The sequence below is a fragment of the Orcinus orca genome, chromosome 1, assembly GCF_937001465.1.
Source record: "Orcinus orca chromosome 1, mOrcOrc1.1, whole genome shotgun sequence".
In the NCBI taxonomy this organism is placed as follows: domain Eukaryota; kingdom Metazoa; phylum Chordata; class Mammalia; order Artiodactyla; family Delphinidae; genus Orcinus; species Orcinus orca.
This window is the reverse complement of record NC_064559.1, coordinates 195,371,001-195,515,179: the sequence shown is the minus strand read 5'-3', so window position 1 is coordinate 195,515,179 and position 144,179 is coordinate 195,371,001. Positions and strand designations below refer to the sequence as shown.

The 144,179-nt window shown below is 42.1% G+C and overlaps 1 protein-coding gene across 7 annotated transcripts; it reads left to right on the top strand.

Annotated features, from left to right (window-relative positions):
* The first annotated feature begins 57,443 nt into the window (after positions 1-57,443).
* Positions 57,444-143,833, top strand: ZBTB40 (zinc finger and BTB domain containing 40). Of its 7 annotated transcripts, none has more exons than XM_033433220.2 (20): positions 57,445-57,603; positions 80,238-80,329; positions 84,505-84,646; positions 93,913-94,682; positions 95,159-95,292; positions 113,653-113,845; positions 114,447-114,604; positions 118,205-118,397; positions 120,133-120,269; positions 120,672-120,873; positions 121,233-121,366; positions 123,550-123,718; positions 124,005-124,472; positions 125,223-125,429; positions 131,261-131,425; positions 134,013-134,227; positions 135,452-135,614; positions 136,319-136,405; positions 137,630-137,856; positions 139,665-143,833. In XM_033433220.2, exons 4-20 carry the CDS (start codon positions 93,986-93,988, stop codon positions 139,857-139,859), a joined length of 3,744 nt encoding a protein of 1,247 aa, XP_033289111.1. In that variant the 5' UTR covers positions 57,445-57,603; positions 80,238-80,329; positions 84,505-84,646; positions 93,913-93,985; the 3' UTR covers positions 139,860-143,833. The 7 variants fall into 7 exon arrangements, with proteins under 7 accessions (XP_033289114.1, XP_033289111.1, XP_033289113.1 ...); XM_049709515.1 differs by lacking the exon at positions 57,445-57,603 and adding an exon at positions 57,664-58,557; XM_033433222.2 differs by lacking the exon at positions 80,238-80,329.
* The last annotated feature ends 346 nt before the right edge of the window (positions 143,834-144,179 follow it).

Genomic DNA, 144,179 nt, shown 5'->3' with positions numbered 1-144,179 from the left:
GTCAGGGATTGGCCCCAAGTCATACAGTCACATCTACCTGTGGCTAGAACCAGCTCCGTCCTACCCCGGCCCGGTGTGCCACTTCCCAAAGTTAAGTCTCCTGAAGAAGTGAGAGACCCTCAGCGTCCACCAGCGCAGGCGCCCGCCTCTAGCACCCCTTGCCCGGGCCCCAGGGGGGAGCAGCCCCTGACTGCTGCCCCTCCTGTCCTGCCCATTACTGTTCCTGTTCCTGGATGCCTGCCCCCAAACACCCCTCTCCTCCTGGACCCATCACCAAAACAAACATTTTCCTATACTTCATTGCATCACCAAACAATAAAAGCAGACTTTTTTTTCCTTAATGGAAGTGTTCATTTATTCACTTTGTTCTCTCTCATGTCAGCCAGCTCCACGGAGACAACACAGCCAAGCTGAGCGTGGAGGCCAGGCAGACAGCAGCTTTCCTGAGAGCCCGCGACTGCGGTGGCCTCACTTTCATCACTGGTGTTGTGCTCTGTCCAACCAAGAGGGCAGGAGAGGAGCAGCTCACACCACTTCCCTGGCTGGGTCGCAGCCAGAGGGCCGCTGTCCTGACAGTCCTCTGGCCGGAAGACAAGACTTCTTCATGGGGCTGGGGTGGGGGACCTGTCCCAAGGCAACAAATTAACAGTGATAAAAGTCCAAGACTGGAAAAAACAGAACAAAACCCTGGAGCATGCCTGGCCCTGCCAGCTTGTCAGCATCCAGCCATCCAGAGCTTGGCTGTCTGTCTTGGGGTTCCATCATATGTTGTCACGTCGTAGAAACACAGATCCCAGCAGAGAATTCGCATGACTCTAAGAGCTCCCTCTCAACTTCCAATGTTAGTCATTTTCAATTCCTCTTTCTCCCCCTTCTTCCCAACAAGCAGTCCATCAAAACCACCAGCTCTACCTTCCAAATCTAACTGGGATCTGACCACTTCTCACCATCTGTACTGTTACCTCCCTGGTCCAAGCCATCATCATCTCTCACTTGCATTATGACAATAGCTTCTCACTTGCATTCTTGCCTCCCTATGTCCACCTTCCATGTAGCATCCAGAAGGGTCTTTAAAAATGGACATCAGATCTCTTTCCTACCCTGCTTAAACCCTCCAATGAAGAACCACTTCAAGTCCTCACCGTGGCCTACAAGGCCCTGATTCCATCTGCCACCACCTGTCACTCTAATCTCATCTCGTATGGCTCTCCCCCTTTCTCATTTCACACCAGCCACACCAACCTCTTTGCTGCTCCCCGTGCTTGCCCGGCACACTCCTGCCTCAGGGCCTTTGCACTTGTCATTCCCACAGATATTCCCAGGGCTTATTCCTTCTCTTAAATCACTTTCAAATAGCCCCATCTCTGACTATCCTAAAATAGCACTCCTTGCCCTGCTACTCTCTGTCCCTGCTGTATTTTTCTTTCAAGCACTTATCACTTCCTGACATTGTATTTTATATCATTTGTTTATGTGACTCTGTCCCTCTGGAATATGAGTTCTATGAGGGCAGAGGCGCTCTCTGTCTTGTTTCATCTCTGTGTCCTTAGTGCCTAGAACAGTGCCTGGTGCATAGCAGAGGCTTGGTAAACATTTGTTGAATGAATGAATATTCTGTTTTGCAAAGGCTGTTTTTGTACACATAGCAATGCTTCCCGCCTAGATGATGTTCTTATTGAGGAAAGGCATCGTATACTCCAAAAGCAATTCTCAGAGTCATCAAAATTGTCTCCAAAAATAGTGGTTTTGTTGGCGTAAGTCAGGGATGGCAAGTAACAGCATCCTGCTTCAATTCTGCCCTTCCACTCCCATGACAGACATTATTTATAGATAATGATTAACCAGGCTTTTCCCAAAAGAGGGTTTTAAATCTTGGACAGGTGACGTTATAGACTGCATGTTTGTTTCCCCTCCTCCAAATTCTTATGTTGAAATCCTAACCCCCAAATGGGATGGTATTATAAGGACGGGCCTTTGAGGGTAATTGAGTTTTGATGAGGTCACGAGGGTGGGGCACCATGTTGGGATTAGTGCCCTTATGAGAAGAGAAAGAAATTGGAACACTCTCTCCACCAGGTAAGGATACAGCAAGAAGACAACCATCTGCAAACCAGGAAGAGGGTCCTCACCAGATACCAGATGTCTTGGCACCTTGATCTTGGACTTCCCAGACTCCAAAACTGTGAGAAATAAATGTCTGTTGTTTAAGCCCAGTCTATACCAATATGTTATAGCAGCCCAAACTGACTATGACAGGTGAGGTACTGCTAGGGCAGCCCTCATCACAGGAAACACCCTAGCCATGAAAGTCTGGATATTTTCTTTGACATGACTCACAGCAGGGAGAGACCACAAATGTGGCAGGGGACAGAATGCCCAAAGGGGCTGGACTACTCATTTGAAATTGACATAATGAAGTTCAAGCAAGGTCAATGTTGTCCTTCATTTAAGTTCCCGAAAATCAAGCATTGCAATTTATCCTAAGGAAAAAATATAGAATGTGGGTAGAGATTTATGTCGAAAACTGTTTATCATGACCTTATTTGTATTAGTGAAAAACAAGAAACAACTCCACTTCCAGCAAGAAGGGATTGGGTAAGTTGGATCTTGTAGATCTACATGATGGACTCCTAGACAGCAGGGCTCTCAGCCTCAGCACGATCAACATTATCAGCCAGATAATTCTTTGATGTGGAAGCTGGCCTGTGCTTTGTAGGATGTTTAGCGGCCAGTAGCAATGCTCCCCACTCCTACCAATTGTGACTACCAAAAATGTCTCCAGACATTGCCAAATGCCCCCAAGGGGGCAAAACCACCCTCAGTTGAGAACCACTGCTGCATATTAAAGAAAAACAATACTTCTTAATGCCATGGGAAAGCTTACGTTATTATGTTGGGTTAAAAAGAAAAAGATGAAAAGTGTGGCTTCAACTATATTCATATGTAAAATAGAAAAAAGTTTGGAAGGGACCATACCAAGATGCTAACAATAGTCTTTGGGGGGTAGAATTGTGAAAGATTTTCTTTTATTTCCTTATTTTTGTGCTTAAACATTTATTCATTCATGGATTCACTAGGTATTTCCTGAGTGCCTATCACATACCAGGTATTATTTTAGGCCCTGGGGGAAAGCTGTGTACAAGACAGACGTAAGTACTACATAGAGTTTTGCCTTCACATAGGTTAAGTTCTAGGGCAGGGGGATAAGGGAGGAGGATAGACATTAAACCCAGAACTTGTGAAGAACAATACCCTGAGTGGGTGATTGCAGAGTATGAAATACGATAGGAGCAAAGCAGAGGACAGAGAACGGGCCTGGCACTTACTACCCACTCAATGAAAATTTCTTGAATGAATGAAGAGTCCTTAAAAGCTGTTAAGTAGGGCAGCTAAATGATCTGATTTCCATTTTAAAATAATTCGTATAAAAAAATTTATTTTGAAAAGGTAATGCGTATTTGTTCTTATAAAAGTCCAAGCAGCGTCAAGGAAAAAGTATAAGGGAGAATAGAAAAATCACATGAAATGCAGCCACATAGAGTACAGCCATGGCCAGCATTTCAGTGGACATCTTTTCCAGCATGCTTCTCACTCTCTCCCCTTCTGTTCCTGCCTATCTCTGTCTCTCTTTATAAGTATATAAAAACATTTTATGCAAGTGGATTCAAACCATTCATGCTGATTTGTAACCTGCTCTTTCCCTGCCCTTTGTAATTTTATGCTCATTGTAAACTTTCCACAGTGGACATATATTACTTTTATAATCCAGAACATTAGAAAAAGCAAAAGACCACAAAAAATAAAGTGAAACCCACAAATACAGGATGAGGGATTGCTGGCTGAGCAATAAAGCTGTGAAGAAAGGCTTTGGGGTTTAGGTGACCACAAACTCAGCATGAATCGACGGCGTAATGTGGTTTCATGTTATCAGACAATTCCCCAGCTCCTAGTCTGGGAAAAGCAAAGGGCAAGATAAACAGGCTTCTTTGGGCTCAGCTCAAGGGAACTCAGTGTCTGCTCAGTCCCCTGCCTTCTAGCTTTCAAAGTACCTCCTATGCGTGAAACCAACATGATAACAGCTAATGTTTAATGAGCACTTACTCTTTGCCAGGCACTGTTCTAAGAGCTTTAAATATATTAATTCATTTAATCCTCCCAACAATGCTAGGATATGGATACCATTATTATTTTCATCTTACAGATAAAGAAACTAAAGCCCAGAGAAGTTATGCAACTTACCCGAGGTCACACAGCTTAGTAAAGCATTATGAGAAATAACAAGAGGAGCAGGCTATGGGTCTACCCTCAAGGAGCTGACAGTCAGAAAAACAACTACAACAAACTCACATTAATTCATTCCACAAACATGCACCATGCGAGGAGTCCCATGAATACATCCTCTCCATCCAGGCTCAGTGGATGTTCATTTCTTCAGTCATTCAACAAATTTTTATTGAGTACCAACTATGTGCCAAACACCGTGCTAGGCCTTTAGGAGACAGGGGTGAACAAGAAAAAGCCCCCACAGTCCAGCTTACAATTGAGTGGGCGATAGAAACACTAACCAAGCAGATAAGTGCATGATCTCATTTAACGTGGAAGTAAGCCCTACGAAGAAGCAGCAAGCAGGGTGAGGGCTGGAATGGACCAGTGTGGGGTCTGAGCAGGAGAGCCTGTGTAGATCAGTTAGAGAGAAGTCTGTCAGGAAAGGGCTCTCAGATAAGGTCGCTTTGGAAAAGTGATCTGAACAAAGTGAGGGAGAAAGTTTTGGGAACAGGTGGGACAGTGCAATCCAGGCATAAAGGATGCAAGTGCAAAGGCCCTGTGGCATGAACAAGCTTAGAAAGGCCAAGAACACCCAAGAGATCCATGTGTCTGGATCAGAGTGAGTGAGGCAGAATTGTAGGAGATGCCGGCTGAGAGGCAGTCAGGAGTCGTAACACACACGGGTATTTGGCTGCCAGGTGGGACTATATTACATCTAGGCTTTAAGTGGTTTTTTTAACATTTATTTATTATTTATTTTATTTATTTATTTTGGCTGCACCGGGTCTTATTTGTGGCACGCGGGATCTTTCGTTGCGGCATGCAGGATCTAGTTCCCCTACCAGGGATCGAACTTGGGGCCCCTGCATTGGGAGAATGGAGTCTAACTCACTGGACCACTAGGGAAGTCCCTAGGCTTTAAGTTTTAAACAGGGAAGTGACAAGATCTGATGTCCACTTTTGAAAGATCACTGGGCTGGAGGACAGCAGGGAAGGGGGAAAGCAAGGAGACAGGAGGAGGCTAGGTCAGCATCAGGGGCACAAGCTGATGGGACAAGACAAGGGTGGCAGCGGAGTGCCTGTGAGAGTCAAGATTCACTATTCAATTAGCGCTGACCAGACCCGTGGATGGGTTGGATGCAGGATGCGAGGGAGAGAGAGGAGGCAGGATTGTCCAAAGGGTTTGGGCGTGAGCGACCAATGATGCCATTTTACCTAGACGCAGAAGACTGAAGGTGAGCAGGTTTCAGGGACTTCACCTGCTTTGAGATTCGGTGGGACTCCTCCAAGTGGGAAGCTGGATGTAAGAGTCTGGGGTTCAAGGGACAGGTCTGGCCTGAAGATGGACATCTGGGAGATGTCAGCGCATAGAGCCTCTGTCCACAACTTCAGACTGGATGAGTGCACCTCGGGAGCAGGTGGGGAGGAGCCCTGTGTGCTCCAACATTTATGGATTTGGAAGAGGAGACAAATCCCAGAAGGGCAGCCCTAGAAGGTGTGGCCGGGGAAGGAGGAGGAAAACCAAGAGTGTGCAGTCCTAGAAGCCAGTGCTTGAGGCAGGAAGGGGAAAGCAGCTTTGACAAAGGCTGCTGAGAGGGTGACAAAGATGAGGCCTGAGATCACCCACTTTGGCATCTGGTTGCCACGGAGACCCAGAATCCCCAGTTCCCGGTTCCAGCCACAGACCCACCAGCAGCACAAGGACCTCTCCTCTGCTCACACAGGTGTCTGGCAAAGGATCTCAAGAAAATGTCAGCTAGTGTCCTGGCACAGCTCTCCCAGACCCCACCAGGCACAGACCCCATCCCGGCCAGCATGAGCTGAAACACTCATGGTGCAGTTTGCCAGAGGCCTCACCCTGCACTGTCCACCTCCTCCACGCCCACCCCTGATGCCTGAGATGACAGCCCTCCACCCAGGAGGAGTAGCACCCTCCTTCAAAGGTCGCTGTGAGGGTCAAAGAACCTGAGAGGAGTCCCTGTCCACTCAAAGGTGACAATAAACACTTTGTACTATGAGCTCTGATGTTGGTTATCAGAAATTAACTCCTCCTTCCTAGGGCTTTCCTCTCCTTCCTGCTCATCTGGGACCAAACTCGCCATCCACCTCTGCTCTCCCTGCCCCTCCTAACTTAGCCCATCTCCTTTTTCAGGGGTCTCTCGTAATTCATAGTCCCTCCAAGTCTGCCCAGCTCTCCTCCCTTTCTCCTCGTCACGTTCTCTCCCGCCATCTGCTGAGGAGGTAACGGGGAAGGAATAACAGAAGTTAGAGATGATGATGGTGATGACGATGAACACCCATATTCCCTTTCTGAGCATCTCTCCACGCCTGACCTAGCGAGACGTCATCTAGACTTCCCTGCAGCCACTGAGGTAGGTGCTCTCCAAGGGGTAGTGACCGTCCCGACATCTGCAGGACAACGGCAAAGCCTACTCTTTATTAAGCATGTGTGACGTGTCCAGTTTGGGATGAGCAGCTTCTGCTCACTCTGCTTCCAGCCTAACATCAGTGGTAGGAGATAAATACTCTTTTTTTAAAAAATTGGGGTATAGTTGTTTTACAATGTTGTGTTAGTTGCTACTGTACAGTGAAGTGAATCAGCTATATGTATACATATATGCCCTCTTTTTTGGATTTCCTTCCCATTTAGGTCACCACAGAGCACTGAGTAGAGTTCCCTGTGCTATACAGCAGGTTCTCATTAGTTATCTATTTTATACATATTGTTGTATATATGTCAATCCCAATCTCCCAATTTATCCCACCCCCACCTTTCCCTCATTGGTGTCCATACATTCATTCCCTATGTCTGTGTCTCTATTTCTGCCTTGCAAACAGATTCATCTGTACCATTTTTCTAGATTCCACATATACACATTAACATATGGTATTTTTTTTCTCTTTCTGACTTACTTCACTCTGTATGACAGTCTCTATGTCCACCCCCATCTCTACAAATGACCCAATTTCATTCCTTTTTATGGCTGAGTAATATTCCATTGTATATATGTACCACATCTTCTGTATCCATTCGTCTGTCGATGAGCATTTAGGTTGCTTTCATGACCTGGCTATTGTAAATAGTGCTGCAGTGAACATTAGGGTGCATGTGTCTTTTTGAATTGTGGTTTTCTCTGGGTATATGCCCAGTAGTGGGACTGATGGATCATCTGGTAATTCTATTCTTAGTTTTTTAAGGAACCTCCATACTGTTCTCCATGGTGGCTGTATCAGTTTACATTCCCACCAACAGTGCAAGAGGGTTCCCTTTTCTCCACACCCTCTCCAGCATTTGTTGTTTGTAGATTTTCTGATGAAGCCCATTCTAACTGGTGTGAGGTGATACCTCATTGTAGTTTTGATTTGCATTTCTCTAATAATTAGTGATGCTGAGCGTCCTTTCATGCGTTTGTTGGCCAACTGTATGTCTTCTTTGGAGAAACGTCTATTTAGGTCTTCTGCCCATTTTTTGATTAGGCTGTTTGTTTTTTTGATATTGAGCTGCATAAGCTGTTTGTAAAAACCATATGATCATCTCAATAGATGCAGAAAAAACTTTTGACAAAATTCAACACCAATTTATGATAAAAAAAAAGCTCTCCAGAAAGTGGGCATAGAGGGAACCTACCTCAACATGATAAAGGCCATATATAACAAGTCACAGCAAACACCATTCTCAATGGTGAAAAACCAAAAGCATTTCCTCTAAGATCAGGAACAAAACAAGGATGTCCTCTCTTGCCACTATTATTCAACATAGTTTTGGAAGTCCTAGTCATGGCAATCAGAGAAGAAAAAGAAACAAAAGGAATACAAATTGGAAAGGAAGTAAAACTGTCACTGTCTGCAGATGACATGATACTATACATAGAAAATCCTAAAGATGCCACCAGCAAATGACTAGAGCTAATCAATGAATTTGGTAAAGTTGCAGGATACAAAACTAATGCACAGAAATCTCTTGCATTCCTATACACTAACAACAAAAGATCAGAAAGGGAAATTAAGGAAACAATTCCATTCACCACTGCAACAAAAAGAATAAAATACCTAGGAATAAACCTACCTAAGGAGGTAAGAGACTTGTACTCAGAAAACTATAAGACACTGATGAAAGAAATCAAAGATGACACAAACAGATGGAGAGATATACCATGTTCTTGGATTGGAAGACTTGATATTGTGAAAATGACTATAGTACCCAAAGCAATCTAGAGGTTCAATGCAATCCCTATCAAATTACCAATGGCATTTTTCACAGCACTAGAGCAAAAACTCTTAAAATTTGTATGGAGACACAAATGACCCCAAATAGCCAAAGCAATCTTGAGAAAGAAAAACGGAGCTGGAGCAATCAGACTCCCTGACTTCAGACTATACTACAAAGCTACAGTAATCAAGACAGTATGGTACTGGCACAAAAACAGAAACATAGATCAATGGAACAGGATAGAAAGCCCAGAGATAAACCTACGCACCTATAGTCAACTAACTTTGACAAAGGAGGCAAGAATATACAATGGAGAAAAGACAGCCTCTTCCACAAGTGGTGCTAGGAAAACTGGACAGCTACATGTTAAAGAAAGAAATTAGAACACTCCCTAACACTGTACACAAAAATAAAACTCAAAATGGATTAAAGACCTAAATGTATGACCGGACACTATAGAACTCTGAGAGGAAAACACAGGAAGAATACTCTTTGACATAAATCACAGCAAGATCTTTTTTGACCCACCTCCTAACGTAATGAAAATAAAAACAAAAATAAACAAATGGGACCTAGTGAAAACTTAAAAGCTTTTGCACAGCGAAGGAAACTATAAACAAGACAAAAAGACAACCCTCAGAATGGAAGAAAATATTTGCAAACGAAGCAACGGACAAGGGATTAACCTCCAAAATAAATATTCTTATTACAACCATTTTGCAGGTGAGAAAAGGCTGAGTTGTTAAGTAAAAGAATAAGTTGTGGATCAGAGTTCAAAACTTAATTGGAGGGGGCAGGGAGAAACAGAGGCAGAGAGACTCAGAAGTGCCTGCTAACCGTTGTGCCACCCTGAGAAATGCAGGTGCGGGGGTGCATTGTGCATCAGGTGGGGGAGCGGGGAAACACACAGCCCTGCTTCCCTGCAAGCCCTGCCCTGGAGGAGGGATCCATGGGTCCGTGGCTTGTGGCACAGGGTGGGCTCCTGGAGAGAAGTGAGGGGCATGGGCACCAGAGGTGACTTGAGTGTGTCCCAGCAGGACTGTGGCAGCCCTTGCATTTTTGTGGCATGAGGTAGAAATTTGAAACAATAAGGAAAGGAAGAAAAAGTGACAGAAACAAGAAAGAAAGAAAAAGCAAGGAAACGATAAAATGTTACCATCTCGCAGGCGCCAGGCTGGGCAATGAAACCGCTAATGAGCCCAGGTTCACGGAGCCCAGCAACTAATTCAAACCAGACAGATAATAGCCCCGGAACGCCCCTGTCAGAGCATTGAGAATGCGCCCTCGAAGCAGGGCTGGGGTTGGAGTCCCCCGCACACCCCATGTTGCCCATCCATCCGTCCAGCAGCAGGGCTGCATCCAGCCAGGGTGGAGGGGAGAATATACTCACCTGGTCCACGGAGCCATCCTGGTGCCTTCTCGCCAGGGAACCATCCAGTGCATCACTGGAGGCCAGCTTACCCACAGCTCCACCTCTCCCCATTTCAATCAGCATTCCATGTTGGGGGATATAGATCCTGCTAAACTTTTAGGGAGCTTTCCCCCGATTTGCCTATTTTTGAGCATTTTAAAGTTTTTTCTTTAGCTCACTTTTCATCAAAGCGCTTGTTCATTTGAGTAATCAACTATAACTGTATTTTGATCATTTTGCCATGAGTTTACTCCTTTCTAAGTATCTTGACTTCCTTTTAGGTATCTTCGAAGCAGGATAATGTAAGGATGCTGGAGGAGGGTGACCTGGGTTTGAACCCCAGCTCCACCAGTACTAGCTGTGTGATCTTGGGCAAATAATTAACCTCTCTGTGCCTCAGTTTCCCATATTTAAGATGGAGACAATGATAGTCTCTACCTTCTAAGGTTGTTGTCAGAATTAAATGAGAAGATACACGTAAAACACTTGGCACTGGGTAAGCACTCAGTGGACTTAGCTGTTCTGTCTACTTTGATGCATTTTATTTATTTGATTATGCAATTATTACCTGAGCTTTTCCTGAAGTCAGGTGCTGGGCTGGGAACTAGGGAGATAACAGTGAATGTGACAGACAGGTCCCTGCCTTCATGGTGCTCCCTGTCCAATCGGGAAGGCAGACCAGCAAAGAGGTGATTGCAACACAGTGTATTGGGGGTAAGGGAGCAGAGAACCTAACAAAGGCACCCAGTGAGTCATAAGCAATCAGAGAAAGCTTCCTGGAGGAGGCGACTTTCCAGTTAAGACTTGAAAGACAAGCAGGCATTAGCCAGTATAGAGGGACTTGGTACCTCAAGTAGAGGGAACAGGGTTTGCAAAGGCTGAGAAGCATAAAACGCCTGGATGCTCTCAGAGAACTGCAAACAGTACTGGAAAGTTGCATGTGAGGGGGACGAGGCAGCTGACTAGGCTATGGAGGGAGCCAGGTGCCAGGCCACAAGGGGCCCCCTAAACCTCGGATGCTGGACTAAAGAGCTTGAACACTATTCTGAGGTTGGTTTGAACCTTATTTTTGAGTTTCTATTTCCTCATTTATAGACCTAGGATATCTTGCAGAGCTGTTAGGATGAAATGAAATGGTGCAGATACTGTGCTTTGCACAGGGTCTGCCATGTTGCAAAAGCCCCGCACATGCTAGCTGTAGTGAATATTGTTATTCTGATGGAGCAGAATTCTCATGAGACTAATGAAATAATGTAGGTAAAGTTCTCAGCACATAATTAGAGAGCATGGCTGTGAAGAATTTGAGTTCTGGAGCCGGACTCGTTGGTTTCACACTCTGGATCCATCCCCCAAGAATGAGGAAGTTACCTCACCTTTCTGAGCCTGTTTCCTTGTCTATAAAATGGGGACATTAACCCCATAGTGCTGTGAGGATGAAGAATGCATGTAAAGGGCTTAAGTGTTCCTGGCAGTTGCTAAGGGCTCAATGAAATTAAAAAGTTGGCAATTATCAGTGCTTACTCATTACAAGCAGCATCTTTGCACCCTCCACCAATTACATGCAACATTTACAACATCCGATTACACACAAGACTATTTGAATAAATAGTTTATTAGTTGCCAGGGTTTTTTCCAGATGGGGGAATAAGTCAAATTCAAATTCCACTGCTTTTTCAAATTGCTTGAGGTTCACAATCCCCTTAAAGTTACTGCGGAGCTAGTAGGTAAACAGAGAGACCTCTGCTAGATGCCAGGTCCTCGACATTCAGTATCACTGGTCCGCGTTATTAACAACGAGCACCTGTCCTGCACCACACACGTAACAGAGGGCTTTGGTGTCCACCACACTTTGAGGTGGGGCAACATCCCCACTTTGAATTATGGAGATGGAGACTTGGAGAGGTCACGTGGCAGCCAGGACTCAAACCCAAAGCCTGTGTCCTGAGTCAGGCTGTGTTCTCTCCGTGGCCACTTTTCTGAGCTGAGGGCCGATGCCTTGGGAAGGAAATGGCAGGGTCTTATCCCACCCCTTGCCAGTTTCCCTCTCCCCCATGGGTCTTCGCTGCATAAGAAAGTTCCGTTTCTCTGGGCTTCAAAGAGCAGCAGCCTCTCCTCCAAATTCTCCATAGAGCCTCCCTTTGGGGTTGGATTAAGTATTGCTTCTCCCCATGTTCCTGCAGAAACTACAGTGACCTGGAGATCAAGGAGTTGGGCAGGATCACCTACTACCCAGCTCTGGGTGCCCCTGTGCCTCCCAGAATCAACTGGAAATACTCCTTCCAGTGTATGAGGTGCGTGCTAGAGTCCACAGTGTAATGAAGGTGACAAAAGAAATCAGCGGACCAGGGGTTAACTCCTGACCTGCCATGAGAGGTCACTGCCCTGCTTTGAGCATCAGTTTCCCCATCTGGAAAATGGGGACATTAATGTGTTGCCTCACCTTCCTCATGGGGTAGGGTGAGATTGTGCGACTTACTATAAACCTGAAGGAACAATGTGCTGAAGGTCATCAGCTGACTGAACACAGATAATAAGAGTTATCTACTTTGTAGGGACGAAATCACAAGAATTTCTTAAGCACTGAGGGCTAAAATTCCTCACATCTCCTAAGCCGCCATTGACCCGATGCTCCAGTTCCATTGCACTCTTTTGATTGTCAGTGACAAAGAAGATTGAAAGGAAGAGAGACAGACAGAGACAGACAAACATCAGAGAAAAGAAAAAAGCTGCAGGGAAAATGACAAGACGGGAGGGAGACGGAGGAACAGAGAGCGGCCTACGACAATTGCAAGGACTGAAAACACTAATGCAGAAAGAGCAAAAGATGCCAGAAGAGAAAGTGAGGAACGGGAGAGACCAGCTGTGAGGACAGGAGAGGCTGAGGCTGAACGAAGAGAGGCTGGGGAAGCCAGGGGCGGAGGGCGGCGGTCAGACCGGCCAGGGCTGCACCACGGGGGCTCCGAGACGTGGTCCTGAGTGATGGGGGAGAGTCAGATGGTGAGTGGTCACCGGACCAGGACTGAGTGGCTCCTTCAGCTGCATGGCTCTGAGTTGGGTTGAAGAGAGTCTGTGCTCCCCAGACCCCACCAGAGAAGACCATCTGTTTGGTTCCTAATGCTAGAGCCTCCTCTTTACCACCAAAGTCCAGTCCAGAAAACCTGTGTCTGTTGACCACTCAGACATTGACCTTTGTACATTAGATCAATGATTTCTAGAAGGTCACGACAGCCTGGCACCTCAAGGCCAGCTTGGCCAGCCCTCCCACTCTCACTGATGAAGTTTATTTGAGGCCCAGAGGGAGGGAGAGCTGTTTAAATCACAAAGGGAGATAGAGGCTGTCCAGAAGCTTCGCCCAAGCCTCCTGGCTCTGGAGGAGAAGGACAGAGAATGGATGGGGGTGGAGACTAAGGAGAGGTCTCAAAGCTGGGAGGCTGGGGCAAGAGGGAGGCTTGGGAGAGGAAGGAGGCTGGGTTAGGGAGGATAGAGGCAGGGAGCAGAGGGGGAGAGTGGGGATGGGGGAGGAGGGACCTCTCCCCTCTGCCCAAGGCAATGTTCATATTCACAGAAGGGTCCCCAGCACCTAGAAGAAGGCCCGGAACATGGGAGGTATTAATAAATATTTGGGGGCTTCCCTGGTGGCGCAGTGGTTGAGAGTCCGCCTGCCGATGCAGGGGACACGGGTTCGTGCCCCGGTCCGGGAAGATCCCACATGCCGCGGAGCGGCTGGGCCCGTGAGCCATGGCCGCTGAGCCTGCGCGTCCGGAGCCTGTGCTCCGCAACGGGAGAGACCACAGCAGTGAGAGGCCCACGTACCGCAAAAATAAATAAATAAATAAATAAATAAATAAATATTTGCTTCAGACCCTGAGGTAAAGAAAAGCCGTCTGGTGATCCTTCTGCCCTTGACCAGAGCCTACCCCTTGCCAGCCTTGGGGCTCTGGGCGAGCTGGGGCTGGTGTTAGTACCAGGGTGTGGCAGAGCTGGGAGCAGGGCTCAGGCTTGGCTTGAGGTTAAGGTTTCAGACTGGGCTGTAGCTACCAGGTTGGCCACAAAGTTCATTCTGCTTTTTCCATAACGTGTCACGGAATGGTTCTGAGGGTTTAGGCCTGGGGTTGGCTGAGCTCGAGCTGAGTTTGGGATAAACTGACGTCCGGTTGAATTGTGGACAGGGCTGGGGCCAGGGCAGTGGTGCAGGTGCTCAGAGCTGCGGCTGGGACCAAGGTCCGGTCAGGGAGAGGGATAAATGGGATTTTGAGGAGGGTGCTGACGTCCAGCCTGAATTGAAGCTGGTTTGGGAATGGCCTTGAGATTTGGGCTAAGGCTGGTTCTGGAGCTGTTGGAGGAATAGGGCCTGGGGTCCCCTTCCTTCCATTGCCCCGACCCCATGCTTCTCTCCACCAAGCCCGCCCAGTGGGTTCTTCCCAGAGTCTTGCCGTGGCCACTGGAGCCCAAGTTCCCTTCTGACTTAGTGCTGGGGCCTGTGCTGCAGAGACATGGAGGTGCCCCAGGGGTGCCAGGTGGGGCCCCAGCTCCAGCTGAGACAGCGCAGCCTTACAGCTCTGCTGGACCCGCCAAAAGGAAAAGGGCCCTTCCATTTACTGCCTTTTCACAAATAAAATTCACCAAGTGAGAGGTATTTTTGAGGCAACAGTAAATATGTATCAGTGCTGTGGCTTCCTCAGCCCCTGATTTTTAGGGTACCTGGGTGGTGGGGCAGGATTCCTCCCAGGGGCTGCCCCAGCCCCTGAGCTCATGGGTGAGCATGAGTTCGGTTTCTACCACGCAGGGCTTGGCAGGGAGGTGCTGATGGAGCCAAGAGCAGTGATCAGAACTCTGCCAGCTGGGAAGAGGGAGACCCACCATCTGAGTCTCTGTTCCCACCTCTGTGTAACAGCACAGGATCTGCAGTCAGGCAAACCTCCGTTTTAATCTCAGCTCTCGGAAATAAGTTTCCTCATCTCCCTGAGCCTCACTTTCATATCTCTAAAATAGGGATACTCTCTCATTTTCATAGAGCTGTTGAAAGGGTATGCCCAGCTCAGTGTCTGGCTTATAGAAAAGGTTTGCTGTCCCCTCCTTCTTGTAGAGGTTAAGCGACTAGACTCTGGACTCAGAAAGACTGGGTTTAAATCTTGGCTTTGCCACTCATCATCTGGGGAAACCTGAGCAATTCACTTCACCTTTCTGGGGCTCACTTTCCTCATCTGTAAAATGGGCAAAATGAGAGTATCTATCCCATAGGGACACATTGGTCAAAGCAAATGATTTCAAGCTACAGAACCTGACTCTGTCTCTCATGAGTGCAAAAGGGAATTTATTGGGAGGGTATTGGGAGCCCACAGAATCTACAGGAAGCTGAAAGACCAGGCCTAGAAGGTAAACGGAAAGCAAGGAATGATGGAGAGCAGGGCACGGAGTCCAGAGCAGCCCAGGTGCAGGCTGCTGCAGCCACGGTGATGACTCCAGCGGTCCCTGGGCCCTCACATTACTTGTTCGATCAATGTTCATGGCCCAACCTAAGTGATATGACAATGCCCGGCCCATTGCTTTGGTTTCCATAGTGGGGGAGCATGACCTCCCACCAACGTATGTTCACTAGGGATTCCCCAGGAATCATCAGGTGCTCATGAGAAGGGGGATTAGAACTAACAACAAATGTTCATGACAGGGGTCTTTGAGGATGAAATAAGATAACACACATGGTTCCCTGATGCCTGGCACCAAGTAGGGCTCCTTGAATGGCAACCAGTAGCTGTCGTGGTCCCTGCCTGCAGAGACCCCTGTATTAAAGTGGCAAATACGACAGCTGTCAGTTTGACTCACCAGGCAACCGTCTACACATCAGGCAGCTTGGTGTGAAGAAACGAGCCCTTGGCGAGGAGTCCGACTCTGCTTCTCATCATCCCTCTGCCACTAATTAGCAACACCGTCCTGACAGGTCCCTCACTGGCTTTGAGCTCTCAGTTTCTCAGCTGGGAAACAGCATCGATGCTGCCTTCCCTGGTGGCTGTGTCACTGGAAGTTGGGAGGAGCATATGAGATAACACGTGGGAGTATTGTTTTTAAATGTTTCATGTTTTCTAATAACGTTTAAATCTTTTAAAACGATTCACATGCCGTAAAATTCACCTGTTAAAGTACACAATCCAATCTTTTTTATTATATTCACAAGGTTGTGCAACCATCACCACTAATTCCAGAACATTTCATCGCACCCCTCCTGAAAGAAACCCTGTACGCACTGGCAGTCACCCTTCATTCTTCCTCCCCCTCATCCCCTGGAAACCACGAATCTATTTGCCGTCTCTGTGGATTGCCTGTCCTGGACATTTCATATAAATGGAATCATGCAGTGTGTGGTCTTTTATGTCTGCTTCTTTCACTCAACATGTTTTCAAGTTTCGTCTATGTTGTAGGACGTATCAATACTTCATGCCTTTTCATGGCTGAATAATATTCCTTTGAATGGATGTATCACATTTTGTTTACCCATTCACGTAGGATTATTGGTTTTAGCTCACACAGGCCCAGGGCTGGGGCTTCCAGTGTTCTCAGAGTGAGGGAGGCCAGTGCAGAACCAGGGGGAGAGGCCACGTCCGGATGGAGAGGTGTGTGCAGCCTGAGCAGATCAGTCTCTGGCCCTATATACTCTTAACGTGCCTGAAGTCATCCCAGAAACTCCCTGGATGCTGAGCATGAAGAATTATTGCTACCCAGGCTCTGAGCTTTTCATCACCTCTACTTCAAATCCCAGATTGTTGTGGGCACTGCTGGGGACTTCCTGGGGAGGTAGCAGATGCAGTGCTGGACCAGACACATGGTCAGTGCTCAACAAATACTTGGATGGACAAATGGATGGAGAGAGATATATGGATGACTGAATGGAGGGAAGCAAAGGTAGGTGAATAAACAGCAAGATGGATGGATGGAAGGTTGGATTGATAGATGGATCGGTGGGTGGAGCTGGCTCTACATTCTTGCCAAGACCAACTTTATGCAAAGGAGAGAAACTTTTTCCTTGGAGAGACATCCTAGCCCAAGGCATCCTTGACTTAAAGGACCTATCATTCATGTACTAACTCCTATTCAGGGAGGATTGAATCTCAAATCTTTGGAATTTTGAATCAAAATGATCACACAGTAGGTGCTTAATACATGGTGAGAGAGTGGTTGAATGAGTGAATGGCTTGAACAGTTGAGCGACCCTCTTCCCCACCCATTGTATGAAGCAGGACAGTGGCACTCATTTATAAAGGAGAAAAGTGACACCTAAGGTCACCCAGCAGACCAGGGGCAGAGAGTGGTGTGGAATCCAGGCCAACTGGAAGTCCAGCATTCTTCCCCCCGCCCCCCATTCCTGGCAGTTTCCTGGTTCCTGATCTCAGTGGGGAATATCCCATGTAAACCAGACAAGTCGTTCCAGGCTTTGGAATTTGTATTCTCCTACCTGCGACAAGGAGGTCACTGAAATGACCACATGTCTATTTGATGTTTGAGTGGAGGGTGTGCACACGCACATGTGTGTGTGTGTGCGTGTGTGTGTGTGTGTGTGTGTGCAGACTCAAGAATGAAAAGGCAAATACGTCTTGTCAGCAGCTTCCACCTTCCAGTTGTCCAGCTGCAGCACATCAGGTGTATGGGGCGCTCAAGATAAGCCGGCTTTGACACATTGCAGATGCCTTCCTACCTCCCAGGGAGGTTGTGACGGACCCATGTGACAGAGACAATGACACTCAACATCTGGGTAGCAGCTTATATGAGCTAATGATTCTGCCTGGCACGTGGTAAGTGCTTAATGAATGGCGGCTGCTTTCGTTAAAGAATACTCCGCAGGGCCCAGGCCTTCTTATCACGTGTCATACTTTTCAGCGCCATTGGACTGGGAGTCAGGAGGTCTGGTTCTAACCTCAGCCCTGCTACACACTCCCTGTGTGATCATGGATGTCTAACCTCCCAGGCCTCAGTCTTCCCATCTTCAGAATGGAGCTAATCATACTTTGCTCTTGGGGCTGCTGGGGAGACAACAAGAGAGACAGGCTGTCAGGGTCCTTTGCATGCTGTAGACGAAGCAAAGGGCAGCAAACTACTAAGGGCCAAATCTGGCCCACCACTTGCTCTTGTAAATAAAGTTTTATTGGAACACAGCCACTCTCATTCACAGGTGTATTGTCTGTGGCTTATTTTACACTACAACAGCAGAGCTGAGTAGTTGCAACAGAGATTGTAAGGTCTACAAAGTCTAAAACATTTATCATGTAATCCATTTACAGAAAAGGTGGCTGACTCCTGCCACTGAGCAATTATTCCCAGATCTTAGCTGCATAGACCCATGCTCCTTTCTTGGGAACTTGTTAAAAGTGCCACTCCCAGGCCCACCCCAAGGTTGCCATTCAGTAAGTCTGGGGTCAGGCCTGGGTAACTCCTTTTTGACAAGTGTTCCTGGTGGTTCTGATAAAGGGAGGTTCTTAGTCCAGATTTTGAAACAGCCTGGGATAGATAGAGCTGGGATCAAATCCCTACTTCTCTACATCCTATCTGTGTGACTGCAGACAAATTACTTAACCTCTCTGAGTCTCAGCTTCCTCGTCTACAAAATGGGGACAACAACGCCTGTCCCTTAGGGCTACTGGGAAGGTTACATGTGAATCTCTATAAACTGCTCAGCTGGGTCTGGGTCCTCAGTAACTGACAGTTATCTTTCCTTCCTGCATCCCTATACGTTCTCTTTTAGCACCTGGGCAAGCTTCTTCTCAGTTCTCCCAGGACCCTCCTAGTTGTTCCCCTCAGCCCCACTGCAGCTTCTCGGGGGGACCCAGCCCCTATCTTTTCTGACAGATCTTACTTCCCCAGCATTTGCTAAGAGGCAGCATCAGGGGGCCGGCCTGCTAGAGCCTGGAGTCCTCGGCCTATTTCTGACACTGAAACTGTTGCCAGCTCCATGTTTACACATTTACTCTCATAATATTTGCTTTCCGTGGCCATTATTTGCCTGAAGTCAGATGAAGACGATCCACTCCCTACGAGGCTTTCAAAAAGCAAGGTCAGCACCTCCCCATCCTCCCTGCACTGTCCCATCCCTTCTCTCCTTGTCTGAGTTTTCTAAACTAACCACACTCCAGGCAGCAAATAACTTAGCAAAACGTGTTGGCATGAGACCAGGAGAACAGGTGGATTCTGGTCCCAACCTGTCACTGACCTTGGGCTGCCTTGGGCAAGTCTGGGTCTCTCCCTGGGCTTCAGTGCCTCATCTCTGCCCTGAGAGGTCTAGCTTACCTGGTCTCTCAGGCTCCTTCCAGGACCACGATTCCACGACTCTGGGACCCTAAGAACCCTGCAGCTTGGAAGATGCCAGAGTTCGCCTGGCTCTGCCCTCCACACTTCTCAAGTCGATGGAAGGATAGGAAGAAAGAGAACAGAAATTGGGAAAACGGAGCCACACTTCTATATATCTACAACCGTGCAAATAGCACAATCTTTCTCTCATCAAGATAGAAAATAAAAACTGAGAAAAACTACAAGCCCTTCTATTAGACCATCTCCTGGAGGCGTGTTCCTCCACCACAGCAAATACCCTGCATCCCAAACATCTCAGGGAGACAGGGGATGGACCATTAGGCGAGCTTCTTCCACCCATCTGCCACTTACGCATGCTGAGAGCTTGGTCAAGTTGCAGGTGAAGCCACCTGCTCCCCGCCACCCCCCCACCCCAGGGCCAGCTTGGCTTCCCAGGGGGGAAGGAAGAGACATGCACAAGTCCAAGGGAAGAGACAACTGCAAAATCAATTCAGGGTCCCTGTCCACTGACATAGTGTTTCGTGGGAAAGCCCTTAGGAGGGGAGCACACACCTCCAAAGGACAGATAGAGGGCCATCATCTGAAACCTCAGCCTGAGGCACTTCAGGAAGATGTGCGGAGCCCCATCCTGCTGGGCACGAGGCAGGTGGGTTCAGGCAGTGCTTGGAGCTGGATAGACCTGCGTTTGAGTTCCACTAAGGAGTCACTAAGGCCACCCCATGCAAGACAAGTTACCCCTCTGGGCCTGGGCTTTGCCAACTGTGAAATGGAGAGGATTATAATTTGTCCCTTATGGGGCCGTTATGAGAATTTAGGGGAGGTAGTCTAGGGGAAGGGCCCAAGCCAGTTCTAAGTTCATATAGGCCTTATTAAACATTATTCTCCTCCCGTGAGAAGTGTTGTTGAACGATTTTTTGAGGGTAAAAATGATAGATATTTACTCAGGCATAGAGAACATCCGAGTTCTGGGAAGCACTCATATGTGCTCTCTCATTACAGCATGTCTTACAACAGGCCCATAAGGCAGACACCATTGTCCCCATTTTACAGCTGCTGAAACGGAGGCTCAAAGAGGTGAAGCGATTTGTCCAGAGCTCACCGTGAGTCAGCGGCCTCCTGGCCAGTGCTCTGGCACATCCTCTCACAGGGCAGGTCCTACCGGCCCCATGTGACCTGAGTGGGCCCAGCTGTGTTCAGAGGGCCCCCAAGTACTAGCCCCAGGCCTCCCAAGTTCTCTCCAACCTCAAGTGAACCTTCTGGGCCATCGGAGGGAAGCTCGTAGAGAACTGTGAGGACACAGCGCCCTCCAGTGGCTTCTGTGCAGCAGTGAGGGAAGCTGAAGCCAGGGAACCTCAATTTCACAAGGGCTGCAGCCCAGATCAGGGGCACAGTCCCATGCCCGCCCTCACCTGCCCAGCTGAGTGCCAGGGTCACTGGCTTCTTGACACCCAATATTCCCTCTGTCCCAAGGCTCTTAGAATTCCATCATTTTAATCTGGAAGAAACTTAAACACCACCTAAACGAACCCTTTCTTTGCACAGAGGAAATTACTGAACCCAGAGTGGAGACAGTACATCCAAGTTCACACAGGGAGTAGGGGCAGAGTGGAGACCAGAGCTTGGATCGTCTGTCCTCTCCTCCAGCCCCAGGAGGAAGCTCAGGGAGGCTGGATCCACCAACCCTGCACCTGCCCCCACCCACCTCCTTTCTCCCCTTTGCCTGCCCAACACCCCCAGGGCTGCCAGACACACCAGGTAGAGTGGGACAGGTTGAAGAGGCAGAGTGCCAGCAACAGGCACTCAAACTCTTGATGGCTGTGTGACCTTGTGCAGGTTACTTAACCTCTCTGTGCCCCAGTTTCCTCCTCTGTGAAACGAGGAAATAATGGCACTTATGTCACAGGGCTGCTGTGAGGAACAAATAAGGTGTCAAGTAGAAAAGGTCTGTGGCACAATACCTGGTAAGTAGTAATCAGCCCCAAACATGTAACCCCTGCTACAATTTTTATTATTATTTATCTGGTGCCCTTAACACACTGGCTCACTGCTGAGGGGCTACAAGCTCTCCCAAGCACATCTCTCCTCCTCCCTTCTCTCATTCATTTCTTTTCACCAAACCCCAAAGTGGCAAAGGAATCCTCAGTACCTCATGTCTCTCCCATGTGAGGCCCTACAGAGGAGGTGGCCTGGTCAGGAACTGGGCACCCTGGACACTGCCCCTAGCGAGTCAGCAGGCCACTCTGGCCTAGGGTGAGCCTGGCTGAGTCTCAGAGAGGGCTGAAACCCCAGAGGGTTTCTCCGGGGCCAAGAGGAGAACAGGTTAAGGAGCCCGAGCAATACCTTCCAGAGCTTCTGGAATGATTCTGAGGACCCAGCTCTAACAATTGGACACCAGCAGGCTCCGGTTTCATGATGGGGCCTTGAAAATCCCTCTCCAATTTTTCCTTCCCAGCGGACTTGGAGCCAGGCAGATGGGCATTCAAATCCCGGCCCTGCCGCTCACGAGCTGTGTGATGTTGGGAAGAGGCTTGACATCTCTGAACCTCAGTTTCCTCATCTGTAAAGTGGGGATGATGACAGGATTGTACAGAGCTGTTTGGATTTGGAATAAAGTGCACAGTGCAGTACATGGAATGTGGTACTTCGACTTGTTTATTGAACAGCAACTTAGAATAAATTCATAATTCCCCCCACCCCCAAGTTTGCTCTTCCTCTTGGATTCCCTGTCCTGGTAGGTGGCAGCATCCACCCAGCGATCCAGGGAGACGGGGCCCATGTCCTCCGACTTCGTGTCAGCTCATCACGCCTTCCTTGCCGGGCTGACCCTGTCCACCCTCTTCGGCCACTGCTCTTGATCCGGGATTAGGTTATGGTCGTTCCTCCTTCCACCTCCTGCACTGCCGCCACGGTGGTTACATCGCCTCCTCTCCATTCCCACGCTCACTCTGTAACCCACATGCCCCTGCAGCGTGGCGTCCCCGCTCAGCAGAGCCGGGACACCCAAGGCCCCCCAGGATCGGAGAGACCCCTACCCACCTCCCCAGCATCATTCCTCCCACGCCCCCACTCCCTTGCTCCAGCCATCCCAAAGCACTCAGGTCCCCTGAAAACATCCTGCTACTTTGTACCTCTAAGCCTCTGCCCACTGCCCCAACCACGCAGAGCATCTCCCTCTAAAATCTCCTCTGCAAGCCCTCCAACTGCCCCCAACTCTCCCCTCATGGACTTGAGCAGTCCCTCCTCTGGGCCCCCCTGGCCTCTCTCAGAGCTCTGTGATGGCCTTTCTCACCCGACCAGTCAATCCCAGAACACAGGAGAGAACACTGGTTGAGACCAAGGCCCCTAGGGTCATGTCATTTGACCTGGGCTTAAGTCCTGGGTCTCTGTGAGTCTTCACTGAAAGGATGGGTGTAAAGCCCTCCCATAGTGTCTACTGCATAGTAGCTACTCAAGAAATGGAAGTGATTCTTTTTAATACCACCCCCGACAAGACGCAAGTTCCTAGAGGCCAAGACTCATGTCTTATTTATCTTTGTATCCCCAGCAACTAGCATGGGATCTGACCCGTAGCAGAAGTTCAATAGATTTTTTTCAAATGGAAGGATGAATGGATGTGACTGAAAAAGGAGGAAAAAATATGTAAGAGCTGCCATTTATCTGGTAATTAGGCAGTGATAGAAACAGGCAGAGCACTTTAAAAAGTGATGTCATTTAATCCTCACCCCAGCCATGGAGACAGATTCTATCTCCACAGTTCATAGGAGGGGAAGATGGCTTAGAGAGGTAAAGACACACGCTGATGCTGGTGACATAGGCGATATTCTGAGTCACTTCTCTCTGGCTACAAACCCCGTGTAATTTCCACTTCTCCACAATGCTTCCTAAGAGGGGGCAGGTCAGAATAACAGCCAGCCCCCGAAGAAAATAATAACTGCATTTATTTAGAGTTTGCTAAAGTTGTCAGGTGCTTCAGTTATTATCTCATTTAATCCTCACAAGGAGGGAGGCTGCTGTCTATCATCCCCATTATATAGATGAGGAAACTGAGGCATAGGGAGTTTGGGTAACTACCAGCAGATGCCCGGCTCTTTACTACTGCATAAGCCTTTCTGTCCCCCAGATGCTGGTGGTACCTAATGCAGCCCAGATGGACAAACCCCAAAGGGGGAATCTTGGGTCTGAAAGTTGAAAGCAATAGAGGCAAGGAGGCACAAATGCCTCCAGGCGTTCAGAACCAGGGTATTAGGGTGCCCAGGAAATGTTGCTGTTATTACTGTTATTCATAACATGCTCTATTATTATTGATGCTATGTAAGAATATACTATAAAATTACTTACATTGTCCTGCCACATTATAGTTTTCAGAGCCCTTTTGCATGCACAACCAATTTTTCCTCACCAAAGTCCTTCAAGATATGCAAGGCAGGGGTTATTATCACAACCTTACAAAGCAAATAGCTTCGGAGGAGTTAGGCGAATACCCCCAAGGTCATATAGCTAGGAAGTGATCCTGGGTCCCAACCTACCTTTTTCTGACTTCTGATCTGTGCTGTTTCTCGCGTACCTGCAGCCTCTCTGAGACCCTGTGTTGTGTCGCAGGAGTATTGTTTAGTAGGTTGATGGGAGTGTCGGCAGAGGAGGATGGGAGGAGAGAAAGTAGGACGAATTGGGAGCTCAGAAGGGAGGCTCTGTCCTGTGCTGTGGCATCAGGACAAGACAGAACAGGACGAGACAGTCCAGGCCCCTCTGGACCCCTCCCCCTGTCCCAGCCTCTGCTCAGAGCTGCATGCCAGGCTGGTGATCCAGATGCTGCCACAAGATGGCGCCCTTGGCTAGGGAGCTGACTGGAGTGGTGGGGGGAGCAGGCTGGGGACCGGCAGGACAGCAGACAAGGTGACTGGCAGTTTCCACCCAGCCTCTGGTGAGGAAGGGCTGTCTTTCAGAGAGGCTCTTCCAAGTCTCCTCTACTGAAATCTTAGGCAAGTCCACTCAAATCCAGACAATCGAGCCACACGCTTAATCAGGGGTGCACACTTACAAGCAGTCCAGTGCATCCAAACATTGGTGAATGCAGATGCTAACCACAGTCCAGGCGTCCTAAATGAGGCCCCAGAAGTGCAAGGCAGTGGGTTTCAGCAGAGATCTTTCTAAAGTTTACTGAGCACTTCCAAAGGGACAGGCACGATGCTAAGTGCTTCCTCTGCGTGTAAGGTTGTCAGATAAAATGCAGGACACCCAGTTAAACTTGAATTCCAGATAAACAAGGAATAATTTATTAGGACAAGTATCTCTAATTTACTGTATGGGACATACTTATACTAAAAAATTATTCCTTGCTTTCCTGGAATTCTGATTTAATTGAGCATCCTGTATTTCTATTTGCCAAATCTGGCAACCCTAATCTGTATTATTTCATCCTTACAGCCCCTGAGGAGGAAAATTCTGCAACCATCTTCACTTTAACCTGCATTGTAACCAAGGTTCCAAGAAGTGAAGGAACTTGCCCACATTGCACAGCAGGTGAGCAGAGGGGCTGTAATTCCAAACCAGCTTCTGCCCAGTGCCTGAACCTGCACCCTCACCAGTTTCCTCTCTAATCAACACAAGGGACAGAGGGGAAAAAAGACTGAATTCCTGTGTTCTATCGGGGAAGTGGCCAGTTAAAGTGGTCTCTGAAGGCACCAAATGTGAATATCCTCAATGTGAGAATAATAGAGGTTCCATTGTAAAAACGAGAAAGGGTCGAATAAATCATCCACCTGAGAGGCAGTTGAGCTTTGGGGCTAAAGTGTGGTCTTTGGAAACACACTGTTGGGTAAAAGCCCAGCTCCATTCGTCACTTGCTGGAAGACTTTGGGAAAATGATTTTTTTTAAATAAATAAATTTATTTATTTTTTAGCTGCATTGGGTCTTTGGTGCTGCGCCCTGGCTTTCTCTAGTTGCGGCGAGCAGGGGCTAGTCTTTGTTGCAGTGCGCGGGCTTCTCATTGCAGTGGATTCTCTTGTTGCAGAGCACAGGCTCTAGGTGCGTGGGCTTCAATAGTTGTGGCACGAGGGCTCAGTAGTTGTGGCCCGCAGGGTCTAGAGTGTAGGCTCAGTAGTTGCAGCACATGGGCTTACTTGCTCCGCGGCATGTGGGATCTTCCCGGACCAGGGCTCCAACCCGTGTCCCCTGCATTGGCAGGTGGATTCCTAACCACTGTGCCGCCAGCAAAGTCCCCACGGGTAAGTGATTTAACTTTTCTTTGCTTTGGTTTCCTCATTAAGAATATGAGGAAATACTAGTGTTGTTATAAGGATTAAATGAGGTGATACACGTACAGCACTTAGAACATTGCTGGGCACTTGCAAGCACCCAAAAAATATATATATCAGCTCTGTGTATGTAGTCCACCCACTTTACTTCATGAAGGACACCACCGAAGCCCAGAGAGGAAGATGCCTTGCTCAGGGCCACACAGCAGGTGAGTGGCCAAGCTGAGCCTCAATGCCAGGTCTCCACATTGAAGGTGGTGATGTCCGCCTCTGAAGAAGGGAAGAGAGGAATCGGCATCAGGTGGTAGGGAAGAGCCCAGTTCCAAGAGTGCCAGCAACAGGCACTCAAATCAGGCACTAGATCTTCCAATCCTAGTTTCTCCCATGACAGTTGGTACAAAGGAATCCTACTGTTTCTGAGGTCATTCACACAATTTAAATCTTCTGGTTCTTTTTCTCCGATACAATAGTGTAAATTCATTTCATTCCCTCCACAAACATTGAGTGAGTGGCTGCCACATGCCAGTCCCTGTGTTAGGCACACAGGATAGAAAAGCAAATAGATACCAAGAGACACTGGTGTGATTAGCACCAGGAGTGGGGAGCCCAAGGCCTGTGGAGGTCAGAGGAGGGCCACCTGGCCAGCAGGTGGGAGTGACGGAGAGACAAGTGATAGTTGATCTGGGCCCTTCAGGACAAAGGTGGTTGGCCAGGTAAAGAAGGGGCAGGAAAGGCCTTCCAGGGTGAAGGAACAGCCTATGCCAAAGCCTAGAGGCCAGACCCCAAAACATGCCATCCTCTGCGTGACCCATGACAAGGAGACTGGAGTTATATCCAAGTGAAGCAAACGCTCCTCACACTGCCCTGACCAGGCAGTGTAACAAGCTCCCTCCACTGGGATGGCTGCTCCATGGTGAAGAAGCAGCCAACACAAAGATGTTCTCATGTCATAAAGAAACCACTGCTCACCCAAACTGCTAAGCGGGACCCAAACCAATGGCCCTTAAGGAGAGACTCTGTCTTGGAGATGGGCTTGGGTTTGCCCTTTGTGGTGTTTTGAATATGAATTCATCCCCCCTTGGGTAAATGAACCTGGGATGGAGGCCAGGTATCACATCACATCTAAACAGTCATCAGAATAAAAGCTGGGTGTCAGCTGAAGGCAGATCTTCAGCAAATCTCTACTTACTTCATCTTGACATGCTCGATGCAGAAGAAATATTCTAATTGCTATCAGGTCAGAGAAGCGGGCAGCTTGGCACTTTGAAGTCGGTGTGGCTACAGCCCCCGGGGTCGCAGAGTTTCCTCCAAATGGCTTTGTGCTAACTTGGACCTTCCTCTGAATGTCATTACCACCAAGGTCATTGGCAGCATTGCATCCCTGAGGGGCCAGGGGTATTTGCTGGTTATTGGATGATATTTCTTCCAGGGTCCTAAGGGAGCCTCAATTGTGTGAATGCCAGGAAGTCTGAAATGCCTGCATTGCTAAAACCATTGCCCATAATCTATGCCCAGCAGCTCCCTCCCCTGCAGGTGCTCTCCCCTCTGCTACTGGGAGTCATCCCCACCTCCGCTCTCTAGGAGAGAAGGAGGTGGATTTGAATGTGGAATCAGTCTTTACTTAGTCAGTGTCTTCTGGAGTCACCAGGGCGACCCCAACACCATTCCAGTGGGCTTGCAGTTTCATCTGCGACTGAAGGCGGGTTTTAGCCACAAGTTGTAAATGGAGTCACAGCCGGCCAGTTGTCCAAGTCAAAACTATGGGGGCCATCTTTGACTCCTACCTGTCCCTCAGCGCCCCCTGGCCATCAAGTCTTGGAGCTACTTCCCTTCCAAACCTCTCTCTGCCCCCTTTCTCCACCACCACTCACTACCACTCTGCTCAAAGCCACCATCGTCCCAAGCCTGTGCACCATCTTAGCCACCCAGCAGCCTGCCCGATGGCCTCCAGTCCTATCCCGTAGTGATCTATTTGCAGTTCTACGACTAGAGTGATGATTCTGATATTAGAATAGCATCCTCCTGCTTAAAACCCTCCCAGTCTTTCATTCATTCACTCAGTCAGTTATTCACTTCTTCAATAAATAATATTTGGTCCACCACAGGCCAAACATTATTTATTATATCATTTGGAGTATGTCAAGACAAAGGCCCTGCCTTCATAGCATTTACCTTCTAGTGCATGTATACCGAGAAATATACAAGTAAACATGTGATAGACGTCAAGTAGTGGTAAGTGCTAGGAAGAAAAATAAAGCAAAGAAGGAGATAGAGATTGATGGAGAAAATGGCCATTTTCTCTAGGATGGTCAGGAAGGCCTCTCTGAGGGATGTTTGAATAGAGACCTGAGTGAAGTAGGGGCTCAGAGCTACATGAGATGTGTCCTGGGTAAAGTCTGGTTAAAAAGAGCAACAACTTGAGCGCAAAATATCATAGTTAATGAAAAACAATATCACATAGGAAACAGTATAACATTTTCTGAGTGTATAAAGCTTAGCCAAAGAGAGTAGGTAGGTCATCCTTGCAAAAACCTAGGAGATGTTTAGAAAAGTTTTCGTTAGCTATATAACCTTCCTCAGCTGACTTAGCCACTCTGTTTCTGTTTTATCATCTATAAAATGGAGATTCTATCATTAATACCTACTCATAAGGTTGTTGTAAAGATGAAATGAGTGAATGCCTATAACATGCTTTAGCATGGCCCCTGGTGCATGTCAGCTATGCTTGGGATCATCATACCATCACTTTTTAATGGGGATCAGGATTCCTTTGAGATGGATGAAAATGTGCACATGTACACACACAACTCAGCCCACAAATTTGGATGTTCACAGATTCCCTGAAGCACATCCACAACTCTCCCCAGTGAACAGAGCTTGGAACCCCCAACTCCAGATTCAACTAGAGAAACTCCATATTCACCTGTTTTACATATTTGCATATTGTATTTCTACACGTGATTTCATTGGAAGAAAGGAGCTTTTTTTTTTTTAATATGAAAAGTGCTCATCTTTCCCCTCTCATTTTGCAGATGAGGAAAATGAAGGTCAGTGAGGGGAAGACACAGAGCCCAAGGTCACAGAGTAAATTAGGGGCAGAGTCAGAACTAGAATCTAGATCTCTTGTCTTCCAGGTTAGTGGGAAATATGAAAGGGAAGCTGGCAGAGCCCTCATTGGGTAAAAATGGTCCCACTGGACTGGGCACAATTCAGTGGACGAGAACATGCGTTTGGGAGACAGACCTGGGTATGAATCCTGAATTGACCACTTACTCACCTTGAATCAGTTTCTTAACCTCTCTGACCATCAATTTCCTTGTCTCTAAAATGATGTAAAAAATATTAAGGTGTCTCGAAAGTCCTTTCTCATGAAGGGGCAGTGCTGAGCATGGGATGGAAAAGGCAATTCATATAAACATGTTTGACATCACTTTCAAATATGTCTTAGAGCCCTCCTGACCATGCTTGTCTACGTTTCTTTTGGATAAAATCCTAGAGTGATAAGATAGTCACTAAATAAATCTGTGAGTTTGAAGGGAACAAGTGCTTGATGTGCAAAGAGCATCAAGTGCCCCTGGGGAACAGGTCGGGGGGGGGGGACTAGAAGTGGGGGGTCTCTGCGGGAGCTCGGCACCTGTCTCTTGTAGTGGTTCCTTGTATGCCACTCTCTGGAAACTTCTACCTGGGGCAAGATAATTCTGTTGTTTCATTTATTGCTTATAAACTGCATGCTTAGGGGAAAGAAATTTTGAGACACACTAATAATATCAACTTCATAGGATTGTTGTGACGTTTGAAAAAAATAATGGATGTAACGAAGTTCACTCTGTGCTTGGCATGGAGTAAACTTTTAGTAAGTGAATTCTGATTGAGGTCACTGTCATCATTGAAAGCAAAACCCAAAAACGATGGGGCATAGTCTGTGTCATTTGCCACAGAATCCCTCAGCACCTGGCACAGTACCTAGCACATAGTAAGAGCTCAATAAATTTTGGGAAGAATGACTATATAGACAGGGTGGAAAGATGAACACCAGAAGGGAAAAATACTTATTGGATTCATTATAAAAAATATACTGGACTCAATAGGAGCATAATAGAGAAGTTTTTACAAAACTCTTGAGAAAATTCCTCATTTGTACAGTCAGTGGACAATTAATGAGGGCTCTCTCTGTTCCAGGCACTGTTCCCGGTGTTGGGTCAGAGCAATGAACAAAGGAGACAGGATCTCCTTTCTCATGGAGCCCACATTCAAGTGTGGGGAGACAGATAATAAATGAATAAACATATAATATGATATAGTAATAAGAGCTATGAAGAAAAATAAAGCAGAAGAAAGAATTTAGGGAGTAATGGAGATGCTGTTATAAATAGTGAAAGCCTTTCCAAAAAATGACATTTGAGCAGACACATGAGTGATGCCATGTGGATATCTGAGGGAAGAGCTTTCCACACTTGGAAATAGTTGAAAAGAGAACAAATGCATTTCATCCAGTACCTAGGCCTCATTTTCAATCTACTGAAACAAAATAAAGACTCTTTGTAGTGCATTGCCTGAAAGTTGAACAGAAACTACTCCACATGAAAGGCAAAACTTTAGTTAATCTGTTTTCATTGTTATTGAAATCTTAAGTACCTCCTTTATCACAGATGGCTCAAAACCTGCAGGGAAATAGATGCTTTAGAAACACAATTCCAAATGAAAAACAAAACAAGAAAAACCCAGCAATGATAATGGCCTCACAAGAAATAACTTGAAATTGTGGGTGTGCTGCTTGATAAGCTTAAACAGTTGGAGGCAAATGATGCAAGCTCCCAAAAGGAAGATATTCATATGAACCATTACGCAAATCCCATGTTGTAGCACATCAGACTCAGCAATTTTCTGTTTGGGAAATAGTCATCCATTCACTCAAGAAACATTATGGAATATCCGATTATTTGTAAAACTGAGTGATTGTTTTGTGGCTTGAAAGATTAGTTGAACCCAGATCTAGCTTACGGAGCTTTAATCTTGCCCCAGGTTGGCACATTTTTATTATTTATTTTAATTTTATTTATTTTTATTTTTCAATTTAATTTTTTCTTCCATTTCCAGTCCATTCCCATTTCCCCATAGCCACTGTTCTCAGGTTCTCTGTCCATTTTATTTATATTTATAAATTCATTTATATAAACAAGATATGATATTGCTATGTTTGCATATTTAATGTACATAAGTGATATATTGCTATATATCTCATTCTGCTTCTTTGAGATCTATTCATGCTGATTAATGTAGATCTAGTCCTCTACTTTTTGCCTGTTGCATTATATTCCATCATTTACACATATTTTATTTAGTAATTCCTTATATGGGAGTTTGAGATGAACATATACATGCTGCTGTATTTAACCATCAAGGACCTATGGTATAGCAGGGAACTCTGCTCAGTATTCTGTAATAACCTAAATGGGAAAAGAATTTGAAAAAGAATAGATACATATATATGTATAACTGAATCACTTTGCTGTATGCTTGAAACTAACACAACATTGTTAATCAGCAATACTCCAATATAAAATAAAAATGTTTTAAAAGGCAAAAAATGAAATTTATTTCTAATTCTGTTATTATAAACTAATGCTGCAATAAACATCCTTGAACATATATAGCCCTTTGCGCACTTAATCAAGAATTTCTCTGGGATTTATACACAAGACAGGATGTGCAGCATAAAGTAATATGCATTTTGTCCATATCACTAAATACCCCCAAATTGCTCTCCTAAATGACTGCACCAATTTTCACTCTCCCAACAATGTATAAAAGTCGCATTTTCCCCACATCTTTGGCACTTTGATATTAGCCCATGTTTTTTCTTTGGCTGTAAAGCAGTTTCTATTTATAGCTTTATTTTGTATTTCTCTGATCATTAATAAGGTTAAACATCTCTTTATCTGTTTATTAGCCATTCTGTTCTCTGGTTTCCTCTTCTGTGAATTGCTTGCCCATACCCTCTCCTTCTCACATTTTTATATAAAATTCTCCTCCTCCTTTTTTTTTTCCTAGGTTATACATTTCAGATGTTAATATCAGTCATATATGTTAAAAACATATTCTTCCAGTCTGTTAATTGCATTAACTCAGTCTCTGTGCTCAACTTTCCTTTCTTAATTTAAACAAACTCTGATTTTAACTGCACACAAGGCTTCCTGGCATAAAGACTACATTTCCCAGCACACCTTGCAGGTGTGGCCATATGACTAAATTCGGCCAATAGGATATAAGAGAAAGTATTATGGGAAATTTGCAGAAAATATTCTTAAAGAGTAAGAGCTTCATTCTTTCTTTTTCTCCTTCTCACCATTTGGAGTATTGGATCATGAGTTGGGAGCCATGTGCTAAGGATGGGAAAACCATGATAGAAGGACTGGGTCCCTGATGCCAGCCCTGGACTTCTTACTTCTAGACTGCTTACTTCTCTCAGAGCTAAACTTAAATCTAACTGATATAAGCAAAAGTCTCATTAGTCAAATCCATCTGTTTTCTCCTTTAAGAAATTCTTGCTGATTCCAAAGTCACAGTGATATTTGCGTACACTTTTCTTTTAATACTTTTTATAGGTTTGCTTTCTCACGTTTTTAATCCATCAGGAGGTATTCTGACATTTTTTAGGAGGCTACCTTCACTTTCTTTATATTATGAGTCAATTCTCTCACCACCACTTATTAAACAGTAATTCATTCTTTCCTCACTGTGTTGTGACACCATCTCCATTGTATACCAGGTTCCCAGTACTACATTGAACAATAGTGGTATTGGGACATATATGTGTGGTTTCCATATTAACTGGAAATCTATGGGTTTTTTCATTAAATATAGTGTCTGCTATAAGTTTTTGATAGAGAATTTTTATCAGGTTAAGAAAGCTACTTTAATCACAAATAGATGCTTTTCCTGTATCTATTGAAATATTGATTATTTTCCTTTAATCTGAAACACCTTGACAGACTCATCTGATGCTAAGCCATCTCTACATTCCTAAACTAAATCCTACTTGGGTTTTTTTGAATTAGGAATTTTGCATCTATAATTATAAGTAAAACTGGCCTGTAATTATTTTTTCTCATAGTGTTCACATCTGGTTATAATATCAAGGTTTAACTAGATTCCTTAACTGGCTGGGCAATTTTCCCTCCCCTCTTCTCTGAGAAAACTTGATATAATATAACTTAGTATAGAAACTAGCTGTTCTCTAAAAGTTTGATAGTATTTACCTGCAAAACCATCCTGGTCTGGTGATTTTTCTTATTGGATATGGGAATTGGGGTGGGGGAGGGGGAGTGGTAGTGGCACTTACTATCACATTTTTCAACAGTGCCTAGCACTTAATAGGCACTCCACAATTATTAATTGGATAAATGAATATTTTATTTAAATATTTTTCTTCTTCTTATACCATTTTGGGCATTTCTTATTTTTCCAAGAACATTTTGCTTAGGTTTTCAGTTTTTTGGCATAAAGTTGTTCATAACAAGAGCAGACACTATTGACCACCTCCCCAGTAGTCATTTCCCTACTCCTCCATTTTTCTCCACTCGGTCATATACTTCAGGAAAGTACAGTCCATCTCAGCCTTAGAGAGTGACTTGGACATTGACCCAGGTTTAGCCTATGCCAAGCATTGTGGTCCCCTTTTCTTTGTCAGTGATTTGCTTGGATATGAGATTATAATGTAATGGGGCAGAAGAGTACATAGTAGGGGATGAAGGTATATGGGGAAATATTTTTTTTCTCTGACAGAATGGGAAACACAGAAAGAAACATTCTGCCTATGAATGTAGTTGTGACAGTGTGAAGCCTGGAGCTGCTACAGCTATCTTGTGTCCAGGAAGGGAGCTCGTCTATGCATGAGTCTGATGCACTCAGGATGGAAAAGTAGAAAGATAGAAAGAAACTTGACTTGGATGACTTAATGAAGGTGCAGTTAACCCATCCCTGAATTACCCTACTTTGGGGCTTCTTGTTATATAAAGTAATAAATTTCTTATTCTTAAAATCAGTTTAGATAGATTTCTTTTTTATTAATTGCAGCCCAAAGCATCCTGATACAACAAAAATCATCAACAGTTTTTTGGGTAGTTCTTTGGTTTTATTTTAATAGCTTTAAAATTAAAGTTTCTATTTCTGCTGTGGCTATACTAATTTATTCTTTTTTATTATGTATTTTGTTCATCTGTTCTGTCTTTCCCAAGTATTTGTCTATTTTAGTTTTAGGGATTTTTTTCCCTCAAAAACCAACTTTTGGTTTTGTTAATTGCCCCCGTCCTCCCCTCATCACATTGATATTTGCTCTTATACATACTATTACCTTTATTCTTCAGGGAGATTTACTTTGCTGTTTTCATTTTTCAGCTTCTTTAATATTTACCTCATTTTATTTGCACTTCTTTGTTTTCTAAGAAATGTATTCAAAGCTATAATTTTCTCTATAAGAAATGTTTTAGTATCAGCTCACTGATTTTATATATCTTTGTCTTTAATATTAAATGTTTCTTAATTTTCCTTGTCATATCATCTTTACCCCAAGGGTTATTCAGAGATATGACTTTTAATTTTCAGAAATATTTCAGTTCTCCGTTTTGTTATTGATTTCTGCTTCTATTGCATTCGATTTAGATAACTGTTCAATATGATATCCGTCCTTAGGAATTTATTAATCATTGTAGCTTAGTATTATATATAATACATTTTTCCACATTTCATGTGATTTCGAGAATTGTATTCTGGCTTTGTGTGTGTGTGTATATATATATATGTGTGTGTGTGTGTGTGTGTGTGTGTGTGTGTGTATATGTGTGTGTGTGTGTGTGTGTGTATATATATATATATATATATATATATTAGCTTAAGCTCATTAATTGTTCAAAAGTACGTTTACATGACTCAAACTTGAAATGATGTGTAAAGGTATACAGTGAAAAGTTGTGTTCCTACCCATTTTCCATCCACTGTATGCCCGTCATCAATTTATCACTTCCCAGCTCTAAATTCACCCTCTTTATGTTGCTTTGTGATACTGGAACTAGACCCTGTCAACCTTTCTCCTTTGGCAGATGGTATAATACTAGACCTTGTCAAGTAGAGGGGGCTGAAGGAAGCTGCAAGAGGAAGGGGCTAATCTTTTGATTCTGGTGCTTTTCTTTCTGGCTTCTATAGTGTGGTTGCCAGCAGATGGCTTCCTTGCTAGCAGGTGGCTTCTCTGTCAAAGATGTGCAGGAAACCCAGTGGTACACACATTCCAGCATCCCATGGCCTATAGCCATACCTTCTCCAGTGAAGTGTGAATCTCAGCTTTGGGGTGAGGGATTCTTCAAAGTTTGTTCTTCCTTGAGTATACTTCCTCAGCCTTAGAGGTAGCAGCTACTCCCTACTTCTGTGTCCTATGTGGTGGACACTCTACAAATGTGGCTACTTAGATTCAAATATAAATTAATAAAGTCAGTTTTAAAATTCAGTTCCTCAGTCATTCTAGCTACATTTCAAGTGTTCAGTAGGCACATGTGGCTAGTGACTACTGCATTGGACACTGCAGATGTAGAATATGTCCATCACTGCAGAATGTTCTATTGGACAGTGCTGCTTTGGCAGCCTCTCTATTTCTCTTAGGATTTAGTCTCCTTTATTAGTTAATAATTCTTTACATTGTATAAATTAATATACTAGTTACATTACTAGTTAATAATTCTTTATATTATTTCCTATTCTAATTTCCATGGTTTCTGTCTCCTGATTGACCTGTAAATGATACACATTCCATTTTTCATACGTATCTTTCCAATGTTTTTATGCAAGTATAAGCAAATACAAATATATATTCTTATCTCTACACCCCTGCCCCCGCCACAACACACACACTTATTTACACAAAAATAGCAAACTATGTATACAGAGCAGAAGTTTGACTAACTACTGCTAGCAGACCAAATATAGCTAAATCTGTCCACACCCATATGCTGTCTGATTGCTTTCATGCTACAATGGCAAGGTGAAGGTCAAGCAGTTGCAACAGAGACTGCATGGCTTGCAAAGCTGAAAATACTTACTGTCCGGTCCTTTACAAAAAAACATTTGTTGATCCCTGTTTTATATCTTGCTTTTTAAATTTAGCAATATATATAGGAGTTCTTTCCCTATAAGAATGTTAGCGCTTCCTCATTCTGCTTTTTTTTTTTGAAGCTGTATAATATTCCATTGAATGGACACATTACAATATACTTAAGTTTGTTCCTTTGGTTTAAATTCCATTTTTTTTCCTATTTCAAGGATTATTTCAGTGAATAACCTTGTATATGTACCATTTTGTACACCTGCAGGTATATATACAAAATAAATACCTGGAAGTGAAATTATTGATCAAAGGGAAAAAGCATTTTTAAATTTTGATAAAAATTGTTAATCTACATAGGGATTGTACTAATTTACATTCCAATAAGCAATGGAGTGCCTGTTTCCCATCTCATTGTCAAACTTCCAAAATTTTTCGAAATTTGATAGGTTGAAAAAAAGATATTTCAGAGTAGTTTTAATTCACACTGCTCATATCATGAATGGATTGAGCATATTTTTGTGTGTTTATAGGTCATCTTCATGTCTTTTTTTTTTTTAAGTTTCTGGCCGCACCCCACGGCATGTGGGATCTTGGTTCCCCAACCAGGGATTGAACCCATGCTTCCTGTAATGGAAGGCAGAGTTTTAACCACTGGACCACCGGGGAAGTCCTTTCATGCCTTTTTATGTGTGTGTGAACTGCCTCTTCATGTCTTTGCTCTTTTTTCTTTGATTTTCAGAAGACTTTTGGTCTTGTTCTTATTAATTTCTAGAAGCTTTTCATGTATTAGGGAAATTAGTCCTTTGTCTATAATATGTGTGGCAAATAAATCCTCCCAGGTTGCCATTTGTATTTAAACTTTGTTTATGGGTTTTAAATGTGGTTAAATTGATCAATCTTTTCTTTTTTGGTTTTTAGATTTTGAGTCAATTAGAAAGTCCTTCACCACCTCAAGGTTATAAAGAAATTTGCTCATTTTTTCCTAGCGCTTTAATGTCTACAGTTTTTTAGCTTTAGATCTTTGATCTATTTTTAGTTTATCCCAGCATAACATGTGAGTTATAGATAAAACTCCTTTTTCAAATGATTACCCAGTTATCCCCAAACCATTAATTATAAAGTTTATCTTTACTCTCACACCTTTAGAATATATTAAATTTCTGTATGAATTTTGGTCTACTCTTGGGCTTTCTATTTCATTCCATTGGTTTGTCTGTTTATGTGCTAATTACTCACTATTTTAATTGTTGAGGTTTTAGAATACAGTTTAATATCTGATAGGTCTGGTTCTCCGTATTCTTTGTTGTTTATTTTTCCATTTGAACTTTACAAAGCAGCTTCTCCAGTTGCAGAAAAAATTCTGTTAGTGTGTTTGCTGAGAATTAACATTTTTATGATGTTTAGTCTTCTTGATATTTAAGAAATGATATATCTTTCCACTCAAGTTTTCTGTTGTGTTCTTCACCAATATTTTAAGTTTATACTTAAAATTTATTGATTATTTTTTGTTGCTATTGTATATATGGTCTTTTCTTCCATTATCTCCTCTACCCGGTTTCTGTATAAAGTTGATACATTGGTGTATTAGTCGAGTTCTCCAGAGAAACAGAACCAAAAGGATACATATAGCTACAAAAAAGGTTTATTATGGGAATTTGTGCTTGCAATTATAGATACAGATCTGCCATGATCTGCGATCTGTAAGCTGAAGAACCAGGAAAGCCGATGGTATAATTCAGTCTGAATCCAAAGACATGAGAACTGGGGGAGTTGAGCTGGATCTCCCAGCCCAAGTCCTGGGGCCTTTCTATTCTAACTGCTTCCTGTATATTTGTTTAATTCCCTGGCACCACCTTGCTTTACCACCTTCTCCTCCCTCTCCCCACCATCCTTCTCTCTCTTCTTTCTCTCCTAATAGGTTATTCAATCAAATCTTTAGGGTTTTCCAGGTATATAATTCTATTATCTCTCTTTTCTCTTATCTTATTGTGTTGAGTAATATATCTGATTTAATGTTTAAAAAAAATAGTGGTGAAGTGGCCATGATTGTGTTGTTCCTAACTTTTAGAAGGAATGTATCAGGGTTTCCCTGTTTAATAGATGCACCATGCTAATAGTTTTCCTCTTAAAAACCAATAAATTGGATTTCATAAAATTCAAAACTTCTGCTCTTTGAATGACACCACCAAGAAAACGAAAAGGCAAGCCATCGATTGAAATATTCATTGCCGAGGACCAGCTGGAGAAAGAGGATTTCACCGCCCAGGGTCAGAAGGGAAGGGGTAAGGAACTGAAGTAGCACCAACGAATGGGGTCAGAAAGACCAAGACAACTGATGGTTGCAAGGCAAATTTTATTATGCTACAGTTGCAGATTATATAGACTAGAAAAAGGAAGGTTGCCAATTGATGGTTTACATTATCTACAGACTGTCTCGGCTCAAGGTTAACATCCCTGGGAGAAAACCCATAAACCCAGAAGCATCAAAAATAACCTGCATGTGCAGGGGGGAGACAGCTTTGCTTGTCTCAGTTTCCATTCTTTCTGATCTCTGGGCCCTGGTCATTTATCTCCCATGGAATGAAACAAGGAGGGGAACAAGTAGGCACAGTCCCTTCGAGCAGTGGCGGCATGCCTGGCATGTCCGCAGCTTGCTCTCAAGGCTGACCGTTTCCCACAATTCATAATACATATATCTGATACAGGACTTGTATCCAAAATATATTTAAAAATTTTTATAACTCAATAATAAGAAGAAAACCAACTCAACCAAAAGCAATGGTAAAATATTCAGAAACTTCTCCCTCTCCCAAAATATTAATGGTCAATAAACATGCAAAGGGAAACGCAAAAGAAAATCAAAATAAGATACCACTTCACACTTATTAAAGTGACTATATTTAAAATAACTGACATGGGCTTCCCTGGTGGCGCAGTGGTTGAGAGTCCGCCTGCCAATGCAGGGGACACGGGTTCGTGCCCCGGTCCGGGAAGATCCCACATGCGGCGGAGCGGCTGGGCCCGTGAGCCGTGGCCGCTGAGCCTGCGCGTCCGGAGCCTGTGCTCCGCAACGGGAGAGGCCACAACAGTGAGAGGCCCGCGTACCGCAAAAAAAAAAAAAAAAAAAAGGATAAAATAACTGACAATACCAAATATTAATGAGGATGTAGAGCAGCTAGAACTCTCATTCACTGACGTTGGGAGCGTCAGTGGTACAACCACTTCGGAGAACTGTTTGGCAGTTTCTTATAAAGGTATGTAAATAGCCACCATGTGACCCAGCTGTTGCATTCCTAAGAGAAATGAAAGCATATGTCCAAACAAAGACTTGCACACAAATATCTATAGCAACATTATTCCTGATATCCTAAAACTAAAAATATCCAAATTAACAGGTGAATTAACACACAAATTGTAGTATATCTATAACCATGGGCCCAGCAATGAAAAGGGATGAAGTACTGATAAATGCAACAACGTGGATGAAACTCTACTACATCATGCTAAGTGAAAGAAGCCAGGCACAAAATATTACCTATTACATAATTCCAATATATGAAATTCTTGAACAGATAAGAAGTCATCTATCCTGACAGAAAGTAGATCAGTGGTTGCTCGGGGACTGGGAGGGGGAGAAGGGGAGTTGAACTGGGAAGGGGCACAAGGGAACTTTTTCAGGTGATGAACATGTTCTAGAACTTCTGGTTTCTAGTCTGCCACGTAAGAAACTTGGAGGTCACCACTCCATTCTAGCAAGAAGTAAAAGGCTGAACAAACTGAAAGATCAATAACTCTTCTTAGATCCATCAGAGAAGTGAGGTCACAGGTCAAACTGCTGCTCCCAAGATTGAAGAGACAGATAGGCTCATACAGAGAATCACAACTCACCTAAGTAGAAACCCACCAACAGAAACCTCCATGGGAACCAGTACGAGAATAGGAAAACTAAACTGAAATAGATGCATTGCTAGAGGCTTAGTGTGGACAAGTCTGAGAGTTAAAAACTCCAGAGGGACCGAGTCATGGGGGGTGGGTGGTAAAGGGGGAAACACCACACTTTTGTGAGTTTTATCTCCTGGAGCTCTACTAGGTTCTCACAGTGAATAACAGAGAAAAATCCCCTAGTGCTTCTGGCAAGGGGAGGAGGAAAGGAACCATTCTGTAATACACCAGAGCATTCTATTCTTTTTAAGAATAAGGTCTTCTTTTACAGGAAACCATTTAACCAGAGTCTATCCTGCTGGCGTTTTGTCAGAGCCTAATTGACATGGGGGAAGGTAAATACCCAACTCCAGCCCACTCTAGCCATCCTGTCCCACCTAAGGTGTTTAGGGGATGAGAAGCACTGGTGAAGTTCATAGTCCAGAGACACAGGCTCGTCAAAAATCTGAGACCTAATCATAGGACTACAAAACACTTTCCCTCCCCCTATACCTTCCCACCCCATCAGTAAAGGCCTATTTGCAACAACTCCTTTATCTAGTACATCATGTCCACCTTTCAACAAAAAAATTACAAGGCATAATAAAAAGCAAAGCCACAGTTTGAAGAGATAAGCAAGCATCAAAAACAGAGTTAGATACACCAAAGACATTGGAATTATCAGACTGAGAATTTGAAACAACTATGACTAACATGCTAAGGGCTCAATGAATAAAGTAGGCAGCATGCAAGAACAGATCAGCAATGCAAACAGAGAGATGGAAATTATAAGAAAGAATGTCCAAAATGCTAGAGATCATAAACAATGTAACAGAAATGACTAATGCCTTTTATATGGGCATATTAGTTGACTGGACATGGCTGAGGAAAGAATTTCTGAGCTTGAGGCTATCTCAACAGAAACCTCCAGAACTGAAAAGCAAAGAGAAAAAAAATTGAAAAAAATAGTCAGAATATCTAAGAACTGTGGGACAACCACAAAAGGGGTAACAGATATATAATAGAAATACCAGAAGGAGAAGAAACAGAGAAAGTAACAAAAGCAATATTTGAAGCTATAATGAGAGAACGTCCCCTAATTAATGACAAATACCAAACCACAGATCCAGGAATCTAAAAGAATGCCAAGCATGATAAATACTAAAAAAACAAAAAACAAAAAAACCCCTAGGTATATTATATTGAAACTTCAAAAAATTAAATATAAAGAAAAAAGTCTTGAAAGAAGTAAGAGGGGAAAAAACCCCACCTTACTTATAGAGGAGCAAAGATAAGAATTTCATCATACTTCTCAGAAACCGTGCAAGCAAAAAGAGAGTGGAGTGAAATATTTAAAGTGTTGACAGAAGAAACCCACCAAGCTAGAATTATGTACCTGAACACTTATCCTTTGAAAGTGAAGAAGAAATAAAGACTTTCTCAGACAAGCAAAAATTTAAGGAATTGGTTGCCAGTAGACCTGCCTTGCAAGAAATGTTAAAAGTTCTTTAGAAAGGAGGTCAGAAAACTGGATATACATGAAAAAACAAAGAGCATCAAAGAAGAAATAAGTGAAGGTAAAATAAAAACTTTTATTTTTCTTATTCATACTGAGTTAACAGATAATGGTTTGTTCACAATAATAATGTCAACAATGTGTTTGATTATATAAGTATATAATATATATAAGTACATATATATTTATGTATGCTTATGTATAAATGAAATTGATGACTGCAATGACACAAGGAATAGGAAGGAGGAATTAAGATTATTTTGTTATTATAAGGTACTGACACTACCTGTGAAGTGGTATAGTGTTATTTGAAAATGAACTTGGATTAGTTATAAACGTATATTACAAACCTAAGGCAACCACTAACAAAAGTACAATAAGAAGTATAACTGAGGGTTTCCCTGGTGGCGCAGTGGTTGAGAGTCTGCCTGCCGATGCAGGGTACATGGGTTCGTGCCCTGGTCCGGGAAGATCCCACATGCTGCGGAGCGGCTGGGCCTGTTGAGCCATGGCTGCTGAACCTGTGCGTCCGGAGCCTGTGCTCCGCAACAGGAGAGGCCACAACAGTGAGACGCCCGTGTACTGCAAAAAAAAAAAAAAAAAGAAGCATGACTGATATGCCAAAAAATAAAAGAAAATGGAATAATATAAAATGCTTAGTTAAAACAACAAAAGAATGAAAAGGTGTAGAAGACAAAGTTAAGAAAAAAGAAAAATGACAACAAATAGAAAACAGTAACAGATATGAAAGATATTAATCCCACTACATAATAATCACTTTGAATATCAATGATTTAAATGCACCAACTAAAAGAGATCAAAACAACATACAAAAATTAGTTGTGTTTCTAAACACTAACAAGAAACTATTCAAAAAGGAAATTAAGAAAACAATCTCATTTACAACAGCATCAAAAAGAATAAAATGCTTAGGAATAAACTTATTCAAGAAGGAAAAAGCATATACACTGAAAACTATAAAACACTGATGAAAGAAATTAAAGCAGACACAAATAAATGGAAAGACATCTTGTGTTCATGGATTGGAAGAATTAATATTGTTAAAATGTCCATACTATTCAAGACAATCTATAGGTTCAATGTAACCCCTATAAAATCCCGCTGGCATTTTTTTCAGAAACAGAAAAACAATCCTAAAATTCATGTGAAACCACAAAAGTCCTCAAAGACCCAAAGCAATTTTGAGCAAAAAGAACAAAACTGGAGGCATCACACGTCCTGATTTCAAAATATATTACAAAGCTACAGTAACCAAACAGTATGGTACTGGCATAAAAAAAGACATATAGACAAATGAAACAGAATTGAGAGCACAGAAATGAGAGTCTCTTCAATAAATGATTTTGGACAAACTGCATATTCACATGCAAAAGAATGAAAGTGAATCCCATCTTACACCTTACACAAAAACCAACTCAAAGTGAATTCAAGACTTACATACAAGACCTGAAACCATGAAGCTCCTAGAAAAAAAGAAAAACATAGAGAAAAAAATCTACTTGAAATTGGTCTTAGCAATGATTTCTTGGATACAACACCAAAAGCACAGAAAACAAAAGTGAAGGTACACATGTGGGACTGCATCAAACTAAAAAGCTCTGTAGAGCAAAAGAAAAATTAACAGAGTGAAAGACAACCTACAGAATGGGAGAAAACATTTACAAACCATATATCTAATAAAGGGTTAATATGTAAAACATATAAGGAACTCCTACAACTCAATAGCAAAATAATAACGTAATTGTAAAATGAGAAAATATTTGCAAACTATATATCTGATAAGGGCTTAATATCTAAAATATGTAAGGAACTCCTACAACTCAATAGTAAAATAACAACAACAATAATAATAGTAATAGTGGTGGTAGTAGTAGTCATCATCATCATCTGATTTTAAAATGCGCAAAGGAAATGAACAGACATTTCTCCAAAGAAGATATAAAAATGGTCAACTGATACATGAAAAAGGTGCTCAACTCCACAATGAAATATCACCTCACACCTCTTGGAATAGCTCTTATAAACCAAAACCAAAACAAAACAAAACCAAGAGATAGCAAGTGTTGGTAAGGATGTGAAGAAAATGAAACCCCTGTGCATTCTTGGGAGGAATGTAAATTGGTGCAGCCGCTATGGAAAACAGTAGGGAGGTTCCTCAAAAAATTAAATAGAACTACCATATGATCCAGTAATCCCACTCTGGGTTTATATCCAAAGGAATTGAAATCAGGATTCTGAAGAGATACCTGCATTCCTCTGTACATTATATCATTATTCACAATAGCCAAGATGTGGAAGTAGAGCAAATGTCCATAAACAGGTAAATATTTGTATCAAACATTAAATTTGATACAAAATGTGGTATATACATACAATGAAATGTTATTCAGCCTTTAAAAAGAAAGAAATTCTGCCATTTGAAGCAACATGGATGAACCTAGAGGATATAAGGTAAGCGAAATAAGCTGGATGCAAAAAGACAAATGACATATGATTGCACTTATATGGGGAATCTAAATGGCCAAACTCAGAAGCAGAGAGTAGAGTGGTGGTTGCCAGGGACTGGAGGAAAAGGAAATAAGGGAGGATTGGTCAAAAGGTACAAAATTTCAGTTATGCAAGATTAATAACTCCTAGAGACCTACTGTACAGCATAGTAGTTATACTATAGTTAACAATATTGTATTGTATTCTTAAAAATTCACTAAGAGGGGACTTCCGGGAAGATGGCGGAAGAGTAAGACGCAGAGATCACCTTCCTCCCCACAGATACACCAGAAATACATCTACGCGTGGAACAACTCCTACGGAGCACCTACTGAACGCTGGCAGAAGACCTCAGACCTCCCAAAAGGCAAGGAACCCCCCACGTACCTGGTTAGGGCAAAAGAAAAAACTAAACAGAGACAAAAGGATAGGGACGGGTCCTGCACCAGCGGGAGAGAGCTGTGAAGGAGGAAAAGTGTCCACACACTAGGAAGCCCCTTCGCGGGTGGAGACTTCGGGAGGCGGAGTGGGGGAGCTTGGGAGCCGCGGAGGAGAGCACAGCAACAGGGGTACGGAGGGCAAAGCGGACAGATTCCAGCGCAGAGGATCGGGCCGACCGCAACTCACCAGCCGAGAGGCTTTTCTGCTCGCCCGCTGGGGCGGGCGGGACTGGGAGCTGAGGCTCCGGCTTTTGTCGGAGCGCCGGGAGAGGACTGAGGTTGGCGGCGTGAACACAGCCTGCAGGGCGTTAGTGCACCGCGGCTAGCCGGGAGAGAGTCCGGGGAAAAGTCTGGACCTGCCGAAGAGGCAAGAGACTTTTACGTCCCTCTTTGTTTCCTGGTGCACGAGGAGAGGGGATTAAGAACGCTGCTTGAGAGAGCTCCAGGGACGGGCGCGAGCCGCGGCTAAAAGTGCGGAGCCCAGAGACAGACATGAGACGCTAAGGCCGCTGCTGCCGCCACCAGGAGGCCTGTGTGCGAACACAGGTCACTAGCCACACGCCCTTCCGGGGAGCCTGTGCAGCCCGCCACTGCCAGGGTCCCGGGATCCAGGGACAACTCGCCCGGGAGATCGCACGGCGCGCCTCAGGCTGCAACGTCACGCCGGCCTCTGCCGCTGCAGGCCCGCCCCACACTCCGTGACCCTCCCTAGCCCCCGGCCTGAGTGAGCCAGAGCCTCCGAATCAGCGGCTCCTTTAACCCCGTCCTGTCTGAGCAAAGAACAGACGCCCTCCGGCGACCTACACGCACAGGCGGGGCCAAATCCAAAGCTGAGCCCCTGGGAGCTGTGAGAACAAAGAAGAGAAAGGGAAATCTCTCCCAGCAGCCTCAGAAGCAGCGGATTAAAGCTCCACAATCAACTTGATATACCCTGCATCTGTGGAATACCTGAATAGTCAACGAATCATCCCAAATTAAGGAGCCCTGTGGATGAAAGGCTCTTGGTGCTGCAGCCAGGAGTCAGTGCTGTGCCTCTGAGGTGGGAGAGCCAACTTCAGGACACTGGTCCACAAGAGGCCTCCCAGCTGCACATAATATCAAACAGCAAAAATCTCCGAGAGATCTCCATCTCAACGCCAGCACCCAGCTTCACTCAACGACCAGCAAGCTACAGTGCTGGACATCCTATGCCAAACAACTAGCAAGACAGGAACACAACCCCACCCATTAGCAGAGAGGCTGCCCAAAATCATAATAAGTCTACAGACACCCCAAAACACACCACCAGACGTGGATCTGCCCACCAGAAAGACAGGATCCAGCCTCATCCACCAGAACACAGGCACTAGTACCCTCCACCAGGAAGCCGACACAACCCACTGAACCAACCTTAGCCACTGGGGACAGACACAAAAAACAACAGGAACTACGAACCTTCAGCCTGCAAAAAAGGAGACCACAAACACAGTAAGATAAGCAAAATGAAAAGACAGAAAAACACACAGCAGATGAAGGAGCAAGATAAAAACCCACCAGACCTAACAAATGAAGAGGAAATAGGCAGTCTACCGGAAAAAGAATTCAGAATAATGATAGTAAGGTTGATCCGAAATCTTGGAGATAGAATGGACAATAGAATGGACAAAATGCAAGAATCAGTTAACAAGGACCTAGAAGAACTAAAGATGAAACAAGCAACGATGAACAACACAATAAATGAAATTAAAAGTACTCTAGATGGGATCAATAGCAGAATAACTGAGGCAGAAGAACGGATAAGTGACCTGGAAGATAAAATAGTGGAAATAACTACTGCAGAGCAGAATAAAGAAAAAAGAATGAAAAGAACTGAGGACAGTCTCAGAGACCTCTGGGACAACATTAAACGCACCAACATTCGAATTATAGGGGTTCCAGAAGAAGAAGAGAAAAAGAAAGGGACTGAGAAAATATTTGAAGAGATTATAGTTGAAAACTTCCCTAATATGGGAAAGGAAACAGTTAATCAAGTCCAGGAAGCACAGAGAGTCCCATACAGGATAAATCCAAGGAGAAATACGCCAAGACACATATTAATCAAACTGTCAAAAATTAAATACAAAGAAAACATATTAAAAGCAGCAAGGGAAAAACAACAAATAACACACAAGGGAATCCCCATAAGGTTAACAGCTGATCTTTCAGCAGAAACTCTGCAAGCCAGAAGGGAGTGGCAGGACATATTGAAAGTGTTGAAGGAGAAAAACCTGCAACCAAGATTACTCTACCCAGCAAGGATCTCATTCAGATTTGATGGAGAAATTAAAACCTTTACAGACAAGCAAAAGCTGAGAGAGTTCAGCACCACCAAACCAGCTCTACAACAACTGCTAAAGGAACTTCTCTAGGCAAGAAACACAAAAGAAGGAAAAGACCTACAATAACAAACCCCAAACAATTAAGAAAATGGGAATCGGAACACACATATCGAAAATTACCTTAAATGTAAATGGACTAAATGCTCCCACCAAAAGACACAGATTGGCTGAATGGATACAAAAACAAGACCCATATATTTGCTGTCTACAAGAGACCCACTTCAGACCTAGAGACACATACAGACTGAAAGTAAGGGGATGGAAAAAGGTATTTCATGCAAATGGAAACCAAAAGAAAGCTGGAGTAGCAATTCTCATATAAGTTATATATATATATATGTAGTTTGCTTGAGTGCAGTGTTTTTTGTTTTCTGTACTGAATTCATTAGCATGGGTCGGTATAAAATTTAGCATAGGTCAATATGTAATTTGTAAACTAATAAGGTCTTAAAAGTGAGGAATTAAGTCTTTTAAATTTAATTATTTATTGTAAAGAGCAGAATAGCATACATAAACAGGTGCCTAAGGAAAACTTGTATTCTAATATGGAACTCTCATGAACACCTTTTTTTTTTTTCTTCTAACGGTATGATAGTAGGCCATTTGATTATTTTTATGGCTTTAACTTTACAACAATGAAATATTCGTAAATTTAAAAAAAAAATTCACTAAGAGGATAGCTCTTATGTTAAGTATTCTTATCACAAAATAATAATAACAACAATAATAATAAAAGAGGGTAGAAGAAAACTTTTGTTAGCGATGAATGTGTGTATGGCATTGACTTTGGTGATGGTTCCACAGCTGTATACTTATCTCCAAACTCATCAAATCATATACATTAAATACGCACAGTTTTTGTGTCAACCATACCTCAAATAAGTGGTTTTTCTTAAAAACAGATTCTCAGAGTGTATCAAAAGACAAGGCATGACTATGTTGTCTGCAAAAAACCCACTTTAAATATAGACACATATAAATCAAAGTAAATGGATGGAGAAAGATATACCATGCTAACACTAGTTAAAAGTATGCAGAGGAAGCTATATTAATTTCAGACAGAGCAGACTTCAAAGTAAGGAAAATTATCAGTGATAAAGAGAGGCATTACATAATGAAAAAAGAGTCAATACTCCAAGAAGACATAATCATCCTAAATGTGTACACACACCTAACAACAGAGCATCAAAATATGTAAGGCAAACTGAAAGAAATGCAAAGAGAAATAGATGAATTTATTATTATAGTCGGAGATTTTAAGCACCCCTCTATCAGAAATGAACAGATCCAGCAGGCAGAAAATCAGTAGGGACATGGTTGAAATCAACAGCACCATCAGTCAATTGGATATAATGGACATCTATAGATTACTTCATCCAACAGCAGCAGATGACACATTCTTCTCAAGTTTACATGGAACATTCACCAAGATAGACCACATTTCTGGGTCATAAAACAGACCCTAACAAATTGAAAAGGAAAGAAATCATACAATCTCTCCTCTCAGATAACAATGGAATCAAAAAAGAAATCAATGACAAGAAAAAAAAAGATAGCTGGAAAATCCCCCAATACTAGGAGATTAAACAACACACTTCTAAATAACGCATAGGCCAAGGAAGAAATCTCTAGAGAAATGTAAAGATGTTTTAAATGAAATGAAAATGTAAATACAACTTATCAAAAATTTGGGGATGCAGCAAAAGCAGGGCTTAGAAGGAAATGTATAGCATTGAATGCATATATTAGAAAAGAAGAATGAGCTAAAAACCAATAATATAAGCTTCCACCTTGGAAAATTAGAAGAAGAAGAATAAATTAATTCCAAAGTAAGCAGGAGAAATGAAATAATAAAAATTACAGTAGTAACCAATGCACCTGAAAAGAGGAAATCAATAGAGAAAATTAACAAAACCAAAAGCTGGTTCTTTGGGAAAAACTTCAATAAAATTGATAAGCTTCGAGCCAGGCTAAGACAGAAAGAGAGAGGACACAAATTTCTAATATCAAAAATGAAAGCGATCACTACAGGTCTCACGGACAATAAAAGGATAATAAAGGAATATTATGAACAACTCTATGCACAAAAATTTGATAACTTAAGTGAAATGGATCAATTCCTTGAAAGACACAATCTACCAAAACCCAAACAAGAAGAAATAGACAAAGTGAATAGGTCTATATCAATTAGAGAAATTGAATCAATACTTAGAAAACTTCCAAAACAGAAAGCACCAGACCCAGATGGTTTCACTCATGAATTCTACCAGACATCTAAGGAAGGAATTATACCAAGTATCTACAATCTCTTCCAAAGATAGAAGCAGAGGGAATACTCCCTAATTTGTTCTTTAAGACCAGCATTACATTAATACCAAAAACAAAGACATTACAAGAAAAGAAAGCTACAGATCAATATCTCTCATGAACATAAATGCAAAAGTCCTTACTAAAATATTAGCAAATGAAATAAAACAATGAATAAAAATAATTATACACCATAACCAAGGGGGATTTATCCCAGGTATGCAGGGCTGGTTCAATATTTGAAAATCAATCAATGTAATCCATCACATCAACAGGTTAAAGAAGAAAAATCACATGATCACATCAATAGATGCAGGAGGGCTTCCCTGGTGGCACAGTGGTTAAGAATCCGCCTGCCTATATAGGGGACATAGGTTCGAGCCCTGGTCCGGGAAGATCCCACATGCTGCGGAGCAACTAAGCCCATGCGCCACAACTACTGAAGCCCGTGTGCCTAAAGCCCGTGCTCTGCAACAACAGAAGCCACCACAATGAGAAACCAGTGCACTGTAATGAAGAGTAGCCCCTGCTCGCTGCAACCAGAGAAAGCCTGCACACAGCCACAAAGACCCAACACAGCCAAAGATAAATAAATTAAAAAAAAAAGCTTATAAAAATAGATGCAGGAAAAGCATTTGACGAAATCTAACATCCATTTATGATAAAAACTCTCAGCAAACTAGGAACAGAGGGGAACTTCCTCAACTTGATAAAGAACATCAACAAAAATCCTACAGCTAACATCATAATTAATGGTGAGAAACTTGAAGATTTCCCACTAAGATCAGGAACAAAGCAAGGATTTCCCCTCTCGCCAATGCTTTTCAACATCATACTGGAAATTCTAGCTATGCAATAAGACAAGAAAATGGCATATAAGGTATAGTGATCAGGAAGGAAGAAATATAGCTGTCTTTGTTTAAAGATGGCATGATTGTCTATTCAGAAACTCTGAAAGAATCAACCAATAAAAACCTCCTAGGGGCTTCCCTGGTGGCACAGTGGTTGAGAGTCCGCCTGCCGATGCAGGGGACATGGGTTCGTGCCCCGGTCCGGGAAGATCCCACATGCCACGGAGCAGCTAGACCCGTGAGCCATGGCCGCGAGCCTGCGCGTCTGGAGCCTGTGCTCTGCAACGGGAGAGGCCACAACAGTGAGAGGCCCGCGTACTGCAAAACAAGCAAACAAACAAACAAAAAAACTCCTAGAACTAATAAGCAATTATATTAAGGTTGCAGGATACAAAATTAATACAAAAATGTCAATACTTTTCAATATGCCATCAATGACAAGTAAATTTTGAAATTAAAAATGCAATATTATTTATCTTAACACCCCACAAAATGAAATACTTAAATATAAACCTAACAGAATATGTATAAGATCTATATGAAGAAAACTACAAGACTCTGGTAAAAGAAATCATAAAACTAAATAAATATATGATCTTATTTACAAAGCAGAAATAGAGACGCAGATGTAAAGAACAAACGTATGGATATCAAGGGGGAAGGGGAGGGGTGGGATGAATTGGGAGATTTGGATTTACATATATAAACTATTGATACTATGTATAAAATAGATAACTAATGAGAACCTACTGTATAGCACAGGGAACTCTACTCAGTGTTCTGTGGTGACCTGAATGGGAAGGAAATCCAAAAAAGAGGGGATATATGTATATGTATAGCTGATTCACTTTGCTATACAGTGGAAACTACACAACATTGTAAAGCAATTATACTCCAATAAAAATGAAAAAAAAATAAACTCACCCACTAATAGTGAATAAAAAAGTAAAAACTAAATAAATGGTGGGATATCCCATGTTCATGGATATGAAGATTTAATATTGTCAAGATATCAGTTCTTCCCAACTTATCTATATGTTCTATGTAATCCCAATGAAAATCCCAGCAAATAATTTTGTGGATTTTGACAAACTGATTCTAAAGTTTTTATGGAGAGGCAAAAGACCAAATAGCCAATGCAATGTTGAAGGAGAAGAACAAAGTAGGAGGACTGATACTACCCAACTTCAAGACTTATCATAAAGCTACAGTAATTAAGACTATGGTATTGGCAAAAGAATAGATCAATAGAACAGAGTAAAGAGCCCAGAAATAAACCCACATAAAGTCGACTGATATTTGACTAAAGTAGCAAAGGCAATACAATGGAGTAAAGATAGCTTCAAAAAATGATGCTGGAACAACTGGACATTCACATGCAAATAAATGAATCTAGACACAGACCTTACTCTTCACAAAATTAATTCAAAATGGATCACAGACCCAAATGTAAAATGCAAAACATAGGAGAAAATCTAGATGCCCTTGGGCATGGTGGTGACTTTTTAGATACAACACCAAATGCAGAATCCCCGAAAGAAAGAATCAATAAGCTGGGCTCATTAAAATTAAACTTTTCTGCTCTGCAAAACACAAAGTCAAGAGAATGAGAAAACAAGCCACAAACTGGGAGAAAACATTTGCATGAGATATATCTGATAAAGGACTATTATTCAAATTATACAAAGAATTCTTAAAACTCAACAATAAGAAAACAACCTAATTTTAAAATGGGCCAAAGACCTTAACAGATACCTCACCAAAGAGGATATACAGATGGCAAGTAAGCATACCAAAATATGCTCCACACCATACATCATCAGGGAAATGCTATTAAAATAATAAGATACTGATATACACCTATTAGAATGGCCAAAATCCAGAACACTGGCAACACAAATGCTGGTGAGGATGTGAAGCCACAGGGACTCTCTTGCGTTGCTGCTGGGAATGCAAAATGGTACAGCTACTTTGGAAAATAGTTTAGCAGTTTCTTACAAAACTAAACATACTCTTACCATATGCTCCAGTAATTGTGCTCCTTGGTATTTACCCAAACAAATTGAAAAGCTATGCCTACACAAAAGCCTGCATACAGATGTTTATAGCACTTCTATTCATAATTTCCAAAACTTGGAAGCAACTAAGATGTTTTTCAGTAAGTGAATGGATGAATAAACTGTGGTATATTCAGAGGATGGAATATTATTCAGTGCTAAAAAGAAATGAGCCACCAAGCCATGAAAAGACCAGGAAGAAATAAATGCATATTACTAAGTGAAATAAGCCAATCTCAAAAGGCTACATACTGTATGACTCCAACTATGTGACATTCTGGAAAAGGCAAAACTATGGAGACAGTCAAAAGGTCAGTGACCTCCAGGGATTTGGGTGTAGGGAGGATGAATAGGCAGAACACAGGGGATTTTTATTTATTTATTTTTTCAAGTGATTTTTTTAGCTTTAATTTTAAATTATAAACATAGCATGTGAACACATTTGTTAGAAAAATTCAAATATCACCAAATATATAGCAGAAAAGTGAAAAGCCATCCCCAAATCTCATTCTCTGCCTTATATATAGCATGTTAAGCGTTTGATGGGTTTATAATTTTTCATTTTTATAATAACTTTTAAATAGGAAATATATGCAAATAGTTCAAAATTCAAAAGTTACCAAGTAGTTTATAGGAAAAATTGTCTTTTTCCTTCCCTGTTTCCAGCAATTAAATTCCCTTCCCTTGAAGAAAATCCTATTAACAGTACATATATTTGTGGGTTCTTTTAACTTTTTATTTTACATTGGAGTATAGGTGATTAACAATGTTGTGTTAGTTTCAGGTGTACAGCAAAGGATTTTTAGAGCAGTGAAACTACTTTGTATAATGTTATAGTGTTGGATACATATTACACATTTGACCAAACCCACAGAATGTACAACACCAAGAGTGAACCCTAATATAAACTATGGACTTTGGGTGATAAGGATCTGTGAATGTAGGTATATCAATTGTAACAAATGTACCATTCTGGTGGGGACTGCTGGGGCAGGGGAACACAGGAAATCTATGTACCTTCCTCTCAATTTTGCTGTGAACCTAAAACTGCTCTAAAAAGTTAAAATATTCTATATCTTGCTATGGTGGTGGTTACATGGGTGTATGAATTTGCCAAAATGCACTTTAAATTAGTACATTTTCTTTTATGTAAATTATATTTAATAAAGTTGATTCTAAATGAGGTGAAAGATTACACTGGCCTGCTGTCTGCAGAACAAAGTAAAGGATAATAAAAGAGACTGCAAGAGGAGCCTATACAGTAGGTGAGGGATAAAAGTCATTTGCACTTTGGCTGTGGAAATAGAGAGAGTATATTTAGAGGTAAAATCAACAAGACTTGGTGACTAGTCGAGGGCGAGTGACAGAAGTGTCAAGGACAACTCCCAGCTGTGTAACTGCAGCAATCAGGCAGAGTGGTGGGTGGGCTGTCCTCTCTGAACTGAGGAGCTGGAGGGGAGGAGCAGGTTTGGCTGGAAAATTACAGCTTCTGTTTTGGATTAGATGGTTATGATGGGCTGTGAGCCATCTCCAAAGATGTTGATTTTGTCATTCTGAATGCAGCAGAGCCTTTTGTCTCAGGGGAAATTGGGGCAAGAGATTCATTCACAGTACAAGATATTGGTAGGACCAGACCCCAGGGAAGTACCCGAGACTCTCATTGGCTGGGAGCCCCTTTGGAGCTAGGCAGTCTCTCCCTTCTCCTGGTCTTTTGCCATCTCAGATGGATGAGCAAGCTGACCTTTCTGAGTCATTTGGCAAATTCTAACAGCACCCTCATCTGAGACTCTCTGGCCTCCACTGGGCAAGATCTGAAGACCAAGCTTCATTTGGATTGAAGAAAAGGGTAGGGAAAGTCTAACACTTAGAAAGCCAGGAAAAAGAATGCTAAGGCCCAGATACCTACTCTAGCAGATGAAAAGCATATGCTGAGCCTCTAGCAAACTTCACTTCTACAAATAACACCACCGCCTTGGGGAACAGCAGAGACATTTGACCAGGCAGCAGCTGTGCAGAGAGTGCTATTTAAAGACTCAGCTTTTGCAGCCCAAGGACTCCAGGCTTAGGATTTGATTGGAAGGCAGAGTGAAGACAGCAAAGACTGAGGAAAGAACCAGATTTGGGGAAAAACATCACCAGGTGGTTGGCTGCCGATATGAACACTGAATATGTTAAATGAGTTCATTTTAATAAAAATAGGTCTAACTATCTCTCTCTGAGTAAATTAAATGTGTTAATTCATAGAAAGCGCTTGGAACAGTGTCCAGCTCATAGTGCTTCTTGAAGGGAAACTGTCATTATTACCATCATTATCTCCCAATCTACCTACCTACATATATTTGCCCAGAGATGGAGAAATGCTCATCTATAATGATATGTTACTGCTAAGTGGTTGGATTTATAGTGAGTATGTTTTTAACTCTCTTCTTTGTATTTTTCTGTAATCCTTGAATTCTTTATAATGAACACAAATATTTTGTAAAAACCACAAGTCATTATTCTGGGGGGAAAAAGTGAAGGCTCTGGAGTCAGACTTCCTAGGTTTCAACCCCAACTCCACTGATTAATAGCTGTGTGACCCTGAGCAAATTATTTACCTCCTCTGAGTCTGTTTTCTCCTGTATAGAAGGGGGTAATAATGTTACTTACCTGATTTGGTGGTTATGGGAATTAAATGAGATAATCTAGGTAGAGCTTGGCATGGTACCTGGCAGAGAGTAAGAGTGAGATAAATAATGACTGTTACTACTGGCAGTAGAAGTGGTCCTGGCTGTGTTACTTCCTTCTTGGGCAAGGATCATGTTCTATTTACTTCAGTGTTCTTGGAATGTAGTAGTCACTCTGGAAACAGTTGGTAGTTTAGCTGGGGCCACCTCAGGCATCAGCCTGGGAACATTCTTTGTCAAGGTAGAAAAAAGAGTGAAAAGACCTCAAGCACCTTCCCCCTCATGATCAAGGGTTGGGTCCTTCCTTTTGGTGATTGGGAAGCACAAGTTATTTCTCCAAAACTCTTGAGACTCTCCCAAGAGATGAGGTCCTTAGAGGGTCCATCATTGGTTTCTTTTTTTTTCCTTTGATTTTTTTAAACATCTTTATTGGAGTATAATTGCTTTACAATGGTGTGTTAGTTTCTGCTTTATAACAAAGTGAATCAGCTATACATATACATATATCCCCATATCTCCTCCCTCTTGCGCCTCACCATTGGTTTCTTACTCTTCCATATGATGGCTAGCCAGAAGCCAGGGTCATTGCTCTCCATCACCTTATACTGTTCTTCATGGACTGTAGGCAAGTCATTTCCATGAGAATTTCTAATAATGTAAAACCTCAGGTGAACAATTACAAGGGAACTGCAGCCATTTTCCACTGACTGTGTGTGAGTGTGTTGGGGAATGACATTCTTTGTTATGTCTAAAACAATCCCTCAACATACAGATAACTAATAGGCACATGAGATGCTTGCTCATCATCACTAATTATTAGAGAAATGCAAATCAAAACTATAATGAGGTATCACCTCACACTGGTCAGAATGGCCATCATTAAAAAGCCTACAAATAATAAATGCTGGAGAGGGTGTGGAGAAAAGGGGAACCTCCTACACTGTTGGTGGGAATGTATTGAATAAATTGGTGCAGCCACTATGGAAAACAGGATGGAGGTTCCTCAAAAAACTAAAAATAGAGTTGCCATATAATCCAGCAACCCCACTTATGGGCATATATCTAGAAAAAACAATAATTTGAAAAGATACATGGACCCTTATGTTCATAGCAGCACTATTTACAATAGCCAGGAGATATATATATATATATATATATATATATATATAATGGAATACTACTCATCCATAAAAAAGAATGAAATAATGCCATTTGCAGCAACATGGATGGAACTAGAGATTAGCATACTAAGTGGAGTAAGTCAGAAAGAGAAAGACAAATACCATATGAGATCACTTATATGTGGAATCTAAAATATGACACAAATGAACTTATGTACAAAACAGAAACAGACTCACAGATGTAGAGAACAGATATGTGGTTGCCAAGGGGTGGGGTGGGGGTAGTGGAGGGACGGATTGGGAGTTTGGGATTACCAGATGCAAACTATTATGTGTAGAATGGATAAACAACAAGGTGCTACTGTATAGCACAGGAAACTATATTCAATATCCTGTAATAAACCATAATGGAAAAGAATATGAAAAAGAATATATATATATAACTGAATCTCTTTGCTGTACAGCAGAAATTAACACATTGTAAATCAACTATACTTCAATAAAATAAAAAAAATAAAACAATCCTTTAGAAGGAAAGAGTCCTTCCTATATTTTCTAACTCCTCTACAACAAACATATATTCCTTTTAAAGTAAGAAATGAAAACTTTAAAAAACCATCCAATTCTTTATAACCATGGTCCCAGGAATTCAGCATATCCACATTTCTCCTGCTTTCTCCTTCTTGTCCCTATAAGATGCAGAGTCTTGTTAAGTTAAATAGGGAGGACAGATTGTGTCTGCACTTATTCCTGTTGTTTAAGAACGATAAGCATCAAGCCATCCACATTCCCATATAGTACATTGGCAATAATACTGCTTTTCAAAAATCCACTGATTGGATAAATATTTCCTGAGCACCTACTATGTGCCAAGCACCATTCTATGTGTTTGTTTGTTTGTTAAATGTGTCAAGCCGGTATCGAGGGCTCCCACTAAAGGAGAATGCAGAGATGGTGGAAATGAGTGATTAGGAGACACAATAGCTGTAGGTGTGACTCTAGTGACTACATAAGTGACTGTTGCCAACAGTAAATTTGACCCTGAATGTGACAGTGACATGTGAGTATAATAGTGAAAGTGACTAAATGGTCAGTAACAAGGACAGCTGTTTACCCTGTTAGGGTCTACTAATATTGACTTGATTTTGTGGCAGTGAAAGTAGTTGAGTGATAATGATGGTGAAAACAACGGAAAGGGTGACAGCTGTGCACACATTCCAACTGCTGTATTGTACAGAACTGTTTGAAGTTTGTGGTTATGGAGAGGGGACGCATACTGGACAGTGACAGTAAAAAAAAAATGAACTGGATGACAGCAACAACGCAAATGACAGTTTTGCCCCGTAGATTGAATTTGTGATTAAAACGGTGATGGGAGTCAGTCCGACAATGACATCCCTCAGAACGACTCACTATCGACCCTGTGGATGCAACAGCTGTTACCAAAGAGGGAACTTGTCTTTGTACTGAGACAACTGGATTTGGGCGGCATGACTGTTAGTGACAGAAAAATTGCGTGTCAGGGACAGACAGACATTGTGAGGCTCAGTGGGCCAGAGCCGATGTGACTTAATTTGATACTGTATGGATATGACTTCATTTATTTGCTGTGTGAAGGTGGCGAGAGGAATTCCCACATGGAACGTATAGGGTGAGACAGTGCGTGACAGAAAAACGGAGCACAAGCAAAACTAACGCTTTTACCCACAAGCCTCTACATCCCAAAATGGGGAGGAAGGAGAGGCGGGACCAAAATGCCTTCAAGACGCCACGATTGGTTGATACGGGTCTGTTAGCCTATTACGTCCGAGCCAAGCCTCTCCACCAATGAGAATGCGTCTGGGGCGCGGCTCACGTCACGTCTCCGCCTTGCACGTGAACTTGTTTTGGAAAAATGGAAAGAAATCTTTTGTGCCTAATTCTCTGCCGTTGTTTGAGATAAGATCTCAACTTTAGTGCTGCCCGGGCGAGGGATGGTAGAAACCCATTAGAACTTTCCTAAGGGAGTGTGGGGAGGAGAAGGAGTGGTCAAGGGTCAGAGGTCAGAGAAGCGGTTAGCAACGGGTTTGTCCCAGCGTGCTAGCATTGGTGGAGAGCGCGCGTCCCGCCCCCGTGAGGCCCGCCCCCAGCACGTGACTGTGGCGCGCGGGGCAGGCCGGGCCGCCGCCTCCTTGCTTATATCTCTTCCGCTCCGGCCTTAAAATGGCCGCCTGCTGGCGTCTCTGGCGCTGTTGAATGGAGAAAGCTTTATTGTTCCCTTCGGGCAGGAGTGTTCGTGTCCTTTATGGCGCTGTCAATAAAGAACCGCAGTTTGAATCGGTGCTGAACAGGTAACCATAGAAACGGGGCTGGGACTCAGCGTGGAGACCCCTTTTGCAGCTGTGGCCTAAGAGGCGCCCCGAATGAGGGGCGAACAGAGACCCCTCGGCGTGGCGAAGTCCGCTGCGCTCTGCCAAGTCCCGGCCGTCTCTCCCCGCCCCGGGACGAGGAGCCCCGGGGCGGCCTACACCCCGAGCGCAGGCTCCGCTGTCGTCTGTGGCGGGGAGAAGCCACGGGGTCCCGGCCGGGACGCTCGGCCGGGCCTACTCCCCGCTTGGGGCCTGTTCTCCGCCTGGGACCTGCCCTCAACCCTCGTCGCCTGCTACTCGGCGCGATCGGAGGCCACTCCTCGCAGCTGCTTCTCGCACTCTCACCCCTCCTCCCCTCCCGCCAAATCCCGACCCCGGGCCCCAGCAAGTTAGGGTCTTGGGCTAAATCCGCCCCTCCCCCTCCCCCGTTTTTGTCAGCCGGGAGCTAAGAAGGTTTTACATTTTTTTAATGGCTGTGAAGAATATTTCACATAATTTGTGACAGTTGTATGAAATCAGATTCTCATGTCCGTAAATGAAGTTTTATTGGAACACAGCCGTGTTCATGGTTTATGTATTGCTTATGGCTGTTTTCCTTCTACAAGAGCAAAGTTGAGTAGTTGCAACAGATATCTGATGGCTTTGATCCCTTGGCGCACGAAGCCGAAAATGCTCTTGGCCTTTCACAGAAAAACTGTGGCGGCCCCAGCTCTAGACACAAGTAGACCGGGTCAGTGTTGTCCTTCAGGGATTCCTCAGGTCCCTTCTCACGGAGTGGGAAACTCGAGTTACAACTGCCCTATGCACCCAGAGCTCTTTATTTGACCAACCACTCTGGCTTCCATTACCTTTTCTGGTCTTATTGGTGTATTATTCAAAATGGAATTGTTTCTTCTACTTTGAATAACAATAATACCATTCTACCGAGCGCCTACGGTAAGCCAGTTGCTTATTTATATTCATACACAGCTTTTTTGTACCAGTAACTTTTTAGAAGTGTCCGTGTCTGTTTTGCGTAAGAGGAGGAAGCCCAGGTTCTGAGAAGTTAAGCTGTCTAAGACTGTAATAGATTATAGGTCTGGCAAATTGAGCTCTTCCCTGGGAGCGCCCTGCCTGGGGACCCATGTCGTTCTGCTTGGACTTCATTCTTTCACATCTCTCAAACTGGGACTATTGGTTCTTCCTTGGAATCGAATCCAAATCTTTGTATGGCTTGTGGAGATTTAATTACAGCCTCAACTGAAAATTTTCTCTACTTGGCTAAATCATCAAACTTCTGCCACACCCCACTTCCTAATTTAGACGCTTTTATTTTTTATTTTTAACATCTTTATTGGAGTATAATTGCTTTACAATGGTGTGTTAGTTTCTGCTGTATCACAAAGTGAATCAGCTCTACGTATACATATGTCCCCATATCTCCTCCCTCTTGCATCTCCCTCCCACCCTCCCTATCCCACCCCTCTAAGTGGTCACAAAGCACCGAGCTGGTCTCCCTGTGCTATGTGGCTGCTTCCCACTAGCTGTCTATTTTACATTTGGTAGTGTATATATGTCCATGCCACTCTCTCACTTCCTCCCAGCTTACCCTTCCCCCTCCCGTGTCCTCAAGTCTGTTCTCTACATCTGCATCTTTATTCCTGTCCTGCCCCTAGGTTCTTCAGAACCATTTTTTTTTTTTTACATTCCATATATATGGGTTAGCATACGGTATTTGTTTTTCTCTTTCTGACTTACTTCACTCTGTATGACAGACTCTAGGTCCATCCACCTCACTACAAATAGTTCAATTTCATTTCTTTTTATGGCTGAGTAATATTCCATTGTATATATGTGCCATATCTTTTTTATCCATTCATCTGTCTGTGGACATTTAGGTTGCTTCCATGTCCTGGTTATTGTAAATAGTGCTGCAGTGAACATTGTGGTACATGACCACAGTGTTTTGAATTATGGTTTTCTCAGGGTATATGCCCAGCAGTGGGATTGCTGGGTCATATGGTAGTTCCGTTTTTAATTTTTTAAGAAACCTCCATACGGTTCTCCATAGTGGCTGTATCAATTTACATTCCCACCAACAGTGCAAGAGGGTTCCCTTTTCTCCACACCCTCTCCAGCATTTATTGTTTGTAGATGTTTTGATGATGGCCATTCTGACCGGTGTGAGGTGATACCTCATTGTAGTTTTGATTTGTATATCTCTAATGATTAATCCTTTCATGTGTTTGTTGGCAATCTGTGTATCTTCTTCGGAGACATGTCTATTTAGTAGACATTGTTCTTTTATAAGAGTTGTTCCCAAACCTAACTATTCGTCACTAGTTTAACTAACAAATAGATTCAGAACACCCATGCTTGCCTGCATACATTTGTTAATCATTCAGTATTTGTCGAGCACCTAGAACATACTAGCAATGATTCAAATCCCTGAAAATACAGTGGTGAACAAGATCAACGTAATCTCTGCCCTTCCATGGAATTTAAATTCTGTAGGGGCTTGGACAGGTGGCATACAGGTAAACAAAGATAATTTCATATATAGCTGTCATTGCATCATAATAAAATCAGTAGTTAATATTTATTGAGTGATTCCTGTGTGCTAAGGACTTCACTATGTGCGTTATTTCCATGGCTTATCTTTTAATCCTCACACCAACACTATGACATAGGTAGTATTAATATTCCCATTTTAAAGATGAGGAAACAGAGTCAGGAGAAATGACCTTGGTCATAGCTAATGCATAAGGGAGCTGCGATCTGAACCTAAACTGATCACACTAACCACCCTGAATTATTCCATCTGTTTGTTATCTTTCCTGCTAACTTGGGAGGTCTTGAAGGGCAGGGACCACACTTCACCTCTTCTTGTATCAGCTGCTAGCCAGTGCCCACACCCTGGTATTTGGTAAATAGTAAATAAATCCAGGCCATTCACTGAACAAATATTTGAGTGTCTGCTATTTACCAGGCACCACTGTGGCTATGATTATCAGGGTGAAACATGGACCCAAAACCGAGTGTCTTAACACAGTAAAGAGGTACCAAAGTTACTCCAGATTGTGGCAACTGCTATAAAGCAAACAAAACAGTGTTGACCTGGGAGACCACCTATTATTACCAGGATAGTCCCCGAAGACCTCTCTTCTGGGTAGTTTAAGCTGAAACTTGTTGAGTGACCAGGATCCAGTCCAAAGGAAGGGAAAGGGGAGAGAATTAGAGAGGAAGAACTTTTCGGTAGGTTCAGAGACTGTGAGATGACAAGAACTTGGAGAGTTACAGAAGAAAGGAGCCAGTGAATGTGTTGTGTTTCACAGTCTTGTGCTCTGAGTCCCGGCCCTGTACCCAGCTTTACTGCTGATAGAGCTGCATGGTCTTGGGCCAGTTACAGGTTATTGTCTAAGTTGTCAAATGTGGATAATGTTACCTTCTCAAAGGATTGTTGTGTGTTTTCTTTTTGTTACACACATATTGCTTAATTCCAATTAGAGAAAACTAACCAAATTTGACCCCAAATGGAAACTTACTTAAAGTGATAAATAATAACAAAAATTCAGAAGTATGTTACAGATGAGGGTGTGTGGGGGGTGTGTGTGTGCATGGGTATGTGTGTGTGTGTTTCTGTCTTTGGGGGGAGGAGAACAGATCTTATTTTTTTTCTTTATGTTTTGTTAAGAGAGGATCTTTTCCAATTAGGATTTAATTTTTTAAACAAAATTATACAACTGTCTGTGGAGAGCGTTTTTCATCATTTTAGTGTTTTAAGCTTGAAACTATTTGCATTCCTTCATTCTAAGAAAATGATAGGCTTCTTCTAGTTGGTAGTAATTTTAGAATTGGTTTGCAAATGATTTGGGCTTTTCTCTAAAAGTTTTCAAAATAATGTTGCATACTTTAAGCAGAATGTTGAATGCTTTAAAGCTGGTAGACTTTTTGAATAGGTAAAAATAAATGATGATGTTTGGGTTCATGAACATGAAAAATTACAGAGGCAGTAATAAATTGAGCAAACCATATAGGAAGATCAGCAATGTCAAGTTTTGTTTTAAACTGTATCCAGTAACCATATTGCACGTGTCATCAGAAGATGTAATCCAGCCCAGCAAATGGAGCAAGGAACTGGATGGAGAGTGGCATGTTAATGCAATGTTAACCAACAAGCCCTGAATTAAATTGCTATTTTAGGTTTGGGTGGGGCCTTCACATTTAAAGTATTGCAGTTTTACTCTGTGATTTGGGTCTGTTGGATTCCAGTAAAGAGTAGGTGGTAACACTAGCTTTGAAGGATAATATAAAACTGCAGGAAGAGCCAGGGCATACCAATTTGTTTTTCAGTCTATTTTATTTCAGTTCAAAGCATCATTGCAGACAGGCAGCACAGGGAAACAAGCCACACTTTGGCAATACTCACCTGCTTTTGGAGATTGAGGAAGACTGGGTATAACCAAAGTGTGGCTTATTTTCCTGTACTATCTATCTGCAAAGGTGCTTTGAACTGAAATAAAACAGATTGAAAAACAAATTGGTGTGCCCTGTTGCCTCATACTGAGTATTTACATTACCCTTCTGGAGTACTGCCTGTACCAGCACCCTGGGGGGAAGCGGTGACCCTTCAGCCTCTTTCAACTCTTCAAGAGAGTGAGCTCTTTGATTTTCACAAGGAAACTGGATTGGGATATATTGTTTTCTGGATCTCCAATAGCCTGCCTTCTAAAGCCATCATCTTGATAATGTGGAGAAAGCAAGCTATAACCTATAGAGGAAAGAATTAAATATTAAGGGCATTTAAATTCAGAGATGAGGTTGTCACTTTCTTTAAGTCATGCAGAGGGTGCGGTATTTCATTTGCAGAGAGTGTGCAGTTGTAAGACTCCTACAGCTCTCAAGGGAGAGAAAGGTAGGGAAAGAAAGCTATCTTTCCTTACATTTCCCTAATGTTGTTATTTAACTCCATATCCTCAAAATCATGACATCAAGTATTTCATTTCCATAGATAAAGTAAATATGTTATTGCTGATCCACATTAGCTTGTTAATCTGGGGTAAATGGTCAAGTTGCAAGGGATCCATGAATCCTTTGAATTTGCTTGCAGATTTGTGTGAATGCCATTTTTTTTTCTGGGAAGAGAGCCCATTACAGGCATAGCTTGGAGATATGGCGGGTTCAGTTCCAGACCACTGCAGTAAAGTGAGTATTGTAATAAAGCGAGTCACATAGAAAATACTTTATTGCTAAAAAATGCTAACCATCATCTGACAATGCATGGTTGCCACAAACCTTTAATTTGTAAAAACTGTGCACTATCTTCAAAGCACAATAAAATGAGGTGTGCTTGTACTGTAGTCAGGTCTCAGAGGCGTCCTTGACCCTTCAAAAGGTACTGAGCCAACAATGAACATGTAACACCACTGAACCGAAACAGTGAGGAGAATCCCCCTAAAACTAGTACTTTCTATTGTTCTGGGACTTTGACCTCAAAGATGTAAAGTAAAAGTGTCTTTTCTTGCTTTGTTTCCTGTCTAAACTGGTCAAACATAGTTGAATGTTTGTGTATAATATAGGCATTCACCCAATGAGGTGCTTCAGGGATGCCTTAGAGATCATTGTCATTATTTTACATGAGACTGGTGAAATGGGGACGTGTTGTCTCGACAACCTGGTTAGCAGATGAACGTATTTGTTTCTTCTGACAGGTGAAAGGAAGAGTAGTAGAAGCCCAGTACTTTGGCTCTAGGCATCAACTTTTTGCAGGTGGAGTCAGTTCCTCAGGGTTAGGAAAGTAGGGTTAAAAGGGAGAGAGGAGGAGAGGGATAGATTCAAGGAAGCAGAGACAGGAGGCAAGGATGCTTCCCCTGCATTTGTCCTGGAGACCCTCTGTATCTGTGACAGTAGAGCTGCTATTTTGAAACCAAACTTATCTCAGAACTTGTCTAATATTAGGACCTCTGAAAAAGTCAGTTCGTGATGTAATTTCTGGTTTTATTAGTACCCGAAAGGAAAAAAAAAAAAAAAAGGAAGGAAGTATCTTTTAAATCTTCATGTTAGAATATTTTGTGAAAATGGGACCTCAATAGAAAATGGCTTAGGCCAGAGTTTGGCCCGTGTTGTGTTTACCAATTAGTTGCTTACATTTAAACATTTTACATCTGTCAGACCCCTGAAGGTGTTTGCATGAGTGACTTCTGCTATAAGCTCTAGAATCTGGTTCTGGGACATACAATAGGGCATGTTTTATGAAGGAAAGGGCCCAACTAGGTTGAGGGAGGTTAGAAACAAAGGATTATAAGTGTGAATAATAGCTTTTGAGGCTCCAAGTACTGTTACTGTTACAAGTACTGGTTAGTTGACTTATTTTTTTAATATAAAAAACAAAAATGAACAGTATATGATTCTATTTCTGACTTTGAGAAAATTTTACAAGAGGTAATCTAACTCTGCAGTTTCATCTGTTTCTCAGCTTTCTAGGACTGTGGCCTGACAGTTGGGTCTTCCTTCTTGACTCCCTTGGCTCCCTGCCCCCACGAGGGGCTCTGGCAGCAGTGAACTTAGCAGTTTTCTTCCATATGGTATTTCTCTTGGGTTCCTGGTCTCAGTGGATGGCACCACGGAGCTGCCAGAGGCAGAAACCCAGGAGTCATCCAGTGTTCTTCCCCTTCTCTCAACTCTCCACCCCCTTCCACTCCCCACCCACAAATGGCACACATTTTTTAGACTGCAAGCCTGTTGATGTCCCCTTTCTCTTTGGGCTAAAGCCGCTGTAATCTCTTGTCTTCGATTACTGCGGCAGCAGTCTGTAGCTGGCCAGCCAGCTTTCCACCTTTGTTCCAATCCAATCTATTTTGTACACTGTTGCCAGTGATCTTTGTAAAGCACAGATCGGAACACATTACTCTCCAGGCTAAAACTCCAAGATGGCTTGCCTGCCCTCTGTGTGGTTCCTTGGCATGGCTTGGGCTGCCCTCAAGCCCTGGCTGTGCCCACCTCAAGCCTCAACTCTTAGCGCTTTCTCCACTCCCTCTTACCCTTCTACTTGAGCGTCAGTCATTAACACTCAATGGGCAACATGGAACTTCACCCTTCCTGGACTGTGGGCCATGCTCTGGGGCTTTCGGGCTGTTCCTTCTCTCTGGATTTCCCTGGCCATGTTATTAACCAGGCAAGTAGCAATGCTGCTGTCTGTCCTGACCGTTAGATTACTGAATGTTGTTTTAGTTTTCTTTGTGGTTCCTTTTGTCCTTAGAATATATGCTATTTGAGTTGTATAGTCAAACATTGTCCTAAAAGTCACTTCATGTAATTATTTTCTCTATGTGGTATGCCACCAACTTGATAAACAGACCCATTTGTTTTAAAACTTAAGAATTGATTATAAAAATCTAATTTTGTTTTTTTAACTATGAAAACCATTTACATGGTTCCAAAATCAAAACTATACAGCAAGGTATATTCATAGAAGTTTTTATTTCATGCCTGACCCTTCTTTTCTGTTTCTCTTGAGTCTTGATGCTAGAGTTTTGGAGTTTTGTCAGTCTGTTAGGTAAGAAATAATATTTCAGTATAGTTTAATTTTGTTTTCTCCTTTTATGAGTTACAGAATATCTGCCCAATGTCTGTGGTATAAGTTACAAAAATATTTTTTCCAGTTTGTCACGTCTGACTTTACATATGTAGTGTTATTGCTATACAAAAGTTTTACATCTTTACATAGTCATAATGATCAGTCTTTCAGTGTATTGCTTTAGATTTTGAGTCAGAGTTAGGAAGTTTGCGCCACTCTCAATTTATGAGGAATTCATTAATGTTTTCTTCTAGTACATATATGGTTTCACTTTTTTTTTCTTTTTTTTTAGTATCTAAGACTCAGATCCATTTGGAATTTATCTTGGCATTTGGTTTGAGGAAGGATCCAATTTTATCTTTTTTCCAATGAATGGCCAGCCAGGTGTCCCAGCACTACTTATTAAAAGCTCTTATCTTTGCTCCACTGATTTGAGATGCTGTCTTTAGCAGATACTAAACTCTTATGTGCATTTGGGTTTCCTACTGGATTTTGTTTTGTTCCATTGATTGTCAATTCATATGCCATTGCAAAACTATCTTAATTTTAGAGGCTTTGTAATTTGTTTTACTGTCTGGAGGGGCTAGTTTTTTCATATTGCTCCTTTTCAGAGTTTTCCTCACTGTTTTGCTTGTTTATTCTGCCATATGAGCTTTGTAATAAATTTGTCTAATTTCCGGATGAAACAACTTGATGGTATTTTTATTGAGATTATGCTAAATTTATAAATTAGCTTAGGGAGAACTGACATCTTTATGATGTTGAATATTTCTATCCAAGATCATGGTCTGTCTTTCCATTTGCTCAAGGCTACTTTTGTGATTTTTCAAGAGTATTTTGTGTTTTTCCTTATATAAAGTTTGTTTGCTTCTTGCTCAGTTTATTAGACTTTCATTCTTAACTTTTTTAAAAAATAAATAATTCCTTTAAGAATCCCTCCAGAACTTCTCAGAGAAGTTATATACACCCACGTACTCAAAAATTTTTGCATATCGTTTCTGGTGGTTCATAGATAGCCTCCTCCAAAAGCCCATCCCATTATATTGTCCCCTCAAAACCCCTTCTGTTGTCTGTCTTCCTCTCTTTCCCATTCTCAATACCTAGCTCTGTGTCCTGCATACTGTAGGCAGTCAGTACATATTTGTTGAATGGAATGAATAAAGCAGTAAGGGGAAAAAGTGAATAAAAGAGTGAGAAACCTATAAGAGTATATTTGGGAAGGTTTTCCTTGCACAGTTGTTCCTCAGTTTGAAGTCTGTAGCCTTAATTCACTGGTTCATAGCATTTTGCTCTCCTCCTTATCCCCATTCCAGAACTTAAAAAATACCATGTTGATAATAATAGTTAGCATTTAATGAACACCTAAAAAGTGCCACGCACTGTACTAAGTGTTTTACACAATTTCTTGTCATCCTCACAGCAACTAAGCAATAGATACTATTAGCCCCATTTAAAAAATTGTTATGGAAATTTCAAACATAAAAGTGAGAATAGCATTATGAGCTCCCATATACATGTCCACTCATTTTGCACTTGAGAAAACAGGTTTTGAAAGATTAAGTAACTCAAGGTTACAGAGCTAAAGTCAGGTGTAGAACCCAACTCTTTTTAGCTCCTTATTAAGATTGTTTTTAAAATTTTAAACTCCAGCTGGCCAGGGAAAAGCAGAAGCAAGGGAGATGGTCAAGAGCTACTCTTCTAAACTGTAACTGGCAGTAGTATTATATTAGTCTTCCCTTCTAATTCTCGTCACAAATATTTCCCTCACTTCTACTGTTTGCAAACAGTAAGCCCTCCTCTCTCTCCCTCTTTATTGCTTCTCATATGTCCTCTGCTTTTGCTCTGCCTTCTCTTTATCTTAGAGTTTTGTTAGTGCAATCTGATCTTAGTTCATTTTTAAAGGCCTGTCACTGTTTTGAGTACCCAGCTCCTAACATGATGTTGGGAACGTAGTAAGAACTTATAAATTTAAACAACAGTGGAACTTGCTGCTCTTATTCATTTAGCCCGTAGGTTTGGTATGGTACTATAACTTCTGAATGACGCTCAGAAGCCCTGGCAGTCATTAAATTTGACCACCTAGACACAAGCTGCTCTTATAGCTGGTACTCTGCTGTCAACTGCCCTCAGTTCCAGTCAGATTTAAACCAGAGGGAGACTTTCTAAGGTCAAAGTCCAAGACAGCAGAATAATTGGCCCCTAGAGTTCCGGATATTTTTTTTTCCTGGGCAGCAGAAAATGAAGTTTTCCATGTATTTCTTTGAACATTTTTGAGCAAATACTATGGAGCCCCATAGGCTCTTTCCAAACGTTAAAGACAATAGAGAAGTTATCCTCTTTTGCTTTTTTTTTTTTGAATGTTAGTTCCTTAAGTTAACCCTCTTGTCATAATCCCTGGTGATGGATGGGAGAAAGATAGAGATGAAAATAATTCCCACTTCTTCAAAGGCAAGAGAAAAAGCTTACAGTACTAAGGGGAGAGGAGAATGGAGTTCATGTATGAAATATACACAGAAGTGTCCTGAAGGCTGGGTGATCTGAGTAGGGTAATAGGACAGTCTCACAGGAAGTTGGGGCTCCATAGACTCTTCAGTGCTTCTGCTGCTTAACTACAATGTAGAAGAAAAGAAGGATTTTAAGCTGAAAGTGGTCTCTTCTTCCCAGCTGTGCCATAAACTCCTTGAGAGCAGGGAGTATGCTGATTTCTTCTCTGTGTAGTTCCAAGCCAGTTAAGGCCATTTGGCTGAGCTCAGTAAAGATCTGCTGGACAGACAAGCATACATTGTCCACTGACTAGGCTGGGAAATGGGTCTTGGAGGTTTGCTGGGACGGCATGGGCTCCACATCCCCCAGTGGCACTATTACCAGCTGTATGGCCTTGGACAAGTCAGGGGGCCAGAGTAATGTGTGTATGGTGCCTCATATAGCGGGGAATAAGTAGGCTCTAAATCAAGGTCATGTCTTCCTTTAAAACTACTTCATTTACTGTGTATCTTTGCCTCTGAACAGAGAAGCTACCAAAAAAGTAGGAGAAAGACTCAAGGATCAAGCGCTTCACTGCTTTTTATTTTTTTTATTTATTTTTATTTTTTTATTTTTTTTGGTATTCATGATATCTTATTTATTTATTTATTTATTTTTTAACATCTTTATTGGGGTATAATTGCTTTACAATGGTGTGTTAGTTTCTGCTTTATAACAAAGTGAATCAGTCATACATAAACATACGTTCCCATATGTCTTCCCTCTTGCGTCTCCCTCCCTCCCACCCTCCCTATCCCACCCCTCCAGGCTGTCACAAAGCACCGAGCCAATATCCCTGTGCCATGCGGCTGCTTCCCACTAGCTATCTACCTTACTACGTTTGTTAGTGTGTATATGCCCATGACTCTCCCTCGCCCTGTCACAGCTCACCCTTCCCCTTCCCCATAACCTCAAGTCCGTTCTCTAGGAGGTCTGCGTCTTTATTGCTGCCTTACCCCTAGGTTCTTCATGACATTTTTTTTCTTAAATTCCATATATATGTGTTAGCATACGGTATTTGTCTTTTTCTTTCTGACTTACTTCACTCTGTATGACAGACTCTAGGTCTATCCACCTCATTACAAATAGCTCAATTTCGTTTCTTTTTATGGCTGAGTAATATTCCATTGTATATATGTGCCACGTCTTCTTTATCCATTCATCCGATGATGGGCACTCCTAACACCATACACAAAAATAAGCTCAAAATGGATTAAAGACCTAAATGTAAGGCCAGAAACTATCAAACTCTTAGAGGAAAACATAGGCAGAACACTCTATGACATAAATCACAGCAAGATCCTTTCTGACCCACCTCCTAGAGTAATGGAAATAAAAACAAAAATAAACAAATGGGACCTAATGAAACTTCAAAGCTTTTGCACAGCAAAGGAAACCATAAACAAGACCAAAAGACAACCCTCAGAATGGGAGAAAATATTTGCAAATGAAGCAACCGACAAAGGATTAATCTCCAAAATTTACAAGCAGCTCATGCAGCTCAATAACAAAAAAACAAACAACCCAATCCAAAAATGGGCAGAAGACCTAAATAGACATTTCTCCAAAGAAGATATACAGACTGCCAACAAACACATGAAAGAATGCTCAACATCATTAATCATTAGAGAAATGCAAATCAAAACTACAATGAGATATCATCTCACACCAGTCAGAATGGCCATCATCAAAAAATCTAGAAACGATAAATGCTGGAGAGGGTGTGGAGAAAAGGGAACACTCTTTCACTGCTTTTTAAATTCTTAATCTTGGGCAATATCCAGTGGTAAAGGTCCGGCTCCAGAGTCAGACAGCATGGGTTCATTTACTGACTCTACTGCTCACTGGCTTTATGATTTGGGGCAAGTCATTTAATCTCTCTAGGACTCCACTTTCTCAGTTAAAGTGGAGTTAATAATAGTAACTACCTCCCAGGTTTTGCAAAAATTATATAAGAGCACCCATGCAAAATGCTTGTCACAGTGTCGGGGATATAATAAATCTTCATAAAATGTTAGCTCTCATTGTTAGGTTGCTACCTTAACTCTTCCAAACTATGTCTTTCTTTTCCCCCTTGCCATAATGTCTTCCTCATTGCTTTCCACTTAAAAAATATATATCTGAGTCATAGTTAACAGAAGAGTCTGATTTCTGTTATTAGTGAACTGGAAGATCTTAAAACACTTCTCAGGGCCTCAGTTTCTTCATCTACAAATAAGGGAATTGGAGCAGGTGATTTCAAAAGTTCTTTGTATCTCCTATTAATTTCAGTGAGTTAAAGGCTTTGTGTGAAATCTCTCAGATTATATAATCCAGCATGCTGTTATGAGAGGCCTAACCTTCTCCCTTTCCTAGCTTGACTCAGCTGTGAAACTTGCAATGTGATTGTCTATAAATTCTTTTTAAAAAATTATATAATATTTGACATACAGTATATAGAAGATATATATGTAACTTATATAAGTGATGAGGCAGAGTGATTAAAAACAAGTATATCGGACTTCCCTGGTGTTCAGTGGTTAAGAATCCGCCTGCCAATGCAGGGAACACGGGTTCGATCCCTGATCCAGGAAGATCCCACATGCTGCAGAGCAGCTAAGCCTGTGTGCCACAACTACTGAGCCTGTGCTCTAGAGCCCGCGAGCCCGTGTGCCACAACTACTGAAGGCCACGCACCTAGAGCCCGTGCTCCACAATGAGAAGCCGCTGCAATGAGAAGCCTGTGCACCGCAACAAAAAGTAGTCCCCACTCGCTGCAACTAGAGAAAGCCTATGTGCAGCAACAAAGACCCAACACAGCCATAAATAAATAAATATTTTAAAAAACGAAAAACAGTGTATCTGTGAACTGATCACCAGCCCAAAACTGTAAAAACAAGTATTTTGGCAGGTGTATTTTTATGCTTCCTTTTAACATTTAATGAATATTTACAATGTTATAGGAAATGCCCTTCATGTGCATTGACTTACTAACAGAGGCTCATTAATGCTTACAACTACCCCATGAGATAAAACTAATATTATCCCCATTTTACATATTAGGAAACTGAGGCCCAGAGAGTTAAGCAACTTGCCTCAAGTTGTATAGCTGGTAAGAGAGGCAGAGCTGTGATTCACCCGCGGGCGAGCTGTCTCTACAGCCTGTGCCCTAAACCTTTACTGTTAAACACACAGCCTCCGGAGTCACAAGGCCTGTTTTGGTATTCTTCAGTTGCTTGAGCTCTTTACTTTTACATTAGATGGGTATCTTTGATTTTGGAATTTGCTACTGTGTGGTTGAGATTTATTCCCCGCTGAAGAAAAGTGTATTATCATAATCAGATTGGTGAAAACGCAGAACTCATCCACATTTTCAGGTCAGGACAAAAGTGTCAGTGATGAAGCCAAGGGTCTTTTGTAACACCTAAGAGGTTGAATGTGAAAGCACTGAAGTGATGATTGCTTGTTGAGAGTCTTGACTGCAGGATGGAAGAGTCGGCATTAGGTGTAATGCAGTCACAATCCCCAGCCACTCATTAGATGAATATGTTGCTCAGGAGATTTTGCAGTTTGGCCTGTGAAGAGTCATCGTTGATGAACTACTGGATCAGAGCAGCATGGCCCGGAAAGGCAGGGGAAAGGCAGATAAGTCTCTCAAAGCCTCCTTCCATTATAATAGCCTTGAAAAATTGCTTGTTTCTATGAATTAGACAAAAGATAAGAGGACACAAGCAGTTTGTTATGCCAAACAGTTTGATGTTTTGCCTCATTGTTTTGAACACCTCAAAAGAAGAGTTTCGTTAGAGATTGAGAGAATCTGGAAAAAGAAATTAGTTGAATGTAATAGTTATTATAGGCTTATCAAGAATCAGATGCTAGCTGCCAGTTTTGAGACGTGAAAAACAACCTTTCTAGTGGTCCTTAATCTCCTGTCTCTACCTCCTTGAGAATATGGTGGTGAGGTGGTGGTAGTGATGATCATGATGATGATGACGCTGATGCTGATGCTGGCAGCTAGCAGATAATCAGTTTATTGAGCACTTGCTGTGTCCCCAGCATATAATGCTGGTGCTTTAGCTGTGTTAATTCATTTAATCTTCCAACAACCCAGTGAGAGAGGTACTATTATTACCCCTATTTTGTAGATGAGGAAACTATGCCTCATGGAGTTTAGGCGATGTTTTCCAAGGTCACACTTTGTGATTGGGCATTCAAACTTCACACTCAGGTAGTCTGGCTCTAGCTCCGGCCTTTAACCACTGAGCTACACTGCTGCTCATGACCTGTCTCCCAGAAAGTGTGCAGTTGAATAACACTGTGTGTCCAGTAATTTAAAGAGCATTATAGATGCCTCTTCCCCTTCCCAGTCCATGGACTTGGTTCAGACCCCACCCTAGAGTTATGTAAATTCCTTGTGGGCAGAGATTATATCTTATTTAACTTTGCTTGGTAGGAGCTAAATAAATGTCTTATGAGTGTATAGTATGTTGGAAATGACACTAGCTTTGAAGCCAGACAAACCTACCTGGGTTTTTTAATTTGCAGGTTATAAAAATAATGCATGTTTACTGTAGAAAAAATTTGAAATATATGAAGAAGAAAACAAGTCCCCCATAGTGATACTACCTAGGGATAACCACTATTAGCATTTTAATATATTTTCTGTCTTTTTCAATGCAAATGTATACATGCATGTACATATATTTTTAAACCAAGTTGGAATTATATATACAGTTGCATCCTGTGTTTTTTTTCCTTTTAGTATGTTGAGAGCATTTCACCACATTATTAAAAATCTTCAAGAGCCTAATTAAAAATTTTTTATTTAGATATAATTCACATACTATACAATTTACTGTTTTAAAGTGTACAATTCAAAGTCTGTGTAACTATCACCACTTTCTAATTCTAGATCATTTTCATCACTCCAAAAAAATACCCCATACTCATTAGCATTCACTCGCCAGTCCTCCTCCCAGCCTCTAGCAATCACTAAGCTTTCTGTCTCTATGGATTTGCCTATTCTAGACATTTTATATAAAGGGGATCATACCCTATGTGGCCTTTTGTGTCTGGCTTCAACTTAGCATGTTTTCAAGGTATACCCGTGTTTGTAGCACTATCATTATTCCATTCCTTTTTATGACTGAATAATATTCCACTGTATGGATAAACACAATTTTACTTGTCCATTTATCAGTTGATGGCTACTTGAGTTGTTTCCACTTTTTGGCTGTTATGTATAATGCTGCAGTGAACATTAGTGTACAAGTTTTTGTGTAGACATATGTTTTCATTTCTCTTGGGTATATACCTAGGAGGGGAATTGCTGGGTCTGTATTTAACTTTTTGAGGAACTGACAAACTATTTTTCACAGTGGGGCTACCATTTTACATTCCCACCAGCGACGTATAGGATTTCCAGTTTCTCCACATCCTCAGCAATGCTTGTATTTTTTGTTTCTTTGTTTGTTTTATTATAGCATCCTAGTAGGTGTGGAGTGATATCTCATTGTGGTTTTGATCTGCATTTCCCCAGTGACTACTGATGTTGAGCATTTTTCATGTGCTTATTTGCCATTTTTTATATCTTCTTTGGAGAGATATCTGTGCAGATCCTTTGCCCATTTTAAAATGGGCATATTTGTCCTTTTATTGTTGAGTTGTAAGAGTTCTGAATACCTTATATTCTGATACACTGTGTTTACATATTCTGGATACCAGACCCTTATCAGATATATGATTTGTGAATATTTGTACCCATTTTGTGGATTGTCTTTTTACTTTCATGATAGTGTCCCTTGATACACAGAAGTTTTTAAATTTGATGAAGTCCAACTTATTTTTTTTTTCCTTTGGTTATTTGTGCTGTAGGTACCATATAGAGAGCCTGATTTTTAATGGCTACATGATATTCTATAATATGTCCGTATACCATGTTTACTTTAAAAATCTCATATTATACATCTAAGTTTCCAGTTTTTTACCATTAAATCTATTGCTCTGAATACAGTGTGCATAAATATTTTATTATATCTCTAATTATTATCTCTTTATAGATAGATACTTAGAAGTGGGTCTAAAGGAATAAACATTAACAATTTTTTTCTTCTAATATCATAGGATTCTCATTCTTTTTTTAATTTGTAATTATACAACTGATATATATTACAGATACATTCTGTAAAACACATCCTGGTAAAACATTCAAACAGGGCACGTAAAGTATATCCTCCTCAATCCCCCCAAATTCTCATGTCCCTCTCCAAGGACATTTTTTATAGCTCTACATGAGCAGATTACTTACTAGATTACTTCCCTGAATGATTTTTACCAGTGTACACTCCCATCAGCACTGTGCAGTGTCAAAGACAGATGCACCAGGCCACCACTGAATGTTGAGAGATGTAGTCTCTTCTGTGATTCCTAAAAGGCTTTCTGATCATACTTGACCTTGCTGCTGGAATTTTTTCACAGATGACTGCAGAGAGTAGGCACATTTCACTAATAAATGAACTAATAAATTGACTTTCTGATTTATATTTCTTCTCTTAAACAATTAGTTTAGACAGTACTATCCAAACGCCCCAAGTCTGATTAATTTTGAGACTTTTACAGGATAGGGTGTTTGTATCTATGAGGTTGATAACCAAACTAGACCTTTGGTAAATTAAGTTCAAGCCGTTGAGGGAAGTCTCTTGCCAGTCTCTTCCTGGCAAGCCAGCTGGCCTGTTCCAATAGACACATTTCCATCCATCTTTTAGCAGAGACCAGCAAAAGACATGGCATCTCAAATGCAGGTGATCCTGTCAGGGCATCTAGCCGCACATCTCTGTCTGTGAGAGGAGTTGAGGAATGATAGCACTGAGCCCCGAAATCCTCTCAAGACTAAGGTAGTAATTAAGAACAGGGAGCCAGGTAGATCTGCATTTGAGCTTTGCTCTAACTTAATACCTGTATGGTCTTGGGCAAGTTGCATAATCTTGTTGGACATTAGTTTCCTCATCTGTGTATTAGGGATAATAATGGTGTCTACCTCATAGGGATGTTTGGGGAATTAAGTGGGAAAATGTATGGACAGAGCTTAGAACAAATGCTGGACATCGTTACCATCATAGAGTAGTTAATGACCTTGCCAAAGGCATTCAGGAGATTCAAGGATAGGAAAAAGAGCAGAGATCAGTGGATTGGGCAAAAAACGATGTTTTAATCACCTCCTCTTCACCTCGTTGATGAGGGAGGGATTCCTACCCTAGGGTTGTGGGGATGGCTAAGCACACAACACTGGACACTGGCAGATGAGACTGAAAGCAGTTTATACTCACAGCCCCAGAGGAGGACACAGAGGGTGTACTCAGGAGCAGAGTTAACAACCAGGGGCTGTGGGAGGCAGGCTTGCAGTATCAAGAAGGTGGGTGCTTTCTGGTTTATGCCAGAGGATGTGATTGGCTTGTTTGAATAATTTTGGGGGCTGGCGGGGAACTGAAACCCACTACCCAGGAATAAACAGGAACAGTGCCTGGCCCCTCTGATAAGGAGGATTGTTTGACTAGGGGACCTTGTCCACGGGAGCAGAGTGGGTACTGGAATTTGTGGTTAGGACATTTGAGGCCTTCTTGATTTTACCAGCTGTCAAGGCAGCACATACTATTAAGCCTTAATCTTTAGACTTTATACCACAAAAGAGAATATAGGCCTTGAAATGCTGTTCGATATGGCTTTTAGGGAATCTGGGTATGGAAGGCTATGGAAGACAAGCAGAGTTGTCCTGTTCTCTGTGGGAGAAGACAGATGGGCATAGTAGTTAGAATGGAAATGTCACAGTAGGTCATGTATGGTGCCATGAGCCCAGATCTCTTCACTGTGTCCAGTTCAGCATACATTTATTGATTGGCTGTACCATCCTAGAACCTGCCAGGGCTTAACCAGGTTCAGGTGACCAGTTTACTCTAGATCAGGAACAGTTTGACCTCCATTTACTTTAGTAGCAGCCAGGGAAGCTTGTCTAGCCCTGGAAGTCCGGGTTGCTGGAATGCATTCTAAAGGAGTTTTGGTTGGTGCCAGGCCACAGAGCTATTCACCTAAGGCCTGGTTATTAGAATCCTCCGTATTTTGTAGGTTTTATTCTTAAAGCTGTTCTGACTGGAGCAAGGGCAGGTGCAAAAGGGAAGGTTTTGAGGATGACTTGGAACTTTTTAGAGGTGAAGGGTTGCTTAAAACATATTTGATAATAATTAGATGTGAAAAAATGTGATTTGAGAACAGGCAATGTTGTATAGTGCTTTGCTATTCAGAGAGGATTACTTGGACTATCAACATCTGAGTCAACCCAGAGCTTATTAGAAATGCAGAATTCAGATCCCACTGCAGACCTTCTGGATCAGAATCTTTTCTTTGACGAGGTCCCCAGGTGATTTTTACGCACACTAAAGTACGAGAAACTGTTCTAGTGGGTAGAAGGGCATGAGCTTTGAAAGGCTCAGACTGGATTTTGTATGTGATCTTGGGCCTGTTCCTTAACCTCTCCACTATTGGGACTTAATTATAAATTGGGTTTAACTATCTTGCTGGGTTATTAGTTTTAAAGGGGGTAACATGTAAAATGTGCTTATTAGTAGCTCTTATTTGTGATTATTTGATAAATAATATCCTTGATAGAATATGAAAAGAGAGAGCAGGATACCATTACGGCTAACTGTTCACGAGACATGAATTGGTAATTGAGAAAAGTACAGTCTCCTTAGCCGATGGGTCAGTGGATGTGGTTGGTTCACTAAACAGTTCCCCTCAGGGTGAGACCGTAAGTGTACGTTAAGTAACCAAGAGTTGACAGCTATACTCTTTAATGGCTACTGAGCCCTTGGAAGGGAGAATAATCTGCAGAAGTGGTAGCTAAGTCTTGGACTCCAGTGAGGCCTTCATATTATGGAGAAAAGAACTATGGCTTGAGAATTGAGACATGGGCTCACTTATGCCCCTTGTTAGTTCTGTGGCCCTTAACAAGCCATTTAACATCCCTGAGCCTTAGTCTTCATCTGTAAAACAAAGGTAAATGGAAGGATGAGGTGTAAATCCCAGAATATAGCAAGGTATTATCCCTACTTGATATGTACCATAGAGCTCGGTAGACAGCCTCCCGAATCCCCAAAGGTGACTCTTAGGCCAATTCAGCTGCTTTTAGAATCTTCAGTACTGATATTCTTCAGAGCTGTTCTGGCTACCTGGATTTCCCAATGACCAGATCGTACCTTAGGAAAGCACACAGGCCGTTCAGGTATTGCTACAAATCTCAAAGATTGGAACAGTAGTAGACTAGTATTTGGGATGGAATGATGATGATAGTGATGATAATAATATTAGAAACAACAATGACAATACATATAAAAAGGTACTGCCATGAACCCAGGAGTATCAAATACAAAAATCTCCATCCCTTACACTATATATTGCTGCCTTTCAGGCTGGCAGTGTAAGAGAAGAAACCAAATGACAGCTGCTTTTGAACTTGAGCAATGTGGGCCTGCTAAAAGCTACGGTCACCCTTTTCTAACCTCACCAATCCTCCTTGCATTCTCAGAAATAATTGCTAGTGGTTCTCTTTTAACTTAGCTGATTCCTTAGATACGTTACATTTTAAATCATCTTTTTGTGTGTAGCAGATGCCCCATTTCTTGTCTCTGAGTGTGTGATCTTTGCTCTAATTATGTTGAGAGTGCCTGTTATTTCACCTGATTCTGGTTGGTTGTGAGATACTAAATAGCCATGGGGTTAAAGCTGACTCGGATCAAAGAGCAACTCAGCCTCTCAGGACCTCAGTTTCCTCTGTTAAAAAGGGGAGGGATTGGACTAAGGTCATTTGGTCATTGGACAAGAGTACGTGATAGAATAAAGTAATAAAGTAATGAACGTCTGTTTGCTGAAAGCAATGAATAGGGCTCTCCAAGGTCCCTTCCAGCTCTCTGGTTCCAGCAGAATCCAGAAATCAAGACAGAACTAAAGATTATATTCTGGAGATAGGGATTATCAATAGCAACAGTAAAAACAAAACAAACTTTAAGCAGATAAGGTTGCATTGAGCCAGGCCATATGAGAGATGTCTCAGACTATGAGATAGATGTGCCCAAAGGAGAGTGCAGAATTGTTAGGAGAACTGGAATGGAGGGCCCTTGATCAAGTATTAGGATGGCTTTTCTTTCTTGGGTATTGGGCTATAGAAATCTAGGCAGATGTGTGTCCAACTTCTGCTCCTACGGAGCTTTATTTATTATTAGACAATATATATAGGTTGCTTGTTCTTCCTTCCCATTGCTAGTCACTTTTCCGTATTAGACCATGCCATCTGTCACTGGAATAGCTCTGCTTTAATTGTGCTGTATTTCAGAAACTCCTCCCTCAAAGCAGGTTAAGTTCCTCTGCTCATTTTCTGGCCTCCCTAACCCAGGCAGCCTAGTGTTCCACATTTCCTCTTAAGTGGGTATTTTTGGAGACCCACCCTAGCCAGCCCAGTGTCCATAATAATGATGGCAACAACTTACTGGAGGGCTTTCCAATGCCTTTCCAATGGGTCCAGTGCTAACTGCCTGTGCACATACATGATTCCAGAGCACTCTCCCTCTTCACCCTTATCTGTTGAAATTGTACCTAACTTGCATTTACCAACTCCAGTCCTACCCTTTTCCTTTCCACTCACTGGGATCAATCTGTTTCTTTCCTTTCTCTCTTCTTCATTTCCCTCTTCTTGTCTCTTGAGTCCTTTTAAGACTTCTGTTTTCAGTCATTCCAGTTGAAATAAGTTGAATCAACTTTATTACAGGCTCTCTGTGAACAAGGACCTTGTTTTATATTTCACTTGGCTCCCACACAGCACCTAGCAGTGGGCTGAGTAATTGGTAGGCAATTGACCCATAAATAGTTGTTAGTTGACATATGTGTATTGCTGGCTGAAGACTTATGGGGAAATAAGTACAGTAAATTGGGGAATGGCAGGTCCAGTTCCTGAGGCCCAGAAAAGAGTCTCTTACCCTTCATCAGTGGCAGCAAAGTCTTTTATTTGAGTGTCTTGCTGAGGACATTGCCAGCAGTTGTGGATTTCAGAACATCTACTTTATTTAATTAACTGATGTATATAAGAGACTGTAAGTCTTTAGTGTTACTTTCCTTCTTGTTCATCAAAGGGATTCCATGTTTCTTACCAGCTCTGACTTAAGTTCTCACTTGTGCTTTTCCTGGTTTTTTGGGTTTTTTTTTCCCCCCTGTGTGTAACTGTTGTTTGTTTGTAGCTTAAAGAATCCTCAAACTTTCAGATTCTTTTTGGAAGTAGACAAAATAAAAATTTAAATAAATAAATAAAATCTTTGTGCTTCTTTTAGAAAACTGGCCTAGTTTCCACTTTGTGTTGAATTCCCATTTGTGTTTTGGGTCATTATGCAGCACTAGGTTCAGCCAATTAAGTTTTTTCTAAGTATCTTTATTCTATATCAGTATAGTCTTTTCTTGAGGCTTTAATATTGTTGCTTTGAGGAACATGCATCCTTCTGGTGCTCTTTTGTTGCTTAAATGTTCTTCCCTTGGGACCTTTGACAATTTTCCCAAGCCTAGTGATTTCAGTTAAGTGCTTAATAACATAATTTAGGTTGCCTCTATACAGGAATCTACAGGACTTAAAGATTCCAACATGCTGTGTTCCACTATAGTTTCTTAGCTCTGAAAAGCATGCTTTCGTGCCATTATATTTAGCGCTATATTCTCTCCCCTCCATTTAACTTCCTTGCAAAGGGAGTTAGGGGGAAATAGTAAAATATATGTTAGAGGCTTTTACATTTTAGTTGTGCGATCAACAAAGTGTAGTTTAGCCTCTATAGTACATTTCAGTAGCCCCCAAGTCACTAATGTATCCCTCATGATTATATATTAGATTTATTTAATAACAGTATTCTGTACCTGAAAGTGGTCTACAAAGATTATATAGTTTAACTGTTTATTTACAGGTAGGTACTTTAGCTGTCATGTCAGATGGCTAGTTTCAAAACTATTTAATGAGGAAAATTCAGTCTTTCTTGGTAATAATAATACAGCTAACACATATAGTATTTACTACGTGCTGGGCACTGTTTTAAGTGTAAACACACCTACACATTAATTCTCTTATAAGTAGCATATGGCTGTTTTTTTAAGAATCCAATCAGAGAATCTCTGCCATTTAACAGGAACGTTTAATCTGCTTCTTTATTGTGATTACTAATACATTTGGACTTATTTATTTCTACCGTCTTAAGTTTTTTTCTATTTACCTTTGCCTTTACCTTCTTTGCCTTTCTTTTTCCCCTTTTCCACTTGCTATTGTATTAATCACATTTTCTTAATTCCCTTTTATACTTCTTGTTTGCAAATATTTGTTCAGTTTCTGTTCCCTTGTATCCTTACCTGTTAACATACATACTTTACTTAGGCTAAAAGCTAAAGTTAATCATTATTTTTGTCATCCCCTTGACTCTTAGAACATCCTAACTCTAGTGCTCCTTCTCTCATCTTCCATGTTCTTGTTGATTTTTAATTTCAGAGAGGCAGTGGATTTTTAAGAATATAGACCTCAGAGCCAGACTGCCTGAGTTTGGAGCCCAGGTCTGCCACACACTAGTTGTGTGACCTTAGGTAAGTTGTATAACCTCTCTGTGCCACATTTTCTTATATGTAAAATGGGGATGATAAGAGTACCTACTTCACAGGGTTGTTGAAAAGATTAAATGAGTTAATAGATGCAAAGCATTTAGAACAGTCCCTGGCACATAGTAAGCATTAAATAAGTGGTAGCTACTATGGTTGTCATTATTCTACTTTGTTTTTAACCTCCCCTTCCCATATCCATTTTAAAATAGCCAGTGCATTTTAAAACACATTTCTTAATTTCTTTTTTATTAAGATATAATTAACATACAGTTCAATGAATTCTATTTGAAGAGTTTTGACAAATATCTACTCTTCAACCACCATCCAAAATAAGGTACAGAACATTTCCATTCCCCGAGAAGGTTTCCTTGTGTCTCCTCCTGTTTAATTCCCTTCCCCCACACCACCCCACAACCTCCACAACCACTACAGTATCTGGTCGTTATCACTGTAGATTAGTTTTTTCTGTATGTCTCTTTCCTGTAGATTTAGTCATATATATGTACTCTTTTGTGCCCGGCTTCTTTGACCTAACATACTGTTTTAGGGTTTATCCATGTTGTTGCTTGTATCAATGGTTAATCTTTTATTATAAGAAACCTCCACACAGTTCTTCAAAGTAGTTGTACCATTTTGCACTTTCCGCAGTAATGTATGCAAGTTCTAGTCATTCTGCATCCTCATCAACATTTGGTATTATCAGTTTTTCTGATTTTAACTTTTCTAGTGGATACGTTTAGCAGTTTCTTTGCTTGCTACTTGCTATTTTTTCTTACATTCCATCCTTCTTTCTGGTTCAGTTTGCTTCTTATAGTAATTCTTTCAGTGACAGTCTCTGAGCCTCTTATCTTTGTTTGAAGGTGATTTTGTTTCAACTTGTATATAGATACATGGTTGATTGTTATTTTCCTTAATATTTGAAAACTGTTACTCCATTTTCTTATATCTATTGTTATTAATGAGAAGTCTGTACCAGTCAAACTGTCTTCTTTGATTAAGTAATAATCTTTTCTTTTCGTTTGCTTACAATTTCTTTTTCTCAGTGTTGTTGATACTTCATAGTTTTTATTCTGAAGACTCATGTCTGACTTTAGTCCTAGAACATTCTCAGATATTATATCTTCAAATTGCTTCTGCCACATGTTCTTCATTATCTCTATCCGGAACACCTATTCAGATGCATGTGAAACCTTCATATTCTGTTTTCCGTATCCTTTAACCTCTCTTTCATATTTCTGTTTTTGGGTTTGTTTTGTTTTGTTTTGTTTTTTTACCTCTCTGCTACCTTCTGAGTAATTTTCTCAGACTTCTTTTCCTAATTACTCATTTTTTCTTTAGCTGTATCTAATCTGTTTAATTCATTGATAGATGAATTTCAGTGACTTAACTTTTATTCCTAGAAGTTCTTTTGGTTCTTTTTCACATCTGCCTATTCTTTTTTCATATTATCTTTTTCTTCCATTATGGCTTCCCTTCATTTTGCCTATTTATTAAAATGAAACAATTAATTTGTAGCATTTTTTCATAGTATTCTATAATTTTTAGGGTTTTCAATTCTTGGAGATGCTATTTGTACTCTTTCTTGCATCTAATGTCTTTCCGTTGTGGTGATTCATTTCCTCATGTGACTTTTTGTTTTTACTGTTTGCCTTTTGGGGGTGGCACAGGAATCCTCCTCATCTGAGACACTCTAGCATCTATCTTGGCAAGGCCCTTCTCGTTTGATTTTTTTTCCTCCTTCACCTCCTACCCCTACTCCTATTTCCCTCCCCTTTATAGCACTTACTCTAATGTATTTGATAAAATGTCTTTTGCTACAATGTAACTTTACCTTACTGTTATTCATTGTTTTGTTTTTGTGTTTTTAACTTACATAAATGGAATTATGCTCTAGATCTCATTCTGGTTGTTATTGTTTCATTCAGTTGGGTATTTAAGATCTGTTTCTGTCTGAATAGTCAGTTGTTGCTTCTTTCTAATGCACTATATTCCATAGGATACATTTTGCATATTTACTTAAATTCTTTTTGTGACTGACATCTAAATGACCTCTCATTTCCCTGCTACAGAAAACAATGGCCCAGTGATCTTTCTGGCCATGTGTCCTTATGAACCTATGTGAGAACTTTTCTGGGAAATGTACTCAGAAATATGATTCTTGGGCCACAAGGCGTATATGCACAGAAAATTTCACTAAATATTACCAGAGTGTTTTTCCAGAATAGCTGTATGAATTTATATACCACCAGTTTTACTCTAGATTCAAATTTATGTTCTACCACATGTTACTGTAAGACCTTAGAGAAATTACTTAATCTCTCTGGGCCTTAGTCTCCCCATCAGTAAAAGGGAATAATAACAGCATCTGCATCATCAGGTTGTTAAGAGAATGAAATGAATTAATATATGTAAAGCATATTCCTGAATATAATAAGCACTTCCTGAATATATAATAAATGTTAGCTGCTTTTACTGCTTTTGTAACAACTACTCTTACTTGTTAGCCAGTTAAGTGAACTTCTCCTTTTCTGAATTGCCATGTTACGTCATTTGCCCATTTTTCTCCCCATTGGATTTTTTTTCCCTAAGGTTTCCAGGAATTTCTTATGTATTCTAGATATTAACTCCTTGTTGTCTTTAAACTGTATAAATATCTCCTGGTTCTACCATTTGTCCATTGTCTATTAATCATATCTATAGACTATAGAGTTCTTTGACAGAAACCTTTAATATCAGTATAATCATATTCATCTTTTCTTTTTTTAAGCTTTTGGGGCAATGTTTAAGAAGTTTCCCAACACCTGCTTCAAAGATACCCTCTGACATTTTCTACTGTTAACTTTTATAAATTTACCTTTCACATTCAGGTCTTCCTCATATGGTTTGTAATAGTGAGCTCATTTCTCTCTCTGTTTTTCTTTTTTCCTGTGAGAGTCTCTGTGCCTTGGGTTTTGAAAGTATTCTGTTTTTTTTCTCTTGCATGTCAAAGACCAATTTTTATGTTAATTTCTCAGCCCAAGATTCTTATACGATATAATATATAAATTTGGATCCTTCACCTCTGTATGTCATAGGCCTACATTTTAGATTTCTTGTGGGTGCCATTTCTTCTACTCAAGGCCCAGATAATTAGCAACTTTTATTCTGTTTCCCTGAGCCAGTGAGCAGAGATTTTTCAGACTGCATATAAAGGAGGGATAGTTGTTTGAGGCTCTGTGCTTTGTGCAAGGGTCTCAGTTCCAACTCCCCCACCTTCTACCTGCCTGAAGCTATATTTCCAGTCTCCATGTGAGCATTAATGCTTTCTCCTCCAAGCCTAGGGCCTGTATTAGAGTTTGAAACCCTTTTGGGCCATCATGGTCTCAACTGTTTCAGCTTTGATTTTGATGTCACTTCCATTTCAGGTACCTGGGAATTTCCTTTTTTTTTTTTTTTTTTTTGCTTGACTATATATATATATATATATATATATTTTAATTTATTTTATTTATTTTTGGCTGCGTTAGGTCTTTGTTGCTGCCTGCGGGCTTTCTCTAGTTGTGGCGAGTGACTCTTCGTTGTGGTGCTCAGGCTTCTCATTGCGGTGGCTTCTCTCATTGCAGAGCACGGGCTCTAGGCGTGTGGGCTTCAGTAGTTGTGGCTCGCGGACTCTAGAGCACAGACTTAGTAGTTGTGGCGCACGGGCTTAGTTGCTCCGCAGCATGTGGGATCTTCTCAGACCAGGGCTCGAACCCATGTCCCTCGCATTGGCAGGCGGATTCTTCTTAACCACTGTGCCACCAGGGAAGCCCTAGCTTGAATATATATTTTTAAAGCATTTTTGTTACATTTTATCCAGTGTTTCTGTGTGTGAAGTGGGAGGAAAAGGTCCATTTACATCAGCTCAGTGTGCCATTTTGCCAAAAGTCTTTCCTTTAATTAGTATTCCTATTAATCTCAGTAAAATTTCAACTTTCAACTTTACCAGCTTACATTCATTAAGTAACCTTTGAATTTATTCTGCCTTAACTATCCCCATTCTCCTTTTATTGCTCAAGTTTATAACCATGTTTTTAGTATCTATATATTGGTAAACCACATTATTTTGTTCAGTTTTTTTTTAACCTTGCTCAGTTGCTTATTCTGTTACAGTTATTCTATTATTTTCTTATCTAATTTAGTTGTCAACAAAAATGTGAAATAGCTCTGACCACAATCCTGTAGTTAATGCTCAAAGTACCTCCCTCTGGATCATTGGTGGCTCTTCGTATTTTTTAATCTGATGAAAGACTGACCAGAAATGACCCCAAAGCAACATTTTAAGTAAGTTTTAGTTTGTCCTAAAAATATAATCCCAATAATGTGTTCCTTATTAATAGGATTGTTTGAAAAGATTTATGTCCAGGTAAGTCTTTTGATTTACTGTAATCCATAGAGCCTATGTCTTGTCTTAGGAAGAAAATCATATTCTCCTGATATCATTTGTTCTTTAGAAAAACCACATCAGTGCCTGTTTAGTCGTTTTGTGTTATTTGCAAATTGAATTCTTGTTCTGATTTTTTTCTCAGATATTAAAATAAGTTAATTTACAAATTTTCAGACTTACCTCCTTTTTTTCTAAAGATAGCTCCTACTTTTGTCTGTTTTAAATCTTACAGAACTTTTTTTTCTGTTTTCCACAAGAACTGGGAGATATTCCAATCCTGCTCCTGTTGCTACTACTATTTCAGCAACAAGTCAGTTAGCTCCTAGGCCACAGTTTATCTTTAAAAAGTATGCATTTTTATAACACAGGTATTAAAACAAGCTGTAGTGAAACAGTAAGGTTAGATGTTCTCAAAGCTACTCTTTGAGTAAGCTTTAAAAAAATTATATGAATTCATGAATGTTCTACAATCTATACCATAGTATAGATAGGGTTTGGGGTGATTAGTACTGAAAATTTACATTCCTAAAAGGAAAAATTTCTTAATAGATGAACTTTATTCTTTAGAGCAGTTTTAGGTTCACTGCAAAATTGAGAGTAAAGTGCAGAGTTCCCATATAATCCTGTCCCCACACAACCTCACCCACTGTCCCACAACACAGTGATACATTTGTTACAATCAGTGAACCTACATGGATACGTAATTGTCACCCAAAGTCCATAGTTTTCATTAAGGTTTCATTTTGGTTTCATACATTCTCTGGAACTTGACATGTATATGATACATGAATTCACCATTGTAGTTTTATACACAATAATTTCACTGCCCTAAAGATCCTCCGTGTTAAACCTATTCATCCCTCCTTACTCCCAACCACTGGCAACCACTGATCTTTTGACTATCTCCATCGTTTTGCCTTTTCCAGAATGTCATATGGTTGTATTCATATAATATAGAGACTTTTTATATTGGATTCTTTCACTTACTAATATGCACTTAAGTGTCCTCCATGTCTTCCCATTGCTTGATAGCTCATTTCTTTTTGCACTAAATAATATTCTATTGTCTGGATGTACCACAGTTTGTTTATCCATTTATCTGGTGAAAGACATTTTGGCAATTACGAATAGAGCTGCTGTAAACATCTGCGTGCAGGTTTTTGTGTGGACGTAAGTTTTCAGTTTTTTTAGGTAAATATCAAGGAGCACAATTGCAGGATCATATGATAAGGATATGCTTAGTTTTATAATAAACTCCTAATCTGTCTTACAAAGTGCTGTACCATTTTGCATTCTCACCAGCAATGAATAGCAGTTCCTGTTGCTATACATCCTCACCTGCATTTGGTGTTGTTAGTGATTTGGGTTTTGTCATTTCTAATAGGTTTTATTTGTAATTCCCATATGACATATGACATTGAACATCTTTTTGTATGCTTACTTGCTATCTGCATCTCTTCCTTGGTGGGATGTCTGTTAAGGTCTTTGGTCCATTTTTTAATCAGGTTGTTTTCTTATTGTTGAGTTTCAAGAATTCCTTGTATGTTTTAGATAATAGTCATTTAACAGATATGTCTCTTGCAAATATTTTCTCCCAGTCTATGACTTGTCTTCTCAGTCTCTTGACATTATCATTCATAGAGCAGAAGTTCTTTAAGTTTAATGAAGTCCAGCTTATCCATTATTTCTTTCAGGGATTATGCCTTTGGAGGTGTATCTAAAAAGTCATTGCTATATCCAAGGTCACCTAGGTTTTCTTCTTTGTATTTTCTAGAGGTTTTATAGTGTTGTGTTTTTACATTTAAGTCTGTGATCCAATTTGAGCTAAATTTGTGAAGGCTATGAGGTCTGCGTCTAGATTCATTTTTCTACATGTGGATGTTCAGTTGTTCCAGCACCATTTGTTGAAAATACTGTCTTTGCTCCATTATCAAAGATCAGTTGACTGTACTTTTGTGGGTCTATTTATCTATTCTTTCACCAGTACCACACGGTTTTGGTTACTGTAGCTTTGTAGGTAAGTATTGAAGTTGAGTATTGAGTAGTGTCAGTCTTCCTACTTTGTTCCTCTACCCTGATATTGAGTTGGCTATTCTGGATCTTTTGCCTCTCCATATAAACTTTAGAATCAGTTTGTCAGTATCCACAAAATAACTTGCTGGGATTTTGATTAGGATTGTGTTGAACTTATAGATCAATTTGGGAAGAACTGAAATTTTGACACTACAGAGACTTCCTATCCATGAACATGGAATATCCCTCCATTTACTTATTTTTTCTTTGATATCTTTCATTAGAGTTTTGTAGTTTTTCTCATATACATCTTGTATGTATTTTGTTAGACTTATCCTCAAGTATTTTCACATTTTTAATTTCTTTTTTGGGGGTGCCAATTAAATGGTATTGTTTTCATTTCAAATTTGACATGTTCATTGCTGATAGACAGGAGAGTGATTAAGTTTTTTATATTTACCTTGTATCCTGCAGCCTTGCTGCTATTGCTTGTTATTATTATTATTAATTTTTTTGTCAGTTCTTTTGGATTTTCTACATACCTCATCACAGTCATATCATCTGTGAACAAAGACTGTTTTGCACCTTCCTTCCCAGTCTGTATACCTTTTAGCTGGGAATTCCAGAATGATATTGAAAAGCAGTGGTGAAATGAGACATCCCTGCCTTGTTCCTGAGCTTAGGCAGAAAGCTTCGACTCTAATGTTAGCTGTTGGTTTTTGTAGCTGTTCTTTATCAGGTTGAGGAGGTTCCCCTCTATTCCTAGTTAGCTGAGAGTTTTTATCATGAATTTTGTGGATTTTTTCAAATGCTTTTTCTGCATCTATTGATATGAACATGCGATTTTTCTTTTTTAGCCTGTTGTTATAATGGATTACATTTACTGATTTTCAAAGGCTGAACCAGCCTTGAATACCTGGGATAAATCCCACTTGGTCATGGTGTTAAATTATTTTTATTATTGTTGAATTTGATTTCCTAATATTTTGTTGAAGATTTTGGTCTTTGTTTTTCTTATAATGTCTTTGTCTGGTTTTGCTGTTAGTGTAATGCTAGGCTCATAGAATGAGTTAGGAAGTATTCCCTCTGTTTCTATTTTCTGGAAGAGATTGTGGATATTTGATATAATTTCTTCCTAAACTGTTTCGCAGAATTTACCAGTGAACCTATCTGGGCCTGCTGCTTCAAGTGTTGGAAAGTTATTAATTATTGACTCAGTGTCTTTGATAGATTAGGCCTATTCAGATGTCTAGTTCTCCTTGTGTGAGTCTTGGCAGATTGTGTCTTTCAAGTAATTGATCCATTTCATTAAAGTTATCAAATTTGTGGGCATATTATTATATTATTCCTTTTTTATCCTTTTATTGTGCATGGGATCTGTACTGATGTCCCCTCTTTCATTTCTGATATTAGGAATCTGTGTTCTCTCTTTTTTCTTAGTTAGCCTGGTAGAGGCTTATTGTTTTATTGATCTTTTCAAAGAGCCAGCTTTTAGGTTTGTTTTTTTTTTCTCTTGATTTCCTTTTCTCAGTTTCATTTATTTGTCCACTATTTTCTTTTTCTCCTGCTTACTTTGGATTTACTTTGTTCTTCTTGTTTTAGTATCCCAAAGTGGAGGCTTAAATTATTGGTTTTAGATCTTTCTTCTTTTCTAATGTATGCATTCAGTGCTATAAGTTTCCCTCTAAGCACTGCTTTTGCTGCATCCTATAAATTTTGATAAGTTGTATTTACATTTTCATTTAGTTTAGAATATTTTTGAATTTGTCTTAAGATTTCTTCTTATGTGTTATTTAGAAGTGTGTTGTTTAATCTCCAAGTATTTGGAGATTTTTCCAGCTATCTTTTTGTCATTGATTTCTAGTTTAATTCCATCGTGGTCTGAGAACAGAGTGTATGGTTTCTATTCTTTTCAATTTGTGAAAGGTAACTTATGGCCCAGAATGTGGTCTATCTTGTTGAATGTTCCATGTGATATTAAGAAGAATATGTAATATGCTGTAGATGAAGTAGTCTATAGTCAATTGATTGATGGAGCCATTAACTTCACCTATGTCCTTACTGATTTTCTGCCTTCAGGCTCTATCCATTTCTGATAGAGAGGTGTTTAAAGTCTCCAACTATAATAGTGATGCACCTATTTCTCTTTGTATTTCTTTCAGCTTACCTTACATGTTTTGATGCTCTTTTGTTAGTTGCCTACACAATAAGGATTATTATGTCTTGTTAGAGTATTGACCCCTTTTTCATTAAGTAACTCCCCTTTATCCCTAATATCTTTCCTTACTTGAAGTTTGCTCTGTCTGAAATTAATATAGCTCCCCTGCTTTCTTTTGATTACTGTTAACATGGTATATCATTCTCCATGCATTTATTTTTAATCTATATGCATCTTTAAGTGAGTTTCTTGTAGACAGCATCAGAGTGGGTCTTGTTTTTTGATCCACTCTGACAATCTGTCTTTTAATTAGTATATTTAGAGCATTGATCTACCATATTTGTTAATGTTGTCTGTATGTTGCCCTTGTTCTTTGTTCCTACTTTTGTCTAACATACTTTTTCATTCTTTTGTAGTTTTAATTGAGCATTTGACATGATTCCATTTTCACTTCTTTTTACCATATCAGTTATACTTCTTTTTAAAACTTATTTTAGTGGTGTCCTATAGTTTGCAATAGATTTACAACTAATCTAAATCCACTTTCAAATGACACTGTACCACTTCACATGTATTATAAGTACCTTATAATAATAATAACATAATCTTAATCCTTCCCTTCTCTCCCTTGTATTATTGCTGTCATTCATTTCATTTATACATAAGCATATAGAATTGACCCTTGAACAATGCAGGGGTTAGGGACACTGACCTCTGGCACAGGCAAAAATCTGCATATAACTTTGTAGTGAGCCCTCTGTATCTGTGGATTCAACCAACTGCAGATTACGTGGTACTGTAGTATTTAGTGTTGAAAAAATCCACATGTAAGTGGATCTTCACAGCTCAAACCTGTGTTGTTCAAGGGTTACCTGTATAAACATAAGCATGCATAATCAAATACATTGTTGCTGTCATTATTTTGAACAAACTGCTATCTATGTCAGTTAAGAATAAAAAATAAAACTGCTATCTATGTCAGTTAAGAATAAAAAATAAAACTGCTATCTATGTCAATTTTTGTTTTACCTTCACCTATTCATTCTTCAGTGCTATTCATTAGTTTATGTAGATCCATATTTCTGTACTTTATCATTTCCTTCTCTCTGAATAACTTCTTTAACATTACTTGGAAGGCAGGTCTACTGGCAGGCAAGTCCCTCAACCTTGCTGGTCTGAGAAAGTATTTTACATTCACTGTTAAAGGAAAAAATTTCAGGGTAGAATTCTAGGTTGGTAGTTTGTTTTCTTCTCTCAACATTTTAAATATTTCACTCCACTCTTCTCTTGCCTGCATGGTTGTTTGAGGAGAAATTAGATGTAATTCCTATCTGCTTCTCTGAAGGAAAGGTCCTTTTTCCTCTGGCTTTTTTCAAGATTTGTTTTTTAAACTTTGATTTTTCTATAGTTTGAATATGATGTGCTTAAGTATAGTTATTAAGAGCATTTATCCTGCTTGGGGTTCTGAGCTTCTTAGACCTGTGGTTTGGTGTCTAACATTAATTTGGGGAAATTCTTAGTCATTATTCCTTCAAATATTGCTTCTGTTTCTTTTTCTCTTCTCCTTCAGATATTCCCATTGCACATATGTTTTACCTCTTGTGGTTGTCTCACAGTTCTTGGATATTGGTTCTGTTTTTTTCAGACCTTTTTCACTTTGCTTTTCAGTTTTGGAAGTTTCTTATTGTTATATCCTCAAGGTCAGAGATTCTTTACTCAACCATATCTAGTCTACTAGTAAGTGCATCAAAGGCATTCTTTATTTCTGTTACAGTGTTTTTAACCTCTAGCTTTTCTTTTTCATTCTTTCTTAGAATTTCCATCTCTCTGCTTACATTGCCATCTGTTTTTGCATGTTGTCTACTTTTTCCTTTAAATCCCTTATTAATCATTTTTTTTTAATTCCTTGTCCGATAATTCCTGACATATCTGACTGTGGTTCTGATGCTTGTTCAGTCTCTTTGAAGTGTGTTTTTTGCCTTTTAGTATGCCTGGTAGTTTTTTCTTGAAAGGGAGACATAAAGTACTGGGTAAAAGGAACTGTGGTAAGTATAACTATAGTGATGGGGTGGTAAGATGTGAAGGGAGGAAGTGTGTTTTATAGACCTATCATTAGGTCTCAGTCTTTTGGTAAGTCTGTGCCCCTGGACTGTGAACTTCACTGATACTTTTCAGTCTCCCCCTCCCCACCTCCTTAAGTGGTACAGGATGGCTGGAGTGGGCTGACGTTGGGTATTTCCTTTCCTCCAGTTAGGTTAGACTCTGGTAAAATAGTTTCTTCTGATACTAGGCCTTGTTGAGAAGAACAGAATCCTCTGTCGTATTTTAAAATGGTTACTTTCTCCTTCCTCCTGCCAGAAGCAGAAGGGAATTTTCCCCCAGTATTCACTTGAGTACCCAGTAGAGCTCCTGGAGTTAAAACTCACAAAATTATGACTCTGTCCCTCTGGAGTTTTTAACTCTCAGACTTGTCCACCCTGAGCCTCCGTCAGTTCGTTAACTTAGGTTTAGTTTTCCTATTCTGGCACTGCTTCCCATGGATTTCTCTTGGTGGGTTTCTGCTCTGAGAAGTTGTGATTCTCTGCCAGTCTCTCCAATTTTGGGAGCAGTAGTTTTGCCCTGTGACCTCACTTCTCTGACAGAGCTAAGAAGAGTTGTTGATTTTTCCGTCTGTTTGCCTTTTTACCTGCCAAGTTAGAATGGTGACTTTTAAGCTCCTTCCATGCCAGACCAGAAACCTGGAAACCAGAACTTGGAAATATTTTCATTTTTATTTTTATTTGTCAGTTTCAAATGTGGAAAAATAAGGAATAGTGGTGGAGTGGAAAGGTAACAAAGGCAACCAATGTTATTTTGACAAATGTCAAAGACCATGTGACTTTCCTGCTTAAAGCCCTTCAAACCCTTCATTGACTCCTCATTGTCTTTAGGATAAATCCAAGCTCCTAAGCATGGCCCATGTATCTTTCTGTGGCCAGAACCTCTGCCTGCCTCTCCAGATTCATCTCCTGACACTCCCTGTCCCTTTCTATATGTTCAGTATCACTGAACTCCTTATAATCCCCTCCTAAACCTCCTTCCTGCCATGTGATGTTTTCTTATTTGTGTGCCTCACGCAGGCTTCCCTGCTTGGAGTGCCTTTTTCTCCCACTCTTTTCACCTCATCAGTGCCTGCTCACTTATTAAGGCAGGTTAGCTGTTAGCTCCTCCACAAAAACCTTACTGTAACTCTTGGATATCCCTATTCCCCAAACTGGGCTTCTAAGTACAAATCTCTATCATTACATTTCCTGCCATTCATTTATTCATTCCACCAACTAACCAACAGTGTTTGTGTTAGGCAGAATTTTAAGCACTGGGATGCAGCAGATGATGAAAAAAAAAAGTTCCTTCCCTAATGGAGTTTATATTCTAGTGAAGGGGGGTACATGATAAGTAAGTAAAAATATGTGTCAGTAGGCTATGATAAAAAATAGAGTAAGAGGGATGGAATGTTCTGTGGTTGGAGAGGAGGTTGCTATTTAAAGAACATGGTCAGATTTGATTAAATGTTCTAAATCATTAAAAAATAAATAAAATAAAGAACATGGTCAGGGAAGACCTCGTTGATCATGTGGCCATTGAGCAGAGTCCTGATGGGAGTGAGAGAGTGGGCCATGCACACATGTGAAGAAACCTACGGGTGAATATGCTTAGGGTGTTCCACAATCAGCAAGGAAGGCGTGGTGCTTACAGCAGAATGGGTGAGGGGGAGCGAGGCAGAAGCTGAGGTTTTAGAGCTAATGACAGCCAGAGTAAGAATTTTGGCTTTTGGCTTTTACTCTGAGACCAGGAACCATGGAGGCTTTTGTGCAAAGTGACATATATGGCTATGTGCTAAAAAGATCTCTCTGACTACTGGGTTGAAGATAGAGTAGGGTAGGGGTAGGGCTAGGAAGGAGGCATGGGGGACCAGTTAGGACATTGTTGCAATATCCAAATAAAAGGTGATGGTGGCTTGGGCTGACCAGAGTAGAACCAGTGGAGGTAGTAATAAGTGATTGGATTTTGGATATATTTTGAAGGTAGAGCCAACAGGATTTATAAAGGATTGGGTAAGGGATATGAGAAAAAACAGGAGTTAAGGATGATTTCTAGGTTTTTGGTCTGAACAACTAGAAGGGACAGAATTGCTGTGAAGTGGGGAAGATGGCAGGGGAGTTTGGATTTAAGTTTAAGAAACCTAACAGGCCTCCAATTAGAGATGTTCAATAGGTAGTTGGAAGTGTGCGTCTGCAGTTCAGAGGAAAGGGCTGAGCTGGAAATATAAATCTAAAAGCTCTCAACATTTAGCTATTTCAAAGGTATGGAATCAGATGAGAGAGAAGAAGTGAGATGACAGTCCTGGAGCACAGCAAACTTTAGAGGCCAAAGTGATGCAGAGAACCCAGCAAAGGAACCAGAGAGCGCAGGATCAAGTGAAAAATGCATTTTAAAGGGGAGGGAATGACGACCTGTATTCAGGGCTGCAGATAGGTCAAGTAATATGAGGACATTGTATTATAAACCTGTTTATATATATATATGTCTCCTTCATTTGGCTGAGAACTTGAGAGCAGAATGCATTTAGCAATATAGTTACTTACAGCTTTGAAATCAGTGAGACATGGGTATGCCACTTAATGGCTGTTTTTCCTTAAGCTGGTTCTCTCAGTCTCTTTGAGCTTCAGTCTTATGTATAAAATGGGGAGGATACAGTACTTTTCCAGTGAGTTTTTGTGAGGATCAAGTGAGATCATCCAGATGACACACTAAGCATAGTCCTGTTCATGCAGTTAAACCCATGCCAGTTATTATCATGATTAATTCAGTATACCTGGCACAGTACTCCTTCCTGTTCAGCAGCATTTGCTGAATGAACCAGTGAATTGCCTGTTCATTTTCATATTTCATTCAGGGCATTTCCCTGTGTGCTTATGAAGTATTAACATGGCATTTTTGGGGTTTTTCCAGGATCTAGTGCTGATCCTCACAAAGTGATTCTGGAAGAAGAGAGGAAAGGAAGTCCTCAGACAGAGCTGATGCGATGGAGCTCCCCAACTATAGCCGGCAGCTGCTGCAGCAGCTCTACACGCTGTGCAAGGAGCAGCAGTTCTGTGACTGCACCATTTCCATTGGTACCATTTACTTCAGGGCCCACAAACTTGTCCTGGCTGCTGCCAGCCTCCTGTTCAAAACCCTGCTGGACAACACAGACACCATCTCCATCGATGCATCTGTCGTGAGCCCTGAGGAGTTTGCCCTCTTGTTAGAAATGATGTACACTGGCAAACTACCTGTGGGCAAACACAACTTCTCCAAAATCATCTCCTTAGCCGACAGCCTACAGATGTTTGATGTGGCTGTTAGTTGTAAAAATCTTCTAGCTAGCCTTGTAAACTGCTCTGTTCAGGGTCAGGTGGTGAGGGATGTCTCCACACCATCCTCAGAGTCATCCAGGAAGGAGTTGGAGAAGCCTGAAGTAGAAATCCTTTCCTCCGAGGGTGCTGGAGAGCTTCATTCTTCCCCGGATGTTTCCACCCCTCCAGGCGGCCCTCTGAAAGCCGAGGTGGGGGAAGTGATCCAGACGGTTGTGCAAGAGATGAGTGTGGATCCTTCCGCTGCCCAGGGGATTCAGGGGAATGCAGACACCCCAGTGGAGACTCCTCTGACAGCTGAAGATTTTTCCCCTTCTCCTGTTGTACAAACCTTTAGTGAGGCAAAGGAAGCAAGCCCAGAATCAGGTAATATTCCTTTAATAGTTGTTTTGTAATCTGTCCTTCTGTTGTCAGTTACTAGATTCAGTGATCTTTATGATTTTTTTGTTTGTTTGTTTGTTTCATTGATAAATTTATCAAAGATCACTGTTAGATTGGAAACCAAAATCCAATGCAATACTTGTACTAGGGTATTCTTCTTTTAAAAGTGTCTGTGGTTTTGAGTGTTGCAAGCCTGAAGATGAACCACAGAGCAGAAAAGCAGTATTGAAATAACCATGTACCATCTTTGATTCTTACCCGTTATTTTAACTAGGATGATGATGGCACAAAGGAGGAAGCTATTAGAGATGCTGTTTGCTATTACTCATAACTGATACATTAGCTGTTTTGTTTACAAATGCAGTACATGACCTAAAGGTTCTCAGACAGCTTAAACTTTTAAAAATTATTTCAAGTAATCAATCACTGATTTTTTAAATTTTGTTTTGTTTTACATTCAGAGTATGAGGGGAAGCATTACCAGCTGAATTTTCTTCTAGAAAATGAAAAAATCTTCTCAGATGCACTCTTGATTACCCAGGATGTTTTAAAAAGACTAGAAGAATGTTCAGAAATTAAAGGTGCACAGAAGGAGGTAGGTACCATGAATTTTATTTGTTTGCTGGTTTAGTGTTCTCAGGATAGCAGATCAGTTATCAGGATCTCAATTTTTTTCAAACTTTAAATTTTTTTTTTTGACATTTATCCCCTAAAGGACAGTCATGCAAAAGTGCTAGGCAAGAGACTTTCAAAACGAAGTTATATTTTGATCACTAGGTGGATCCCAGCTTACAACCGGTTTTGATCCAGGATACTTAACTGAGCTTACCATTTCCTCCTGATTAATCAGGAATAAAATGGGGCAGAAGGTAGTTATGGATAACCCCAAATCAGAGATGAAGTAATAAAAACAAAAAACCAAACAACAATAAATACTCAAAACATGGTACGAAAAGGATTTAATATGGACTTACACAGTAAATTGCATCGTGTTTAGGAATACAGTGGTCATTTTCAGACATAAAAACAATAATGGTGAACATTTATTGAATTCTTACCTTGATACACTTGGTATCAATACATATGTTATCTCATCTAATCCTCACAAAAATCATTGAGGTGGATACTATTTTATTATTTTTTATCACTGTTTTATGGATGAGAAGAACTGTCTCAAAGAGGTGATGTAACTCGGCCAAGGTTGCAGAGCTCATAAAACTAAGCTCTGAGCAAGAATTCAAACCTAAGCATTCTGACTTTAGAGCGCTCCTCTTACACATTGAGTTACTGCCTCCCAAAGGGATAAAAATGATGCGTGTATGTCATGTATGTATAAAGGTACATAGGCATCACCTGACAGAAAACTGTCAAATGGTTATCATGCTCTATTTCTTAGCTGACGTTTTCTGTTTTTTCATTATCTCAGTGAGGTGCATCCCCACCTGTGGGCTCCCTCACTACCCAGTTCCTCACACCTGATGCTGTAGGGTTGACTGCACTGCCACTTTAGGACTCCCTTGCTTCCCCTTTCTTCCGGCCATGCTTCCCATTCTGAGAGGTGCTGGCAGAGTGAGTGGGCACTGCCCCTGTAGGCTTGCTTATCTGACTGAGGGGTTAGTGTGGGGAGGCCTCCCATGTTGCTGTAGACAATTTAGTGTCTGTTAGTTACTTTTTTTTTTTTTAAAGGGAGGTTGCAATTTTAATTTTTTTATTATTTATTTATGGCTGTGTTGGGTCTTCGTTTCTGTGCGAGGGCTTCCTCTAGTTGTGGCGAGCGGGGGCCACTCTTCATTGCAGTGCGCGGGCCTCTCACTATCGTGGCCTCGCTTGTTGCAGAGCACAGGCTCTAGACGCGCAGGCTCAGTAATTGTGGCTCGCAGGCTCAGTTGCTCCGCAGCACGTGGGATCTTCCCAGACCAGGGCTCGAACCCATGTCCCCTGCATTGGCAGGCAGACTCTCAACCACTGCACCACCAGGGGAGCCCTGTTATTTACTATTAATCCAAGCAATAAATGCCTTCTACTATTTAAATAGTTCCCTGATTCATAGCAAGTTACTTTTTAAAAAACAAATTCAAGATCAAGTATTTACTTTAACCATGGTTTATCGACAGTTGGCTCTAAATTGTTTTTTTGAGAGATAAGCTGTTTACAAGACTGGGCTGACCCTGATGACTCTCTTAGGGGAGGTTTCAAGTGGTAAATCCTTGGTACTCTTTGTACTGATTATGCTGAAGGACATTATGGTTTTGTATGTTTGCACTTGGATGTTCTCTTAGCTGTTCAATCCATCATTTTGTCACTAGTTTTTTACCTCGATAGCTTATAGACACACCTCTTCATTTTCTCTCTTAAGACTTCCTCTCCACTTAACTTTGGTTACAGAGGAGCAACATCATTCCTTAGATCAGCAATACTCAAATTATTAGTGTCACCTCTGTACTAACTTAAACTGTGTCTTATGCATTTTTTTCCCAACACGTGTACCTAAAAGTGTCTGGCACATACAGGTGTTCAAGAAATGTTTGCTGTACAGGGATTCATTCAACATTTCCCCCCCACTGCTTGTCCTAATCGTTTGATGGCAATAACGTTAATAGTACTTTGCAATAACACTGATTCACTGTTGGTGATCATTATAGGCTTATGTTATTTCTTCCTCGGTTTTAGAGGTCAGAGTAAGAGCACTACAAATCACTTGGTAGCTATATTTAAAACTGATTCTGTTTTATTCTATAATAAATTGTTCAGCTACAGAAAGAAAAAAGGAAAAATACTTTAAGAACGTAAGATTAAATTAAATATAGAGTTGGGGAGGTACTGCTTTGTATGTAGGCCCTGTACTTTTCTCTCTCACTTTATTTTAGACAGCTTGAGGTATGATTGATGTACAGCAAATTGTACATATTTAAAGGTTATAGTTTGCTAAGTTTTGAAACCTGAAATCATCATCACAATCAAGATAGTGAACATATCCATCACCCCTAAAAATCTTGTCACATCCCTTTGCAATCCGTCCATCCTGCCCCTTTCCACTTGCAATTTCCCAGGTAACACTTGTCTGCTTTCTCTCTCTCTAGATGAATGTGCATTTTCTAGAGTATTTTATAATTGGAATCATATAATCTGTATCCCTTTTGGTCTGGCTTCTTGCATTCAGCATGACTATTTTGAGGTTCACCCAAGTTGTTGCATGTTCATTCCTATTTATTGCTGAGCAGGGTCCCATTGCATGGACATACCATTTATTTATCCAGCTCTACCATTTACTAGTATTGTTAGCTTCAGCAGCTTAATACCTGAAAGCCTTAATTTCCTAATTTGTAAAATTTGGTAGTGTTATCACCTACATCATAGGGTCATTGTGAAATTAATTAAGATTTATGTAAAACTCACACTAAAACGGCAGGCACATAGAAGGAGCTCAGTAGGTGACGACTGCTTTTGTTTGCTGATACATTAACTCAGTATTTTTTAAAAATTTTTTATTTATTTATTTTTAACATCTTTGTTGGAGTATAATTGCTTTACAATGGTGTGTTAGTTTCTGCTTTATAACAAAGTGAATCAGCTATATGTATACATATATCCCCATATCCCCTCCCTCTTGCGTCTCCCTCCCACCCTCCCTATCCCACCCCTCTAGGTGGTCACAGAGCACTGAGGTGATCTCCCTGTGCTATGTGGCTGCTTCCCACTAGCTATCTATTTTACATTTGGTAGTGTATATATGTCCATGCCACTCTCTTACTTCATCCCAGCCTACCCTTCCCCCTCCCTGTGTCCTCAAGTCCATTCTCTATGCCTGCATCTTTATTCCTGTCTTGCCTGTAAGTTCTTCAGAACCATTTTTTTTTAGATTCCATATCTATGTGTTACCATACGGTATTTGTTTTTCTCTTTTGGACTTACTTCACTCTGCATGACAGTCTCTAAGTCCATCCACCTCACTACAAATAACTCAATTTTGTTTCTTTTTATGGCTGAGTAATATTCCATTGTATATATGTGCCATATCTTCTTTATCCATTCATCTGTCAATGGACATTTAGGTTGCTTCCATGTCCTGACTATTGTAAATAGAGTTGCAATGAACATTGTGGTACATGTCTCTTTTTGAATTATGGTTTTCTCAGGGTATATGCCCAGTAGTGGGATTGCTGGGTCATATGGTAGTTCTGATTTTAGTTTTTGAAGGAACCTCCATGCTGTTCTCCATAGTGGCTGTATCAATTTACGTTCCCACCAACAGTGCAAGAGGGTTTCCTTTTCTCCACACCCTCTCCAGCATTTATTGTTTGTAGATTTTTTTGATGATGGCCATTCTGACTGGTGTGAGGTGATACCTCATTGTAGTTTTTTTTTTTTTTTTTTTTTTTATAGCCAATATTTTGTAATAACTGTAAAATTTCAACAACCAAATTTTTAAAATGGACAAAATGTTTGAACAGACATTTCTCCAAAGAAGATATACAAATGGCAAACAAGAACAAGAAAGTATGCTTAGTACAATGAGATGCCATTTCATACTTACTAGGATGGCTAATTTTTTTTTTTTTTTTATGAAAGAAAAAGAATATTCATTTATTTTTAATGACTTATTAGAACAAATACCTATAGATATCATTATATATATGATATATAAATTAATTATACAATATATCATGTATTAATTATTAAAACATACTCTGGTAAATATTATATATTCAATATGAAACAGGAGGAAAGGGGGCAGGGCACAACCTTTAAAAGAATTACATAGCCCGAGGACACAACATAAACTGATTAGAACAAAATAGGTCCAAGATGGCGGACGAGTCTACTTCCACTAGACCTTGAGCCTCAGTATACACTCATTGTAACACATCAGCAAGCTAAGTGACACACCCACAGGTGCCACGACAGTTCCAAGGATGACCATAAAAGTCAAAAAGTGGGCGGTGGCTCAATTCCTAGAAATCCCCACCCCTTCCCCAAAATAGCTGGAATACTCCTCCCACTCATCAGCGTATGAAATTACTCACCCCTATAAAACTAACAACCCCATACCCTGGTGCTGCCCTCGCCTTCTTTTTTTTTTTTTTTATTTTTATTTTTTTTTTTTTATAGGTATACCTGGATTTAATTCTCACTTCTACCGCTTGGTAGCTGGATAGCCTTAGGCAAGTTTCATACCTCCCTGAAATTCACTTAATTCAGTCTGTAAAATGGCATAATAACTTATTATAGCATCCTTTTAGGAATTTTAAATCAGTTCTTGAAATAAAAGTACACAATATATAGACAAGTATGGATTCCTCAATAGATGTTTGACCTTTCATTTCTCCAGTATCCCACCCGCATCAAATAAAGAAAAATACTTTTTAAAATTTACGAATATTTCATTGTTGTAAAGTTAAAGCCATAAAAATAATCAAATGGCCTACTATCATACCGTTAGAAGAAAAAAAAAAAAAGGTGTTCATGAGAGTTCCATATTAGAATACAAGTTTTCCTTAGGCACCTGTTTATGTATGCTATTCTGCTCTTTACAATAAATAATTAAATTTAAAAGACTTAATTCCTCACTTTTAAGACCTTATTAGTTTACAAATTACATATTGACCTATGCTAAATTTTATACCGACCCATGCTAATGAATTCAGTACAGAAAACAAAAAACACTGCACTCAAGCAAACTACATATATATATATATAACTTATATGAGAATTGCTACTCCAGCTTTCTTTTGGTTTCCATTTGCATGAAATACCTTTTTCCATCCCCTTACTTTCAGTCTGTATGTGTCTCTAGGTCTGAAGTGGGTCTCTTGTACACAGCAAATATATGGGTCTTGTTTTTGTATCCATTCAGCCAATCTGTGTCTTTTGGTGGGAGCATTTAGTCCATTTACATTTAAGGTAATTATCGATATGTGTGTTCCCATTCCCATTTTCTTAATTGTTTGGGGTTTGTTATTGTAGGTCTTTTCCTTCTTTTGTGTTTCTTGCCTAGAGAAGTTCCTTTAGCAGTTGTTGTAGAGCTGGTTTGGTGGTGCTGAACTCTCTCAGCTTTTGCTTGTCTGTAAAGGTTTTAATTTCTCCATCAAATCTGAATGAGATCCTTGCTGGGTAGAGTAATCTTGGTTGCAGGTTTTTCTCCTTCAACACTTTCAATATGTCCTGCCACTCCCTTCTGGCTTGCAGAGTTTCTGCTGAAAGATCAGCTGTTAACCTTATGGGGATTCCCTTGTGTGTTATTTGTTGTTTTTCCCTTGCTGCTTTTAATATGTTTTCTTTGTATTTAATTTTTGACAGTTTGATTAATATGTGTCTTGGCGTATTTCTCCTTGGATTTATCCTGTATGGGACTCTCTGTGCTTCCTGGACTTGATTAACTATTTCCTTTCCCATATTAGGGAAGTTTTCAACTATAATCTCTTCAAATATTTTCTCAGTCCCTTTCTTTTTCTCTTCTTCTTCTGGAACCCCTATAATTCGAATGTTGGTGCGTTTAATGTTGTCCCAGAGGTCTCTGAGACTGTCCTCAGTTCTTTTCATTCTTTTTTCTTTATTCTGCTCTGCAGTAGTTATTTCCACTATTTTATCTTCCAGGTCACTTATCCGTTCTTCTGCCTCAGTTATTCTGCTATTGATCCCATCTAGAGTACTTTTAATTTCATTTATTGTGTTGTTCATCGTTGCCTGTTTCATCTTTAGTTCTTCTAGGTCCTTGTTAACTGATTCTTGCATTTTGTCCATTCTATTGTCCATTCTATCTCCAAGATTTCGGATCAACCTTACTATCATTATTCTGAATTCTTTTTCCGGTAGACTGCCTATTTCCTCTTCATTTGTTAGGTCTGGTGGGTTTTTATCTTGCTCCTTCATCTGCTGTGTGTTTTTCTGTCTTTTCATTTTGCTTATCTTACTGTGTTTGTGGTCTCCTTTTTTGCAGGCTGAAGGTTCGTAGTTCCTGTTGTTTTTTGTGTCTGTCCCCAGTGGCTAAGGTTGGTTCAGTGGGTTGTGTCGGCTTCCTGGTGGAGGGTACTAGTGCCTGTGTTCTGGTGGATGAGGCTGGATCTTGTCTTTCTGGTGGGCAGATCCACGTCTGGTGGTGTGTTTTGGGGTGTCTGTAGACTTATTATGATTTTGGGCAGCCTCTCTGCTAATGGGTGGGGTTGTGTTCCTGTCTTGCTAGTTGTTTGGCATAGGATGTCCAGCACTGTAGCTTGCTGGTCGTTGAGTGAAGCTGGGTGCTGGCATTGAGATGGAGATCTCTCGGAGATTTTTGCTGTTTGATATTATGTGCAGCTGGGAGGCCTCTTGTGGACCAGTGTCCTGAAGTTGGCTCTCCCACCTCAGAGGCACAGCACTGACTCCTGGCTGCAGCACCAAGAGCCTTTCATCCACAGGGCTCCTTAATTTGGGATGATTCGTTGACTATTCAGGTATTCCACAGATGCAGGGTATATCAAGTTGATTGTGGAGCTTTAATCCGCTGCTTCTGAGGCTGCTGGGAGAGATTTCCCTTTCTCTTCTTTGTTCTCACAGCTCCCAGGGGCTCAGCTTTGGATTTGGCCCCGCCTGTGCGTGTAGGTCGCCGGAGGGCGTCTGTTCTTTGCTCAGACAGGACGGGGTTAAAGGAGCCGCTGATTCGGAGGCTCTGGCTCACTCAGGCCGGGGGGTAGGGAGGGTCACGGAGTGTGGGGCGGGCCTGCAGCGGCAGAGGCCGGCGTGACGTTGCAGCCTGAGGCGCGCCGTGCGATCTCCCGGGCGAGTTGTCCCTGGATCCCGGGACCCTGGCAGTGGCGGGCTGCACAGGCTCCCCGGAAGGGCGTGTGGCTAGTGACCTGTGTTCGCACACAGGCCTCCTGGTGGCGACAGCAGCGGCCTTAGCGTCTCATGTCTGTCTCTGGGCTCCGCACTTTTAGCCGCGGCTCGCGCCCGTCCCTGGAGCTCTCTCAAGCAGCGTTCTTAATCCCCTCTCTTCGTGCACCAGGAAACAAAGAGGGACGTAAAAGTCTCTTGCCTCTTCGGCAGGTCCAGACTTTTCCCCGGACTCTCTCCCGGCTAGCCGCGGTGCACTAACGCCCTGCAGGCTGTGTTCACGCCGCCAACCTCAGTCCTCTCCCGGCGCTCCGACAAAAGCCCAAAAGCCGGAGCCTCAGCTCCCAGCCCCGCCCGCCCCGGCGGGCGAGCAGACAAGCCTCTCGGCTGGTGAGTGCCGGTCGGCCCGATCCTCTGCGCTGGAATCTGTCCGCTTTGCCCTCCGCACCCCTGTTGCTGTGCTCTCCTCCGCGGCTCCCAAGCTCCCCCACTCCGCCTCCCGAAGTCTCCACCCGCGAAGGGGCTTCCTAGTGTGTGGACACTTTTCCTCCTTCACAGCTCTCTCCCGCTGGTGCAGGACCCGTCCCTATCCTTTTGTCTCTGTTTAGTTTTTTCTTTTGCCCTAACCAGGTACGTGGGGGGTTCCTTGCCTTTTGGAGGTCTGAGGTCTTCTGCCAGCGTTCAGTAGGTGTTCCGTAGGAGTTGTTCCACGCGTAGATGTATTTCTGGTGTATCTGTGGGGAGGAAGGTGATCTCTGCGTCTTACTCTTCCGCCATCTTCCCGGAAGTCCCCTCATTGTAGTTTTGATTTACATTTCTCTAATGATCAGTGATGTTGAGCATCCTTTCATGTGTTTGTTGGCAATCTGTATATCTCCTTTGGAGAAATGTCTGTTTAGGTCTTCTGCCCATTTTTGGATTGGGTTATTTGTTTCTTTGATATTGAGCTGTATGAGCTGCTTGTATATTGCAGAGATTAATCCTTTGTCAGTTCCTTCGTTGGCAAATATTTTCTCCCATTCTGAGGATTGTCTTTTCGTCTTGTTTATGGTTTCCTTTGCTGTGCAAAAGCTTTTAAGTTTCATTAGGTCCCATTTATTTATTTTTGTTTTTATTTCCATTACTCTAGGAGGTGGATCAAAAAGGATTTTGCTGTGATTTATGTCATAGAGTGTTCTACCTATGTTTTCCTCTAAGAGTCTTATAGTGTCTGGTCTTACATTTAGGTCTTTTATCCATTTTGAGTTTATTTTTGTGTATGGTGTTAGGGAGTGTTCTAATTTCATTCTTCTACATGTAGCTGTCCAGTTTTCCCAGCACCACTTATCGAAAGGCTATCTTTTCTCCATTGTATATTCTTGCCTCCTTTATCAAAGATAAGGTGACCATATGTGCGTGGGTTTATCTCTGGGCTTTCTGTCTGTTCCATTGATCTATATTTCTGTTTTTTTGCCAGTACCATACTGTCTTGATTACTGTAGCTTTGTAGTATAGTCTGAAGTCAGGGAGCCTGATTACTCCAGCTCCATTTTTCTTTCTCAAGGTTGCTTTTGCGATTCGGGGTCTTTTGTGTTTCCATACAAATTGTGAAATTTTTTGTTCTAGTTCTGTGAAAAATGCCATTGGTAGTTTGATAGAGATTGCATTGAATCTGTAGATTGCTTTGGATAGTAGAGTCATTTTCACAATGTTGATTCTTCCAATCCAAGAACATGGTATATCTCTCCATCTGTTTATATCATCTTTAATTTCTTTCATCAGTTTCTTATAGTTTTCTGCATATAGGTCTTTTGTCTCCTTAGATAGATTTATTCCTAGGTATTTTATTCTTTTTGTTGCATTGGTAAATGGGAGTGTTCCCTTAATTTCTCTTTCAGATTTTTCATCATTAGTGTAGAGGCATGCAAGAGATTTCTGTGCATTAATTTTGTATCCTGCTACTTTACCAGATTCATTGATTAGCTCTAGTAGTTTTCTGGCAGCATCTTTAGGATTCTCTATGTATAGTATCATGTCATCTGCAAACAGTGACAGCTTTACTTCTTCTTTTCCAATTTGGATTCCTTTTATTTCTTTTTCTTCTCTGATTGCTGTGGCTAAAACTTCCAAAACTATGTTGAATAATAGTGGTGAGCGTGGACAACCTTGTCTTGTTCCTGATCTTCGTGGAAATGTTTTCAGGTTTTCATCATTGAGAATGATGCTGGCTGTGGGTTTGTCATATGTGGCCTTTATTATGTTGATGTAAGTTCCCCCTATGCCTACTTTCTGGAGGGTTTTTATCATAAATGGGTGTTGAATTTTGTCAAAAGCTTTCTCTGCATCTGTTGAGATGATCATATGATTTTTATCTTTCACTCTGTTAATATGGCTTATCACATTGATTGATTTGCGTATATTGAAGAATCCTTGCATTCCTGAGATAAACCCCACTTGATCATGGTGTATGATCCTTTTAATGTGCTGTTGGATTCTGTTTGCTAGTATTTTGTTGAGGATTTTTGCATCTATGTTCATCAGTGATATTAGCCTGTAGTTTTCTTTTTTTGTGACATCTTTGTCTGGTTTTGGTATGAAGGTGATGGTGGCCTCGTAGAATGAGTTTGGGAGTGTTCCTCACTCTGCTTTATTTTGGAAGAGTTTGAGAAGGATAGGTGTTAGCTCTTCCCTAAATGTTTGATAGAATTCACCTGTGAAGCCATCTGGTCCTGGGCTTTTGTTTGTTGGAAGATTTTTAATCACAGTTTCAATTTCAGTGCTTGTGATTCATCTGTTTGTATTTTCTGTTTCTTCCTGGTTCAGTCTCTGAAGGTTGTGCTTTTCTAAGAATTTGTCCATTTCTTCCAGGTTGTCCATTTTATTGGCATATAGTTGCTTGTAGTAATCTCTCATGATCCTTTGTTTTTCTGCACTGTCAGTTGTTACTTCTCCATTTTCATTTCTAATTCTGTTGATTTGAGACTTCTCCCTTTTTTTCTTGATGAGTCTGGCTAATGGTTTATCAATTTTGTTCATCTTCTCAAAAAACCAGCTTTTAGTTTTATTGGTCTTTGCTATCATTTCCTTCATTTCTTTTTCATTTATTTCTGATCTGATCTTTATGATTTCTTTCCTTCTGCTAACTTTGGGGTTTTTTTGTTCTTCTTTCTCTAATTGCTTTAGGTGTAAGGTTAGGTTGTTTATTTTAGATGTTTCTTGTTTCTTGCGGTAGGATTGTATTGCTATAAATTTCCCTCTTAGAACTGCTTTTGCTGCATCCCATAGGTTTTGGGTCATCGTGTTTTCATTGTCATTTGTTTCTAGGTATTTTTTGATTTCCTCTTTGACTTTTTCAGTGATCTCTTGGTTATTTAGTAGTGTACTGTTTAGCCTCCATGTGTTTGTATTTTTTACAGATTTTTCCCTGTAATTGATATCTAGTCTCATAGCACTGTGGTCAGAAAAGATACTTGATACAATTTCAATTTTCTTAATTTTACCAAGGCTTGATTTGTGACCCAAGATATGATCTATCCTGGAGAATGTTCCATGAGCACTTGAGAAGAAAGTGTATTCTGTTGTTTTTGGCTGGAATGTCCTATAAATATCAATTAAGTCCATCTTGTTGAATATGTTATTTAAAGCTTCTGTTTCCTTATTTATTTTCATTTTGGATGATCTGTCCATTGGTGAAAGTAGGGTGTTACTATTGTTGTGTTACTTTCGATTTCCCCTTTTATGGCTGTTAGCATTTGTCTTATGTATTGAGGTGCTCCTATGTTGGGTGCATAAATATTTACAATTGTTGTATCTTCTTCTTGGATTGATCCCTTGATCATTATGTGTGTCCTTCTTTGTCTCTTGTAATGGTCTTTGTTTTTGTTTTTTTGCGGTACGCGGGCCTCTAACTGTTGTGGCCTCTCCCGTTGCGGAGCACAGACTCCAGACGCGCAGGCTCAGCGGCCATGGCTCACGGACCCAGCCGCTCCGCGGCTTGCGGGATCTTCCCGGACCGGGGCACGAACCCATGTCCCCTACATCAGCAGGCAGACTCTCATCCACTGCGCCACCAGGGAAGCCCTGGTCTTTGTTTTAAAGTCTATTTTGTCTGGTAAGAGGATTGCTACTCCAGCTTTCTTTTGATTTCCATTTGCATGGAATATCTTTTTCCATCCCCTCACTTTCAGTCTGTATGTGTCCCTAGGCCTGAAGTGGGTCTCTTGTAGACAACATATATACGGGTCTTGTTTTTGTATCCATTCAGCCAGTCTGTGTCTTTTGGTTGGAGCATTTAATCCATTTACATTTAAGGTAAATATTGATATGTATGTTCCTATTACCATTTTCTTAAATGTTTTGGGTTTGTTATTGTAGGTCTTTTCCTTCTCTTGTGTTTCCTGTCTAGAGAAGTTCCTTTAGCATTTGTTGTAAAGCTGGTTTGGTGGTGCTGAATTCTCTTAGCTTTTGCTTGTCTGTAAAGGTTTTAATTTCTCCGTCAAATCTGAATGAGATCCTTGCTGGGTAGAGTAATCTTGGTTGTAGGTTTTTCCCTTTCATCACTTTAAATATGTCTTGCCACTCCCTTCTGGCTTGCAGAGTTTCTGCTGAAAGATCAGCTGTTAACCTTATGGGTATTCCTTTGTATGTTATTTGTTGCTTTTCCCTTGCTGCTTTTAATATTTTTTATTTGTATTTAATTTTTGATAGTTTGATGAATATGTGTCTCAGCATGTTTCTCCTTGGATTTATCCTGTATGGGACTCTATGCTTCCTGGACTTGATTGATTATTTCCTTTCCCATATTAGGGAAGTTTTCAACTATAATCTTGTGAAATATCTTCTCAGTCCCTTTCTTTTTCTCTTCTTCTTCTGGGACCCCTATAATTCGAATGTTGGTGCATTTAATGTTGCCCCAGAGGTCTCTGAGACTGTCCTCAATTCTTTTCAATCTTTTTTCTTTATTCTGCTCTGTGGTAGTTATTTCCACTGTTTTATCTTCCATGTCACTTACCTGTTCTTCTGCCTCAGTTATTCTGCTATTGATTCCTTGTAGAGAATTTTTAATTTCATTTATTGTGTTGTTCATCATTGTTTTATGCTCTTTAGTTCTTCTAGGTCCTTGTTAAACGTTTCTTGTATTTTCTCCATTGTATTTCCAAGATTTTGGATCATCTTTACTATCATTACTCTGAATTCTTTTTCAGGTAGACTGCCTATTTCCTCTTCATTTGTTTGGTCTGGTGGGTTTTTACCTTGCTCCTTCATCTGCTGTGTGTTTCTCTGTCTTCTCATTTTGATTGACTTACTGTGTTTGGGGTCTCCTTTTCGCAGGCTGCAGATTTGTAGTTCCCGTTGTTTTTGGTGTCTGTCCCCAGTGGCTAAGGTTGGTTCAGTGGGTTGTGTAGGCTTCCTGGGGGAGGGGACTAGTGCCTGTGTTCTGGTGGATGAAGCTGGATCTTTCTGGTGGGCAGGACTGTGTCTGGTGATGTGTTTTGGGGTGTCTGTGACTGTATTATGATTTTAGGCAGCCTCTCTGCTAATGGGCGGGGTTGTGTTCCTGTCTTGCTAGTTGTTTGGCATAGGGTGTCCAGCACTGTAGCTTGCTGGTCGTTGAGTGGAGCTGCGTCTTAGCATTGAGATGGAGATCTCTGGGGGAGCTTTTGCCGTTTGCTATTACGTGGGGCCAGGAGGTCTCTGGTGGTCCAATATCCTGAACTCAGCTCTCCCACCTAAGAGGCTCGGGCCTGACACCTGGCTGGAGCACCAAGACCCTGTCAGCCACACGGCTCAGAAGAAAAGGGAGAAAAGAGAGAAAGAAAAAAATAATAAAATAAAGTGATTAAAATTTAAAAAAATATTAAAAAGTCATTTAAAAAATCATTTTTAGACTCAGTCAGTCTTGAAACTCCTTTTTCACTTAATGCCTTATAATATCCTAGTGCCATGGTCACTTACTCTGACATGAGATGGTTTGCTGTTGATGTTTTAAGCTTAGTTTGCTTAAGTCATGCTTTCAGATAGATACCATTACCCTTGGAAGTAGCTTCCTGAACTGCAGGTGTAGTGTCTCATACAAAGCCATCAGTCTCTAGAACAGCAGTTCAGTATATATAAAAATGATGCACTTGGGCTTCCCTGGTGGCGTAGTGGTTGAGAGTCCGCCTGCCGATGCAGGGGACACGGGTTCGTGCCCTGGTGCGGGAAGATCCCACATGCCACGGAGCGGCTAGGCCCGTGAGCCACGGCCGCTGAGCCTGCGCGTCCGGAGCCTGTGCTCCGCAACGGGAGAGGCCACAACCGTGAGAGGCCCACGTACCGCAAAAAAAAAAAAAATGATGCACTTGTTAAAATGGTGGATTTGTTAAAATGTACACCTCCAGACCACATTTCCAGAGTCTGATTCTTATGTTGTGGTAGAGCTTGGGAATCTCCATCTTTAACAAGTTCCCCATGGACTGCTTTTTTGGTATCTCTAGACTACATTTTGAGAAGCATTGCTGGAGAAGTTAATGGCTTAACAAAATTCTTAATGTATGATGGCAGATGTCACAGTGTCTATGCTGACAGCTCTCAGTGTTTTGAGTAGCTGCTGAATACGCATTTCCCAAGTGTTATTCTTTGCTTTCTCCTTGATTCAGCAAATATTTACTGAGCAACTGGTATGTGCCAGGCATTGAGCTGGTTGCTAGGAAAATAAACATAAATAAGACTGGATCCCTATCCTTACAGAATGTCTTGACAGCAAAGAAATCCTGCCACGTATGTAATTTTTTGAGAAGTGTATACAGAAGTCACCCAACTACAGGAATCCCCAAAAGACTTCAGTGTCGAACGTATTTATTAGAACTGTTCACTTGGAACATCATTCTGCATTTTAGCTACAGTTGTAAAGGTTGTTTGGGGGTTTTGTTTGTCACTGTTCTGTTTATACATCTTTAGCTCCCAGAGAGCTTTGAATGTTTTTTGTTGTTGTTGGCTGTTATTTGGTTCATCATCATAAATTAAAAAGATGGCTCAACGTTAACTATAATCTACACTTAGGTGTGTAATTTTGAGGCCTGTTAAGGCTTGTGAGTGATGTTCTGATTGAGATGGACCAGCCTGTTCCTTTTCTTAAAAACAGATATGAGGTATGTACCTGACCTGGATTGCGTTAAGGGAGGACATCATGAACCAGTGTCCTGATTATTTTATTTCCTGAGATAAATGATGAAAGGTGGCAAAGCCATTCCCTGAGCAGTGATTGCAGCAATATGAGAAGAATCTGGGCAGCTTGAATTGCGTGAAACCAAAGCCAAAACTGATTAAGGAGAAATCTCTTGGGTGCCGGGATGGGAAAGTGGCTTCCCCTTGTCTCTATCTCAATGTAGTATCTCTTACCATTAGAAAAAGCTGATACTGACCTAAGAGGCTTTCTGGCTGAGCTGAGTAAAACCTGTATTTAAAGGCAAACTTATACTTTTTTACACCTTTTATGTTAGAACTTTTAATTGTCTACTTGCTTTATTCCTAGCCGTGTCCCTGCTTTTAATTAATTGTGTAGATAGCAAGGTGTTTGACTAGAATAAGGAGATAACTTTTTCTACTATTGATTTCCTTGCTGTTTGATCCACTTTTCACCTAAAGTTCTAGAAAGACTCCCAAAGCTGAAGACCTGGTAGCATCCTTTTTTCCTTCAACTTTGTTTCAAAGGCAAACAACAGTGAAGGCTCTTATGTGAATCTGATGTTTTCATCTGTGTTACTACTTCAGAGGTTTGTCAAGACCTGTAGGTCTGTGTTTTGTGGACTGTGTTCACTGACACAGTATAGGGTAACCTTCTTGAGAAGTGAGTGGATAGGGTTCACTTTACAGGTCTATGAGAGATGAACTTAAGTTGTTTTTTTCAGATCTCCTCTCTGCTAATTATTAAATCTAAGATATGCAGCTATAGCTAGAAGGGTTAGTGGTCTTATGGGAAGGGAATTTCATTCAGTTAAACAAACATTTATTAATCACCTATTGTATACCAGTCTCTTCACTAATCAGTGAGACCAGGAGGAATGGTACAGATTGTCTAGATGCTACCCAGTGTTCAAGTGATGTTGATTCTAGTAAGTCCAATAAAATCCAGTGAAATGGATTTGGTTACACTCGAAGTTTGGGAGATGGAACTGGGTGAAAGGTGTGCCAGATCATTGGAATGAGCTCAGTGTTTCATCAGGGTATTCTGCTCACTAGCCATGCAAACTTGGGCAAGTTACTTCACCTCTCTGACTCTCCTTTAAGTAGTCGTAGTAATGCCTCCAGGATCTGATGTAAGTAGTAAAGTAGATGGCAAGTATGCACGGTATCTGGGATGGTATTGAGCTGTTGTGGTCTGTCTCATTATTGCCATTGCCTGGCCCTCAGCATTCAGGAAGGCATGAGCGAACAAGAATATAGTGTAACAAAGACAAATCCGAAGGCAGTAGGCAAATGGTTGGGAAAATAAGTAAATTCAATTAAAAGATCTGAGTGTAAGGGAAAGATTAAATGGTTTTTTCACATATAACAGAGGGAAAGAAAACTGTCCCATCTTTAAACATATTGACCTATATTTCATTCATAGATAAAAGTACTTTGAGTACTTCTGTGACCATGAATTGATACAAATTTATTGAAGTACCTTTAACTCTAAGAATCAAAGGAGTTCCAAATGTCTGGTTAAAGAATAAAACCCTGTTTTGGTCCATTTCTTAGAGTTCTGTTATGTGATAGCAATCAGCGAATTCCAGCCTATTGCAATATGTGACACCCTTCTGTTTAGTCAGATCCCCTATTTCAGAAAAGGGCTCACTCCACTGTGGAACCCCAGGCAGCTTAGGGGGCTGGTAGAGTAAGCTACAGCACTGGCTCTGGTGCAGGTCCCCAGTAGGTACTGGAAGAAAGAGCAGAGAGCAGGGCTTTCCAGGCAGCTGTCTGCTCCCTTCTGGCCCTTTCATCAGCCTACCCCCGCTTCTCTTCCCAGATGGTCACCCTGGTGTCACTGCTGAGCAATGAAGTTAACAAATGTTTTAATTTCACTGCTGAGCAGTTCTGCAGAGGAGGAAACAGCAGAGAGGATAATGAGAAGCGCATCAGATGCCACCATTGATGAAAGCTTCTCTTCCCCACTGGCTCAAATGATAATGCCAGACAAATTGGATACTGAGAGAGGTGGATCTGGGGTATTCAGAGAGCTTCGGGGGGAAGAAAACTGGCCTAGGATAGAATGAGATAGCTGTATGTTGTATCAGTTAAGTGCACAAGAGGGAGGGAGGGAGGGAGGGAGGGAGGATAGAAATGGAGAATAAAGAGGAAGAAACAGGTTTAAAACTAAGGGCATTAGCAATAGTGGGTCTTTATAAGATACCTACTCCTGTGCTGAACAAATTAGTCTTAAAATTTAGCAGCTTAAAAGAACAAACGTTTATGACCTCACAGTTTCTGTGGGTCAGAAATCCAGGCATAGCTTACCTGAGTCCCTGGCTCAGGGTCTGTCACAGGGCTGTACTCAGGGTGTCAGCCTGGGCTGCAGACATGTCGATGCTCAGCTGGGGAGTGTCTCTTTCTAAGCTCACTCACTCACTGTTGACCGGGGATGTGAGTTTCTTGCCACATGGGCCTCTCTATAGGGTACCTCTCAACATGGCAGCTTGCATCCCATAGAGGAAAGACACTGAGGGAGTCCACACGTGGGCAAGATGGAAGCCACAGTAACCTAGCCTCACAAGTGGTGTCCCATTACTTTTGCCATATTCTTTTCCTTAGAAGCAAGTCATTAGGTTCAGCTCAAGGGCATGAAAACCTGGAGGCATACTGGGAACCCCAGGCTGCCTACTCAGGTCCCTACTGCTGTCAGGGAAGAGGCATTCTAAAGAGATTTTAGGCCAACTAATAAAAGCAAGAAAGGATGAATAAATGCGACCAAAGAGAATTAAGCATTCAACTTACATTTTTATCTCATTTGTTTATTATTTTTAAAATAGAGACAAAATGAGTTTATCTTATGTTCATGGAAGTTACTTATTCCAATAAAAACTTAATAAGGATTATTAAATTGTGTTTTATCTATGTTTACTTTTGGAGATGACCAAAATTCATAGGAACCTTTTTTTTAAGTTTAACTTAGCTCTCTGATCAGGAAACAAGCTAGAACAAACTCAAGAAATACAAAGTCTAACTCATTTATAATCCTGTTTATTTGGGAGGAGAGAAGGAGATAAAGTTCCTCTAAACAACAATTTTAAACATATAATTACTGTCAGAATATATAATAACTGTCTAGGTGAACTTTGCCAGTGTACATGTTCAAGAGATCCTTTTGTGTTGTGTATGTGGCTGTGTGTGCATGTGTGTGTCTAGAAAACCTTTTTGCTCTCTAAAGACTCTCATGAGAAAATATTTTCTTTTATAGTATCGACACTAAAAAACATCAGAGGTAAGTTGTAGTTTTGCCAAGTAGAAATATAAAGATTATACATAAGACTATACTCATGAAATTAAGTTTCAATTACCAGATTTTTCATTATTGCTGAAATAGAGATATTAATTCTGCCTTCCAGTTGGCATTCCTTCCATTTGTGTGAGAGATGCTCTGTCAGACCGAAGAAAGGAATGCTAATGTTGTTTATTTTACCCCTGGAGTTGTTGATATTTTAATGCTCTAGGTGTTGAAAAGTCATGAAGGGAGTTGGGTTTTAGGCATATGGTGCTGAGACCCATGGAGGATAAGGCACATCTAACAGACACTGTGGCTCTGGATTGAGACAGAGTTCAAGATTAGTGCACTGGTTTTCAGGGTTGTCTTCATAAAGGTGATAGTTAAAGCTATATGTGTGAGAGCTTTTCAAAAGGAGAGTATATAAAGTGAGAAAAAATAAAGAGTTGAAACCAGTCTTAGGTACTGCTTTTGCTTATGGATTTGGAAGAAGAGCCAGTGAGGAAGGCAGAAAAAGAGTGGTCAGAAAGGTGAGTTCTTACCCAAAATGCTTCAGTGTCAAGAAGTCAGAGGAGAATTGTGCTGTAGAGGTGATAGTACCGTCAAATGCCATAGAAAGGTCAAGTAGGTGGGGATCAAACTGTTGAGGGCCCACTTGCCAAATCCAAGGAGCATGGAGTTCTTGTGGCTGGCTAATCTGTCTTTCTGGGCACTTGTGTTCTACAGACCATAATGGGATGTCTTGTGGGTGAAGAAGGACAGTCAGCATTCCAGAGAATCCTGGATAAAGTAAGAAGTGAGAGCCTGGATGTTCAGACTGTCGTGTCCCTGTTGAGGCTGTTCCAAGATTCTAATCCTGCGGTAAAGACAACACTGTTAGACAGACAGCCAGAGGCTGTAGAAGCAGTGCAGCCAAAAGGTACGAGAAACCTTATCCACCTGAGTGACTGAATTTTACTCTGGGCAGATGCTGTAAAGCTTGCTCCAGTGATACATTTCTTCAATGGCTTAGTTATTGTTAAAGTGATTTTCACATAAATTCTACCTGTAGTTCCAGAGACTGCATGTTAATACATACAAACTGAATTTGAGTCTTCATTTCTACCCCCTAGTTAACTAATCTGACACCTTGGAGTTGGAGAATACCATCAGTGTTCTCCTGCCCTTCAGAAAGCCACACATCCAAATCAGTATTTTGAGTGCCCACAGTGAACTGGTTTGCTGACAGCACTTAAAGGCTGAAGTTTCTCTCGTTTGGGTTAGATACAAAGCAGTGGCCTTGCCAACCAGAGGTTAACCTCTGGCTGGCTTTACAGCTTTGTGTTTCGACAGATACGTGAAACATTTTTCCTTTCATAGAGTTTAAACAGAATAATAAAGCATTTTCCTCTCCAAAAGGAGATTCTGCATTCGGGTGCTCAGAATTGGCTGAGAATCACTTTACTATTCTGTTAGATCTCTCTTGACAAACCATGCTGTCATTTTCTTCAAATTGACGAGCTTCTCTTGTTCGTCTCTAGCTCTTTCTCCCCCAGGGAGCACAGAGGAGGGAAAGACCTTGTCTGTTCTGTTACTAGAACACAAAGAGGACCTGATCCGGTGTGTAACACAGCTGAGACCTATTTTGGAGTTCCTGGAAACGGGCGAGGAGGAATTCCTGACTGACTCTGAGAAAAGGGTAACTGTCGAGTATCTCTTCCTCCTTTCTGCAGCACTTGTTTTAAACCTCTTTTGTGACACCGAGCACTTTTTACCGTGCAGTATTTCTTCACATACTACATAGTAAGCACCTTGAAGCTCAGGTTCTTGCTTCATACCTCCGTGTATCCGTTACACCAGCTTGCTGAGTGCCTTGCATACTATAGTCAAACATTACATCTTTAGATGTGTGGATGGTTGGATATTCCTGCTCTGACTCCGTGGGATTTTGATATAAAACATTTGCCCCAAGAGTTAAAGTGTTTAGGCACATTTCTAATTGTTATGACACTTTTTACAGAAATGATACACTGTTCATCTTTAGAAAATTGGGAAAACAAGCAGAAAGAAAAACGTCCAAATCTTCCACCATCTCACCACCCAGAGATGATCACTACTAACATTTTGGAACATGTGCTCCCACTTTTTCTCATTTGAATCATCCTGGGACGGGATTATCATATAGCTTTGTAACTTTATTTTTTAATTGAATATATTGTGAATATATTTCCATACCTACATAAGGATTTTGGTAGCTGCATTGTATTGTCTAATGGATATACCATAATTCATTAATTATTTTGGGGCATTTGTTTCTTAGTTTTTGCTATTCAATATTTTGCTATTATAAATAATGTTACAGGGGAACATTTTACACACAAATTGTTGCATACTTCTCAGATTATTTTCTCAGGATAATTTCTAAGAAGTGAGATTTTGGAATAGAGAGTAAAATTTTTCAAGTGTTTGATATATATTGCCAAATTGCCCTTCAGGAAGGTTGTACCAATTTACACTCCCACCAGCCAGCTGCTAAAATCCTCATAAAACTGCTGGCATGACTTCTCAAATCAACTAGATAACTGTATTTGTTGGTGTTATGATTTCAACTTTGTGCTAAAAATATTTTTATATCTGGAAGGAAGGAATAGGGACAGAGAACTTTTGTGGTATCGAACTGTGGGAAGTGGCTTAAATGTTCAGGAGAGAAAATGTTTAGAAACCACTGGTGTGATTGCTGCGTACTGGATTGATAGTGAGGACTGGATCCTAGATTTTCTTCTTCTCGATCTTATATTGCTCTTTTTTTCATATAAAATGGGAAAACCTTTAATCTCAAAATTGTATTTTGCAAATTATGTTTTTAAAAGTTTAACTCCTTTGCACTTCTTGAGAAAGATAATATATGAACAGAATAAGATTAAACCCCTGTTTTCTCCTTAGACTTCAGATTAAGTTTAATTTCAGGCACTCAGTTTAAGTAAGTTGCTTATAGCTCTAGAAATATCTCATTCCTCGTTTAGCGATTTCATTCAATTACTCATTCAAACTTTTTCCTTATTAGCTAGATTTAATGTGTCCTTTGAACTGTTTCATTATCTTGATAAAAATAGCATTTATAGGTAGAGCCCAAACCCAGCCCCATTCCCTGCAGCCAGGCAGACCATGCTGTCATTTTCTTCTGTCACTTTCAGTTTACTTGACAGAAAGGGCTGAAGCAGAAGAACTTAAATTAGTTGTAAATCACAAAAACACTTCTTAGGATTGGGGTTCCACCAGAGCTTCATTAGGCTACTCTTTCTCATGAAAATTGAAGCAAAATAATAAAGCAGGAGTGTAGAGGTGAATGTTGATCGCATAGGCACAGGGTTTTTACACCATGTGGAACATGCTCTCAGGCCTTTTGGAACTTTTTCTCTCTTATGGAATGATGCTAATCATAGGTACCATGGCCCTTCTGTAAACATACCTTGGGTTCTGGGGGTAAATAGGCATTTTTTCACTTCAGGATTGGGAACAGATACAAGAATAGTAATTGCTATAGCTGCCATTTATTTATTGTTTACTGTGTGCCAAGTAACGTACTGAGGACCTTTAAAGCATTACTAAATTCTACCCCCGCAGCAACTTTATGAAGTTATGGTTAATACCCTAACTTTAAAGATGAAGAAACAGAAGCTAAGAATGGTAAGCAGCGTACCCAAAGGCACAGCTGCTTGGGGCCAGCATTGGAACCCAGACTTCTAAACAAAGCACATCTCTTACCCACTGTGCATCCTGCTTCCTAATGATATCAGTAACCACTATCATTTATTAACAATCACATATGTCCTAGGAGTTTTGCTCAGCTCTACAAATGGCAACTTCATTTTAGAGAATTGTCATACTGACAGTGCAAGAGTTGGTATTGTTATCTTCTTTTGCAGATGAGAAGAATAAGGTTTAAAGACTTAATTGCCCAAGGTCACACAGGCCATACATTTTAGAACTGGATTTCAAACTAGGCCTGTCCGGCTTTAAAGTTCATACCCACTCTTTACAGTATCTGGCTGCCTCGTTTTGTATCAGGTTATTGTTTACGAGCTAAGACATAGCACAAAAATCAGTATGATTTTTAGATACAAGCCCTTAAGTTTTAAATTTTAGCTCATTTAGTAGAAATCTAATATATATTAGACCTTAAACAAAGAGAAAGACTATATTCTGTATGGACAAGGTATGTGACAACTTAATTTATAATATACACATGCCTTTCATATATGTAATATAGATATTTCTTTTACATATATAAAACCAATTTGGTTTTATAGCTAAATTTATTATTTTAAAACAGAAGTAATTTGATAATAGCGTCCTCTGGCATGCTACTGTGACCATCTGCTTGACTCTTTCTCTGGAGAGCTGGCATTTTCCCAAAGGAAAGTTCAAAATTCAGTTACTGTAGATTACATGTATTGAAATAATCCCCTGCATTATCCACAAGAGCCAAGTTATACATATTTAATTGCAGTCCATTAAGGCTAGTTCTATTGTGATTGGAAAATATCTTTAAAATAACTGTCAGGTGTTTGATTTTTCAACCTTTTGCTGGAGGCCTGTGCCCTCTTGACTCAGAAAACCCTCTAGCATACCAGGGAAGAACAAGTGGGTAGAACTGTGGGATGGTGACTGGAGCTGGTGCATGTGGCCACTGGGGAGGAGAGGGCTGGATAATGAGGAATCTGCTAGAAAAATTATCCTGAAGTGCACTTTAAATCTATTATTTTGGAGGCCACAGACAAATGTATGAAGTATCCGGGTATTCAAATTGCAATGCAAATAAAGTAAAAGGAAGTAAAGTAATAGAATTGCTCTGAACTTGCAGCCTCTGCCACTGTCATGTACTTGACTGAACAGAGATGAAAAACACTGTAACTGTATTTATTAATTGCCAGTCAGTTTTGCAATCTTAGTGTCTGAACAAACTCAATCTAAAGCTTAGATGTAAGCTGCTTGCTCTATCATATAGGCCTAGCGTAAGAATATTTTCACAAAATGCAAACTGTCAGAGGCAAAGAATATGCACAGACCCGCAATTGAGAAAGAAAGATTTTCATGGAGCTGTTTGTTTGGAGAATGTTTTGGATTTTTATTGAAACAGAATAAGGAAGAGACTGACAAAACTAGCGCTAGAGACAAGCAGAAGAGGACCTGGAGTCGGGGCGGTTTGTAATGCTGTCTTGCTGGTCTTTCCAGTGGTGTGTCAAATGCACTTAGAATTTCCAGTAACTGGTGTCGGGTTGATTGCTTGCCACTGCAGGTGATTCTGAATTGCTGTGAGGGTGGAACACCCAAGGAGACAATAGAAAATTTGTTGCACAGAATGACTGAAGAGAAGACCCTGAGCGCTGAGAGTTTGGTAAAACTCCTTCAGGCTGTGAAGATGACATTCCCAAACTTGGGCCTTCTGCTGGAGAATTTGCAGAAATTAGCTGCTTTGCCGAGCACCACAGGTATTACTTAATTATTGACTCTCTGGACTGGAGCCACTCCTACAGAAAATTATAGCTTAAAACACCCTTTTGGCTCCTTGCTGGTGGGGGAGATAAGACAATGTTAAGAAAGGCCGTTGTGAAAGAGAAACTAGCTGTCACAAATCAGTGATTCTTGATATCTCTGGAGTTAGGATCGGAAATCTAAGAATTTCTTCTCCATTAAGCTCCCCCGTGATGTTCCCGTGGTTCAGGGTCTAGAAGTGTGGCTTTCCCGGGGCTGTCACGTGCCACCTGTGAACGCCTGTGGAGCAGATGGACTCACACGTGTGAGCAGCAGGAACTCAGGTCCTGACGTCCCCACTCCCACTGGAGTGCTGTTCGGTCCCAGCAGTGCCCAGAATTAACCACCCCTCGTGTCCAGCCAGTTTGCGACTATCCCTTTGAAAAACAACCCAACTCTAGCCAATCATCCCCCGTCCCAGAACGTTTGAGAATGAAATGGTTTTCAGAAGAAGGCTATTTGGGAAATGAGAGAACTTTCTAACTAGCTTGTAAGAATAATATATACTTATACAAACTTGAACAGTTTAAAAAATAAGAAAACTTCAAATCCCACCACGTGATAATTTCAGTATTGAACACATTGACATATTTTATCTATCACATTATTTTTACAATGTTGAGATACTCTACCATATTTTACCATTTCCCCCACTTATCAATATAACATAAACATTCTCCTCCACATTTCAGAACACTCCCTAGAATTCTATTTTTTTTAAGGCTATGTAGTTTCTATCATAAGTATACTTATGCTGTCTTACTCATGCCCATGTCTAGGGGCACATGTAGCATAGTGGTTAAGACTATCAAGATTACTGGGATTTGCATCCTGACTTCTTTGGTAGCTCTGTGACCCTGAGTAAGTGACTTAACCCTTCTGCACCTCATTGTCTCCCCTGTGAGATGGTGGTAAGAATGGTACCTTCCACCTTCATTTTTGTGGCTACTTTGAGATGATATATGTAAACATGGAGCACAGTGCTCAGCACATAATATAATACGCACTCAGTAAATATTAGTTATCATCATCATCACAAGCTTCTCAGTGGCAAATATCTTTGTACACAGATTTTTTTTTTGCCTTCAGATCATTTCTTAAGGCTAGATTCCCAGAAGTGGAGTTACTGGGCCAGAGAGGAAAATAAATTTTTAAATATCTACAAAGCTAATGGGAATGCCTGATAGTTTTGATTTTTCTTTACTTTCAAATAAATATAACCTTTCTTAAAAGAGAGTAGCTAACAGATTGGCTGAGAGGGCATATAAACAGAAGAACAATGGGTCAGCTTTGCTACCGCCGTCCTGGCTCGTGCCTGCCTGTACTTTGGATCGCTGCATGGATCCTTTACCTCAGGCCTGGTAGATAACATCCCTTGAATCTCTACATCTGCACCTCTTACAAGTGCAGCCTTCTAATTACCCCCGGTTGAGCAATCACTAGCTTCTACCACTGGGCGCTAACTTTCAAAGTATTGGTGGTTTTGTGACCCTGCAACACTGAGTGATTAAGTGTAGACCAGAGGAGACGTGAGCATACGTGTGTGAGGCCCCAAGCCACGAGCTGCACTTATGCTCCAGAAGAGACAGAGCTGCTGTGCTAATCTGTTCTTCTGTCCGCATTTGTAACTCCCCTCATGTCGTGTAGAAAAGGCGTTAAGGAGGTTTTGTTGTTGTGCTAATATCCTTACAGTCCAAGCAAGCCCTGATGATTATGGGATTGAACTATTGAGGCGGTATCACGAAAACCTCTCAGAGATTTTCACAGACAACCAGATGTTACAAAAAATGATCCCACATGTGAAGAGTTTAACCCCTGGAGAAAGAGAGGTAAGAGAGAGGGAGGAAGGGTGGGCAAAATTGAGAGAGAAGGAAAACAGATTAACATATATATATTTTTAATGTATTTCTATTTTATATAAACATACACACATGCAGCCATGTTGAGAAATGCTAAGGGGTCAGCAGAGAAGGAGATAGTAGGTGATTCAATTTCTAAGAGTGACAAGTAGGATAGTTGTAATTTCTGCAGTGATAAGGAAAAGCATTCAAAAGGAGGAATGAAGAACCTTCTCGTATATAAACATCTCTCAGGTTGAAAGAAGTGAAGGATGTTGAAAAACTCCTCCCCAGAAATACGTTCACTACGACCCAGTGCTCAGACTTGCAGCTCTGCAGCTGGGCCAGTGGCTAGAAAGTCCCTTATGTGTATGTTTGTGCCGCATCTTGAAGGTCATGGAGAAGCTTGTGAAACGTGACTCTGGTTCAGGTGGTTTCAGTGCTCTGATGTCAGCAGTTCTAGAAGAGCAGACTCTCTCTGCAGCAGCCATTTGGCGACTGCTGCTGGTGGCTCAGGAGACAAAGGCCTGCCCATTGAACCTGCTCACGGAGGAAATACGAAGGGAGCCTGGCGCAGACGCTTACTTCCGGGCAGGTAGGTTGCCTGGCCTCTGTGCTGGCTTTGCCCCCACCAGAGATTATTGTCAGTCTTTGCAGGAAACAGCTCTCTTACGGTAGTCTTCCACATCGTGACCAGTAGAAGTAAGGACTGGCAATTTTGTTCAAGGACATGGGAGTCTGTAAACCTTTCAAAGTAAAATGTGCAGCAATTCTTCTAAGCTTATATTAATTATACTCTGATTACAGTGATGTTTGCCATCTTCTTCACTCCCAACTCCAGGTGGGAGATAGATGAAGTATATTCTCATTATGATGAACTGAGTTGAGAAAAGATGAAAGGGAAAAATGGTGCTCATAGTTTTACTAATGAGTTTTCAATCCCTCTTTGTTCAGTGATGACCCCAGAAAGTGCTGCCTTCGAAACCATCCTGAGGCATCACAGGTTGATCCTAGAGGCCATCCAGCAAAGGGCTGAACTCAAGTGCTTGGCCTCAGAGGAAGAGCGCCTGGCAGAGACTGTGAAAGAGGTGTGGTGGGGATAACAACACAGTGTTTGGGGGAGTTTTACAGCATTGATGCCCGGGACTGTCTTCACTCCTAAGGGAGGAACCAGCTCCTTGGAGCACCTGCTGTGGGCAGGCCCAGGCTAAGCAACACTTGTCATGCTTTTGCTCTTATAATCCTCCCAACTCTGGGTGACAGGTGATGCCACCCACATTTTACAGATAAGGGAGCTCGTGCTCTGAGAGGTCAGTGATGTTTCTAGGATGTACCAGCTAGTCATAGAAGCAGCCAGGACTGGAACTCAGGTTCAAGTGACTCAAACCCAGATTTATTCCATTTGTTTAAACCTAGGAAAACTCGAAGGGAACCATGATACTGGTCTCTCACATGTTGTAAGAAGCAACTTTTTTCAGAGGAAGAAAAGTAAAATTGGTCTTATTACATGCTCTATTCTGGCTTCTAGAAAGAGCCAAAATAAACATAGAAAGAACAAAGCTTTTGCCCATATGGGATAACAAATAGTGCCAACTCATTTTCTGTAAGGCTTCTCACGGTGTGGCCAGCATCCCAGAAAAACCAGGTGGGAATTGCAGGGGGAATTCACGGATGTTCATCCCAGGATCGTGTGCATCTTGAGTGGGAAAGAATTATAAAGGAGCATAAAATTAAATTACAGATTCACCTGTCGTGCTTTTTGATCCAAGTAGGCATGGAAGGTGTGTAGAAAGGCTGTCCTAACTCTGTCTACACAGGTGACAGCCCCACCTTGGTCTGACTCTCAGATGGGCAGAAGATGGCACACATTTCTGTGGGGCTTCAGAGGAGAGATTCATCTGCTAGACTCTCTCCAGCATGCCTCGCACTTCAGAGATGGGGCTTCTGCCGTTGATCAGTTTTAGCCTCACTAATTAGTCTCAAGCCTGCCTCCAGGGACATCAGGTTTATTTAGATAGACTTGAAAAGAGCAGAAATAAAATATCTTCCAAAATGAAAATTCCATTTGGCCATCTGTGGATGGTGTAGCTTTATTTTCTCAGTGTACTGACTCTTTTCTGCTGATAGCTCTAACATTCTGAGAGGATGGCTTTGAAATAATTTTCTTGGCTTCTTTAAAGCCCCTATTTGAACCTTCTTTAAAAACCTGAGTTTCGGGCTTCCCTGGTGGCACAGTGGTTAAGAATCTGCCTGCTAATGCAGGGGACACAGGTTCGAGCCCTGGTCTGGGAGAATCCCACATGCCACGAAGCAACTAGGCCCGTGAGCCACAACTACTGAGCCTGCGCGTCTGGAGCCTGTGCTCCAACAGAGGCCGCGATAGTGAGAGGCCCGCGCACCGCGATGAAGAGTGGCCCCTGCTTGCCACAGCTAGAGAAAACCCTCGCACAGAAACGAAGACCCAACACAGCAAAAATTAATTAATTAATTAATAAACTAAAAAAAAAAAAAAAAAAAGAAAAATCTGTTTAAAAAAAAAAAAACCTGAGTTTCGGGCTTCCCTGGTGGCACAGTGGTTGAGAGTCTGCCTGCCGATGCAGGGGACACGGGTTCGTGCCCCGGTCCAGGAAGATCCCACGTGCCGCAGAGCGGCTGGGCCCGTGAGCCATGGCCACTGAGCCTGTGCGTCCAGAGCCTGTGCTCCGCAAGGGGAGAGGCCACAGCAGTGAGAGGCCCGCGTACCGCAAAAAAAAAAAAAAAAAAAAAACACAACCTGAGTTTCTTTATGAAAGAAAATGATGTTTAAAAGGGTACACCTAAGTATCTAAAAACATGAAGCCACTGATCATGCAGAATTACTTCCCAACATTGAAACAGTTATATATTACGAAAAATTATCTTGATCATCAAGACAGAAATGCCAACAACCAAGTCCTATAGCTTTCCAAGCATATAATACTAAGCTCTAGAAAAGTTCTTTGGGAGACTCCTGGTTTCTGAGAAGATACTTCTCACAGAAAATCCTCAATGCTTCCTTGCTTGCACCTTTATATTCGCACATTTGTCTTCATATGTGCCTCCTTGTTAAAATTTTGTTAATTTCCCTATTCTTGGAGAAAGAGGGCTCTCCACTATATTTATGGCACGAAATGTATACTTGTTACAAATGGAGCAATGCCTCCCTGAAATTAGCTTTGTTTTCTACGTTGAAAACCATGGAGAAAATCTGCTGATATTAACCTCAAACCTTTGTCTCATGGTATTCATTTAGATTCTGAGCATTTCCTCTGAGACAGCCAGCCCTGAAGCTTCCCTGAGAGCATTGCTGAGCAGAGCCATGGAAAAAACCACCTCGGCCATTGAAATATGTCAGCTCCTGTGCAGCATCCACAGATCTTTCCCAGGCCTGCAGCCTGTCATGCAGGAGTTGGCGTATGCCGGTAAGAAACAGGGTGGGTGGGGTCCTGTTAGGCCCCCAGGTTGTTTCCTTATTGGAGAGAAGAGGCAGCAGTTCATTTAGGAGTTCACCCATCGCTGCTTTATTTTATATGCTCTCAAATACTTAGAAAAGTCATAGACATAGATGTAAAATGATGCTATCTGTGTTTATCAGAGAGTAAAGATGACAGTCCCAAGTAGTCTCCATTCTCCCCTAAGAAGGAAAGTTAGAAAGCAAAGTAGAAACATAGGAAATTCCCAGAGCCATCAGATCTCTCTCCTGTGCAGGTTTCCTTACTGAGGAAAAGGGAGAGAAGGAAAGGTGGATGGTGAGTAATAAATTTCACCTTGAAGCCAAGGACAAAGCAGATGAAAAGGCGGCTGAGCCAGCTGAAGAAAACTGCCAGCCTGGGAAACAGAACGGTCAAGGAGAGACTGGTTCCTTGCCAGAACAACAAGAGAAAGATACTTCTGCCTCCCCAGACTCTGCCAAGAAGAGCTTCGTCTGTAAGGCCTGCGACAAGAGCTTCCATTTCTACTGCCGCCTCAAGGTGCACATGAAGCGCTGTCGGGTGGCCAAGAGCAAACAGGTGCAGTGTAAGGAGTGTAACGAGACCAAGGACTCTAAGAAAGAGCTGGAGAAACATCAGCTGGAGGCCCATGGTACAGGTGGAGAGCCTGACGTCCCCAAGAAGAAGAAGAAGAGGCTTCCAGTGACATGTGACCTCTGTGGAAGAGAATTTGCTCATGCCTCAGGTACATTCAAGAAGGCGAAGTAATAGAGGATGATAATTCAGATATTGTAGTTTGGATTCCAGGCCTTTCCTCCAGTATGCGATAAGGGCTGTGGAAAGGCTTAGAAAATAGAGCAGAGGCAGGGTAATGTTTTGAGAAGAGCATGAGCTTTGGAATCAGCTCCCTGAGCCTTAATTTCCCCCTGTTAAATAGGCACCCTGATACCACCTACTTTTTTGAATTGCTATGAAGATTTAAGATAATATAGCTGAACACCTAGTACAGTGCCTTCAATAGAGTTAGTACTCAGTAAATTGTGGCTATGATTATTCATAATAATAATACCTATTAATAATAATAGCTATTTCACACCTGGCTCTTAGGTTTCTATGTATCACTTGTTTCTTGATAGTAAACGAGTCCTAGAAACCAGGGGATGTAGAATTTGAATTGTTTTCCCTTGCCCCAAACCTAATGAAACAGAAAAGTGAGTTTTGTTTCACTCTTTCTGGGTGACCGGGTCCTATTTAAGAGAGAGAGAGGAGATGGACAAGATAAACCCAGAACACTTGATGCCTGACCCAGCCAGGAACGGACCAAGGTGGCTTGGAGCGCTGGGTGGTGGGCTGATGAGCAGCATGGCCTGGCGTCCTGTGGCTCACGCTGTGCTTCTTCTCGAGGCCTGGCCTGAGACAGTGCTCGGGTGTATCCTCCTGCTGAATTCATAACATTGATCACTAGCATCTCTGGCCCCTGGTATGGCTTCCCTAGGCATGCAGTACCACAAACTGACGGAGCATTTTGACGAGAAGCCGTTCTCCTGTGAGGAGTGTGGGGCAAAGTTTGCGGCCAATTCTACCCTGAAGAACCACCTTCGCCTTCACACTGGGGACCGTCCATTCATGTGCAAGCACTGCCTCATGACCTTCACCCAGGCCTCTGCCCTGGCCTACCACACCAAGAAGAAGCACTCAGAAGGTAAGGCTTGGAGAATTTCTTCACTTTTCCTACAAACTTTAACACTGTGAGCTGCCTAAAAACCCATTTGGGATTAGGCGTGATATATATCTCAAAGAGATCAAAAACAGAAACAGACGTGGACTCTCTAGGTACACAGTTGCTGGGAAATACATATGTGCAAAGACATGTAAAATGCTTTTGGTGAGCGTTTCTGAAGAGAAGCTGGTTAACATAATATTATGACTTTCTAGTTATAGAATTTACATAAAGCCAGGAATTCTTTGGGCTTTGAGGTGGAGTTCAAGCATAAGAAAACCCTTGGTTGAGCATCTGCTGTGGACTGGGCAATGGCAGACACTAAGTGACTTACCTGGAATACTGCCGCCTCAAGGTGCACATGAAGCGCTGTCGGGTGGCCAAGATCACAGAGCTGACGGTCCAGCGTGTCTCTAGTATAGAGACAGTTACCGTGCAGGGTCAGGGTCATCCATCAGAGGTGTGATATGGAATAATACCATTACAGGGAGATACGGAAGAATGAAGTAGGGGTTTCTAGACCAGTTGGAGTGGGGGGCGGTGTGTTGTCAGGGAAGGCTTCTCGGAGGATTCTGTACATCATTTGGAGCATTTATGTGTGAGTACAAATGCCACCATCATCTCGCCTGGCGTGTTGTTGTAGCCTCCTAACTGGTCTCCTCCTCTCACCCTTTCTCTGGACAGTGTTCTCAGTATACAGGCCCAAGTGATCCTTCTAAAGCTAAACCACATTAGGTCACTTCTCTGCTCAAAACCCTGCAAAAGCTTTTCACTTCATTCAGCGTAAAATCTGAAGGGTAGCCTGCCAGGCCCCGCATGATCAAGTCCCCGATACCTCTCCAACCTTATCTCTTACTGCTCTCCCCTTCACTTGCCCTGTTCTACCCGTTGCAGCTTCCTTGCAAAGCCTCTGACCTGCAGGCCTCTGACCTCTGACCTCTGCTTGGAATGCTTTCCCTTCAGGCACCTCGAGGCTTCACTTCCTCACCGCCTTCAAGTCTTTACACAAACCTCACGTTCTCCTTTAGGCCTTTCCTGACCACCCTGTGTAAAGTCTCAGTGCCCCAGCCCCAGTTGCCCTGCATTATTTTTCTCCCTCTCACTTATCATAGGATCTATCATCTACGTATTAATTTATTTTGTTTATAGTTAGTCTCCCCCTGTTAGAATACAAACTCCATGAGGGTAAAGCTCTTAGTCTTTTTTTTTTCCTTCCCTCTGATGTATCTGTGGAACTTAGAATAGTACTTAGCAATAGGAGGTCCTCAATAAACATTTACTGAGTGAATGAATTTCTTGAGCATTATTCCAGGTACTAGGGATAGTGTAACTATACACAAGCCCGCGGAGCTAACATTCCAGTGGGTAAAACAGACCATATATATATGTGTAATATAAATTCAGATAGTAGTCACTGCAATGAGGAAAAATAAAGCAGAATAAGCAGCAGGGGTGGGGATTGGGAACTATTTATTAATATTTGTATCATCAGAGAGAGCAGAGGAGATTTGAGTAGAAACCTGAACACAATGAGAGACAGAACCAATGGAAGATCTAGGAGAAGAACATCACGAGTGCAGAGCACCCCCTCTCCAAGTGGGAACGAATGAGACTTACCTGTTTGAGGGACCGAAGAAAAGTAGAAGGGGCTAAAGCACAGTAAGTGAGGGAAAAGTGTTGAGAGATAAGGTCAGAGAGGTCACCAAAGGGCAGAACTTGGGACTTCCCTGGTGGCGCAGTGGTTAAGAATCCGCCTGCCAATGCAGGGGACACGGCTTCGAGCCGTGGTCCAGGAAGATCCCACACGCTGCGGGGCAACTAAGCCCGTGCGCCACAACTACTGAGCTTGCGCTCTAGAGCCCGCAAGTCACAACTACTGAGCCCACATGCCACAACTACTGAAGCCCACGTGCCTAGAGCCCATGCTCTGCAACAAGAGAAGTCATCTGCAACAAGAGACGCCACCGCAATGAGAAGCCCGTGCACCACAATGAAGCGTAGCCCCCGCTCACCGCAACTAGAGGAAGCCCGCGCTCAGCAACAAAGACCCAAAAATAAATAAAAAATAAATTTATTTTAAAAAAAAAAGAAACCAAAAGGCCAGATCTTATAGGATCTTCTAAGCCAAGGTAAGGACTTTGGTTTTTATGTGAGGTGTGTTCATTTCTATTGCTGCTGTAAAAAATTACCAGGAGCAGTGGCTTAAAACATCGCAAATGTATTGTCTCATCACTTTGGAGGTTAAAAATCCAGAATGGGTCTTACGAAGCTGTGTTGGAGGAGTTGTAAAAAAATGTTCAAGTTTGAGGATACGTTGTTGAAAGTGGAAGTGACAGGACTGATAATGGATTAGATGTGGGATATGAGGGAAAGAGAGGAATTAAGGGTGGCTTTGGGGGTTTTGACATGAGCAGCCAGGTAAATGATGCTGCCATTTACTGAAACGGGGGAAACTGGAGTGTGTGTGTGTATTTATAGGTGGGTGGGTTGTGGGGGTGGTGGCGGTGGACTCAGGAACTCTGTTTTGGCATGGTGGTAAATTTGAGCTACTCGGACCTCCAGCTGGACAACTAGGCTGATAGGCAGTGGATATAAGTCTGAAGTTCTAGGGACAGCTGGGAGATAGAGAAGTAAATGTGGGAGCTAGAGAGAATGTGGGAGCTAGCAATGTACAGGTAGAATGTAAGGCTCTGAGATAAGATCGTCTAGAAAGTGGAGACAGAGAGGAAGGCCAAAGACTGAGTCCTGGGCTTCTCAATAATTTCAACTCTTGATTCAAGAAACCCTATTTTTCTTTTTTTTTTTTTCCCTGCTGTACTGCTACTTTATTTTTTACATCTTAGAGTATAATTGCTTTACAATATTGTGTTAGTTTCTGCTGTATAACAACACGAATCAGCTCTACGTATATATATATCCCCATATCCCCTCCCTCTTGCGTCTCCCTCCCTCCCACCCTCCCTTTCCCACCCCTCTAGGTAGTCAGAGAGCACTGAGCTGATCTCCCTATGCTATGTGGCTGCTTCCCACTAGCTAGCTATTTTACATCTGGTAGTGTATATATGTCCATTGCCACTCTCTCACTTCGTCCCAGCTTCCCCTCCCAGCCCCCTGGTGTCCTCAAGTCCATTCTCTACGTCTGTGTCTTTATTCCTGTCCTGCCCCTAGGTTCATCAGAACCATTTTTTTTTTAGATTCCATATATATGTGTTACCATATGGTATTTGTTTTCTCCTTCTGACTTACTTCACTCTGTATGACAGACTCTAGGTCCATCCACCTCACTACAAATAACTCAGTTTTGTTTCTTTTTATGGCTGAGTAATATTCCATTGTATATATGTGCCACATCTTCTTTATCCATTCATCTGTTGATGGACACTTAGGTTGCTTCCATGTCCTGGCTATTGTTAATAGTGCTGCAATGAACACTGTGGGACATGACTCTTTTTGAACTATGGTTTTCTCAGGGTATATGCCCAATAGTGGGATTGCTGGGGCATATGGTAGTTCTGTTTTTAGTTTTTGAAGGAACCTCCATACTGTTCTCCATAGTGGCTGTATCAATTTACATTCCCACCAACAGTGCAAGAGGGTTTCCTTTTCTCCACAACCTCTCCAGCATTTTTTGTTTGTAGATGTTTTGATGATGGCCATTCTGACTGGTGTGAGGTGATACCTCGTTGCAGTTTTGATTTGCATTTCTTTAATGATTAGTGATGTTGAGCATCCTTTCATGTGTTCGTTGGCAATCTGTATATCTTCTTTGGAGAAATGTCTATTTAGGTCTTCTGCCAGTTTTTGGAGTGGGTTGTTTGTTTTTTTTGATACTGAGCTGCATGAGCTGCTTGTGTATTGGGGAGATTAATCCTTTGTCAGTTGCTTCGTTTGCAAATATTTTCTCCCATACTGAGGGTTGTCTTTTCGTCTTGTTTGTGGTTTCCTTTGCTGTGCAAAAGCTTTTAAGTTTCATTAGGTCCCATTTGTTTATTTTTGTTTTTATTTCCATTACACTAGAAGGTGGGTCAAAAAGGATCTTGCTGTGATTTATGTCATAGAGTGTTCGGCCTATGTTTTCCTCTAAGAGTTTTATAGTGTCTGGCCTTACATTTAGGTCTTTAAACCATTTTGAGTTTATTTTTGTATATGGTGTTAGGGGGTGTTCTAATTTCATTCTTTAACATGTTGCTGTACAGTTTTCCCAGCACCACTTACTGAAGAGGCTGTCTTTTCTCCTTTGTATATTCTTGCCTCCTTTATCAAAGATAAGGTGACCATATGTGCGTGGGTTTATCTCTGGGCTTTCTGTCCTGTTCCATTGATCTATATTTCTGTTTCTGTGCCAGTACCATACTGTCTTGATCACTGTAGCTTTGTAGTATAGTCTGAAGTCAGGGAGCCTGATTCCTCCAGCTCCGTTTTTCTTTCTCAGGGTTGCTTCGGCTATTCGAGCTCTTTTGTGTTTCCATACAAATTGTAAAATTTTTTGTTCTAGTTCTGTGAAAAATGCCATTGGTAGTTTGATAGGGATTGCACTGAATCTGTAGATTGCTTTGGGTAGTATAGTCATTTTCACAATGTTGATTCTTCTATCCAAGAACATGGTACATCTCTCCATCTGTTTGTATCATCTTTGATTTCTTTCATCAGTGTCTTATAGTTTTCTGAATACAGATCTTTTGTCTCCTTAGGTACGTCTATTCCTAGGTATTTTATTCTCTTTGTTGCAATGGTAAATGGGAGTGTTTCCGTAATTTCTCTTTCAGATTTTTCGTTGTTAGTGTATAGGAATGCATGAGAATTCTGTGCGTTAATTTTGTATCCTTTACCAAGTTCATTGATTAGCTCTAGTAGTTTTCTGGTAGCATCTTCAGGATTCTCTATGTATTGTATCATGTCATCTGCAAACAGTGACAGTTTTACTTCTTTTCCAATTTAGATTCCTTATTTCTTTTTCTTCTCTGATTGCCATGGCTAAAACTTTCAAAACTATGTTGAATAATAGTGGTGAGAGTGGGCACCCTTGTCTTGTTCTGATCTTAGAGGAAATGGTAAGAAACCCATTTTGCTTAACAAAATCTTATTCCAAAGTGTAACAATATAAAAAATGAAAATGAGGTGGATTGCCCTAGTTGAAGTCACCCCTAGGATCTGGGCTGTCTGGACCCTCACCTTATTGATTTTCCCATTTCTCTATTAGCCCATAAGGGAGACTGAAGGTACATTTGGTCTAGCATTTTTTTACAAATGCTGATTTTCCAGACTTGCTCTTCACCAGTATTTTCTAATGCTCTCTGGCAGTCTGGTCATTGTATTTTCATTAGTGCATGAGAAAATAGAGGAGCCAAGAGAATCTTTATAGCAAGTCGCTGGCAGAAAGCTGTCATTCTTTTCTGAGTCCATGTCTGTCATTTTTATGTGCAGTTGCATTTCTGCCCTGTATGTTTTTTAAGGGATCCAGGCTCACGTCTTTCTGGGCTCAAGGATATATCTGTTTCCTGGGAATGGAATGAGCTCTTACATACTTGTAGTGGCCAGATTAACAGATGGCTAGTCTTGTGTGATGAGAACTCTGTCCTTATCCCTCAGGGTAGGGAGACACTGATACCCTCCCTGTGTGATCAACTGTGTTTGTGAGGTACCATCTGATAGGACGGCTCAGACCTCTCACCCAGTGTATTACAAATTGCCTCGTGTTTTACTGTCATCTCCCAGATTATATTTCCCTGCTGTGTGCCTTAGAATGTGATTTTGTTTTTATGAATGCCCTAAATGTTTAGTGCTGCCTCTAATAAACTCATGTATATTTCCAGGAAAAATGTATGCGTGCCAGTACTGTGATGCTGTGTTTGCCCAGTCCATTGAGCTGTCCCGCCACGTGAGGACCCACACCGGGGACAAGCCATATGTCTGCAGAGATTGTGGCAAGGGCTTCCGGCAAGCCAATGGCCTCTCTATCCACCTGCACACCTTTCACAGTATGTACTGAGATTGTGGATATTAGGCACTCAGCAGCAGGCCTGGCGCTGGGAAGGCACGCAGCAGTCATAACAGAAGTCATCACTCCACCAGAGCTGGGCCCCGTTCAGTGCCTTCCCCTCTCCTATTCTCCTGCAAAAGCCAGAGTCCCTCATTCCTATTTCAAGAAGAATCCCATTTTAACATGTCATTGTGTGATTCTCTGTCCAGGCTGTTTCCTTGTCTTCCGTTTTAGCCCACCTGGCTCTTTTTGGCTGACAGAGGCCCATTATGTTTCAAGGAAAGGGTCTCTATAACAGACAGGCTCGCAGAGCACCAGAATATTTCCATTTGTCCGCTGAGCTTCGTTTTCCTACTCCCACTCTCATCTTATGGTCATAACGTGCCTTTCCCCATAGGAGCAGCCTGGACGCTTTCTGAGTTAATGTGTACCACTGTGAGTGGTCCCTAGTCATGTTCCCTTAAAAGCCTTCTGCCCAGCATTCTCTTCCAAATGCCTTGTATTTACCCAGTTAGTAGGGTCTGCCCCCATCTTTGTCCCCTTCTACTAGAACTGATACAGACAAAAACACACTTCCATTCAACACACACAGGGGAGGAAGAGGAGATTTTGTGATTCCTTATCACATCATCAGGAAATCGCCAAGGAGGCATCCGCTGGTCACGTCACATCATCTTCAGCTGCTCTTGTTGTAGCAGTCATGTGATCGGCACAGCCCAGCAGGGTGGTTAAGAGCTTGGGCTCTGAAATCACACGGGCCTGGGCTTGAATCTTGACTACTCTGCCATTTACTTCTTTTAGGCCTTAGACAAATTTCTTTACCTTTTTAAGCCTCTTATGCCCCTTCTGTAAGGTAGAGAAAATAGTAACACTACCACATTGGGCTGTTGTGAGAATAAAAGAGATATCACACGTAAAGCATGAAGCTCCATGCCTGCCACATAAAGAATGCTCAATAAATGCTAGAGAGTATTGGTGACAAGACCAGCCTTCTCCAGGGCCACCTGTCACCATAAGAGCCTGCCTTTTTTTTCATGCCATGCACCTTGCATACCCTTCTTCCCTTTTCCCCTCCCTACCTTTGTTTCCCACACACCAGTTTCTAACTGTTGGCAAATACAGTATCTCACAAACATGTGCTTTCTGTCAACACATTCAAGTCTGTTGTCAGCCAGCCAACAAGGCACTTCGCCAGAGCTTGTATGTGCCCAGCATGTGGCTGGGCACTGGGCAATACAGGAAAACATAAAGTGCTGCCCCCCACTCCCCCCAAGGAGTTTACAAGGTTGTCCAGCAAATCCAGTTGCAGTAGACTTCCAGGTGAGTGGGATTTGGCTTGGATCCAGTGCCACAACTTTGAAGTCCTCTCAATCTCTTTAAAGGACATTCCGCTTTAGTCTCCTTTTCCCAGTAGCATCACATGAAGTCAGGAAAGGGGAAGACATTATCAATTTTCAGAATAGAGAAGACCCGAAAAACTTTGCCATGACTTGGAGCGGATCACCCAAAGCAGGCCCAGCATCCAGGCCCCTCTCTCATTGACTGTTCCTTGCCTGTTTCATAGGATCACATCATTGCTTACGGAGAATTCCTTCCGAGTATCTTAAAAGATAGTGTGAAACTGAGATCTCAAGAGCTCACGTCCACAGGGATACTAGTTAATGATGCCGAGTGCTGCTGCGTGTCAGAATCCCTGAATTAGCCTGGATCAGCACACACATAAGATTGGCTGATGGGCTGGGCCTTTCTGTGGGCAAAGGATTTTATTATTCAAACGTTTTACTTTCTGTTACCTTCAGAAAAAGACTGAACTTTCCTGCCACAGGGATGGCAAATGTATTCTTCATCAGTGCTAGTTCTTACTTTTGAGGTCCCACTGAGGAGTTGCCTTGTCCAATTCAGCATGCAGCTCAGAGCATGACCTTGGGAGTGAAAGCTGGGATTGTTACCCAGCTCAGCAATATCATACTTGTGCCATTGGGCACTCTCTAAACCTTGATTTTCCTTATCTATAAAATAGGACTGGTAGTAGAACCTACACATAGGGTTATTGGAAGTTTTAAGTGATTTAATATATGTAGGCACTTAAAACACGCATGTCATATAGCACTTAATAAACATTACTTATGAAAATGTTTTTGTTGTTGAATCTAAAGTGGGGATCAAGGAAGCATTCATCCTCTGCATTGTACTACTGACAAAAAAGGAAATAGTGATGCTTTGGGGAGTATGTGGGAAATCTCTACAGAGAATTAGAAAACCCCAAAACACCCACTGCAGGCAGGGGAAGAGCAAAGGTGATACTCCTTGGAAAGTAGTAAGATGGAATTTAACTTGTAAGATGTAAGATGAGGAATTGAGGTAAACTCATGCTCAGAGGTGGTTAATCCAGAAGCCTCAGAGGAACCCCACCTCCCAGGATGAAAGTAGGAGGTAGTTAGGTGATGGATGCAGTGATTTCTGGTCCTTCGAGTCTGTCACCCTGCATGACCTCTAAACAGTCTGGCTTCTGGAGCTGCACACAGAAAACCACTTGTCACTGATTGTTGCCTGTGGTGTCTCCCTCCCTCCCCTCATGGAACCAGACATAGAAGATCCATATGACTGCAAGAAGTGCAGGATGAGCTTCCCCACTCTGCAGGATCACCGAAAGCACATCCACGAGGTGCACTCCAAGGAGTACCACCCCTGCCCCACGTGTGGGAAGATCTTCAGCGCCCCTTCGATGCTGGAGCGGCACATGGTGACCCACGTCGGAGGGAAGCCCTTCAGCTGTGGGATCTGCAACAAGGCCTACCAGGTGAGCTCAGCTTCTGCGGGCACCTTTCCCGGGCCCTCATCCACTCTCCCTTTGGTCTCCCTTGGCCCCCGTGTTTGTGGCTTGCAGAACACCTCTTGTCTCCAGGATATGACCATTTGGCCGGTTCTCATGAAGAATGCAGCTGATAGGTTATTCAGATCCTCTGTGGTGACCTGGTCGGAGTGGGGTCAGTGGGGGAGCTTTAATTGGAGCCAGGAGTTCTTGCACTTCTTCTCTTAGATTTCAGCCTCGTCCTGAACTGAATCCTGCATTTTCCCTGGATATTTACATTCTTTAGAACCTATTGATCCCACGTGTTGAGGGATGTGAGAATGACACTGGGGTGTGTAACACTACCTGGAATTATCTTGTTTAGCACAATTATTGGTGTTTTTTGGAGGATTTTTTAACTCCTGGGGAAGAGCTCTGCTTTTTTACCTTAGAATTTGCTATGTAATTGAAGGGAAACCCCATACAGATCTGAAAAGAAACCACTTCTTTGAGAAACTCTAAGACCACAGAGAAAAGAATGACCCTCGCTGGCATCTATAGCATTTGGGTACAGAGAGAGAAACCCAGCAGCTAATTTCAGCTCAACAGAAATTGAGAGCTAACTTTGTTCCAAGCCTTGTGCTGTGACGTTAGGGTTACAGAGCCGGGTAAAACCTGGGCTTGGTCTCTAGGAAACCATGGAATTGTACGGAGAGTGTCGCAGCGCTGCTCTGGAACCCGGGAAGAAGGGGGCACTGGCTTACGGAGTAGGGGTAGCACCTGCCCCTCTCCAGCAGGTTTCCCTGCTGCGCCCTGGGCCTCTGACAGGCAGCAAGACAGCTCGGTGGTGAAGCACAGATTCTCCATTCAGAAGGCCAGGGTGTGAATCCTGGTCCTCCTGTTTACTGATCATGTGACCTTGGGCAAGTCACTTCACCCCTCTGTGCCTCAGCTTCCACGTCACTGGAAAGAGCCTAACACCTCCCTCCTAAGCTTGTGAGGAAGGGGTTTCTGAAGGCCCCGGCCCTGCCCTGTGGTGACCTCAGTGAATACACAGGTGCCTTGTTCCCATGAGCACCAGCGTCCCCTCGCATGTCAGCACTCACTGTGGTGGGTAAGAGTGTGACTCCAGGTCCATAAGCTTCCCTGGGAGCGCTTTTCTCTCCTGAGGCTTTGTGAACTCTCCAGCTTGCTGGAACATCCAAGACCTAACATTTGCCACATTCCTTTTAGCAATTGTCTGGTTTGTGGTACCACAATCGGACCCACCACCCTGACGTGTTTGCTGCTCAGAACCATCGATCTTCCAAGTTCTCGTCACTCCAGTGCAGCTCCTGTGACAAAACCTTTCCCAACACCATTGAACACAAGAAGCACATCAAAGCAGAGCATGCAGGTGAATCGGGGTGCCCTGGACTGGGAGTGGGGGCTGAGGAGTGGAAGGGGCTTGGTGATGTAGCATCCTGGGTTCCAGCCCTAAATCCCGACTTCTAGTGCTAGAGTGTGGTGTGCTGCAGTGACACCCTCTTCCTCCCCAGCACACTGGCAGGTGCCACGTCAGTCCATCAGTAACACTAGCTTGAGTAGCAGTAGTTCTTGCAACTGGAGACCTAGAGCAGTGTGACTCCTGCCAGCCTCGGTGGTGATTGGTCGTGGCACATGGGAAGGGTGGCACACAGGCCAGGGTGGGAATCCTAACTCTAGCTGTGTGACCTTGGCAAGTGACATCTCTTTCTGAACCTGTTTCCTTTTCTTCAGAAAGTCAATTATTCATACCTGTGTTACAGATAAATTGGGGGATAATCACAACAGCTCGCAGTTATGAAGTGTCTCCTGAGTGCACGGCACTGTGCTCAGCACCCACGTGTGTTTTCTCCTTTAATTCTCACAACAACCCTCTTTGCATCCGGGCACTTGGATCCGGATCTGGCTCTCTTTACCACCGATTGCACTAATGTAGCATAGGCATCAGGTTCCTGGCACTTCGTAGATGCTCGCTAAGTGTGAGCTGTCACCCCGCCCCCAGCCCTGTTACTCCCCAGGCTCAGAGAATCTTCCTTCTGTTCTCTCCCACCACTTCTTTCCTCGTGTGCTTCTCAGATATGAAGTTCCATGAATGTGGCCAGTGTAAGGAGCTCTTCCCCACGCCAGCTTTGCTGCAGGTTCACATCAAGTGCCAGCATTCAGGTCAGTGCCCCTTCCAAGATGCTCCTGAGCTGCACTGCCCAGGGATGGGTCTCGTCTCCACCACCCACAGCTGTGCGACCCAGGCTAAGTAGCAGCTAACTTGTGCCTCAGTTTCTTCATCTACAAAACAGGGACGGTTGCAGTACCTACGTCATAGGGGAACCGTGAGAGTTGAATACGTTAATACACAGAAAACACTTAAGGCCTGGCACCAGTAAGCATCTCGTAAGCGTTACCCATGATTATCATTGTTCCTGCTATACCTTATCAAATCTAAAATGCCAGTTCTATAAGAGGCACCATTTTTAATGAACCATTAAGAAAGAAAAACTGCTGCCAGTTAAACTATGCTTTCTTGTCACTTAGAGTTTGCAGGTTATCCTAAGTGCTGCTTTGGACTTAATTTGATGTAGATTGTATGCACTCTTGTATGCATACATAAAAAAAGGAAACGTAAGGAATAAGTTGATCAACGTAAGAATTCAGCTTCCCAGAGTAGCTCTCAGTTCAGATTGTTGGCGTGAGTGTTATTCCACGTGGTGTTGCCCTCCACCGTCAAGAGCATTGGTGATGGAGAGCACGGTAAGGTGGTTTTGGTCTCTCGAGCATTAGCAAAACTAGTCTTCTGATTCCTGCTTTGGGAATGTAGCTGAACATCCAACCCATACCTCCTCCCTCTAAACCATTTGTTTCCTGTGAGTTTAAAACATGCACTGCTCCTGTCTTAGGGCTTTTCTTTCAGACTGTGGACATGCATTCTGCAAGTCTTGATGCTGCCCCTTTAGATGTCTGTGCAAGTGCACTTGTTGACAATTACACCCACCTCCATGGCCTGTAACAGTAGTAAGATGCCATTGATCCCATTTCAGAGACATTAAAAGGTGCTTCTTAGAATTGACGAAATAAACATTGTCAGCATCATTACAGTTGAATGAATAATGGACTTTGGCAGAGGCAGATTTAGCCTGAATCTGATGCTAATGAAGCTGTGCCTTGGAGCCTTGCACTTGGTGGGACCCTTCCAAAGATCTGCCCCTAATCCTGTGTGTGTAATTCTGTATCAGTCTTCCTAGAGAGGGCTCCCCAAATTGTACACGCTCCAGGCCCCACAGGAGCTGAAGAGCTGCCTCTGGACCTGCCTGTGCTCCTCGCCCCCGCTTGCACCTTCCTCTCCCCTCCCTCCTCTCGTTTCCCTCAGTCACTCCCTCTGTCCCCTTCCTCCAGGGTCACAGCCGTTCCGGTGTCTGTACTGTGCAGCCACTTTCCGCTTTCCCGGGGCGCTGCAGCACCACGTCACCACTGAGCACTTCAAGCAGTCGGAGAGCACCTTCCCCTGTGAGCTCTGCGGGGAGCTCTTCACCTCCCAGGCCCAGCTGGACTGTCACTTGGAGTCTGAACACCCAAAGGTGACGGGCACTGAAAGCCAAGTGGCCGCCTCACAGATGGTGCAGGTGATTCTGGGGCCATCAGATATGAGGGTGCTGACACGGGGTCCCTGAGGCTTCTCTGGAGGCAGTCCCATCACGACACCTAGTCTTTCTCCCCGGGGCTCTCAAAGGGCCCCGTGAGTGATGCATTCATGACCAAGAGGATCTTGCAGAAGAGTCTCTCTGGACCTCTTACCAAACAGAACAGAAAATTCTAGCCTCCTGGTGACCACATGTGAAATGGCCCCTGAGTAGAGGGAAGCTGGAACAAGAATTTTCAAAAGCAGAATGACATTGGCCTCTCCTCCCAATTCACACACTCCCTCACCTTCTGCAGAACACCATGGGATGTGGTGAGAGTTGCAGGAAACCTTGGAGGAGCGTAGATGAGCTCTTTGTTGAGACCACCTTCAGCTGAAATGCTTTGGTAACTCCTCTGGGCTGGGCACAGGGCACATTTGAACGTCTGGGCTTCTCACCTTTACCTGGGTGTAAAGCCCCCCCTCTTCTGATATTTCAAGGCTACGCTTGCTCCAGCCCCTCTTTGTGTCTCTAGTTCTATTACTGCCTTCCCGTCTTCTCCAGAGAGGGTGGGCAGGAAGGGAAAAGAAACTCCATTCTGTTGATTGACAGTAATTTGTGAATGGACGGGAGAGGAACTGTGAGCTGGCTGGGCCGCCCCCCCCGTCCTGTCCCTTAGAGCAGCCCCTTATAGCCGTGTTCTTACAGGCCTCTGTGGGGAGCAGAGGGCAAGTCAGGCGGCCAGGCCTCTGGGTGCCAATCCTGCTGCCATTTCAATGAGAACAGCGCTGCTACTATCTTTTTTATATATTAGGATTCTGGGTAAGATGTCCTTTGGGGCGAAAAAAATATTCCATTGCTAAAAGAAAAAGAAAAACAGTTTGAAAACTGCTGTCCTAGATGATTTTTTATTGAACATCACAATTGGTCTCTTCACTCCTACAGCAGAGACATGGCTGAGCTTGGCATCTCCATTTCTGCCCGCTCAGGTCTAGTGGAAAACACTTTCTGCTCTCGGCAGCTCTCAAGATCCAGGGTTGCTGTGCCCTCTGCGGGCGCTCTGTGTTGAAAACATCCAGCTGTTCCGAGCTCCATGGCTCAGAAACATCAACTCGGAGGTTCAGGCAAGAACTGGGTGTACTTAACCAGACTAGTTCTCCCTGAGATGGGAAAGTCATCTTTAACAGATGCTGCAGATTTGGAAGGGGTGTGTGTGGCCTGTGGAGGAGAGAAGCCAGTGCCCTCCAGCCTGGTGAGCTGCGTGAGGGAGCTGACAGAAGCCACATTTTGTCTACCCGTTCTTCTTCCTGTAGCCATTAGCTCTGTAGCCACGTAGCCTCCAAGTAAGGCTCTTAGCCTGATCAAGGTCCAGACATGCCACCTTTGGCAACCCGAGGCTTCTGGTAAACCACTCCCATTTCCATGGCTCAAGCATGACACGAACCACTTTGATTCAGTAGCATTCCTTTCACACGGCACTTACTTCTGCAGTGTAATCCTCAAGACAGGAAAACCCAGTGTGAGAAACTGAGCCCGCGTTCACTGGTGTGTAATCAGAGTCCAGGCACCCTGAGGTGGCGTACGGAGCTAAATTATAGCAATTTGGCACAGAGTTACTTAACTTGTTTGCCTGCCTTCTCTTTTGCATCACTGGTGTGTTAGACTTGCCTCTTCCCATTAAGCACATGTAACTGCTCTCCTCTGGTGAAAACATAAATATCATCATTACAGCGTGAGATGAAAACCATGTAAGTTCTGGGGAGCCAACTGTGGACACTGCCCAGAGCAGCCTCACGGTCTTTCCCTTTCAGGTGATCCAAACCCCAGAGCCGGTGGCCCAGACGGAGCAGGTGATCACTTTGGAGGAGACCCAGCTTGCTGGTTCACAGGTGTTTGTGACGTTGCCAGATTCGCAGACATCCCAGACCAGCTCTGAGCTTGTGGCAGTGACCGTGGAGGACTTGCTAGACGGTACCGTGACCCTAATCTGTGGGGAGGCCAAGTGAGTGGCTGCTCATCGTGGAGGGTCCTACGTTTGCAATAGAGAGAATGCTCCACACTTGCCTTTTGCCCTTCCTCCCTCGATGTCCTGAGTATTGAGCATCTTAGCTTAGCACCAACCTAAGTGGTCTCACTTGGGAAACGGACAGAAGCATCCTGGTTCTCATAAAACCAAGTCTGAGTCATCAACACCAACGCGACCGCCCTCCGTAGCAGGCAGGCCTGTTCCTCACAGGCCTGCTGCTGTGGCCTCTCTGACACTGTCCATCCCCAAGTGGAGTATAGCTTCTGAAATAGAGCCTGAAAGAGCAGTGGGATAGGAGCTGGTGACCAGAGTAACCAGAGCGGTGTGATGTGCTGGCAGCCCTCAGCATGCAGACCAGCAGTTCAGTGCAGGACAGTGGCCCACAGAGTGGGGCTGCAGGTGCTGCCAGTGCCTTCTGGCCATTTAAAAATGAGAGAAAATAGGGGGCTTCCCTGGTGGCGCAGTGGTTGAGAGTCCGCCTGCCGATGCAGGGGACACGGGTTCGTGCCCCGGTCCGGGAAGATCCCACATGCCGCGGAGCGGCTGGGCCCGTGAGCCATGGCCGCTGAGCCTGTGCGTCCAGAGCCTGTACCCTGCAACGGGAGAGGCCACAACAGTGAGAGGCCCACGTACCGCAAAAAAAAAAAAAAAGAAAAGCACCATCAGACCATCTGGGGATTCCCAGCCTTGAGCACACTCAGCACCTTCCTCACGTCTGTCATCCTTCCAGCCTCCTCTCATGGTGGCAGTAGGACAGGTAGCAGCATGCTGACACAGGAAGGCTTCATTTCCATGCTGAGTCCCACCTTGTCAGTATAGTCAGCCATTCCCAAAACAAAGCCTTTGGAGTGTTTCTTCTGGGAGTGTTCAGTGTGAGGCCATCTAGCTGCAAACCGTCTCTGCCTTACCAGGAAACTCTTCGTGGTATTCTGCACCTGAGGCTGGTTCCCATAGCTTTTCTGTGGTGTCCTCAATCCCCTTTCCCTAATCAAAGCCTAAAGCTTCTACCCAACCTGGAGGCCTCGTCCCCTCCCTGAGGAGCATGTGATACATGTAACGTAGCAGTGAACCAGCGCCAGGTGGAGTAGCACCCGTGGTGGCCCCTGAGTCTTCCTCCTGCCAGGGTCTTCCCTTCCTGTGAGTAGCCTGTTGTCTGAGCTCTTTCCAGCTGCCACTGTGACTGCAGGTCAGTGATCCTTTGGAGTCTGAATTTTACAAAGCTTTTTCATCTTCAATTCCTAAAATATAATCTGATAATTAATGTTTATGGAATCCATTATGAAGTGCAATTAGATGGAAGGAATGACTAGCATTTATCTTCCTTTCCCTGATGGCAGAAGGTTGAAGTCTGCTAGGGCAGTGTTTACACACCCAGCACGGCTCCCTGCCACCTTGTGTGGTTGACCCCCTGCGGAAGGTACTGCCCAGTTTGATCACTCACCCTCAAAATACAGGCTGGCAGAAGACAAGGCCACCCCTTCTTTCTAAGCACATTTCACATCACCAGTTACCAGCAGGGGAGGGGTCGATCTGGGTCATGGTCGCTACCTCTGTCGCCATCACACGTTGCCGGAAGGGCAGAAGGTGGGACCTTAACACTGCCAGTGTGTCTGCTGGCATCCATCCTGCTCTGTGCAGGCAGCTGGGCCAGCTCACCCCGCCTCCAGTTGTGTGCTCATTTTATGTGCAAATCACTTGAGCTTGTTGGCTCAGAGATCGTCCCATTCTGAAGTAAATGAAGTTTTCAGAGGCCGATAACTGACCAGAAGATGGTGCTCAAACCTTTAAGACTTTGCCTCCCTGTGAGGCCCTCACTGCTTCTGCCAAGGCCGTCTCTGTCTTCTTAAGGGTTTTCAGTTCTGTGAGCTGTCGGACCGGGATTGCTCTTGATCAGCAAGTGATGAGATGGCACCGAATCTCCCCTTAGCACCAGATAAAACCCATTGAAAGAGTGGAGCAGCCCTGCTTACAGGGCACGGAGGCCAAGCCCGGCAGATAGTGGGAATCGCAGCGTTATCAAAACTTCTTCCAGCCAAAAAAAACCAAAATAAATTTAAAAATTAATTGCTGAGGACCTGTAGGGGAAAGTGATTTTTCTTTTTAAAAAGTCTTCTGAATAAAGAAAGCTATAAGCTTTAAACCCAACTTCCAGATCCTTTCAAGTACTGAGGCACCCTTTCTCAGGTTGCTGGTAGAGACCCAGATCGTGGCAGGACACTCGTTTTCTTCAGAATCACCAGACTCACAACTCACTTTGCCAAGAGCAGACAGAGCAGTGGGCTATGCTGCCGGCTGCACCCTCACCCTGTGGCACAGCCAGCAGGAGCACGAGGCCTGTGCTGGTTCTGGTCAACATGAGCGAAAGGTCCGCCCCGAATTTCGTCTCTGCTCCGAGTGGGCCTCGGCAAGCTGCTGCGCCAACAGCGCTTTCACAGCGCTGCTGCCTAGAGACGCCCAAGCCTGGACTTTATCGTAGGAAGACTTTTTCTAGCCCTACTTGGCCACTTTATTCTTTTCTCCCACTTCTGCCCAAGAGACCTTCTGCATTGCTGCCACGGAGGACATGTTACCGGGGTCCCCTTCTCCACATCACTTGCTCTCATGTGGCAGTGGTGGTCTCTGCCTTATTGCCGTGATGCTGCCCTTGTGGCCTCAGGGCTGAACCCTGGGGGCACTGGCAGTGGTGTAGAGGAGTCTGTGGACTGCTTGGAACGCATATTTATTCAGTAAGACCCCAACTCTTCTCTGCCTCCAGAGCTTATGAAACACCTGGTGAGGAGGAAAGGGCAGACAGATTCCAAGCTGGAGTCTGATTCCGTGGGGATCACTTATGGAACGGCATTTGCCCATCCCTGGTGAGTGAGACAGACAGCAGATAGATGGCTCAAGAGCGAGGATCGCTCTGGGAAGATGGGACTGTGCAGTGTGTGAGCAGAGCCTGAGGGGCAGCAAAGGGGCAGAGACTTGTTTATTTTATAAAGCCTGAGTCCAGCAAGTGCCGCAGTCTACTGTGTGAATGCCAGGTTCCCTGGTCATTCATGTCCTCTGAGGAAGCTGTCTGACTCTCCCCTCCCACCAGCCATGGAGTGTATTTCAGCTTCATCCCCCAGGGAAGAGCCCTGAGAGTCGCGGACTGAGGGTGAAATAGATCCAGTCAAACGGGTAAATGGGGAGACAAGGGCCCTGTTCTCTGCTTATGGTGTAAATCGAGGAGAAGGATGAGATGGGCCCAAAGAGTTTCTCTACCCCAGGTGATGTTGCAGTCACCATAGGCTGATTACTTATTAATAATATGGGGTGGGGGATTTAACTCTCATGTGCCTGAGATCTAAGAATTGACTAAGGGTTGGAGGAGCTGCAAGCCTTACCTAGCATGGTTCTAGGGAACAAGCAATATTTCTATTAAATTGGGACTAGGAAGTTGGACAGTGGTGGAGAAAATCCTGGGATGCTTTAACCAGTCCTCCCAAAGGAAGACTTCAGCAGCCCCTGCCCTGCTCCGCTTGGCCTAGTGTATTGCAGGGATACTTGGGAAGTAGGGAGAAAGTGGGAGTGAAAGAAAAATTAGGGGTTGAAGGGAGTATTTTGTCGCCATGGAAAACCTTGGGGCTGGTAGGACTTGGGCCAGAAGCACAGCCAGAACTCAGAAACTTGCTATACCTGTGACTTGGCCTGTAAGGAAGGGAGAAGTTGCTGTGCTTCGGGGATTACATTGTTGGGAAAAAAAAAAAAATTATCCCATCAGCTAATTTAGATTGCTTCCAAATCATGGAAATGTTGCATCATTTCCCTTACAAAGGCCAGTCACACCTGCTACCACCCACGGTCAGGACAGGGTGCACATGTCAGGCCAGGTCAGCCAGCACACTATGGCTGTTTAAATTGGATTACAAACCATTGTTCGTGTTCAACTTGCACTACTCTATGTAAATAAAATATGTACTTTGAAAAAAATTATGCTGCATGAGTTTCAAATGGACTGTGATGCTATAAACCTGTTTTCTCTTTGGTTCTGGGCAGCTGTCAGATGGGACCAGGCTTGATAGGCCTGGTTTCCTAGGGGCTATTGTGTACCTGCGGGCCTTGTTAGCATGGCCTGGGAAGGACAAAAAACTCTCCTGTCGTGTGGAGCCTCATTTTTCTAAACCCTCGTTCCCAGGGAGCAAGTGTGGTGCAGGGTTTCAGGGACAGGCTTTGGTGTCCAACCTGGGTACATCCCAGCTATGCCACTTTATGACTGTGTGACCTTGGTGAGATACTTATCCTCTCTGAGCTCCCTCCTTCCAGCTCCCGTTCACAA

Coding starts and splice junctions, on each gene's coding strand:
- ZBTB40 (XM_033433223.2), top strand. CDS start 93,986: ATGGAGCTCCCCAACTATAGCCGGCAGCTGCTGCAGCAGCTCTACACG. Junction 118,398..120,132: donor TGCTTTGCCGAGCACCACAG/GTATTACTTAAT, acceptor ATATCCTTACAG/TCCAAGCAAGCCCTGATGAT. Junction 120,270..120,671: donor TAACCCCTGGAGAAAGAGAG/GTAAGAGAGAGG, acceptor CGCATCTTGAAG/GTCATGGAGAAGCTTGTGAA.